Source organism: Peromyscus maniculatus, chromosome X (assembly GCF_049852395.1).
Source record: "Peromyscus maniculatus bairdii isolate BWxNUB_F1_BW_parent chromosome X, HU_Pman_BW_mat_3.1, whole genome shotgun sequence".
NCBI classification, from domain to species: domain Eukaryota; kingdom Metazoa; phylum Chordata; class Mammalia; order Rodentia; family Cricetidae; genus Peromyscus; species Peromyscus maniculatus.
Genome location: NC_134875.1, coordinates 78,420,339 through 78,564,517, shown reverse-complemented (window position 1 = coordinate 78,564,517; position 144,179 = coordinate 78,420,339). Strand labels below are relative to the sequence as shown.

At 37.8% G+C, this 144,179-nt stretch overlaps 1 long non-coding RNA gene across 1 annotated transcript; it reads left to right on the top strand.

Annotated features, from left to right (window-relative positions):
• Positions 1-60,650: 60,650 nt before the first annotated feature.
• LOC143270842 (uncharacterized) lies at positions 60,651-128,270 on the top strand. Its single transcript, XR_013048054.1, has 3 exons — positions 60,651-60,816; positions 80,956-80,993; positions 126,183-128,270. It is a non-coding gene; the product is annotated as an uncharacterized LOC143270842 (long non-coding RNA).
• The last annotated feature ends 15,909 nt before the right edge of the window (positions 128,271-144,179 follow it).

Genomic DNA, 144,179 nt, shown 5'->3' with positions numbered 1-144,179 from the left:
CCTTGGTAAGCTGAGCATATTCAGCTGCAAAAGTAAATGAGGCATGACCCTCTTTAGAGTCTAAGACATTGAGCCCTGTGAATGGAAAATGTGATCACCCAGTATATGCTGAAGATACTCCCTGGGGATGAATATTGTGCTATGGGGAACCCATGCTAAGGACTTGGAAACTCCGATGAACGGGCTGCATTCTGTACAGGAATTAATCCAACATGGAAATGATAAAGGACATACTGAGCATGCAGACCATTCTAGCCTGACCTGTTGGAACTCCCAAAGAGGCAGAACATGCAAACAATTCTTGATGGAACTCTAGAGACCCGCACAGCTGTTCTCCCACCAGCAGAGTTTGCTCCAAAAGACAACTCAGAGACAGGGAACTTATCCAAGAAAAAGAGTATTTGTTTATGTTAAAATATGTTTATTTCACTCTATTTTTATTACTACTTTATTTTTTAACTTTCTTTTTTATTTATTCTTTGTGTCTTTCATATCATGCATCTCTATCCCATTCATTTACTCATCCCTTTGTAACCACCCTCTGCCCTTACAACACCCCCCAAATAAAGTAAAATAAAATTTGAGAGAAAAAAATAAGAAAAAAAGAAAAATCAATCTCATCATGAGAGCTATAGTGTGATACAGTGAGTCATGAAGTAAACCCCTTTGTCCATATATCTTTACTTGCATGTGTTCATTGCAAAGAGTCACTGGTCTGGTTCCAGGCCTCTGGTTTCTGCTATACTATCAATGCTGGGCCCTCACTGGGACTCCTCTTGGTTATTTTGCAGCTGCCCTGTGTTGTAGAGACCCTGAAGCTTTGGGTCTGCAGGACCAGCCCCTTTATGTGCTCCAGAAGATCACAGATGGCATGGATGTTGGGGTGGGCCAACCTATAACCCTATTTGGGCCTGAGTAGTTGCAGGGTTGGTCAGCCTGACAGCTCTCCCCCTTCCTCGCCACCAGGGTGAGATCTCCTGCATTGCCCTGGTTTATTCACCCCTTGCAATGATGAGCAAGGGGCAGGGCCAGTTCTGCTTTTATGTCCTCAGTGTCAGGGTCGGTTCTCCCATACCTACACCTTCAGGGCCAGCTCTACTGTGTTGCCTGGGTGTGGTATAGGGGCTACTCTCCCAAGTGCTGCTGGTGATGAGGGACAGGGACAGATCTCCCATTCTTATAACCTCAGGGACAAATTTCTCATCTGCCTCAGGCTTTGATGTGGGGGGCTTCTCCCCCTCCACCCATCCATGCTGCTTCATAACAGATGAGTTATGAGGACAGCTTTCCCATGCTCACAATTTTGGGGCTGGCTCACCCACACCTCTGCAAACAGGATTGGCTCTATTGTACTTCCCAGACAGGGTGCAGGGCCTGCTCTCCCTGCCTCAGGCATTGATGGGGGAGGAGCATTTCTCCACCACCCACAATGCCATATGAGAGATGAATAATGGGGACAGCTCTCCCATGCTCATAGCTTCAGGGCTGGCTCACCCACACCTCTGTCAACAGGATTGGTTCTATTGTGCTGCCCATTATTGCTATTTTTAAATCTTTACTTTGTATTGCTATTTCTCACTTACTTTAGTGTTGACTTTGCTTGATTAAGTTTTGTGAGTATTTTTCTACATGTACTCTATTGTGTTCTATCATTTCTTTTACATTTATCAATGTAATTTTCCACTCATTTCTACTCCCACTTCTTATCTTTGCACTCTTCCTCATATTTTACTTCTTAAGTATAAATTTCATTAGGTTTAATTATTTTGCTTTTTGATTATTTCTTTTTTGAGATTATAATTACATTATTTCTTCTTCTCTTTACTTCCTCTAAATCTTCTCATAAACTGCTCCTTGATTTCTTTCAAATTTATACCCTCTTTTTTCATTGTGATTTATTCATATATGTACACATATTCTCATATATGCTCCTAAATATAACCTTCTCAATCTGTATACCTTTACTTGTATGCATATTTTCAGTGTGACTTTTTAGTTAATTGGTGTGCTCTGCCCTGGAGAAGGCTACTTCTCCTAGATTAATAACATAGCATGTGTACACAATGAAGTTTTATTCAGCCACAAAGAAGAATGAATATACACTGCAAGAAAATGAGTTTAATTGAATACCATCATATTAAACAATCCAGGCCCGGGGCTTTAGAGATGGCTCAGAGGTTAAGAGCACTGGCTACTCTTCCAGAGGTTCTGAGTTCAATTCCCAGCAACCACATGGTGGCTCACAACCATCTGTAATGAGGTCTGGTGCCCTCTTCTGGCCTGCAGGCAGAATACTGTATACATAGTAAATAAATAAGTAAATCTTTAAAAAAAAATAAAAAAATCTTAAAAAACAAAACAAAACAAACAAAAAAAACAATACAGGCCCTATTGGGAGAAATATTATGTGTGTTTCCATATGTAAAACCTATGCATACACACAGATATTGATATGAAGCTATTTGAGGCAAATTGAAAACTAATGGAGTGGTAATGAGTGATTTTGGTCAAAGTGTGTAATGTACTAGACAAAATATGAAACAGCTCATTTTGTAGAATGAATATTTACTAATAAAATGTAGAAATAGGGAACATATAGGGAGTTAATGGATACATCTGGGTGTGTCTGTGAGCTTGCCTCCAGAGATGATTACCTCCTGTTGGCTCTGACATAATGAGTGGACTAATCCTGTAAGATATTCATGACATGATGACATCATAGACAGCTGGAGAAAAGTAGGAGGGACAAACTTAGTTGGAGAAAGTAGTTCACTGATGCCATGTCCAAAGCAACTATACCTTGCTCTCTGGCTTCTTCCTATATTCACATTTCTCTATTTTCTGTGCGCCAAGAAAAGAAATACAGCCCCTTTCACATGCTTCCACAGCCATGATGTTCTGCCAAAGATTATGGGGCCAACTGACCATTGTCTGAATCCTCTAAACTGTGAGCCAAATAAAACAATTCTCCTTTTGAAAAGTTTAGCCATATATGTATGAGTTTGTTCCTGAAACTCAGTTGTATTCTTTGAATCTATACTTGAACCCTTATTTCCCAGGACTTTGACTACTGAATCTTTGTTATGAGTTTTGACATTGAGAAGTACTGGCCCTCAACTCTGTTCTTTGCAAGGTTGCTTTGACTACTCAAGTCACTTCAAGTGCCATATATATTTCATTGTCCTATTGCTAATGTTTAGAAGTAAATCTTTTTTTTTTTTGGTTTTTCAAGACAGGGTTTCTCTGTGTAGCTTTGCACCTTTCCTGGAACTCACTTGGTTGCCCAGGCTGGCCTCGAACTCACAGAGATCCGCCTGCCTCTGCCTCCCGAGTGCTGGGATTAAAGGCGTGCGCCACCACTGCCCGGCGAGACAGGGTTTTTCTATGTAGTCCACACTGATTTGCCCTGTGTAGACCAGACTGACTTAATGATTCTATTCTTCTGCCTCAGATTGGGATTATAAGCATGTGAACCATGACAGGTTATAACAGTGACCTTTAAATCTCACAGATAAATATTTAAACTAAGACCTATAAATGCAGCTTATTATTATATACTGACCCTGCTTCTAGAGGCTATGCCAAATTAATTGATTAAAATGAATAAATTGTTAATAGTGAAGCAGTTTTTCATGCTCATAGCCAATCTTTCTGTGAATATGGCCAATTTAATACTTATTTTCTAATTGTTATATTCCAATTTAGTTTTCTTGCATTGTTATACTTGATGCATCACTTAATATAATATTTCAAAGATGTCTGTGGCTGGCATGACTTCCTCACTAATATCTGATTCTCCAGTTTATTTCTTTGTTGTTCTTATTCTCCACCCACTGCATCTCCAACTTAATCAAACTTCCACCTTATGCTAGAGTTTTGTTCTTCTTTACCATGATTTCAACACAAACTTTGAAGTATATTGCAAGAAAAAAGTTAGACGTCATGTTGTAAGCTTCATTTTTCTCAAAGATTAGAGTTCCTTAGTTCATATCTATTTTTTTCATTTAATACCTCCAATGTGTAATCTTTGTTTCGTCTAGCATTTGTAATTATTTTCCCTGAAAATTTTTGTCTACCAGAAGTTACTCTGATATACTGCCAAGTGGAAACTTGTCCTCTCTATTTATTCTATTTTAGGTGATAAAATGAAGGTCAGACTACTTAACTGATTAGCTTACAGCTCCAGTCATGTTGAAAAAAAAAAGAAATTAGAAGCTAATTCTTTTCTACTATACCAAACTATCTTTCTTTTGTTGGTATTATCACTAGATAGCATATTAGTTTATATACTCATAGTTTTGTGTATTTACTATGATGTATTACTTTCTCAGTTCTGCTACTTGATCAGTTTGCCTGTGATCTTAGGATAATTGGTTCTCAGTGTTTTGCTTCAAAGACAAATATCAACCACATTTTCCTATAATCTATGGTCTAATATATACTCTGTGAAACTTATCTTTAAAGGATTGAAATAGTTTTACTTTCAAAACTATTTTTTTGAGTTGTACATATGTTGAATTTCTGAGCTCCTTGAAATCTTTTCTTGTTCAATTTTAATATAATCAACAATTTGAACTGTGGTGCAGAGCACGTAGTCTTCAGAACACTTCCAGTACAATATTCATTGGTGTTTGTTGCTCTTGGTTAATGGATACAATTAGGGGAAATCAAAGATAAATCTGATATCGTCCCTCCCTTTACTAACTTAGAATACACTATCCAAATAACTATTGAAAAGAAAGTAAACTTCACTATAATTAATTAGGTATAAAGAAAATAGGAATTTTGAAAAAATTTTCATATGAGGCTGAAATTACCAGGCAGGGTTTCACAAAGGAAGTTAGACAAGGGCCTTGAGTAATTACTTAATAGGACATAGGGAGCATTGCTGCTTCCCAGTACAAAACACATTAGGTTATGCTCGTCTTGACAACTGCAGAGTTACCAGTCTCTATGGTGGTCATAAAATATTCTATTAATTTAAAGTTAATATTAATAACATGTATAAGCTGGGCAGTCGTAGCACACGCCTTTAATCCCAGCACTTGGGAGGCAGAGGCAGGTGGATCTCTACGTTTGAGACTAGCCTGGTCTATAGAGCCAGTTCCAGGACAGTTAGCGCTATATAGAGAAACCCTGTCTTTAAAAAAAAAAAAAAAAAACAGAAGATGTATAGATTCATTTTTTGAGAGAGCATCTATGTATAGCCCCAGCTGGCCTGAAACTCTCTATGTAGATCAGGATGTCCTCAAATTAACAAAGATCTGCCTGTGAGTGCTGGGATTAAAATTGTGTACCACCCCACCAATCATGAACAAATGTGATGATCCAGCTTTACACCAACAGCTCAGGTTTACAGATTCTATGAACCCTACAGGAAGGTTTATTTATAAATTAATTATAACTCCTATTATGTATGAAAAAGAGCTGTCACTCAATGTTAGATAATATTAAAGATAATTTTATTTTAATGCTTTCTTTAAAACACTGAAAATTATACAAGATTTTTATTGTTTCCATTTTAACAAAATAATTTACTCAATGATGCTGCATAAAATTTGGCTAGGGTCAGATTTCTATTACTCAGAAGCTCTGAACTTGGCATTGTTTAAAGCAGGTTTGGGACCTTAACTGCTCTACTGTGTTGTTATCCTGAGGGTGAAGATGGAGCTGCTGATTAGCCTCTGAATTCTACCTAATTTCTCTTGTTTGAATTTTGTTGTTGTTTGTTTCGTTGGTTGGTTCCATTTTTTTGTGAGACAGAGTTTCTCTGTGTAACAGCTCTGGCTGTCCCAAAATTGACTTTGTAGACCAGGTTGGTGTTGAATTCACAGAGATCTGCCTACCCCTGCCTCCTGAGTGCTAGGATTAAAGGTGTGCACCTTCAATCTGAAAAGATTTATTTTTATTTCATGTGTATGGGTGTTTTGCTTGTATATATGCCTGTGTACCACATGTGCCTGCAGAAGTCAGAAGAGAGTGATGGATCACCAGGAACTGGAGTTGCAAAGGGCTGCTCACTGCCACGTGGTTACCTGGAACCAAACTCAGGTCCTCCGGAAAAGCAGCTAGTGCTCTTAACCACTGAGCCATCTCCCTAGCCCATATCCAATTCCTTGACCTCTTTTCAGACTCTTTCACTCTCTGATTTGTCCTTTTGCATAACCACAGGTTTGGATGACCTCTCTCTCTCTCTCTTTTTTTTAAAATTTATTTTACAATACTATTCAGTTCTACATAATAGCCACAGATTCCCTTGTTCTCTCCCTTCCTGCCCCCCTCCCCTTCCCCCCAGCCCACCCCCCATTCCCACCTCCTCCAGATCAAGGTCTCCCCCGAGGACTGGGATCGACCTGATAGACTCAGTCCAGGCAGGTCCAGTCCCCTCCTCCCAGATTGAGCCAAGCGTCCCTGCATAAGTCCCAGGTTTCAAACAGCTAACTCATGCAACGAGCCCAGGACCTGGTACCACTGCCTAGATGCCTCCCACACAGATCAAGCCAATCGACTGTCTCACCTATTCAGAGGGCCTGATCCAGTTGGGGGCCCCTCAGCCTTTGGTTCATAGTTCATGTGTTTCCATTCATTTGATTATTTGTCCCTGTGCTTTATCCAACCTTGGTTTCAACAATTCTCACTCATAAAAACCCTCCTCTTTCTCACTAATTAGACTCCCAGTGCTCCACCAGGGGCCTAGCCGTGGACGTCTGCATCCAGATTCCTCAGTCCTTGGATGGGGTTTATGTGACCTCTCTTTTTTGAGTTTGAATACTTAGAAAAAGAACTGCTTGTAGCTTGAATCATATTTCCCAGTGAGAAATGCCTGGTTGTAAACTTACATGCATGGTGTAGCAATCTCCTTGTGACTCCGGGCTTTATTCACACTCCACACCAGTGCTCAAGATCAAATAGGAATCCAATATTCCGCCTAAACATACAAAATTGGTACCCCAAAGTTCATAATTGAATGGTTTTACCGTGTCTTGAGCAATTGCTCAAGGCAAATTGTACTTGCCCTAGCCAGAATTTCCATGAGCTAATCCTTGGTCTTCTTCTACCATCTAATGGTCATTAGATGCCCAGACCAATTTACAACATGATTCACTAGTGTAGAGGCAGATATAAAGGAATGAAATAATATTTTTCTTCTGTGTATCTCTAATTGAGACTTATAAAAGAAAAACTTGGTCATGAATAGTAGGACATGTGCCCTTGTATCTTAGAAATAGACACCTGGTCTAAGTAATGCTTCCTGAGTAAATAAACAAACTATGTATTATTTTGGTTATATTGTTTTGGAGATGTTTTCTTATATCTGATAGGAGTTATCATCACTCTTAGCCAATTGAAATAGTGGCAGTATTAGGAAATAGGTATTAAAGGAAAATATAATCATTCCTTGTACAATGCATTTTCCCTTTGGTAACCAGATTGACTCAAAATTATTTGAATTTAATCATTTTTATTTTGCATGCAAAATAACATAACTGGTGGCAACAATTTAAATCCAGACCTAAATTGTATATGTGAATTTGAATGGAATACTTAACTGTTTTTGTTAAAACTGTTTTTATGAAATTGCTTTTTAACAGTTTTATACATGCATATACTATGTTGTGATTACTCTCACTCCCACTCTCCTACTTCTGTTCATCCCTGCTCCTCTCTACAAGTCCCTTTCCCACATTCATGTCTTTTTGTTTGTGCATAGGTAACCTAATTTATGAGTAGATGGTAGGGTAACTCTTGACAATAAACATTATTCTGTCTAGTTAACTGTAGAGTATCTGCCCCTGTGTCTAGAATAGTCTGCCATAGAAATCTATACCATTCCTGCCACGCCTCTTGTAACCTGCTTATTGAATTTCTGTCCCTTCTATGACAATATGAATATAGCACAACATTGTACAAGACAAAATCTTATAGGTCTTGACCTGTTCCAGCTAATATTAGACCACTGGCATCTGGAATGGTGAATATGTTAACCTTTACTTTCATCTTCCAAAAAGCTATCTGGTTTCTTCTCATTGTGTGTATGGGCAGCAGAAGTAGCACTAACACCTTTTGTTCATCTTATGTTGTGCTTTCTTCGAAAGATCTCCATAAGTGAGAGGCTAAAAAGATAAACTCATTTATTTCTGCATTTGTGTCTTAGAAATGGACACTTGGTCTAAGTAATGCTTACTGAGTAAATAAACAAACTAATTATATTGTTTTGGTTAGGATTTCTATTACTGTGACAAAATACCATGACCAAGAGCAAGTAGTAGGGGGGGGCGGTTTATTTCTTACAAATCTCAGGTCACACTTCATCACTGAAGGAAGTCAGAACAGGAACTCAAGTCAGGAACTTGGAGACAGGAACTGAAATAGAAGTCACAGCGGACCACTGTTTGCTGGCTTGGTCTTCATGGCTTGCTGAGTCTACTTTTTTATAGAATCTAGGCCATTATGTTCAAGGGTGGCATCACCTTCTGTGGCCTGGACCCAACCACATCAATCATTAATCAAGAAAATGGAATGACAGACTTACCTACAGGGTAACCTTAAAGAGTTATTTTCCCAGTTAAGATTCCCTCTTCTCACGTGACTCTATTTTGCATCAAGTTGGCAACAACAAAAGACTAACCAGGATGGTGGTCCTACTGTTAGATACTACTCCTATTTATTCTATATACATACTAAAAAATATAACAATATATTGATGGGATGTTGAAGTTTTGTTCATTTATTTAGCAATCACTTGCTGAATAACTTGTATACATCACACTCTCTATTGGGAGTTAGTGGCACAATTGATCACACCCATTCAATATTTTGTATATTCGTGGATTTAAAGGTGGGAAGAACTGACTTTTGTACCTAACCTAATGATAAATGCAATATCAAGTAATCTTGGGGACAATGTTGATCTAATGATCTCAACTACCAATTTAAACTTGCTCTTGTGTTAATTAATCAACACTAGTGACAAACATAATTCTCATCAGTATACTTGGTATATCCAGTCTCTTTTCTCTGTGTTTTTCAGAAAGACACGTGATTACATCATTTCCAGGGTGTAAGTGTCCTTATATTTAAGTACTTTGGATACTTCCAGCTATGGTGTTCTCTGTCCTTCCATCTATGACAAGAATTCCTTCCATATATTCTATATTAAAAGTTATTTTAAGAACAGGAGACAGAAAAGTTCTCTTTAACTCAGGATGCAGTAAATCCTGATAGATTTGAGAGATGGGGTCTTCATACTTATTAAGGTTAAGTCATGTTTTCTTTCACTGTTACAACTGAGTGTTGGTTCTTCTATAACATATCTTCTTAAATTTATGTTCATAGGAATATATTTGATAAGCATGTTCATTTTTAGTACTTAAGATTCAAGCACTATAGAAATACTAAGAAATCTGAAATAAATGTTTATTTCTCCACCAACTTCCCTTACTTGTTGCCCTATGCTGTGTTTTGTAAAAAGTAGACAAAATGATATCAAGCAACAGGGTTCTTTCCCACTGACCCTTAGCCTGTTTAAACAATCCAATCAATCATCAATGACACCTACTTGATTTTCCTAGGATCAGTGACATTGTCTGTTTTCAGGAGTAAGATGGCAGGAAGATGTCCTTTTGCACTCAATATGGCCAGTGTGTTTATGGACCATCAGACCTTTTGGATTTTATTATGCCTGGGCGATTTTCCAATATTTTATGAACATTGTTTTTCAGAATGTTCCTGGATTGAAACACGATTGTATATCTGGACAATATCTTATTCTACTCATGACAGCACTGTCCAGATGGGCCTGGACTGCTTCCAATGGAATCAGCTTTTGGCCAAGAATTGTAGAAGCATGAATCTTATGAAGTCCAAGTCAAGTTCCTGGTGCATGTAATCTCCTCACAAGGGATTGGGATGGACTTCTGGAAAGTCAAGTCAGTACTGATTAGGACACATTTGTAATTATAAAAAAGCTTTCAATAACCTTTCACATTCCATGGATAATTACATTAGATGCATCCTCCCTTTTTTGGCTCTATGTGTCTCACAAGCCAATCATCTGGGGGAGACATTAGGCATTTCAATGATCTCCAGAGTTTCAGGAAGCTTTAAAAAAATTAAAACACTTTTTGTTTCTGCCTGCATCTTGATATTGTCTTTGTTTTCCATACTTACCCTTAAAGATAGAGAAGTTATATTAGTATGTTGTCTACTCTCTTCATGTTGAAGAAATCCTGACCTCCCTACTCCAGCTACTTCAGTCTGTATATCTTCTCTTTCATAGATAACTTTTCAAAAATAGCATTATATGTGAATAAGATTCACCTTATTTAATAAATACAAACATGGAGTCCTTCATTATATGTGACAACTTCAAATATCCTCAAGGTATCATTATTTACACAGTTCTCAGGTACATCTCAACATAACTCCAGTCAACCACCTATACCCATTTTCCAACTAATCTTGTTAAGGTGACCAATGGCATTTATATTGAAAATTACATGGACAAAGTTGTGGTGTCTTATCACTGTATGTATGGTCCTCCATTGTTCAAATGAAATGCAAAATCATATGTATATATTGAATGAAATGCAAAATCATATACATCATATACAAATTAACTTTTAGTGTATACAGTGTGAATTTGTTATATTTGTGTGAATATTAGGTGTGTTATTTCACATAGTAATTGTTTTGTTTCCATTTTCATTTTTCTTAAGAATTTTTAGTTTTCACTTTTAATTTTCTATTATTTCCATTGGTTATTAAAAGAATGTGCTTTAATTTCCATAGATTTGTATAAATTCAAAAGTTTTTCTTTTTATTGCCTTTTAGTTTTATATAGTCATGGTTAGATATTTTGCATGATTTCAACTTCTTAAAATTTGATGTTTTTGTGTTCTAATATATGATCTATCCTGGATAACATTCTTGTGTAGCCTCAACTCTGAGGTGTTGAATGCAATGTTTATATACTCGTTATAGCTATTTAGTCTAGAAAACAGTTTACATTCAATAAATTTTTACCAAAAATTCCTATTTTCTCAATTATGTTTATTAATATTTCTTTTATTTAGTTGTTCTAGTGCTCAGTTTTTATTTATTTATACTAGTCACAGATTCACGATGAATTGGTCCCCTTTCTACTATACAATGACTTCTTTTGTCTCTCTTTTTTTTTTTACAGTTTTTTACTTAAAGACTATTTATATGACATAATTATAGCTATTCTTGTTTTATTTTAATTTACACACAGTATTATTAGCTACCTTTCACTTTCATTTTGTATGTGCCTTTATGAGTGAGTTTATTTGCGGTAGCAGAGAGGTGGAGTTTGGTCTGGATTTATGTCCATTCACCCATTTTCTTTTTTGACTGGATAACTTGATTCACTTACACCCAAGTGTAATTAATGCTAGGCAAGGACTTACTGCCGCCATTTGTTTTCGTTGTTTTCCACTTACTCTGTAGATCTACTCTTCCTTTGCTCTGTGGTTAAGTGATATCTTATAGCAATATGTTTTCATTCCTTGATTTTCATCCTTAGAATGTCTGTTATTTTATTTTGTGTTTATAATGAGGCTTACAAAAAGCTTTTTACACTTATGATAGGCTATTTTCAGTTGATAACAACTTAACCTTAATTCTCTTCCAAAATATAAAAACAACTTCTAAAATTTTACTCTTCTTTTAAATACATTTTGATTTTTTCATGTAAGAATATGCATCTTTTATACTCTATATCTCTTAAGAGATCAACATAATAAATTATTTTCCTCATTTTCAACTTCAAATTTTCATACTTAACAATGTACGTCACCACAATAGTATTAGAATATTCTAATTTTACTGTGGCTCTTTTTTGAACAGTGAGTTTCCAAATGTTTTGGCATCACTTACCAGTGCCCTTTTCTTTTTGGATTGAAGAGTTTATAATTTATTGTAAGATTGGGCTTGTGGTAATTGATTCCCTTGGATTTTGCTTACCTATAACTTTTGAAATGTCCTACTCATTGATGAAGGGCAGCTTTTTCTGGCATAGAATTCTTGGTTGTCAATACTTTACCTTCAGCATTTTGTATGTACCATCCTACAACTTCTTTGTATATAAGATCTCTTGCAGAGCCTACTAATAAACGTATTGATTTCTTTCTTGCTGCTTTCAGCATCCTTTGATTACCTACTCATATAACCACGTCATTGACGCATCTTATTCAGACTTTAGCTAATTGAAAAAAATTGCTGTCTTTGTGTCTGGATATTTATATTATATTCCCGGTTTGGAAAAATTATATCCTTTAAATATTCTTTCCACCCTTTATCTTACTTTAGTCTCTCTTGAAAGTGAATGCTGTGATTATTTGCTTTTTTGAAGTTATATCATAATTCCAGTGAACCTCTCTTATTCTTTTTCCTACTTTATTTTTGTCCTCTGAATTTACATTTCAGCTTTCCTATATTGAAGAATGCTGATTATTGTCCTTTTTTTGATTCAATTTTGTTGTTGATGTTATCTATTTCATTTAAGAAAATCAGCTATTGTGGCTGGACAGTGGTAGCACATGCCTTTAATCCCAGCACTCAGGAGGCAGAGGCAGGAAGATCTGTGTGAGTATGAGGCCAGCCTAGTCTACAGGATGAGTTCTAGGACAGCCAGGGCTACACATTGAAGCCCTGTCTCAAAAAGTGTATTTATCTACATCGTTTTAGGACTAGTCTTTGTCACCTTATTTTATTCCTTTGGAGACATCATTTTCCCTTATTATTCTTAACTCTTACATCTGTATTTTTGATGCCTGTGTATGAAAGAAGTAGGTAGTTATTCTAGACTTCTTAGTCTGTGAATGGTCAGCTTATCTAGAAATTCTGGACAGGTCATCTTTAGATGCTCCTAAGTTTGTGGCAACTACATCAGTTGAGGATGGAAGGAATGGGTCCTCTAAATCTTGGATTGACACAGTTGTCATTATGCTGAGATGGAATGCCAAGTCCACCAAAGTTGATGTAGCTAACACTAGGCTGGAAACCTGTTGAGGCATGCCTACAGATGAAGGCTATTCAGAACCCAATACAAGTACAAACAGCTAGACAAACTAGCAATCGACTATGTCTTGCTTGTGTTAGAGTTACCTGTCAAATTATAAAAGGACCTTAAACTATCATTCTGTCACTACAAACCTACAGGCAGGACCATGATAATCTTCCAGGCACTGGGTTTTATTGTTGTATGGTCAGTATAGGTTCTTAACCTTCTTAATCTAGTATTCGATTTTGGAGTCCTCCAGTACTTCATTCTCAGTGTTCTTTCTCTATCATGTTAACTTTCCATAAAAATAGCACTCTGTAATATGACTTATAGATGTCCATATGCTGTCTGATTTTAATTTGTACTTACAGTTCTCAAACTCCAGAATTATAAACTCTACTTACCTGATAATGGAATTTCAATACATCTTAGGAAAACTTAATTACAACTGTGTAAGCAGAATCTTTGATACATGCTTGTGTAAACCATCCTCTCACCAGTATTTTTTTTTTGTCGGAGCTGAGGACTGAACCCAGGGCCCTGTGCTTGCTATGCAAGCGCTCTACCACTGAGCTAAATCCCCAACCTAAAATGTGTAGCCCAGGCTGGCCTCGAACTTGTGATCCTCCTTCCTCTGCCTCCTTCAGCAAATCCTACCGGTGTGCACCACCACAACCGGCCAGTATTCTTTATTTTTGTAAATGAGACCTTTGTGTTCATCATTCCTCAAACTCAGACTCAGTATCTGACATCTCAGCATCATGTCTGCTACAGTCAGTCACACATTAGACGACAACTAATTTCTCCAAAATAGATTCATTCCTCGTCCCCACTGTCTCCTATCATCATGATGCTCTCGGAAGCCCTTCTTAGCTTTGTTTAGTCATGAGATGTTTGTTTCAGTCCATGAAGCACAATTCTGGGTGCATAATCAATGCTCAATAATACTTATTTTATGAACTACATAATATAATAATTAAAATCCCAAAAGAGTATTTACCGTGTTCCAGGATGCTAATTGATATACATGGATTATCTGATTTAGTTCTCTCAATTATCTTATGGGGAAGTATTGTTACTATCTTATTTAATGTAGCTGGAGAAACTGATTCCCAGACAATCTAAAATCTCACCTAAATTAAATAACTGGTCAAAGGGAAAATACCAACTTCACTTTTTACTGTAAAACCCCAAATTTTGTATTTACTAGAAATACAAAGTCAATGGTCCTGACATTCCCAATTTAGCATCTTTAGATTTTTGGTTGCTTTTATAAGGCTTGGCATAAAATGTTTTGAATATGTTAATGACCTGCTATATATTAATGGTTAAAATTATAAAAAATATTATATTAGTTCTGCTTCACTTACGCAGAACTAAAATCTATACTAAAAATGGTGGGTTATAATGAAAATCCTGCAGCAATTTGGACAGTTATTCAAGTCTCAAATTTCTTTCATAAATGGTAAGAAATTTCTATCTTTGAGGAGATCTAGTCAAGACAATGCTTAGAGCTCACTGGTGAGCCATTCTAGCTGAATCTGAGCACTGTTCAATCTTAGAAAATAGTGTGCAGAGAGGGAGGAAGACACCAACATCACCCTCTACCCTCCACACACACACACACACAAAAAAAAAAAAAACCTGTAAAAAAAATAAGAAATCCATCCAGGAGAATATAGGGCCTGGTTTTATATAACAGAAAGAAAAGGTCCATTGAAAAAGGCAGGACAGAAGACATTGCTATAATTTCTCATCCTTGAAATATAAGAAGCCCATGCAATAGAGAAACACTTCCTAATCAGAGTTAGAGAAATCATTATGTCCACCCTTAGACTTAAAACTATACCAGGTCTCCTATAGTAAAACACCATTCTAGGCAGAACCACATGTCTCTGGGCCTCAAGTCAATTCCAATGGACTGAGTCACCAGAAACACATAAGCCAAACAGTGGACTGAGGGGGACACTTCAGGTGGTCACAGCAGGCAGGGAAGCAAACCCAAGAGCTCACCTCCGAAACACTGAAAACTCAGTTCAGACTAATGTCATCAACCTGGATCAAGACCTTGGGACTCTGATCCCAGGCAGTTTATTCTCAGTAAATTGAAACACAGTATAATTTGGAAAACAGTTTCCTGGTATTATGCAATCCCCAGTGCACAAGGAAGTGTAATTACATTGAAACTCAACTCAGGCTATAAGTCATTTCCTTTTCCAAGAAGATGGGTTCTAGAGATAGGCTATCTGTATTAGCTTAAGGGCCTAAGGAAGAGTCTGGTCTGGTCTTAGTGATACAGATAGTGTAGAGGTCATTTGGGCTATTAGCTGCCTCTGGTCCTGTTTTTGAGAGCTTATGGGAGCCTCTGGCTATACAGATAACATAAGGGTCATTTAGACTATTAGGTATCTCTGGTCCTGGTTGTGGAAGCTTGGGGAATCCCTGGCTGCAAGAGTCATTTAGACTATTAGCCACCTCTGGTCCTGGTTGCAGCAGTTTGGTATGGCCTGGACCAATGGATGACACTGATCTCTAGGCAATCAATTCTAATTCACAGCTTTCAAGATGGAAGAACAGATTGTTCTTCATCTTACCAAGTGGAAAGACAACCCTGCATGCCTAACATTCTTGTTTTCTCTAGAGATCTGTGGGCACAAGGACCTTTGTTCTGTGCTCCCAATAGGTGACTACATCTATTCCATTTCCCTCAATTGTGGACAGCAGGGTAAGGAGCTGGAGAGATAACATAAAGCTAGCATAGACTAGTTGGTACTCATAGGTGCATCCACCATGATGCATACTGGTACTAGGCAGAAACAAAACACCTCTATACCCAGACCAGAGCTTCCAGATGGAGGCACCAGACCTATGCAAGCATTGGGTGGAGACCTGTGTGCTAGTGGATAGACTCATGTTTGCCCTATATTATTGTTGTCTTTGGAGTGTTAGTGGTATATTGTCCAAGGCTGTGTCAGTTCTTATAACTGCAAGGCTCTGGTACAATTTAGATTAGCACAAGACTGAAAGGCTAAAGGACCATATTTAACCACCTCTTGTCCAACTTAGGGCAGACAGGCAACAGGCAGGCCACTAGGATGAACTTGAGATGTTGCCAGCTTTACTGCCAGTTACAGTATGCACCCAAGTGTATATATGAGGCAGTGCAGGTACTTATAGCTGTAAAATTCAGATAGAACTCAGGTTAGAGTTAGCCTTGATGGCAAAGGAGTGGCCTTCACCAATGTAATACTAACCTTAGACAGCATAGTATTGAGGGAAGGGAGCTCAGTATTTTTCTTGAAAGTTATTATCAGGATACTAAAAACTAATGCTGGGCAGATGTCAGTGAAACCCACCTTCAGATCAATCCCTACAGACGGAGCCTCTGAAACTGCAGCAGTTTTAACAAAAGACACCTTCCAGTCTATTGAAATCCTACTTAGGCTAGTACTCTCTGTGGCTTTTTGGAGCAGTTTATCTCAGCAGTAGACAGGCCATGGCAATGTGGACCTAGATAGCACTAAAATCCCACACTAGTGTTCTGTTAGCATCAGTGGGCTGTGGGCTAAGGGTAGGACACTGTTTAGTAGTAGCATTGATATCCACATGTGCCACAGAATCCATACAGCTGTTCCATTCATGATGATTCTTTCTCAAACAGATGAAAATTCCTATTAAGCCTTATTATAGACTAGAGGAAGAGGAGGCATGCATTTACACTAGACATATGGAAATCTTTGGCAGACTTGAGCTCTCTTTTTAGATAATCTCCTAGTCCTCACTGAGGAAGAAACACAGGAAGGATTCTGTACTGCCACAGAGAAACAATGCAGAGATAGATGCAATGAAAAATCAAATTGAAATGTTTAAACTGAAAAGTCATACTCAGTAAAACTCAAACCATAGCATAAGATATCAATAGAAAAATATATCAAACAAAAGAAGGAACAAGAGGTGTCAATAGAAGTACTATGTGATTCTAATAGTAAAAGTACTATGTGATCCAGCAATCCGACTATTGGGTACTTATCCAAAGGAAATGAAATCAGTAATTTGAAAAACATCTGCATCCCTAGCGTAAAGAAATGGAAACAATTTAAATGTGCATCAACTTAAGAATGAATAATGAAAATGTGGTACCTATACACAGTAGAACATGACTCAGCCTCAAACAAAATTAAATCCTGTCATTTGTGACAACATGGATACAAATGGAAATCATTGTGTTTGGGGAAATAAGCCAAGAACATGGTGAAGGCACGTATCACATCATTTCACTCCCATACAGAATGTGAGAAAGTGGAGCTCATAGAACTTGCTCGGACAATGTTTGTTGTTAGAAGCCAGGGAGAATGTGGGAGTAATCACTGAGTACAAAGCTACAGTTAAATGAAAAGTTCTAACGTGATATTGTACATCATAGAGAGGACAAACAATGGTTGTATGCCATGTTTCTCAAAGGCTGACAGAAAGGAGTTTTAGTATTTTTTTCCATAAAGAAGTAATACATTTGAAGAGAAAAATATGTTTGACTTGATTATACAATGTACACATGTATCAAAATATGACACAACACTTCATTAATATGTATAATGTTTTTGCTGTATCAGAAAGTAATTTTACTTTAAAATAATATAAAAACAGTTTCTGTCAAGTAAAGCCAATATATTCCATTTTGTGCTTGCTTTTTATATACAATGCATGTACTATGTCATATGTGTTAGCTGAACATAATCCAAAGGTGTTAAAGACATGGAACACTCTTTACAATTAGATTATCTTGAAAGTGCCGTTCGATGGCATATGATGGGTCCAGCTCTGAGACCAAGGAATGTAATACTCTGACATACTCAGTGTTGAGGCAAGTTTGAAGATTTTTAAAAACTATTTCCACATTTATGCTCTGTTTCAATACCAACAGATGCTTTTAGTTATGGCTAGCTACAGAAAAGCCCGAATTGTATGATACAGCATAATTTTACTGTTGGTTAAACAGACAATGACAAATTTTCTCATTTCCTGTTAGAAGTTAAAGTTCAAGACATCTGACTTTGATAGATGTAGAAATTGGGTGACATTATTAAGATTATAGTTTGTTCTTTTAAAAATACTTATTTGGATTTATTCATTTTGTATATGTGAATGTTTAGCCTGCATGTATGCATGTGTACCACATCCATGCCTGATACCCTGAAACTGGCATCATGGGTGTCGTGAGCTCGGAATTAAAACCTAGTCCCCTGCAAAAGCAATAAAATAGCTGTAGACACTCAACTATCTCTCCAACCCTTTGCCTGTTATTTTGCAACTCCATATTGTCTTTTTGTTATACCCTCTCGTGCGTCGTCATAGTCATCGTTCATGTTTTCTTCTACATTTCATAAATCACGACTCTGAGTCCATACACTTGGAAATGTCATCTTCTCCCTCTTCCCTCAACACACTGAACATATTTTCTCTTTCCATGTAGCACACAGCTAATATGCTCTGAATAATACTGCATGACCTTGGCCTTTACTGGCAAAGAACTGAAAGCAGTTTTAGGAAAATAAAGCAAAAAGGTAACCCAGCAAAAAGAAAACTACCAGGAACTCCTAAAATTGATGAGTTTAGACAGTAAGATCAGAAGAATCTAAGAAAATAGAAAGAAACAGAAAATCAAAATTGTAGCAACTGTTTTTGTTTGTTTGTTTGTTTTTCAAGACAGGGTTTCTCTGTGTAGCTTTGCGCCTTTCCTGGATCTCGCTCTGTAGACCAGGCTGGCCTTGAACTCACAAAGATCTGCCTGCCTCTGCCTCCCAAGTGCTGGATTAAAGGTGTACTCCTCCTCCTCCTCCTCCTCCTCCTCCTCCTCCTCCTCCTCCGCCGCCGCCGCCGCCGCCGCCGCCGCCGCCGCTGCCTGGCTTTATTTATTTATTTTTTTTTTTAAGATCCAGCTAATTGGAATTACTGGTTGATGGTGTTTCATCATCACTACCATGGTTGCTACTGTAATACATAACATATTCAAAATCTACCTTTCGACATTGCTGATTTCTTCAGCATTTAAACTACAGGGAAAGGGGTTTTGATTGGGTCAGATTAAGTGACATGCCAAGTCACCTAATCCATTCAGTTTCCACATTTGAGACATGGAATTAAGTAGCACTAGATGAACAGAGAGAATTCTTGCTGGTACTAGACTTAATGGCAAGTGGTGAGTTTTCAGATATAAAATAGGATGTTATTAGTAAGGGTGTGGTTTCTGGCAGACAACTCCTGCCCTCAAACTGGCCAACATCTAACTTAAACCATCTTCTATACTGACTGTAGGTTCCACTCACATTACCTACTATTTTATCCTGACACTTCATTATGTTTTATGATATAAACTAGTCTGGAAGTCTGTGATTCTTGGTACTCACAGAGTAAAGAATATTAGCCTTATCACTGAGATGGGGATGCCCTTAAATAATGCAATTCTGTAGAAAATGGGTGTAATGTACTGTTCAAATGCTGACACCTTCCTCATGGATTTTCACAAAAAAGCCTTCACAAAAGATTTCACTCTTCCCAAGCTAAACCTGATGATGGAATTGTCAAATTGCCTATAATTTCCTAAGTTTTCAATTTTCAAAACATGCTTCTACCTTGCTATAAATTAGAACTAATACTACTTCAAGGGAAGGTGGAATTCTCTCAGGCCATTTTGCAATGTCCAGCTTAATGGCCTGTTTACTTTCCTTAGTTGTCTTCGAATTTGCTTTGACTTTATTATAGCTTTGGCGTTGACTTTAATAATAGGATTAATAATCTAATTTATCTGGGGACTGTATTCCTAGATCTAGTTCCTGGTTGTTTCTTAAATCAGGAAATTGAGTGCTTAATTTTTCTGACCTGTGGGTTCTTACAATTTTAACTTCCTTAGTTGTGACTATGCTCTGCCTTGTACATCAGGCCAGAACAGGGTTTTATTCTCATGGCCAAATAAGTATGCGAAGAAGTTTTTTGTTGTTGTGCTTGGTTTGACTTTGTGTGTGCAGTTCTTTGTTTTGAGCTATTATTCCAGAGAACAGTATAAGAGCAGTTTGCTTTGTGTCTGCCTTTGTTTTTTGGTTTGAACTGGTCTTTTGCTGCCCTCTGGTGGCCAGCAGTTACCAGTGCCACTGGAGCCCTGTGTATAAACTTGGAGGGAGGAAGAAACACCACATGAAACAAGATGCTCAGGATTGTTCAGGTTTTTCTCTTCATTCCTGTCAACTAAAGCTCAGATCGACACTTAAACTGAATGCATTACATTAAGGATAAAACAAGGTTGACTGAACTGGACTGAGATTTAAAAAAAAAAAAAGACCTTCCTAGCACCCTTTCTATTGAGAACATCTGTCTCCAGCGATGTTTTATCCTTGTAGTTATACAGATTGTTAGATGTCAGATGAGATCATATTTGATGAAAATAACAAAGGAACAAGACAAATTTGAAGGAACGAAAATATGGATATGCAATTACATAATTAAAATAAGAACCTTGTGTCTTCTATCCTTAAGAGAACTAAACCATTCTCTTCTTTTTGCTTATTTATTTAAAAGAATGGGAATAGATTCATTAACATTAAATTGAATTATGTTCTGTTTCATTAACTTTATTAGTGGTGCCAAGAATGTCTTGGTATACAGCTATAGATCAGAAGGGCTGGGAAGAAGAGAGGCAGGGAGAGAGGGAGGGAGGGAGACTGAGGGGGAGGAAGAAAGAAAACCTTGTCTTTACAACTTCGACTTTCAGTTCTCAGAGTACTACTTCTACAAGACGAAGACAGAGCTCACTGTCCTGCCACAGCTAACATATTCACTTGATAATAATGACTAGATTAACTTTTTACCAGCCTATGCACTGTTTTACACACATTGCATTTCATTTACACAACAAGCTGCTCAAACAGATACTGTTATTATTTGGTTTTAATTTTCATATGAAAATATAAAAGCTTAGAGAAGCTGGAGCCTTGTCTTGGTCGTATGAGTAGTTCCCAGAGTCAGGATAGTAACATTCACAATTGAATTCTAGAACAAAGCCTGTTGCATGAATCTTTTTTTTTTGTTGTTGTTGTTGTTTTTTTTTGTTTTCTTTTTTATTATTATTATTATTATTATTATTATTATTATTATTATTATTTTACAACACCATTCAGTTCAACATAATAGCCACAGAATCCCCTGTTCTCCCCCTCTCGCCCACCCCTCCCCCCAGCCCACCCCCCATTCCCACCTCCTCCAGATCAAGGTCTCCCCCGAGGACCGGGGTTGACCTGGTAGACTCAGTCCAGGCAGGTCCATTCCCCCCTCCCAGACCGAGCCAAGTGTCCCTGCATAAGTCCCAGGATTCAAACAGCCAACTCATGCAACGAGCCCAGGACCTGGCACCAATGCACAGCTGCCTCCCAAACAGATCAAGCCAAATGACTGTCTCACCCGTTCAGGGGGCCTGATCCAGTTGGGGGCCCCTCAGCCTTTGGTTCATAGATCCTGTGCTTCCATTCATTTGGTTATTTGTCCCGGTGCTTTATCCAACCTTGGCTTCAACAATTCTCGCTCATATAAACCCTCTTCTTACTCACTAATTAGACTCCCAGTGCTCCACCAGGGGCCCAGCCGTGGATGTCTGCCTTCAGATTCCTCAGTCCTTGGATGGGGTTTATGGCACCACTATCTGGGTGTCTGGCCATCCCATCACCAGAGTAGGTCAGTTCCTGCCGTCTCACGACCATTGCCAGCAGTCTTTTGAGGGGGTATCTTTGTGGATCTCCGTGGGCCTCCCTAGCTCTCTGCTTCCTCCCCTTCTCACCTTCTCATGTGGTCTTCATTTACCATGGTCTCCTATTCCTTGTTCTCCCTCTCTTTTCTTGATCCAGCTAGGATCTCCCACTCTTTCCCTCGACTGTCGCCCTTCATTGTTCCCACTCATGACCAGGCTATTCATGTAGATCTCATCCATTTCTCCGTGTCTTTTTTTGGGGTCCCGTTTTCCAGGTAGCCTCACTGGTGATGTGAGTAGCAGTCTAGTCATCCTTGTTCCACATCTAGCATCTTCCTATGAGTGAGTACATACCATATTTGTCTTTCTGAGTCTGGGTTACCTCACTCAGGATGATTTTTTCTAGATCCATCCATTTGCCTGCAAACCGTGTGATGTCATTGTTTTTCTCTGCTGAGTAGTATTCCATTGTGTATATGTGCCACAATTTATTTATCCATTCTTCAGTTGAAGGGCATCTAGGTTGTTTCCAGGTTTTGGCTATTACAAACAATGCTGATATGAACATAGCTGAGCAAGTGCTCTTGTGGTATGATTGAGCATTTCTTGGGTATATGCCCAAAAGTGGTATAGCTGGATCTTGGCGGAGATTGATTCCCAATTTTCTAAGAAAGCGCCATATTGATTTCCAAAGTGGTTGTACAAGCTTGCATTCCCACCAGCAGTGGAGGAGAGTTCCCCTAGTTCCACATCCTCTCCAGCATAAAGTGTCTTCAGTGTTTTTGATCTTAGCCACTCTGACAGGCGTAAGGTGGTATCTCAGAGTTGTCTTGATTTGCATTTCCCTGATGATTAGGGAAGTTGAGCAATTCCTTAAATGTCTTTCAGCCATTTGGGATTCCTCTGTTGAGAATTCTCTGTTTAGTTCTAAAGCCCATTTCTCAATTGGACTGTTGGTCCTTTTGATGTCTAATTTCTTGAGTTCCTTATATATTCTGGATATCAGTCCTCTGTCAGATGTGGGGTTGGTGAAGATCTTTTCCCATTCTGTAGGCTGTCGCTTTGCCTTGTTGACCGTATCCTTTGCTCTACAAAAGCTTCTCAGTTTCAAGAGGTCCCATTGATTGATTGTTTGTCTCAGTGTCTGCGCTACTGGTGTTATATTTAGGAAGTGATCTCCTATGCCAAGGCGTTCAAGACTATTTCCTACTTTCTCTTCTAGCAGGTTCAGAGTAGCTGGATTTATGTTGAGGTCTTTGATCCACTTGGACTTAAGTTTTGTGCACGGTGACAGATATGGATCTATTTGCAGCCTTCTACACGCTGATATCCAGTTATGCCAGCACCATTTGTTGAAGATGCTTTCTTTTTTCCATTGTACACTTTTGGCTTCTTTGTCAAAAATTATATGTCCATAGGTGTGTGGGTTAATGTCAGGGTCTTCAATTCGATTCCATTGGTCCACATGTCGGCTTTTATGCCAATACCAGGCTGTTTTTATTACTGTAGCTCTATAGTAGAGCTTGAAGTCGGGGATTGTGATGCCTCCAGAAGTTGTTTTATTGTACAGGTTTCTTTTAGCTATCCTGGGTTTTTTGTTTTTCCATATGAAGTTGAGTATTGTTCTTTCCAGATCTGTGAAGAATTGTGTTGGTATTTTGATGGGGATTGCATTGAATCTGTAAATTGCTTTTGGTAAGATTGCCATTTTTACTATGTTAACCCTGCCTATCCATGAGCATGGGAGATCTTTCCATTTTCTGAGATCTTCTTCAATTTCTTTTTTCAGGGACTTAAAGTTCTTGTCATATAGGTCCTTCACTTGCTTGGTTAGTGTTACCCCAAGGTATTTTATATCATTTTTGGCTATTGTAAAGGGTGATGTATCTCTAATTGCCTTCTCAGCTTCTTTGTCCATTGTATATAGGAGGGCTACTGATTTTTTTGAGTTGATCTTGTATCCTGCTATGTTGCTGAAGGTGTTTATAAGCTTTATCAATTCCTGGGTGGAATCTTTGGGGTCACTCAAGTATACTATCATGTCGTCTGCAAATAGGGAAAGCTTGACTTCTTCCTTTCCAATTTGAATCCCCTTAATCTCCTTATGTTGTCTTATTGCTCTGGCTAGAACTTCGAGTACTATATTGAATAAGTATGGGGAGAGTGGACAGCCTTGTCTCGTTCCTGATTTTAGTGGAATTGCTTTGAGTTTCTCTCCATTTAATTTGATGTTGGCTGTTGGTTTGCTATATATTGCCTTTATTATGTTTAGGTATGTTCCCTGTATTCCTGATCGCTCCAAGACTTTTATCATGAAGGGGTGTTGGATTTTGTCAAATGCCTTTTCTGCATCTAGTGAGATGATCATGTGGTTTTTTTCTTTGAGTTTGTTTATATGGTGTATTACATTGATGGACTTTCGTATGTTGAACCACCCTTGCATCCCTGGGATGAAGCCTACTTGATCATGGTGGATAATTGTTCTGATGTGTTCTTGGAGTCTGTTTGCCAGTATTTTATTGAGCATTTTTGCATCAATGTTCATGAGGGAGATCGGTCTGTAGTTCTCTTTCTTTGTTGCATCCTTGTTTGGTTTAGGAATCAGGGTAATTGTAGCCTCATAGAAGGAGTTTGGTAATGTTCCTTCTGTTTCTATTATGTGGAACAATTTAGAGAGTATTGGTATTAACTCTTCTTTGAAGATCTGGTAGAATTCTGCGCTGAAACCATCTGGTCCTGGGCTTTTTTTGGTTGGGAGACCTTTAATGACTGTTTCTATTTCCTTAGGGGTTATTGGACTATTTAAATAGTTTATCTGGTCTTGATTAAACTTAGGTATGTGGTATCTATCCAGAAAAATGTCCATTTCTTTTAGGTTTTCCAGTTTTGTGGAGTAGAGGTTTTTGAAATATGACCTTATAATTCTCTGGATTTCCTCAATGTCTGTTGTTATGTCCCCCTTTTCATTTCTGATTTTGTTGATTTGGATTCTCTCTCTCTGTCTTTTGGTTAGTTTGGATAAGGGCTTGTCTATCTTGTTGATTTTCTCAAAGAACCAACTCTTTGTTTCATTAATTTTTTGTATTATTCTCTTAGTTTCTAATTTATTAATTTCACCTCTCACTTTGATAATTTCCTGGCGTCTATTCTTCCTGGGAGACTTTGCTTCTTCTTGTTCTAGAGCTTTCAGATGTGCTGTTAATTCACTAGTGTGCGATTTCTCCAACTTCTTTATGTGGGCATTTAGTGCTATGAAATTTCCCTCTTAACACTGCTTTCATAGTGTCCCATAAGTTTGGGTATGTGGTGTCTTCATTTTCATTGATCTCTAGGAAGTCTTTAATTTCTTTCTTTATTTCTTCCTTAACCCATTGGTGATTCAGTTGAGCATTATTCAGTTTCCATGAGGTTGTAGGTTTTCTGTAGTTTTTGTTGTTGTTGAAATCTAGCTTTAAACCATGGTGATCTGATAGAACACAGGAGGTTATTCTGATTGTTTTGTATCTGTTGAGATTTGCTTTGTGGCCAAGTATGTGGTCGATTTTAGAGAAAGTTCCATGGGGTGCTGAGAAGAAAGTATATTCTTTCTTGTTAGGATGGAATGTTCTGTAGATATCTATTAGGTCCAATTGGGTCATGACATCGGTTAAGTCCTTTATTTCTCTGTTAAGTTTCGATTTGGGAGATCTGTCCAGTGGTGAAAGTGGGGTGTTGAGATCTCCCACTATTAATGTGTGGGGTTTTATATGTGGTTTAAGCTTTAGTAATGTTTCTTTTACATATGTGGGTGCCCTTGTGTTTGGGGCATATATGTTCAGAATTGAAACTTCATCTTGGTCGATCTTTCCTGTGACGAGGATGTAATGTCCTTCTTGATCTCTTTTGATTGATTTTAGTTTGAAGTCTATTTTGTTGGATATCAGGATGGCTACCCCTGCTTGTTTCTTAAGACCATTTGATTGAAAAGTCTTTTCCCAGCCTTTTATTCTTAGGTAGTGTCTATCTTTGAATTTGAGATGTGTTTCTTGTATGCAGCAGAAAGATGAGTCCTGCTTTCGTATCCATTCTGTAAGTCTATGTCTTTTTATAGGTGAATTAAGTCCATTGATATTAAGGGATATTAATGACCAGTGATTCTTCATCCCTGTTATTTTTGGTGGTAGTGTGTGTGTACTTCTCTTCTTTGGGGTTTACTGTTGTGGCTTTATCTATTGCCTGTGTTTTCAAGTGTGTATCTGACTTCCCTCGGTTGGAATTTTCCTTCTAGTGCTTTCTGTAGGGCTGGGTTTGTGGATAGGTATTGTTTAAATCTGGCTTTGTCTTCGAATGTCTTGTTCCTTCCGTCTATGATGATTGAAAGTTTTGCTGGGTATATTAGTCTGGGCTGACATCCATGGTCTCTTAGTGTCTGCATTACATCTGTCCAGGTCCTTCTGGCTTTCAAAGTCTCCATTGAGAAATCGGGTGTTATTCTGATGGGTTTACCTTTATAGGTCACTTGGCCTTTTTCCTTGGCTGCTCTTAATATTCTTTCTTTATTCTGTACATTTAGTTGTTTAATTATTATGTGTCGAGGGGACTTTTTTGGGGGGTCTAGTCTGTTTGGTGTTCTATAGGCTTCTTGTATCTTCATAGGCATTTCCTTCTTTAAGTTGGGAAAGTTTTCTTCTATAATTTTGTTGAATATATTTTCTGTGCCTTTGAGTTGGTATTCTTCACCTTCTTCTATCCCTATAATTCGTAGGTTTGGTCTTTTTATGGTGTCCCAGATTTCTTGGACATTTTGGTTCATGACTTTGTTGGCTTTAGTGTTTCCTTCGACTGATGGAACTATTTCTTCTACTGTATCTTCAATGCCAGAAATCCTCTCTTCCATCTCTTGCATTCTGTTGGTTATACTTGCATCCGAAGTTCCTGATCTTTTACTCAGGTTTTCTATTTCCAGCATTCCCTCTGTTTGTGTCTTTTTTATTTTTTCAATTTCCCTTTTCAGTTCTTGGACTGTTTCCTTTGTTTGTTTCATTGCTTTTTCATGATTTTCTTTCAGTGCTTTATTGTTTTCTTCCAGGACTTTAATGTTTTCTTCCAGGACTTTATTGTTTTCTTGGAGGGCTTTATTGTTTTCTTCTAATTTGTTTGCCCTTTCCTCTAGTTGTTTACAGCGTTCTTCCAATTTTCTTGTCTTTTCCTCTACACAAGCCTCTACCTTCTTCATGAAGTTACTCATAAGGCTACTTTCTTCTGCTTCTTCCAATTTTTGGTGTTCAGGTCTAGATGTTGGAGGCGAGCTAGGTTCTGGTGATGCTGTATTGCTCTTCATTTTGCTGTATGTACTTCTGCCTTGACGTCTGCCCATCTCCTTGTGGTTCCTTCTTGGTCTTATCAGTGTACTTGTTTCACAAAGAGCTGACAGACTCAGGAAGACTCTCTCTCTTGTCCAAAAGGGAGTTCTCTTGTCCAACTCTTTGGTCCAGAAGGGAAGTCAGGGGCAAGCTCTGGTCCAGAATGGCAGTCAGGGACAGGCTGGGAGCTGGGGGCCGGTCTCTAAGTCTCAGGAAGTGGCTGGGGTCTTGGGCAGATGGGCGTGGGAGCAGGGCGCGGAGATTGCAGGGGCTTCAGGGGGCTGGAAAAGGGGATCCCTCCCGGTGGGGCTAGAAGGGGAGCTGTCCGGTGGCCAGAACCTGGTGCCAAGTTGGGCAGGTCCTCCCGGAGTGGCTGGTGCCCAGGGATGGGGTCCGGGCTGGACCCAGGCACTCACCTCTGGTCCAGAAGGGAAGTCGGGGGCAGGCTGGGAGCAGGGGGCCGGTCTCTAAGTCTCAGGAAGTGGCTGGGGTCTCGGGCAGATGGGCGTGGGGGCAGGGCGCGGAGACTGCAGGGGCTGTCGGGGGACTTGGAAAAGGGGATCCCTCCCAGTGGGGCTAGAAGGGGAGCTGCCCGGTGGCCAGAACCCGGCGCCAAGCTGTGCAGGCCTCCCCGGAGTGGCTGGTGCCCAGGGATGGGGTCCGGGCTGGACCCGGGTACTCACCTCTGGTCCAGAAGGGAAGTCCGGGGCAGGCTGGGAGCTGGGGGCCGGTCTCTAAGTCTCAGGAAGTGGCTGGGGTCTCGGGCAGATGGGCGTGGGGGCAGGGCGCGGAGACTGCAGGGGCTGCTGGGGGCTTGGAAAAGGGGATCCCTCCCGGTGGGGCTAGAAGGGGAGCTGCCCGGTGGCCAGAACCCGGCGCCAAGCTGTGCAGGCCTCCCCGGAGTGGCTGGTGCCCAGGGATGGGGTCCGGGTTGGACCCGGGTACTCACCTCTGGTCCAGAAGGGAAGTCGGGGCCTGTTGCATGAATCTTAAAGAGTCTTGTTAATAAAATCAAACCTGAGGCCAGGTATTGGGGTGAATGCCAGAAGATCAGAGAAGCAGAACAAGCCAAAGCTTCCTTACCTTGCCAGTTCCTCAGCTGATCCTGTTTCCTCAGACTGGAAACCTCTCAGTCCTCATCCTGAATGAATCTCAGCTGAACTGTGCTGTTCCAAAGCCTGAAAACTTAACCAGCCAAAAGCTTCTAGTTCCTGGTCTTCACGCCTTATATACCTTTCTGCTATCTGCCATCACTCCCTGGGATTAAAGGCTCACTTCTTTGGATTAAAGGCATGTGTCACCATGCCTAACTTTCCAGTGTGGCTTTGAACTCACAAAGATCCAGAGGAATTTCTGCCTCTGAAATGCTAGGATTAAAGGTGTGAGTGCCACCATTTTCTCTGTATCTAGTGGCTGTTCTGTTCTTTGACCCCAGATAAGTTTTATTAGGGTGCACAATATTTTGGGGAACACTATACCACCACACAAGCCTCTTAACCTCAGTAACAACTGTTTGAACAAAAAGATCTCACTAAAAAAATGAAGGCCATTATTAGTAACTCCACTGAATTGATAAACAACTCTATGCTAAAAATTTGAGAACCCTAAAATATGAACAAAGTTTTACACACATATACATTTATATTATATGTGTGTGTGTGTGTGTGTGTGTGTGTAAAATCTGCTAAATTAAACCATGAAAACAAAGAAGTCCTGAACCTACTAGTAATGAGTAATAAAACTAAATCTGTAATAAAAATAAAACCTCTTCAGCACAGAAAACCCCAAGACAAGATAATTTGACTGCTGAAATTTATCAACTTTTTTTGCAGAACTTACACCAATTCTTTTCAAGTTATTCTGAAAAAATTTGAAAGGGAACCCTTCCAAATTCATTCTTTGGTGCAAGAAATTGAACCCAGTATCTTCCACATGTTATACAAGTACTCGGGCATTGAGTTATATCCCCAGCTCCTGAATTCATTCTTTGTATACAATGTAAGTCTGATATTCAAAGACTGACACAAACATCACAAACATAAAACTACACAACAAAATTATTGATGAATACAAATATTATCAACATATTCTTTGGAAAGTAAATCCAATAGTTAATCAAAAGAATTATATACAATGACCAATTAATATTTATCCCAATGATGTCAAATTATTTCAACATTAGTAGATAATAAAACATGGTACATAGAATCAATAAAATTAAGAGAAAAATAACATGACCATCTCAATAGATAAAAATCTAACACTATTACGTGGCAATAAACACCAACAAATAATGTATAAAGGAAATGTATCTCAACAAAAGAAAGGTGATGTGTGACTAATCTACAACAAAGCAATCATATTATTGTATATTTACCTAAGTTATATATACACACATATATGTGTGTGTATGTGTGTGTTTATATGCATATATATTTTTTAAATGAAATTAGGCCATTTGGGCTGACAATGCTTCCCACAAAAAATTAGAACCTGGCATTAGAAACTTCCTTTACAGTTATTGGTGAGAGTAGTCCAATTGAGTGCACAAACAATATACATTCTTATGTTGCCCTTGGTTACTTGTCCGAGATTTAAGGTATAGCCAGCGCTATTGCTGACAACATTGGAAGGTTTGAGCTGGATGTGATAGCTATTATTGGTTGTCAGCTTGACTACACCTGTGATTACCTAAAATCCAAAAATAGAGGGCACACCTTTGAGGGCTTTCTGCTTTATGTGAAGAAGGAAATCCACTCCTAATCTGCATCTTGAGGTGGGGAGACACACCTATAATCTGGGCCACCTATAATCAAAGGACATCAAAGAAGGAAGCATTTGCTTTTGGCCAGCTTGCCTTCCTAGCATGTCCATTCCTTCACTGGCATTAGAGCCTACTTCTTCAGGTATTCCTATATGTACTTAAGATCAGATAGGTTATTCAGCCTTATGGGCAGAGCAACTACTGGATTCTTTGACTTTTCATTCATAGCCAGCCGTTTTTTGGAATAGCTGGACTATAGCCTGTAATTTATTCTAATAAATGAATCCCCTTTATTAGAATCATACACACACACACACACACACACACACACACACACACACACACACACATTGAATATATACTTATAAGTATATATATTCTATAAGTTCTGTTACTCTAAACAACTCTAATACACTAACATACTGGATATAACCCGAAAGCCTCCTTCCTGTAGTCTAGCTGTCATAGTACACAGCACAAAGTACATTGCATATAGATGCCAAGAAAGGAAAGCAACCAATATTCCTACCCATCTGTGATGCCTTTGAACCACAACAAAGACCAACACAGCAAGATATCAATAGTGGCAGACATATACGAGCAGTAACCAACAACATCCAAATTGAACTTAAGGTCTGCTCAACAAGAGGTAAATCATGCCTGATACTCCAAACCTGGCCAACCACCTGGGGCTAGTGAGGTCATGGATCTTAGAGGAAAAGGTATCACAGCTACTTTACCTGACCAGAATCACTCCAAACTGCATTCTAAAATTTATCCTTATTCCCACAGATAAGTATATCTCTCACTCCACATCAAAGTACCTTTTCTTTGCAGCAAACAGAGGTTATTACAGAAAACCATAATTTACCATGTTGCCAAGATTATAAGATCATGGAATTCCAGCTCCACTTATATATCCACAACATAACTCCTGCACCCACGACTCAGGGAACATTACTGAAAAGAGGACAGGAAGGAGCCAGAGGACAAGGATGTCAGCTATGAGAATGTGTCTCCTAGAAATGCAGGGAAGCTATATCCCATGATACCTCAACAATATGGGTGCCCAAACAAGACCTGTACAATCTCAATCTCAATAGATATGCTAGTACTGAAGGGAAAATCTCATAGAGTCCCATCCCTAGTTAAAGAACTACAGACAATGAATAATTGCTGAGACAGGGAGAATTAGTCTTGCTCAGGGATGAGCCACGTTATTGACTCTCCAGTGCAAAGTGGTCAACCTGGAAATCCTAGACACACAAACATCAAATGGACCCTGGAACTGCCTTGTGGTATTGCCTCAGGAATGAATGGCCTTATCAGAGGTCCGGAAAGAGGATAATTATACATACCTTAGAGTATGGAGTTCTAGGGAGGAGAATGACAGCTATTAGGATGAATATCTCTTAGTCTGGGTTACAGTCCTTCATATTCTCAAGTTACCAGGGCATTAAAACCAGAGCCCAAGCTTCTTTAGAACCCTAGTAACTCAAAAGTGTGGTGATATTTTGTTTGTGCTGAAATGTGGTGATATTTTGTTTGTATGTTGTTAATAAATAAAGTTTGCCTGGAGATCAGAGGACATAGCCAGCCATAAACAAATGTCAGGCAGTGGTAGCACACACCCTTAATCCTGATCACATGTCAAGCAAAGTCTCTGTGTGTTCAAGGACACACTAGGGAAGAGCTAAGCATCATGACACATGCTTTTAATCCTAGTACCAACCATAGAGACCTGGAGGTCTGTACAGACAGGCAGTGACAAGGAAGTGAGGTAGCTGGGCTAAAAGCCAATGAGAAGGCAGAACAGCAAGGCAATAAAGGCACAGGTTAGAAAGGAAGAAGCTCTCTCTTGGGAAGCTACAGCAGCATGGTGAGCTAAGGTTAGCTGGTGGCTCTCACTATTTCTCTGATCTCTAAGGCTTTCACCCCTGTATTTGGCTCTGTGTTTCTTTTCTTTTTTTTTTTTTTTTGGTTTTTTTTCGAGACAGGGTTTCTCGGTGTAGCTTTGCGCCTTTCCTGGGACTCACTTGGTAGCCCAGGCTGGCCTCGAACTCACAAAGATCTGCCTGCCTCTGCCTCCCGAGTGCTGGGATTAAAGGCGTGTGCCACCACCGCCCGGCGCGGCTCTGTGTTTCTTATTTAATAAGACTGTTTTAGAAATTTGTCTACACAAAACCTGTGCTGTTGAGATAGCTCAGTGCACAAAGGGATTTACTGATAAACCTGATGATTTGTGTTTGATCCTTTAGACATTTTCAGAGAAAACTGACTCATGAAAATTGTCTTCTGAGGTCCCAAAAGTGCTATGGTACACACACATAAATAAATGTAAAAAAAAAATCTTCAAAAGGTGATTATGTGCTGTATGTTGACAACTATTTTGTTCACAAAAACCAGATTGGCCTGGGATTTCTACCATCCTTGATCATGAAGTCAGAATCTACTGATTTTTACTCTGAATCTGTGAGTTCTTGGCTTTTTGATCATAGGGGGAAATTGGGAAGCATAGTGTACTTTGCAAAGCAATAAAATACATGAGAAGAAACAATTCAAGTTCTTTTTGGAACACTAAGAGCCGAATTTTCACTCATTTAAAATACTTTCTATAAATATTTGCTTCTCAGCCTCAGGATTCAGAGGCAGAAGGTAGGTTGGAATGCAGCCCAGGAAGCTCAGGGAACATTGCATGGTCCACAGGTCAGTAATCAAAGACATCAAAAGAAAGGTTGGTAGAAGATTACTGAAACTCTGATGAGTGGGCTGGCAGACACCAGGTAAGGATTGCATTGGGCTTCACTGAAAAAAGATCTGGTGTTTGACAATTATCTTCCTTCATAAAACAGAAGAAAATTAGATATCTGGTTATTAAGCACAAGATATAAAAGTGAAAGGAATTAATTTATAAGCAATAAGCTTGACCTAGGAATTGTGGGTAATATTGAATATGTTTTGTCAGTGAGGCACTAGATATTCAAAAATTAATTGACAACCAAGTACTCATTGTTTACAATTAATCTGCAGCGTGAGAAATTTGGAGTCTTTGATGCATTAATTACCATTTTAATTTTGGTAAAACCTATAAATATTGTTTTTTCTCACATGTATGAATATCCTCAATTGCTAACATTTTAAAAACAAAACACAGCATTACCTTCTTTTTGCTCCTTATCTTAGGCCCTAACTTTTCTTTTCTTCCTCTCAGGAAAATTAAGGTCTATAAGCTAATTTTTGTAGCTGGACTTTCTTTGGACCACCAGCTCCCAAATAATAACATGGAGACTTCTTACTAATTATGAAAGCTTGGCCTTAGCTTAGGCTTGTTCCCAACTAGCTCTTATAACTTTAATTAACCCATTTATATTAATCTATGTTCTGCCATGTACCTTGCTACCTCTCCTCAGTACAGTATGTCTGATTTCCTCTGCATCTTACTGGTGAATCCTACCTCTCTTCTTCCCAGAGTTCATATCTCTCTCTTCCCAGAAGTTCCACCTATCCTCTACTGCCTAGCTATTGGCCATTTATCTCTTTAATAAACCAATCAGAAAGTGATTTCGCAGAAAATCTTCACAGTGTACAAAAAGATTATCCCACAACACATTTTTACTACTTCATGTTTTCTTTGTTTTTTAACTCCATAATTATTTGACAACTTCCTTCATGTTTCTTACCTTTTAAAATGTTAGCATGCAAACTAATGGATTTTATTATGATGTCTTCACACATGCATATCATTATATTTGCTCATATATAATTCCTTAGGAACCTTCCTTCATTCCTCCACCACTGTATCCATTGTTCCTCTCCTCAGTGAAAACCCCTTTCTTTTCCTTGTCCAAAAATATGTTTTGTAGATTATATCACTTTCTCCCTCTCTTCCTCTCACAACCCCTCCTTTGTCTCTTGAAACTTTCCTACATCTTCCTACCAATCTCAAGTTGATAACCTCTTTTTATTTGATTATTGCTATTATATATGTGTGTATGTATGTGTATATGTTTATATAAAAATACAAATAAGTACCAGGAGATCAGTACAGAAGGAATAGGGACAAGGGACAAATAACACCAAAGATTTTTGAAAAGGCCTCAATAAATATTATTTTATATATTTTTAATTTATTTTTATTGAAAATAGATTATTCTCTCATGCAATACATCCCAACCACAGTTTTCCATCTTCCACTAATCTCAGCTCCCTACCACACCTCCCCCTGTCCCCCATATCCACACCTCCTCCATTTCCTCTTCAGAAAAGAACAAGTTTTCAAGAGATTACAGTCAAACAGGACAAAAAAATTACAATAAGACAAGGCAAAAGTCCACATATTGAGGCTGAACAAGGCAGCCCAATAAGAGGAAAAGAGTCCCAAGAACAGGCAAAACAGAGAGAGACACACTGACTGCTACTGTTAGGAGTCCCACAAAAATACCAAGCTAACAGCCACAGCATATACAAAGAGGACCTGGTACAGTCCTGTGCAGCCATATGCTTGCTGCTTAAATCTCTGTGAGTCTCTATGACCCCTGCTTAGTTGATTCAGTGGGCCATGCTCTCTGGTGTCCTCCATTCCCTCTGACTCCTATAATCTTTCCTCCCCCTCTTCCATGGAGTTCCCCAATTGTTGAAGGGAGGGACTCAATGAGAACTTCGTTTAGCTTCTCTCTCTGCATAATGCCTGATAGCAGAATATCATTAGAAATCATTTCATTGATTTTTTTGACAGTCGTGTTTGGTTCTACCCTATGTCTCTGAGATATTCAGTCTCCAGGTTGTGGCCATCCATATAGTGCAAGGCATAGGCTCCTTCTCCTGGCATGGTAATCTAAACATTGATTGGCCACACCCACAAGTTCTGCACCACCATTGCCCCAGCATATCTTGCAGGAGGGACAGATTGTAGGTCGAGAATTTTGTGGCTGGGTTGGTGTCCAGATTTCTCTTTCCGCAGCCTGCAGAGTACCTTCTCATGTCAAAGAGAATATAACATAGGAATGAAGGCTCTATGCAGTCACCTGATCAATCTCTCTACATTCAAGGAGCTTGGTAGATGTTTTCCTCAACAATGGGGCCAAGCTGTCAGTTTTCAGAGTGACCCTCTGTCCTGGCATCAGCATGTGTTGTTTAGGATCTCCATAGGACTCCCTTGGCCAACAACTCAACCAAATACAACCCAGTCTGTTGTGAAATATTATTTTAACTATGTAAAGATGTGTATGGTGATATTTTATTTGTGCTGAAATGTGATTTTATTTGTATGTTAATAAAGTTGCCTGGGGATCAGAGCTAAGAGCAAGCCATTAAGCAGAAGTCTGATAGTGGTAGCACAGGCCCTTAATCTGATCACATGGCAGGCAGAGTCTGTGTGTTCAAGGATACAGCCAGCATGGAGACACATGCCTTTAATCTCAGTACCAACCATAGAGACCTGGAGATCTGTATAGACAGGAAGTGATGAGGAAGTCATGTGGTTGGGTTTGCAGCCAATGAGAAGGCAGAACAGAAAGGAAATAAAAAGACAGGACACAGGAAGAAGGTCTCTCTCTCTCTCAGGGGAAGGACGGCAGCGAGTGGTAAGATAAGATGGTCTTAGCTCTTGGCTACTGCTTGATCTCTAGGCTTTTAACCCTTTATTTGGCTGTGTGTTTCTTATTTAATAAGACAGTTTAGAATTACATCTACAGATGTGTTACTTTTTTTGTTTGTTTTTTTGAGACAGAGTTTCTCTATGTAGTTTAGGTGCCTGCCCTGATCTCGCTCTGTAGACCAGGCTGGCCTCAAACTCACAGAGATCCACCTGGCTCTGCCTTCTGAGTGCTGGGATTAAAGGCGTGCACCACCACCGCCTGGCAAATTTTTCCAGTGACAGAATATTACTTCAACTGTGTAAAGCTGTGTTACTTTTGTTTATGCTGCCTTTATTGACAATGAAAAGATGTGTTATATCTGTTTCACTTTGCCTGCCTAAGGCATCTGATTGGCCTAATAAAATGCTAAATGGCTAATAGCCAGGCAGGAGAGGGATAGACAGGGCTGGTGGGCAGAGAGAATAAGAAGAAGAGAATAAGGGAGAAAGAAAGGAATATGTCAAGGGATAGAAGCCAGACAGCCACAAGTCAGCCATGGAGATATCAGGAAAGAAAGAAAGAAAGAAAGAAAGAAAGAAAGAAAGAAAGAAAGAAAGAAAGAAAGAAAGCAAGCAAGCAGGGAGGGAGGGAGGGAGGGAGGGAGGGAGGGAGGGAGGGAGGGAGGGAGGAAAGGTAAAAAGACCCAAGGCAAAACAAAAATGAAGAGAAACAGGTTAAGTTATAAGAACTAGCAAGTAATGGGCCTAAGCTAAGGCCGAGCATTCATAACTAATAATAAGCCTCCATGTCATGATTTGGGAGCTGGTTGGTGACCCTAAATGCCTCCCAAATCCAGCCATCTCTCCCAGCACTCTCTTCCTCCACCTGATCCCTCCCACTCTCTCCTCTCCCCACCTGGCCCAGTCTACCTTCAAAATCTATTCTATTTCCCCTTCCCAGGGAGAAACATACTTCCCTCCTAGAGCCCTCTTTAGATAACTTCTCTGGGTCTGTGGATTGTAGTTTGATTATCATTTACAGATAATAGCCACTTATAAGTGAATATATACAATACGTGTATTTCTGGGTCTGTTACTTTACTCAAGATGATTTATTTCTCATTGCATGTATTTGCCTAAGAATTTCATGATGTCACTTTTTAACAACTAAGTGTGAGACCAAAATGAGCCATCTTAGAAATAAGACCAAAATGCTTTCACCCTAAAACTAAGGCCTAAGTGCTGCGGGCCGCAGGAATATCATAAGAACTCAGCTGGTTATGGCAAAGTCACTACCTGGAGGAATCAGGGAATTCCTCCAGAGGAAGCCAAATCTCAAGGAGTTTTTGGTGTTACTTGGCTTGTTATATATCAGCTGTATTCTGTTATGAAAATCATGTGTGCCTTCATAGTTTTCCCAATTGACTTTTCCCTAAGAAAGGCTAACAGTGTGGACTGATCACTCTCTGGACATACACATTCCAGGTATTTGGAGAACAGCCTCAGGAAAGGCTTTCTCTGGAATCAGATATCTCCCCTAGCCACTTTCAAGGACTAAAGGAGACATCGCCCAGGTGGTCACCCAATTTCCGAGGATTAACAGTGATAACAACCCACAGGCGAGTCTCCTGACTTAAGGTAAATTCCACAAGGGGACACCGCCTAGGTCAGGTAGACATTAAGTAATAGCTTTACACAATTTAGCTCAGACCCCTCCTTTCTTACAGCCTTACTAACTTTATAGACCTCTAACTACTTACCTAACCACTTCTAGGAATATTTAGTTAGCCTTCTGTGCTAACAGCTATGCTCAGCCAGAACTCCCAGTTCAAGCCTCCCTGTAATTATCATTATTGGTAGCATCCGGCCAGGTCCATCACCGGATGGAGGAAAGTACCTTATCAGAGATACCTCTGTACTCTCTAAGAACAGACTTAAGCATCCAGGCTACCTGTTTGAGAAGGCCTGGTGGATGTGCTAATTAAGCTTTACTTCCTCCTTTCCTAAACCTTTCCTCTAGTTCCAGATCTCCCTTTAACTGACACCAGAGGCGTCTAGCTGTACACAGGTTGCCTAGAGACTGAGCACACTTTCCCCCACCCTGCAGAAAAACGGCAGACAGCTTGGACAGATAGGAGCCACAGGAAAAAAGAAGACAGTTTTATTTTCTCCCATTGACCTAGCAACTTATAGATTCTTAACATTTTCTACCAATCACATTTAAAATTATAGTTGTGCACGTAAGATCCCTCTTCTTAGATATTACCCATATTTAGCCTTTAGTTAATTCATTAGTCACTTCCCCTTTGGGTCACAAAGGGTAATTAACAACTAGTGCCCCTCTTTGTAATTCTTATCAACCCTCCATTTGATCCTGATAGCGGACAATCACTGCCTGAGGAAGTTCAGGCTGAGTGTCCTGGGTGGAGGGGAGGATTGTGATTTTGGGGAGATATATAACTGTAAAGCAGGAGAGAAGGGAGAAGAGAATGGAAGAACTAGATGGGTAAGAACTTGAGAGGAACAAACTGAGATGGGGAAGAAGTAGATTGAAGGGCTACAGGAGAGTACTAGAGGAACGAGATGGAAGATGAGGAAGAGCCAGATGAGAGAGAAGGAGACAGGAGAGGAGATGATATGGGAAGGAACAAGATGGATGAGAACCTAGAAGGGACAGAACTATATGAAGGAATTAAGATAGAACATAGAGGGGACAGTAGATAAATATAGAGAAATCAGACAAGAAAGGAGCTAGACATGAGAACAGAGCTGAAGCTGTGTATAAAGGATGTTATGCCAGGAGAATTAAAGCGAATGGACCAAAGAACTCTGCGTGCGTAGACTGATTTACCGACCTTAAAGAATAGATTCTCAGCTGGTTGATAGATCCTTCCATGGACCCTGGAAAGGAGACTATTAGGGGCTGGACCCCAATAGTCCCCAACACCTAAGATTTCTCCTTTTGGGAATAGGCCATTAGTTACTGAAACCAGTCAGTTCAGATTCCAGAAACCAGGAAGTGTAGAAGTTCAGAGTCACAAGATAGTCACGAGGTAATGCCTGCCAGACTATGGAATGTCCTCTCCCTGGTTTCCAGGGTAACTGACCACAGAAATGCCCCCACCTGAGGGCAGCCAATGAGAAATGGTGGCGGGCAACCACTCCCTTAGAAGTAATTTCTAGAAGTCTCTAGAAGCGAGCCAATCAGAATTGTACCCGTACTAGCACCCCCTAAATGATGTAACCTTGTGACTTTTCCCTTTAAAAACTGAGCTTGTAGACAGGTGGGCACTTCCTCCAGCCTCCACTGCTTTGGATGTATTGGACAAAGTCCCTGCCTAGGCTTGTATTGCTTTTGGATATCCAGAATTAAACCTTGCTTTTGCATTCCTGCATGCTCGTCTTTGGTGGTCTCTCTGGGGGTCACGATCTGGGCACAACATAAGTAATACTCCTTTGTGTAAATGTACCATATTTTGTTTCTCCAATCTTCAGTTGAGGAACATCTAGATTGTTTCCAGATTTGGGCTATTATGAATAAATCGACAGGGAACATAGTTGAGCAAGTGTCCTTGTGGTAGGATGGAGCATTCTTTGGGTGTATGCCTAGGAGTGGTATAGCTGGGTCTTGAGGAAGATCCATTCCCATTTTTCAGATGAACAGCCATATTGATTTCCATTGTGACTGTACAAGTTTGTACTCTGTCTTAGTTAGGGTTTCTATTGCTGTAAAGAGACACCATGACAATGGCAACTCTTATAAAGAAAAACATTTTAATTGAGGTGGTGGCTTATAGTTCAGAGGTTCAGTCCATTATCATCATGGCTACTGGTGTTCTGTTCAGAAAGTTGTTTATTCCCAATTTCTCTTCTATCCTATTCAGTGTATCTGGTTTTATGTTGAGGTCTTTGATCAACTTGGACATAAGCTTTGTGCAGGGTGACAAATATGGATCTATTTGTATATCCACTTTGACCAGTACCACTTATTGAAGATGCTTTTTTTTTCTGGTGTGTTTTTCTGGCTTCTTTATCAAAAATCAGGTGTCCATAGGTATATGGATTTATGTCTGGGTATTCAGTTTGATTCAAATGGTCAATGTTGTGCCCAGATCAACTGTAGGTGCCTGGTATAGAGAGGTTTTTGTGGGTTAAAGTAGTCACAAAGAACTGGAGATTGACTAGAAGGAAAAGCTGAGAGGGGTGCTGGAGAAGAACTAGGGAAACAGAGTCCTTAAGGGATGAGAATGGGCTGGGAGAAGGGGATTCAGAGGTCAGCCCCTTTTAATATACTGTATGATCCTCTTAACCCTAAGAGTATAAATTGTCTGATGTTCTGAATAAAGTTGGCTATTGCATGAGACTTTAGTTCAACTCATTTATTGGCTCTACTCTCTCAGGTGCCACAGCCTCTAGAGTGGTGACAGTCTTAGAACTCTGGGAAGTGGCTTCACTAATCTGGTTTATTACTGTTGACATGAGCATGCTAGTTGAATTTAAAGGATTCATGGAGATGTAAAAATGGAAGAATTGACATTTTATTGGTTGAGCAAGAAAATGGAGGACATTTAATCCACAGACATATGTTAAGTAAAGTTTTATAATGACTTAAAATGTCGTAGGCACTTTACAGGCTTGGAATTCCAACAAGGAAAATGATCAGGGAGGTGAAAAGAAGCATTTTATAGCTATGATAAGAAATTTGAACTCCATTTTGCATCTCAATGGTTTCTAAATTCATTTGGAAAGTTGTAGAAGTTCCAAAATACTGCCTTAATCACAAATGTTCTCCAGGTTGGCCATGAGTTTATGAGTCTCTTACCTCAGTCTCCTGAGCAGCTAAGCTGAGATTATGTATCTGTGTTACCAGGCACAGAAACAGTCATTTGCTGTGGGATAATGTTTTTGTACACTGGTTTAATAAAACGCTGATTGGCCAGTAGCCAGGCAGGAAGTATAGGCCAGATAAGCAGACAAGGAGAATTCTGGGGAGAGGAAGGCTGAGTGAGGAGACGACAGCCCACCGTCCAGGAAACAGCATGTAATGGCACAAAGGTAAAGCCACAGAATACGTGGCAACATATAGATTAACAGAAATGGGCTGAGTTTAAGTGTAAAAGCTAGTCAGTAGTTAGCCTGAGCTAATGGCCGAGAATTATAAATAATATAACACTATGTGTGTTTATTTGGGTCTGAGCGGCTGTGGGACTGGTGGGTGAGAGAGATTTGTCCTGACCCTGGATCAGGCTAGACATAGAAAAACTTTCATCTACAGTCATTTCTTTTTTATTTTAAGTGACTTTTTATTTTTTTATTTTGTCTTTCATTTTCAAGTAAAAATTCTCATTTATTAATACCTATGACGATTAATACTGGCTGTTCACTTGACAGGTTCAAAAACTAAGTAGGAGACAAATATCAGGGTATATCTGTGAAGGGATTTCTAAATTGGGTTAATTTAAATGGGAAGATCCATCCTAAATGTAGATAGCAACAGTCTAGGACAGGATTCTTACACTGAAGGTAAAGAGCTAGGACTAAAATACATTTCAGTGATCTTTCCATGTTTGCACAATCTACTCTCTCTCTCTCTCTCTCTCTCTCTCTCTCTCTCTCTCTCTCTCTCTCTCTCTCTCTCTCTTTCTCTCTCTTAATACTGTTCTCTCAATTTTGACAGTTGCCTACTCCTGGTGACTATCAATGTAGTATTTATTTGTATTCACTTTCTCATTTGAATCATTAGCTATATCTACTCCATGTCATTTATTCTACGGAATACAAAGGAAAGTAATTTCATTCATGCCATGCTCATCACTGCTGTTCTCCTAGCTTATGGAATTTCTTTATATGATAAACACAGATGAATACTAATGGTACAGCCCAACCCCTCTGTAACACACCATGTGAATTCAGTTAACATCAATGCCCAAGTTAAAGATTTCAGTTAACTAAAATTTCCAATCCAATAATGCATAAAACAAAAAATGTTTTGATAATTTTACAACTTTCTCTAATAAACTTTTTAGATATATAATTGAAGGTCCATAACAAAATGTTTTTATTTTTAGCCTAATGGGGATTTTACACATGATGAATTTCACTTATGTGAACAAAAATATTGTCTAATACTACAGACATGACAAAAGGAACTGAGCTTTATCTATTTTTATACATTTAATTAAAATACAGTTTCATCAATCCCCCCTTCCCTTTCCTCATTTTAGTCCCCATCAAGTCCCTTCCCTGCAATCCCTTCCATGTGTTCCTCACTCTAAAATTGATAGCATCTTTCCCTTTGAATATTTTTGGTACACACATATGTATGCATACGTATGTACAAATATGCAAGTACAACCTGCTGAGTCTGGTTTTGTTGTTTGTGTATATGTGGTTTTAGGGCTGGCCATTTTGTGTTGAGTAACCAATTATAAGGCTCATCTGTTGGACAGGCTAATTCTCTCCCTTTCACTAGTTACTAGTTGCCATTAGTAGTTCTATGTCTAGAGGTGGGACTCTGTGATATTTTCTCTCTCTTTTTTTTTTTTGCATAGGCATGTCTATTGATCTTGCCACCATTTCAGTCATTGTTTCAGCTGATATTTCTAGCAGAAAAAATTTCATAGTAGGCTTCCTGGGGCTCTGGCTCTTACAATCTTTCTGGCCCCCATTTAGTGATGTTTCCTAAGGCATAGATATAGGAGCTGTGATGTATCCATTGGAGCTGGGCTCCTCACTATCCATTGATCCACTTGTTTGTTTGTTTTTTTGTGATGGTCTTCATTTGATGTAAATAGAAGATTATTTAATGAACTGTAATAGCTACACTTATGCAGCAAAGGTAGCTCATGGATAAAGGGAGGCTGAGCTTTACATGTAGTGCACGTAAGAAAGAGTTTCAACATCAATGTGTTTTCCTGTGACTGATTCATTTTACCTAAAACTGGACCATAGTAAAAATAAACAAAAACTAATACAGCAACAACAATTTTTAAAGAATCACACTGTGCATAATAAATGGTTCCAACTGCTGTTAATTTTTTTAATTAATTACCATTTTAATAAATACACGATTTGGGACAAGCATTTTAGTGTACATTCTTTGCCTAGAAGATTTGATTTTGTTGTTCTTTTTGGATAATATATATCTTTCCAAGTCAAATCATTTTATTTCTACCTACATTATGTGATATGTTACCTTTAGTCTCACTTTAGCAGCTAATTATTTGTGTGTATATGTGTTTCTCACTAGTTATTTGCTCCTAAATATATTTTCTAGAATGTTAATTTATGAAAACAGTGTAAGCATATAATTATTTTAATTGTGTATTACAATAACATGCCAAAACTTCCAGAAAACATCATAAACAGACTTGAACATGGGTTTTGGTAACTGCTGCTATGTGCTCATTTCCACTGACTGCCCTGCCTCTTGGTATTTTCCTAACCACAAAGGCCACATCTGAGAAGTTATTTCATGTCTAATGAAAGGATTTGTGCAAAAAATGATTACAAAAATTAATTCAATTTAATTAGTATGTTAAGAGCACTGATTCAGGAGAAAAGGAAGCTGGAAATCAAAAGTGATCAGAAGTACTTACACAAAGTAGGCTGTTAACACCCTGTTATAAATCTTACAGGAACTCTTGCGATTTTTCTGTCAAGTATTGCTATTTCAGAGCATAAACAAAAGTATGTGGTATAATTTGATTGTAGCTACTTTATCGATGGAAGAAAAAATTTCCTACTGCAAAGACAGAGTTCAAATAAGGAAATTTACAATTAAATGCTCTCATCACATTTTATACACTTAGCACTTGCATAGCTCTAATAAAAATTGTCACATTCATACAATGAGTACAATGTAATTAATACAACAATCACACAGAAATTCTACCAGTTCTTTCTTTTATGTGTTAGTCAGGAATATTTTTTTCATCCTAAAGGATAAAAACTTTGTTAGTTTCCCAAGAGACATGCCAAAAAATATTTTAGGGGAGTACTGAAACATCGATCCCTCAGCATTCTACCGCAAAGCTTCAGCAACCTAACAACAGACCATCTGAACAGAAACATTGTGCTGTTTTTCCCACATGATTTTTAGTGTATGTGACATTCATAAAGATGCTTGAAATCACCTTTTCTGGAAAGAAACCCTCAACTAACTCAGTTCTTTAAATATTGGAGAAAATATTCCAAAGTTACATGCAGTATTTTTCTCATGGCATGAATCACTGAGGTTTAGCTAAGAACCATGTAAGTTTAATATATAATAATTTCTTCGATTTAATCTTCTATAGAACAGTTGTCAACCCATTAAACAATTGTTTTCTTTATATGGATCTACACTTAAACATGTATCTCACACAGCTGAGAGCCACATTTGGCCAATATTTCTTTATTTCTTTATCCACTTATTTATTTGTTTGTTTGTTTATTCTTCTCTTGTACAATACATCCTAAACACAGCCTCTCCTCCTTCCATCCTCCCAACTTCCCATCACCCTTATACCTCCACTCTCCCCCAGATCCACTGCTCCTCCATTTTCCTTCTGAAAAGAGCAGGCCTCCCAGTGATATCAACCAAACACAGCATAACACAATACCGTAAGACCAGGCACAAACCCTCATATCAAGGCTGAACAAGGCAACTCAGTCCTGAGAGAAGGCAAAAGAGTCAGAGACAGCCCCATTATTAAGAGTCTCCCCCAAAACCCTGAGCTAAACAACCACACCCTGTATGCAGACGACCTAGAGCAAACACATGCAGGTTCTATAATTGTTGCTTCAGTCTCTGCGAGCCCCTGTGAGTGGTGCCTAGTTGATTCTGTGGGCCATCTTCTTATGGTGTTCTTGACCCCTCTGGTTCCTAGAATCCTTCCTTCCCCTCTTCCTCAGGGTTCCTTGAGCTCTGCTTAATGTTTGGTTCTGGGTCTCAGTATCTGTCCTCTTCTCCTGCTGGAGGAAGACTCTCTGGTGACAACTAGCCTAGGCACCAATCTGAGTGTGGCCAAATATCATTAGGAATCATTTCATTGACTTGTGTGCAAACTTTAGTAGAAGCCAGTTTTATAGAGGTCAGAAATCATGACATCTTAATTTGTTGTTTTTCTTTCTGTTGCATTTCCTTAAGTAGTCAATATGGGGACAGATGCTACAGATCAGGCTAAGCCTGGAGCCTCCCTCCTGCACCTTCGCCTCAGAATAAGCTTTTCATCACTCTCCACTGTAACCATCTGCTTCAGTGTGTATTCACTTGGATCCACAATTATGAAGAACTGGACCATTTTTGAAGCAATAGACATCCGACTCTTATTCTCTGAGTAAAAACTTACTAATTTCAGATCACTTTCATATATGAAAAATATTTATCAAGTGATAACTGTGTAAACACTGTTGTGTTATAGGTGACAAATACTGCATAACTTCCAAATTCATGCTATGAAAAAGAAGTCCAAAATGTGATGTTTATAGAGTCATTAAGTCCTAATGAACATCAATAATAAATATATTGTGCCTCCTCTCTCATTTGAAAGCCATTTCCTAAAATGAATCCTCCATCTATTTTAGCTCTATTCTTGCTCCAGCCCCCAAATTGCTCTCCTACCTTCAGTTATTTCACACTGTTTTTCTTGGTACTAACTCTTTTTAAAATGGTTTTTATTTATTCTTTGATCATTTCAAACTACATTTTGACCAAATCCATTCCCTTCCCTCCATCCCTCATTTCTTCTCATATCCTCCCCTACTACTGTAGCTACCCAACTTCATGTTCTGTCTCCCTCTTACACACACACACACACACACACACACACACACACACACACACACACGGTCCAATTTGTGTTTGCCAACTACTCCTGAGCATGGTGCCTGCCCTAGAGTGTGGTTGGTACACTCAGTAGTATCACTTCGTTGTAGAGAACTGATTTTCTCCAACCTAACTGTTATCAATTGCAAATAGCTTCTTAAACAGGAGTGTAACTTTGCTCCCACTTTTCCCCTATGCTTGGGTTCTGTCTTGCTTGAGCATATGCAGGTCTTGTGCATGCTGTCACCCTTGATGCTAATTCTAAATGGATCTTTTGCAGACATAAGTCCGATACTGTCAAATGGGTGCCAGGAACTTTCAAGTTCCTTAATTTAGTATGTAATACATTTTATATTTTGACTAGTATATATATTCACATGGTTTCATCTTCCATATTTCACATACACTGATGAACCAGCTTGCCTCCATCTTAGGCTTAAAAGCCATCTTATAGTAAAGACAAACTAGGCTTATTCCTCTTTATGATTAAATTTCTGTTTCTCAAGGATTGGACTATGCTCCTACCTGTAACTTTAGCTACAGATGGTTCTGTACTGCCTATTCCAGGAAATAGCAAACATGACTTTATTTCAAAAGGTTGTTACAACCATCTTAAAACCCTATCTTTGTTTCGAAGGGTTGTTATGACTCCAGGCATTACAGCTCAGATGGAAAGGTATCCTAGCAGTCAGAAGCCAAAGAATACCACAAAGTCACACCACACAGCAAACTTCACAAAAGAGATTTATTGGGAGGGGGAAAATACAGGAGGGTGTCTACCTCTGCTTGGATGAGAAACAACAGAGAACTGATCAGGATACAGGGCTTATATAGAGTTTCTTAGGGAAGAGGGCATGGAACTTTTCAGGGTGAAGCTTTCCAGGATGGGGATTGGTGGGATTTCAAGTTCAGAGATTGGGTTTTTAACTCTGTAGGGTGGAGGCAGGGTCCAGCAGTTTGGGCAGTTAGAGTATTCTGTGGCTAGAACTTGGCAGTTGGAGGTCCTGGGGGAGGGGCCTGACCACTTGTGTGACTCAAGGGGCTTACAAAGACTGCCTCTTGTTATGACTACCTCATCACAACCACCTTGTAATCACGTCTTTGTTTCAGGAGGTTATTAGGACATACTTGTTCTGCTTATGTTCTGCTTCTGTAACTCTGCCTATTTTGTCTGGCAAATCCTCCATTTGGAAATCCCCTACCACTAAACTATATAAACCTTGTCTTCCTCATGTCCAATGTTGACCCCATTTTTAGGGGGAGGCAGTCCATGTACACAAGTAAAAAAGGTTCCTTTAATTAATTTCTTGCTTTACTTAATTTGGCCATGATGATTTGGGTTGGTGGTCTTTCTCCTTGAATCTTTGAGATTAACAATAGCCTCTCCTTTGAGTATAATAAACATGCAAATTTTAGATTGTGATTTGACACCTAATATCATCCTTTCATACACAACTATTTTATTGCTTACAATGTGCTGGAGCAGCAGGACTGACTACCTCCCAAGCTATTTACTACAAAATCAGAGAGGATTAGATTTACTAACAGCAGAGAGAGAGGTGGTCTTTGTCTCTTCCTCAGGGAGGAACGTTGTTTTTATTTTAATCATCAGGTATAGTGAAAGAAAAGATTCAACAACTCCAGATGGATCTTCAAAAATATAAGAAACAGCTTGATACCTCCTGCAAGTGAATCACTGATAGTCAGATATGGAACTGGATGCTAACCTTCTTAACCCCCCTTCTCTTTTTTTTAACCCTGTTAATTGCACCCTGCCTCATAAAACCACTAGTCTAGATTTCTTAAACAACAGATCAAAAAGATTTCTAACCAGCCTTTTAATTAGTTACTATTACAGTATTACCAGCCCCTACCTACAGAGCAAAGACATGTAGCACCTAGTTATAGCCTGATGATGAAGATCAGGATTGCCCTATGAATTCAATGCCCCATTTCAACAGGAGGTAGTCTAATGATAGTGCCACCCCCTTTCCAACCCCCAGTTGTTCATTAATTATAAACAAAAAAAGGAAGGAATATAGGGTAAAAAGCTGAGACTAGAGCCAAGAAAACACACCCTGCCCCTAACCAACTGAGGAATTGAAATCCAACCAATCCCTGAGCAAGAAAACCACAGAGCACAAAACCAAACAATCCAAGAACAGGAAATTTAACCAGTCCTTGAGCACAAAATCCAACCATTCTCTGAGCTTGTCCCAAGCTAAGGAATTGAGAACCTACCAATCTCCACTCTGAACATCTTCACCCTGGAAAGCTCCACCCCTAAGAAACCCTACATAAGCCCTGTACCTGTTCAGTTTGGGGCTGCACTTTTTCGACCCTAGGAGAGGCAGCTACACTTCCAGATACCTCCCTACCAATAAATCTCTTGAGTGAGGTTTGTTGTAATGACTTTCTTTCCCCAGAGCAGAGTAGAACAGAGATGTAACAACGTTGCCAGAGCAGAGCAGAGCTGTAACAGCTCTCGCTACAACCTGGTAGAAACTGCTGCATTTCCACAGGGAAACTTCCTTCGTGGAGCAGAGCTGTAACAACTTTTGCTGGAACAGAGCAGAGCTGTAAGGGCTCTCCTTGGAGCAGAGCTGAACAGGAGCAGAGCAGAACTGTAACACTTTGGCTGGGGAAACTTTCCCTTGCTGGAGCGGAGCTGTTACACTCCAGGGAAGCTGAGGCCGAGCTCACCACTTCTCAGGAGCAGAACTGTGAAAACATGGCTGGGGAAACCCTCCACTGCTGCTGCAGGGTTGTTATACTTGCATTAGGGAAAAAAAAACTTTCCTAGAGCAGAGACTGTAAAAACTTTGCTGGGGAAACTGTCCCCTGCCAAAACAGAGCTGTAACACTTCTGTTGGGATACTTTTCCCTTCAGAGCAATAGGTATTCCTTGGCTTCCGACTGCTAGGATACCTTTCCCTGCAGATCTATAACACTTACAGGTATTCCTTGGCTTCTGACTACCAGAATACCTATTCCTTCAGATCTGTAACACTTACACAATGCCCTTAACTTCTCCTTCATATGTTGCTTAACTCTTCTTTAAAATCTATCAATGAACAGCATAATAAACAAGATGTTCTGATTACTTCCTGTAGTATATTCTTACAGTAATAAATATCTATTGTGGCAGTTGCTACATAGAATAGGCCTTTTTATATTAATAGCATTTACTCAATGCTGTGCTTTTGGGTGTACTTGTCTCTGTGTTTCTCTAAGTTGTCAACTGAATTAACACAGGGACTTGGTCTCACTTATCATTATGTTTTTCAGTATCTGTCCTATTGTAGGTATGTGAGAAATGCTCACAGTGAGGAGAAGCAAGGGAAATGGGGAGAATAAAACAAAGGGAGAAAAGGAAATAAATAATCTGAAAAGTACCAAGAGTAGAGATGCAGGCAGGAAGGAAAGAAAGCATACAGGATCCAGGTAAGAAAAATGAAAGCAGAAAAAAGATAAACAAATCACAGAGAACACTCAGAGGTTCTGTACTGGTAAAATAAATAAATAAATAATACGTTTTAGAATCATTAAAAAGTCATTTAAAAAGACAAAGCAAATATGTCATCATATTATTGGTGATTATCTAAATGCATAAAACTTTAAGGAACCATTATAGTAGAATATGACCATTTCTCTGTTGTTCTATTTTATGATTTATTCTTTAGCATGTATGCTAAAGTTCCTAAAGTTAGTCTTTGTTTGTTTGTCACTGAGCTTGTAGAGCATAATTATACATTTCAATTAAGCTAGACTTTGTAAAAAGCAGTATTATACTTTCCTTGATGTGAGTAAACTGTAATTTAATGCAAAAGTTTCTGCCATGTTACATTTTCCAGAGCTTTCATTCATTCTTGCTTAGTAATTACAAATGGCTTACAAATAAACACTTGGGAAGATTTCCCAACTGTTCTGTATTTACTTACAAGGCTGGAACTTCCATCACCAGGTCACTTAAGTGGTTTTGAAAGATTGTGTACAGGTTCATTTTACAATGCATTTGAAGTTTGTAATCTTGCTTAAATACACAAAAATAGGAAGGATTAACAAACTCCCGCTTAGAAACCAAGAGAAGACAGAGAGAATGGCAATCAAGACAGAACCTACAAGAAACATGAAATCAATTGGTCAAAACGTGGAAGACTGTCAGCAAAAATAATATGTTATGTGCCCTCAAGGCTTTCTGTTTATGCTAGAGGAAGCCTAAAATAATCTGTGGGTTTTGATGCTTGATTTAGTTTTCCACAAGCCTAATTAACACCAGATTAAGTTCACTGCCACTATAGTTTATCCCTGAGATTGACAAATACTTGGTGTTTATTTGCCTGCTCCTCAGAAAGACTGACTGCAATAATGTAATGACATATTTGATAACATTGAAAGCAATATAATAGTACTGTGTAAAGAAATTTGTAGGCTATTATAATAATTTTAAAGAGATATTTTTATAATGAACAAAAGAGCCCCAGAAACAACTAAATCATTTCATGTTCTGCTTGGGTGTGTCCACTGCATGGTTAGGAAACCCAATGAAATTAAATAATTTTCTATTTTAAGACTGGTCTCCTTTGTTTTAGTAAAATTTAATATGATGTCAACTTTGAATTCATAGCCAAGGGTCAAATCTCTGTGTTATGGAGAATGTATATGAACATTTTCAGATATATGTGTTCATTGCAATGCAATGGATAAATAAACTGTGAAATATTCTCCTTGCCAACTTCTAGTCTTCTAGTTTCCCTTTTTCCAGGGCCAGAAAATATTCTCTAATCCCACCTCTGAAGCTGTTGATATAGATTACAATTCAAGGTCAAGTTGGAATTGTGCTACTTATTTGCTTTGCTTTGGATCTTTCAATACTGTGCAAGACTTCACAGGGACACAATAAAACAGATGTTTGTTTATGTGTGTGAACAAATTGGAGGCCAGATTTTCTTCTTGCTCCCTGAATGTTTTTTTGACTTCAAAGAGAGCTTGATATGCAGAAATATGCAAGAGGTTAGAGTTGGATAGGAAATCAGTATGAAATGACATAATTCTTTATTCACAGAATGAAGTATGACATTCACCAGGCATAAACTCTCAACCACCACTCTTTATAGAGAGATGAAGGTTGAATATCACAATCTAAAATGAAATTGTTTAATGCAGTGGTTTATGTAAACATAGAGATGCTCAAGATTTTCTTTCTTTCTGCCTTCTCTTAGTCTTGCCTTTCCAGTAAGTATGGCTTACTAACTCTTCCCTTAAAGGACTTATTCTATTTACTAATATCTTCTTATTAATATTTAGTGCCTCAGATGTGTTTTATGCTATTCTATTATATTATTTTTCTTAGATATATAAAAAGAACATGCATATTTCTTTCTATTGGACCCCTGCAGAACAAATGTCTCAAAACACACCATTGACTAAAAAACCATACCAACAAGAGTTTTCTAAAGTGATTTAGTTCCTCTTCTTTTTATTAAAGTAGAAATTAGAAAAGAAGACTTTTTTTATGTGGCCACCTTAGAAAGTGGGACAAAGAGATCCAGTGAAGCACCCAAGTTGGTCTTCCTCATCCTAAAGTGAGATTAAAGTTTAAATAGAGGGCCAAGGTGTGGTCCTGCCTCCCATTGGCTCGTCCTTGTCTGGGCTTCAGTCTCCTCCTGTTGAGTGGCTTGACAAGTTGTTAGGACTGTGTGAAATCTCTTTCCCAGAGCCAAGTTCCCCTCTCAAGGAATCCTTCCTTTCCCCCAGCATGAGATTCCTGGGGAATTCACATTTCTTTGGAGCCCATTGTCTCAGCAGTCTGAGACCCAGATCGAGAGACCCACCACTTGCCTGTAACCCCAGCACTCGGGAAACTGAAGCTGGAGGATCAGGTTTGAGGACAGCCTAAGCTTCAGGATGAGACCCTGTCTCAATCAGAGGAGATGGAGTTCTTGTTCCAGCCTTTCCAAATAAACTAAAAGCAGGTAGTTATTTTAAAATGTTCCTTGTGAATGGTTACCTGGAACTGTGTTCTAATCTTGCTCTCTACTTGCCTTCTATTTATTATATTTGTTTCAGACATAGACTCCATCCACCTCGTGTCTGAGGTGTTAAAACCAAACTTGATGAATCATAAACAAAGACATTCTCCTCCTCCTCTTTTTTTTTTTCTTTTTTCTTTTTGGTTTTTCGAGACAGGGTTTCTCTGTGTAGCTTTGCACCTTTCCTGGAACTCACTCTGTAACTCTGTAGCCCAGGCTGGCCTCGAACTCATAGAGATCTGCCTGCCTCTGCCTCCAGAGTGCTGGGATTAAAGGCGTGTGCCACCATCCTCTTCCTTTTGAATGGTATATGTTGTCTAATTTCTAGATGACTATAGAGTCAATTATTAAAGAATCTCAAAGTAAAAGATAATAGAAACCTCAGTGTTCTCTTTAGCCTCAGAGAGTTTCAAACTCCATTTGAGTTATGCTGCATAATCCTTGAATGACATTATTTAGGTTTCTTCTCATAAAAGATGTTGACTGTAGAGATGGCTCAAAGGTTAAGAGTGTTCGAGGTAACCCACCAGAGATGACCACTCACAGTTTATAGCCAAATGAAAGTCTTTATTTCAGCTGGCTGTGATGACACCCAAGTATTTGGGGGAACCTAGGTGTGACCCCGAGTGTCCAGGACACGGGATTGATAAAGGCAGAAACCACACCCTGGCATCTCTGCAGCTGCAGGGGCTTTGCAGAAGCAAGCAGTTTAAGAGAAGCTAAAATGCACTGTTAGTTGAAAGGGGCTCCAGACAGACAGTTTAACAGCTAAAATGAGCCTAAGAAAGTGGTTACCTCTAGGGGATTCCTTCAGAGGCAGGTAATTTTTTGTTTGTTTGTTTGTTTGTTTTTGTTTTGTTTTAATATTTTTTCCTTTTATTTTATTTTACAATACCATTCAGTTCTACATATCAGCCACGGATTCCCTTGTTCTCCCCCCTCCTGCCCCCCCTTCCCTTCCCCCCAGCCCAGCCCCCATTCCCACCTCCTCCAGGGCAAGGCCTCCCCCTGAGGACTGAGATCAACCAGGTAGATTCAATTTAACAAAAGCAAAGATTAGCAGCTACCTGGAGGGTGTTCCATATAAACAGTCTGTTAACAGAAGCTAAGAGAAGTTAGTTAGGAATCCTGACCTCAGGTTCCTAAGTTGGGTAATTTTCCTTGGGATTCTCCATCAAGGAGATCAAATTCTACTTAAACCAGAAATGGCCTCAGCCACAATCCAAGATGGAGGTATTTCTGTAGTCTTACTCTGTCATAAGAGGATCTTGCATTTATTTTCCAGCGCCGATGTCAGGCAGCTTATAACTGCCTATAACTCCAGCTCCAGGGGATCCACTACACAAAATGTTTTAATGTTTAACTTACAAAAAGTAAAGTGGACAGACTTAAGTTTATAGTTCAACTAACATTCATGAGTGCACAAACATGTGATCAATCAAGTGAAGACAAAAACGTTTCATTTATTGCACCTCAAAGACTAATTTATGCTTCCTCCTACTTAATTCTCTCTGACTAGCTATTATTCTAGTATCTATCATCATAGATTCACTTTTACAATGACTTTCATATACATAAAATAATATAGAACATGGTTTGGTTACATCTGAGTTCTCTTACTAGTCATGATGTCAATGAAGTGAATCTATGCTATGGTATATATAATTAGTTCATTATTTTATTAACCTTTGTCATCATGGAATAAATATTTTGTTAAGAAGTTTTTGCATCAAACCATCATTTCAATTTGTAAACAATCTCATTGAAAAATAGAAAAATTTACTCTAGAATCTTTATCATGTTCTGCTTGGTCCACTATTTCAACATTCTTATTCTGATACAATTTAAACATTCTCTAAAAGAGTTGTCTATTCTATGAATATGTCAGATATCCAACTCTTTGCCAATCTAAAGGCACTAAGTATTTTGAAAGCTGTTTCTATTGTATAATGGCATTATTAATACGGCAAGATATGTATGATATTTCTGAAATGCTATGTCATCTGACCTTTTTCCAGTTAAATTCCTGATTCATTGAAATAATGTAGTGATTTATTAACTCTTTTTTGGCAGTATTCATCTAAAAATACCACATAATGAAGTTAAAATATAATTTCATTTCTACATTACTGGAAATTATTATCTAGAGGAAAGTTCTAGGAGCTAATAATTTTAAAGAGAAAGTATTTGTCTCTCAATGGTAAATTGTATTTATTGTATCTCAGAAATAGAAGCATCCATAAGCAATGATTAGCATATCTGGGGGTAAACATAAGAGGGAAGGGGACATTCCCAAAGCAAGAGTAACTTTTCCACCTGGAGAAGAGAAGGACAATTTGTAGATAACTAAGAGTATTCCTGATGTAAAAAATGTGGACAGAGGTAAAGCTTGAAATAAAGAGAAAATATGTCCCAAAATTTGTTACCAGGTTTCTTTTACAATAAAGATGTTTCATTAATATGTACAATGTGAGTACCTTAAACAAACATTTTTGTTCATCTTCTGTAACTTGAGTAGAGTTTCTAATATGTAGGTATAAAGTAATCCTCAATAATTGGTGGCTGAATTAAGTTAACTCTTAAACTTGTTTTTTATTCTACAAAATAGCATGTGTAATATCTATAAAGACATTTCAATTAAAAACATGGAATGACAGTGGCATTGATGGATAAAATGAGCAGTTCTTTAACAATCAGCGGTGGTTCTCTGTAAATTTATTAGAAATGTCAGGTTTGGGCTGAGGAAGTAGCTCAGCAAGTTACATACTTACTCCCCAAGCATGAAAACCTGAATTCAGACCCTCAATACCCACAGAAAAAGTCAGGAGTATTGTAATTCCAGCCCTGGGAAAGCAGAGTCAAGGTGATCTCTGGGGCTTGCTACTTAGTCAGTCTAGCCAACCGTCAGCTTCAGGTATAGTAAGAGACTCTCTCAAAAAATAAGATGGAGAAACAATTGAGGAAGACATCTAAGTCAGCTTCTAGCCTAACACACACACACACACACACACACACACACACACATACACACACACCCCATACACACACAGGGGAGCATATATCTGCACATTCACATGCATATACCACACACATACAAAGTACATAAATAATTATGAAAGTCCTTGTAAAATATATGTGTGTCCATTTAAGTTTTTAATTTGATTTAATTCTCAGATGTCTGATTTATGATTTCTGTAGAAATACTAGGAATTATTCCCCCTTTTCATTACTTTCTTGCTAAAACCTGGTGGTTGGTATCTGAGAAAAGTGATTTCTAGATCATGTTTAAAACTAAGCACAAAGCCTAGTAAATCACTATATTATTGTACTATATCATGAATCTATGTAAAAATATTATGTAAATCACTATATTATTGTACTGTATCATAAATCTATGTAAAAATTATGCAAATCACTATATTATTGTACTGTATCATAAAACTATGTAAAAATATTATGATGTCAGAATTTCATCTTCCCTGCTTTAGCTAATATATCAACATTTCTGTTATTATAATTCTTTAGAGAACCTCAAAAATAGTGTAGCTTTTTCTAGTTATAAATCCATTGGGAATTATGTATCATAGTTGTAAAATGTAGTAAAAAAAATGTCATGTCATTATTCATGAAATGAGCAAAGTACTGTGAGAATTCAGAAGAGAGTTGTTTTCTAGTCAGTTGGGTTTGAATGTTGACATTTAATGTTATTCATTTTCTGAGTTCACAGTGTACTTGAAAATGTCACTTGTAAATAGTATATTTTCCAGATAAAGCTTGCCTTGGAAAGTCTAAATCACAGTTTCTGGTCTTTGATGTTATGGAGATCATATCATTGTATCATTACTTGTTGACACATTCAATGAATTCTAGCGATAATTCTTACCTATGTTTAGAAAGACTTTAGTATTTCAAAGTGACCCTTTCCCTTCCTTCAAAACACTGAAATACCTGATGTTTTCTCTTCCCTCCAACCACTGAAATCCCTGATATGTTAATCAATTGTCCCCTACTATACAAATGTGAATCAGGCTAACTTTACAAAGAAAAAGTCAAAGCAGCTCTTAGTTCTGGTTCAAGGAAATACTTAAATCTTTGCATTTACAGATCAGCTCTGAGGAAGAACTCAACATAGGATGTCTCACAGTAGTTGGTGCTGTGGGATGTTCTCTATGCTGTGAATGTGTTGCTCTGATTGGCTGATAAATAAAATGCTGATTGGCCAGTAGCCATGCAGGAAGTATAGGCCGGGTAAACAGACATGGAGAATTCTGGCAAGTGGAAGGCTGAGTCAGTACACACCAGCGTGTCATCCAGGGAGCAGCATGTAATAGCACACGGGTAAAGCCATGGAACATGTGGCAACATATAGAATAATAGAAATGGGCTGAGTTTAAATATAAGAGCTAGTCAGTGGTATGGCCGAGCTAATGGCTGAGTAGTTTTAAGTAAAATAAGCTTCTGAGTGATTATTTTATACGCAGCTGTGTGGTCTGTGGGGCTGGGTAGGACCAGAGAAAACTTCAGCTACAAGTTTGAACAAGCATGGTCAGGTCAGATACTGGAGAACATTTCAGGGGTTAGAGTCTAGCCTTTATAAGAGATTTTTCCTGGGAGAAATCACCAAAGGTCCCATGTCCCAAGAGAAGAAACTTAGTATTTCAGCGTATATATCCCTAAGGACTTTAATCTCCCTCACAAAGTCGTAATTCTAAAATGCTTCATTTCCTTATTTTAGACACACTGAGGACCAACAATTCCAGTATGTGAACCTTTGAAAGGCAAACTATATTTAAACCACATTAATCAATGTAATATATATGTAGTAAATCTTTTAAAAATGTCTATGTTTGTGTTCCTTTCTTTGTTTATAGTCCTTCTGGTAACAAAATTACCCTGTGTGCCAAAAATTAAATTTTAATATATGTATCTGCTCCTTTGGAGTATTTTCTTAGGTCATTATGCAAAAAAACTTCTACAGTTAAGAGCTGCCAGGTGACAGCTTCTTCATGATATTTATGTATCAACAGTTCTGCTATATGCCATCTAATATCACCTTAGATGGTAGATCTTTAAAATATCATCAAGTTATTTTATCTTTCTAAAAAATTTAAATCCTATAACCATTATTATATTCTCAATAATGCATTTTAAAATGTAGATTAAAAACATTATTCACAATTTCAATAATTTTGCAAGTGTATCTTCAGTTAAGGGCTCTCTATTTTCATGACTGTTGATTGCATAAAACATTTAAATATAAATCATGAAAAAAGATTAACACAAGCTGAACCATTAAGAATTTTAGACTCAATATGTAACAGTGAGGAAACATTAGATTATAAGAATCCCAACTCAGCCGGGCGGTGGTGGCGCACGCCTTTAATCCCAGCACTCGGGAGGCAGAGCCAGGTGGATCTCTGTGAGTTCGAGGCCAGCCTGGACTACCAAGTGAGCTCCAGGAAAGGCGCAAAGCTACGCAGAGAAACCCTGTCTCAAAAAACCAAAAAAAAAAAAAAAAAAAAAAAGAATCCCAACTCAAACATATGCAAAATATAATAATTTACTGATTCACATATTTGGTAAGTCTATAAAGCAAGCAAGCTATTGTCCAGGTTTAATGCTATATTTAAGAAACTATTTTTCTGTCTTGTATTTCAATGTGGGTCCTGATTCATATTTTATAAGAAAAGGGAGGTAACTCCTTTTATCACTTATCACACTTATGAGATACACATTGTTTGGATATCTAGTGGTGTTGATTTCTTTTATTGAATGGGGTAATGTTACTGCAATTAGGATAGATTTGTGAGGATCCAGCACTATCACTGGGAATGGAGACACTCACATCTAAATCTCTGGCAATCAACCAAGGGAGGAAGAATGAGTCATAGTAGACAGTAAATTTTTATTACAGAAAGTCTGTTCAATTGTCATTAGCTCACCAATTTCCCGTTGTTGAAATTTCCATTGTTGTTAGAAGACATTTTCTTTGATATATATAAGGAGGTGGAAGATAAGCAGGCTTACAAAGAAAATTCTTCCTTTTGGGTGAACTTTTGGATGGACTCTGCTTAAGTTCTTTCAGTGCAAAAGACAAAACAAACCTCATCATGAACTTCAAAACACAATACAGCATACGTAATACAATAACTGCAGTCCACCTACACAAGAGTAAAATATGTTGGTGGTTCTATCACATTTCCAAACTATTTAACACAGTGACAAGAGCAAAATTCCCTAGGAAATTAAGAGCCTTACGAATCTGACAACAGGGAGGTGACGAGCATGTGGAGTAAGGACATAGTTTTGAACTGCTTAACGGTAAACCCAGCCCTGATCATGAATATCACTAGTCCTTAGTTAGAATGAATATCACCAAAGGATCAGGTAAAACTACTTCATCAGAGGAAAAGTCTTCATATCAAAACAGTGATCCAAAGGCAAATTAGTACGTAAAACTTCCTTGTTGCATAAACAATAGTATGATGAAGGGAGCTAGCAAATAACTCACACATGATTAGATGTTTACTCATCTGTCATAACAATTCATAGCCAATTTGCTTCCATATTGCTATTCACATATTGATGTAGACAGAAAAATGTGCAAAGAAATTGTACTTACTCTTCTACTTCCATGAAACAACTTTAGTAATAAAACCAACTTTTCTTAAGTATGTGTTCATTTTCATTTCATTGGAACCTTGTGTTTAATTTTTTCTCTTTATTTGTCTGTAGCAGTTATACATTTCACAAAGGGAAATGAAATACCAACTTTAAATAGACAATATGACTTATTTAGGAAAAAAGAAAAAGGCCAATTTTTTAGATTTTTCTTTCATAAAGCCTTCTTGTTATATTTAAATTATTTAATATCACCTATTAATACATATTTCATAGAACTATGCAGAATTTAGGATAACAAAACAAAATGGAATTACACTATATTAGGAATAGAAGAAATTTTGAGTATTATTCATCAATTGTCTTTATTTTGGAAAAAGAGCAGCTGAGGAATATGGCAGTAAACTGATGTGTACTAGGAGCCCATCAGTAGTTTTCAGAGACTCATCAAATAGCTTTGTAGCTTTTCTTAAAGGAACCCCTTGCTTGTTAAAAAAAAATATGTATATGTATATTATTAAATTGGCAATATTTTCTGAAATTACAACCCTTCCAACACACATGTAAGACACACACACACACACACACACACACACACACACACACACACACATTTTAACTGTCCCAAATGTAAACAAATCTCTTTAAAATGCTCCACATAAAATAAACATAAATGTTCTTAAAGCTGAAAAGTATCTATTTTACTCTAGTTTCTTACCAATTCTCTTGCTCAAAATTTCCATTGTCCCTTGTAATTTTTGAAGCACTTGATGTATGAATATGTGGCCACTGGTGATTTTTCAGAAGCCTGACTATACCACTCACAGATACCCTCTCTGAAGGGTTTACAGTCTACAGTTCAGCCAGAATTCTGGCTTAACTTTGCATTTGCTCACTTCATTAAGATTCAATATTCACGAACATTTTGTATACAAACTTTATGTTAGTTTATATGTGGCAAGATCAAAGAAAAAATTTAATTCTTGACTGTCAGTAGCTTAAGATCACATAAAATATGAAAATAACTCAGAAGAAACCACTCGGTAGTAAGTAAGTAGATACTAAGAAACATTTCAGTTGGAGTCCCAACATGTCATCAGAGTACACAAGAGCTAGAGAAAGTTGTTGTTCCTTCCTATTTAAAGCTATGAATTATTTAGTGTCTACTAAAGCCTTGAGAGCTTGTATTTCTCTGAATTAGAACATTTGAATTTGAATTAGAATTTGGATTAGACTCTCCCGAAAATTTTATGAGTTGAGTGTTATTATTTTATCTTTAATGATGATGCAATTGAATAAAGCACAAATAATTAAATAGCTAAAGGATATGCAAGCAGAAAGTGCCAAAGTCATCTAAACTCAAAATAAATGTCTAAGCACAATGTATTGATATTTTAATACAAAGAAAAGTAATGAAAGCCTAATAGACACATTATATACTGAAAAGTCTGGTTTATCACTTTTTTAACTAGTGGGACAAAAATTGGTAGAAATTAAATCGTAAGTGAGAAGTATACAATTTTGTGGTTTTTAGTATTTTTATAATTGTGAAACCTCATCATTATTTAATTTTAGAGCACTTTTCAAAATTTTATTTTTATTTTTGTTTTGATTTTCAATATATTTGAGTTGTATATTGGGATTCATTGTGATATTTTTACATATGGATAATTCACACATTAATCACATCTATTATAATACTTTTTACTACAAAATAAGTCATATTTCTCTGCCAACACACCAGATCCAACAACCACTAAGGTATTTTATTTGCATGAATTCACGAGTTGTAGTCATTTCAAGTAGATGGTACACTAGTCCTTTATAACTGCCTCCTTTTACTTAGCATTTGTTTTAGACCATGTATCACACTATGTGGTTCATCTTGAATGCAACTTACTATTTATTGTAGTTTGAACATGAATTCACAATCTTCCTATGTCAGATTTCAAATTATCGGGATTACAGATTATATCACCATCCTTAGTTAATAAAGCACAATGTCTTCAAGGTTCATTATAGTATAACAGCTATTTATTAATTCATTTCTAGTTTTATTATTGAATAAAATTCCATTATAAGGTGATACCATGTTTTATTGACCCATTCTTCAGTTGAATAGTCACAATAGGCTCTTTCCATTTCTAGCTACTATCAGTAATACCACTATAAACAATTACATACATATGCTTTTTCAACTTTTAGGTAAATTTCTAAGAATGGAATTGTTAGATCATATGATAACTCTATATTTAACATTTTAGCAACTTACAAAACTTTCATCAAAGTCTCTAGATTTGATTTCACATTTAATGAGACTGGTGATTCTAAAGATTAAATTCTTTATTCAAGAATGTATTTAGATTAGCATTAATGATTCTTCACAAAGGCCAAAATTTCCTAGTTCTTCCTAAACTGTTCCATTCTTCCACTTTGGAGCTATAAAATTATTACAGGGAGAACATATAGGATTTTATTTGGAGTTTTCGTAGTGCTGCTTACTATATTTTGTTTAAGAATCATTTGTACAGTGGAAAAATTTCACAGTCATTTCAGAGATTCTACAATGTTCTTCTGAATAGCTTTACAGGACTGTTTACTCCTCTATTGTTGATATTTTGACAGGAACCAGAAGAAAGGCAGCTCTTGAGAATTTTCCAATGTGATTCTAAAACTGAACTGACGGAAATCCCATTTCAAAGACTGTTTTCCTGACACTTCCTAAACATATTTTAGTCTTCAGAGGTGAGTCTCCTTTTGATTAGCTGAATGTAAGCAATTAGTTTTATAGATGGTATTGCCAACAATCCCCACCCAGCTACTTCCTAAGAACTAACATGAACAAGCAAGAAACAAGGCTGCTGCCATTCTGCACACAATGCTCACTGCCACATCCCTGCTGCTGCTGCTCCTGGAGTTGTAAGTTAAGCTTGGAGTAATTTTTATGAACCATTATTTGTTTGCTGTTTCTATCACTGAATGCTTACAAAAGTAATTCTGAAGTCTATAAATTTACACTTACATATCTGTTTTGTTCAGTCCTCTAATAAAAAAGCAAGGACCACCCCTGTTCCTCTTATCATGTCTCTCAGAGTGCTTACAGTTTGTCTATTGGGGACTTTGTAATGCACACTGACAGATTTATTTTTAATATTTTAAAATAATTTTAACTTAAGAGACTTGTAATGTCTATTCTCCAATTTCAAAAGGGAATTAACTTTGAGTAACTGGATTCTAATAATATTAAAAGATACTATGTATTATTAAAAATTGCCTAGATTTAGGAGACAGAGTTCTATTTTCTAGAATTGTTATCACAGAATGACACACACGAAATTTAGATTCATATAAAACTGCATTTCAACCCAGGCTTCACACTTACTTGTTATTTATTTTAGGGCCCAAATAAACTTGCTTATCTCTAGCATAAATAGCACAATACTGTCTTCAAAGCCATTGTATCTCAGTCATTGAGGAAATTAAGCAAGACCATGAATGAAAATACTTGAAAATTATACACTGCAATGGAGTAACTATTTTGTTGAAAAGTGAGTTCTAAAGACATCTAAAAAGCAAAAAAAGAAAAGGACTTCTTTACTTTGTACCATAGCAGGCTAATAAAAGTAACCATGTGAGCTGAAACTGTAAAAGTACTTAAAAATCAAAACACATGTGATTGTGACTTTATGTAATTTTGTCAAAACATCAAAATTATTTTCTGTCAGAAATGAATAGCACAATGAAAATATTTCATTTGAATTTGGTTTTTAAAATATTAAGAAATAAACACATTTATTTGTAAATTTGTATTGTGAATACTCTGAACAGTGTTTTCTTTCAAGTCACATGACCAATATTGGAAGGCACACAGTTTCTATGTCTTGGTAAAATGTCATGTTCATTTTCATGTATGAGTCAGCTTCCAAAATTTTATAGATTTGATTTCTGTGTCATGAAATATTGGCAAGAGTTGTATTTATGTGACTTTTTTGCCAACATTATTTTTTTTCTGGGCTGTCTTTAATTTTTTTTAACAATCACTTTCTTCATTTGTAATAATTTACCTCTTGTTTTAAAGTCTCCTTCAGGTTGACAATACATAAATACATTGTTTGTGGCTCCATTTTCATTTGGTTTTAGATGCAGTGATTTTTGTTATTTCTTGTAAAAATGGTAGAAGAGTTTAGCATGGAGTAAGAAGTATTTAACACAGCTCCTTCCTTCTGACACTGCATGAACTCATGAATACATACATAGTGATTAACTGATGTCTGAGTTTGAAAAGTAGTGGTGTGATTGGCTCTTGATTCCAATGAAGACACAGTATTTTATTACTTAATTTGTGGATACAAGAGCTAGCATCATTCATGGTTAATATATTATGAGAAATAATCTCTAAAGTACATTGTTGGATTACTGTAGTTATTTAACTTAACTCTTGTAAGGGAACTCATTTATATTGGAAATAAATAGGATAATGTCTTAATTTACAACATCATATTCTTAAGTTGAGACACAAGATTAAGGCATCTTTTTAAATTAGTTATTGAGAGTTTCATATAAAATGTTTTGATCATAATCACCCCCTCCACAACTTTTGCCAGTTTCACTCCCATTCACTACACACCCAATTTTGTACCCTTTGTTTAGCCCATCAAGATCACTTTAAGCTATCTGAATATTCCTGAATGTGTGGTTTTCCAGTGGAGCATGGTTGATTTTATAGGGGCTACACTCATAGAAAACTATATCTTCATTTCTCAGCAGGTAACAACTGTCTGTAGTTCCATGGCCAGGAATGGGATGGTGTGTCCAAATCTCCTCTCCATGCTAGAATTTTGTCTGATTTGGCTTACACAGGTTTTGTCCATGTGGTTGCTACCACTGTCTGTTTATATGTGCAGCTTCTCTGCCATGTACTGAAGATAATCTTTCCTTACAATCATCATTGCCTCTGGATCTTATACTTTTTCTACCCATTCTTCTACAATGATCCCTGAAGGTTGGCCAGGGGAAGTTGTGGTCTATAAGTTCTCCTTAGGACTGAGAACTCTTCAGCCTCTTATTCATTGTACCGTGGCCAGTTGTGGGTTTCTGTACTAATCACAATCTAATGTGAAAAGAAGATTTTTGAATATAGGTTAAGAAATGTATTGACTTGTGTGTATAATGATAAGTCATTAGGATTCAATTTAACAACACTCTGTCCATTTAGCAAAATGATAGTGGCAGTTTCTCCCCTAGGGCCTATGACTGGTCTAGCCATAGCTTCTTGACCTAATACTGGTTCTGGGTGTTGGTTTTATTTTGTGGAGAGGGACTTAAATCCAATCAGAAAGTGATTGGTTACTCTCCTGACATTTGTGTTACTATTTCATCAAAGGGCATATTTTGCTATGGTAGTCATTACTATCTTACAGGGTTCAGATCTAGGAAATACTGATGCTTTTTTTCTCCTCTGGTAGCACACTGCACCTTCCTACACTATGAAAGCTAGCATTAAGCTTCCAGATTAGTAACAGCTTGATTTTCTATGTTCTTTGACTAAAGTATGTGAATTCTCCAGAAATAGAGTCTTTATCATAAAATTCTGGAGGGCAATCAAGAGCAATGGGAATAACTTGTAATGTTTTGGAATTTATGGGCTCCTAATTGGCAACAACTCTAATAGACATGTCCCATTCGTAGCACTAGATATTTTATTTGATATTATATAGTGTCTAGGTGGACCAATGCCCCCTTGTTATAGATTAATTGTATTTAAACCCTCTCTCTATATATACATACATATGCATATATAATTATAGATATAGATGTAGATAGATGGATAAATATATATATATATATATTATATGTATATATATGTGTGTGTTTATACAAACATATCCCCCATTCCTCCTTTATAAATTTTACCAGCTACATTCTGTCTCCCCTTCCTTGAAAGCCCTCCCTACCCATTGCTTCTTAATAGTTCCCTGACCTATGTGTATTTCAATTTAAATACACGTATCTAAAGATTTAGACTAATACCAACATAAAATAAAGAACATGCAATGTCTGTCTTTCTTGATCTGGGTTATCTCACTCAGAGTTATTATTTCCGCCTCCATCCATTAATCTGAAAATTTCATGATTTCCTTTTTTCAGTAGAATTTATAGTTTCTGGTATGTTTGAATATGTTTTGATGATATAGTTTCTATTCTTATTCTCATGGTTTTGAAAGCTGTACATTCAGTTTTCTATGGTTTACATCTAAATTTTAGCACATATGTTTAGATTTTTAATTTTGTGTTCATTGTATACATGTATTCTCTAAACTTACAGGAGATAATAAGTGTGCTTTGTGAAGTAGAACTTCTTTTATGCCAGAAATAAACAGAAACATTATCAAACTGGTAACAAAGACAGAAAAGTCAATAAAATATTAAATAATATAGAATGGATAGAAACGTGTTGTATGTAACTTTAAAATCTAAGGAGTCATGTGTTCCTATCAAGGTATAAGAACTTTGGTTTGAATTGAAAATATTTCACTGTAACTGTAAATACTTTACTATTTTCTCTTGGAGAATTTAACAGATAAAGGATCTAAGAAATAAATGGGAAGTATGTATACAAATATAAAACCAATAAGTTATATTTAATAAACAGATATTATTATTTCATAAAATAATAGTCTTCAATAATGTTTCAGGTTCAAAGGACAAACATATTATGATATTGGTATAAAAACAGACATACAGACAAACTGATAGAACAAAATGACTCAGTCAAATCCATGTATATATTTAACCTACCATTTCTCATTAAAGGAGATTCTGTCTAACTTTAAGAAAAGATATCCTCTTCAAAAACATTTCTTTATTTTTCAAAAATATTTCTAGGAACAAAATGGGTACATGTAGTCGGTTTTCTTTACTCTTTGGAGGTCTATCACCCAGCTCCCAAATAAATACACAGAGACTTATTTTTACTTATGAGTATCTGGCCTTAGCTTGGCTTGTTTCTATCTAGCTTCTGTTAACTTAAAATTATCCCTTCTACCTTTTGCTTCTGGGCTTTTACCTTTCTTTATTTCTATATATCTTTTCTTTCCTTCTTATTCTATGTTTGGCTGTGTGACTGGGTGGCTGGTCCCTGGTGTCCTCCTCTCCTCCTCTTCTCACTCCTCCCTCTTCTCTTCTACTTTTATTTATTCTCTCTTCATGCCAGCCTCACCTATCCTTTCTCCTGCCTAGCTATTTGCCATTTACCTCTTTATTAGACCAATCAGATGTTTTAGGCAGGCAAAATAATACAACTTCACAGAGTTAAAGAAATGCAACATAAATGAATGCAAAACATCATTAAACAAATATTCCACAGCAAAAATGAAGGTAACACATCTTCACCTAATATTCCACAACAGGTATGCCCATGTAGAAGGCTGAATTTAGACAACTTCACCCTATATAAAAGATCACTCAGGAAGGTCTTATGCAGGGACGCTTGGCTCAATCTGGGAGGAGGGGACTGGACCTGCCTGGACTGAGTCTATCAGGTCAATCTCAGTCCTCAGGGGAGGTCTTGCTCTGGAGGAGGTGGGAATGGGTAGTGGGCTGGGGGAAGAGGAGGGGGGCAGGGAGGGGGAGAACAAGGGAATCTGTGGCTGTTATGTAGAACTGAATAGTATTGTAAAATAAAATAAAATAATAATAAAAAATTAAATAAAAATAAAAAATAAATAAAATGGAAAAAATAAAATAAAATAAAAGATCACTCAACTGTGATCAAAAATTTTGATATAAGGTTTGAAACTCTGAAACAACTAGAGGAAAACATATGGGAACTATTTTAATATATTATCTAAGATAAATCTTTCTTTGAACTCCAAAACTATAAGAAATGAAAGATAAATTGAGAAATTAGATAATATCAAACCAAAAGCTTATTTAAAACAAAGTAAACAAAAAGAATGAAGAGACAACCTAAAGAATGGGAGAAAATACTTGCCATCTGATAAAAAGTTCATGTCCACAATACATAAATAGGTCAAAAAAACACCTACAAAAAACAAACAATCCAATTTTTACTTGGGTAAGTGATCCGAATATACACTTCACAAAATAAAACTAAATGCTCAGTGGATGTGTGAGTAAGTATTTACTATATTTACCCATCTGATAAATTCAAATAAAAATACAGTGAGATTACATCTCAACACACAGACAAACATTAAGTGTAGAGTAGCTATTACTTAAAAATGATGGTAAGGAAGTAAAGATAAAAGAATCTTCAAAACTTAATTTACATTGGTGGGAATGTAAATTAAGATAGCAACTATAGAAAAGATAAGGTTCTTAAGAAAAATAAAAATAGGCTGGGCGGTGGTGGCGCACGCCTTTAATCCCAGCACTCGGGAGGCAGAGGCAGGCGGATCTCTGTGAGTTCGAGGCCAGCCTGGGCTACCAAGTGAGTTCCAGGAAAGGCGCAAAGCTACACAAGAGAAACCCTGTCTCGAAAAACCAAAATAAAAAAAAAAAGAAAAGAAAAATCAAAATAGGACTATAATATGATCCAGATATTCCATGCTTTGGTATATGCGATGGATAATCCTCTTTGTCAACTTTGCTATACCTGAACTCAACTAAAAAAAGCAGAGTCAAAAAGAAATAGAAGATAGAAAACATGTCAGCAATCATTAGAAAAGTGGTCACATGTATTTTAATTATATTTTCATTAAATTTGGCAAACTATATGTATTAGTAGCTTGTTGTTGTGACAATATAGCTGTTAAAAGCAATTAAGGAAGAAAGAATTGATACTGGCTCCCAGTTTGAGAGAGTAGTCATTTATGGTGGAAGAATAAAGAAGGCAAAAGCTTGAATCAGCTGCTCATGTTGCATCTACTGTCAAAAAGCAAAGCAATGAAAGCTAGTATTCAGCTTACTGTCTACTTTTTATTCACTCCAGGTCCCATATTATGGTCATTGATTATGCCTTGTTTAGTTAAGGTGGTCCCTCAACATCCCAGGATCTCCACTGCCACTTAAACTTCATCTTCACAGCTTCAAGCAGTGGTTGCTCAGGACCTCCTTGCCTGAGATACTCCTACTCTGTCACAGGCTGATTAGCCTTAGCAGCATTCTGTGGTAGGAAACTCTATGAGCCCTTCAGTCTTTCATGTCCACAAAACCAATATGACATGGATGACTCTGCCAAGTTCTTCAGTCGGCTAAACATGAACCCTTCTCCCTGGATCACTGTTGTGGCCATTTTGATATCTCTGAGTGGCTGAGTCTGCAAAAACAACCACTCTTTAGGCAGTTGTATTTTGAGTAGAGGACTCCTTATGCAGTATACTCAGTTGAGACTTTCTCTTTTGCTGTGGGATGTTCTGTATGCTGTGAATGTGCTGCTCTGATTGGATGATAAATAAAATGCTGATTGGCTAGTAGCCAGGAAGGAAGTATAGGCATGATAAACAGACAAGGAGAATTCTGGGAAGTGAAAGGCTAAGTCTGGGCAGACTCCAGCCTGCCATCCAGGAAGCAGCATGTAATGGCACTCAGGTAAAGCTACGGAACAGGTGGCAACATATAGATTAACAAAAATGAGCTGAGTTTAAATGTAAGAGTTAGTCAGTGGTAGGCCTGAGCTAATGTCTGAGAAGTTTTAATTAATATAAGCTTCTGAGTGATTATTTTACAAGTGGCTGCAGGGTCTGTGGGGCTGGGCAGGACTGGAGAAAACTTCAGCTACACTCTTCTAAAATAATAGGACTACTAAATAATTTTGAAATCAGAAGTCAAAAAATTTAAAGAATATTGATGTAAGAAGACATAGGATCTGAATTTTCAAAAAAAATTGAGTTAAGAAAAATTTTATAGTAGGCTGAAGAGCTGGCTCGGTGATTAAGAGCACTTGCTGCTCTTGCAGAGGACCTGCATTCTATTTCCTTTCACCCACATGGTGGCTAACAACATCTGTAACTTCAGTTCCAGGGGATTCACCACCCTCTTCTGTCTTCCAAGGTCATTGCATATACTTGATGAACTGAGATACATGCAAACAAATCACTCATACAAATGAAATAAGTAAACAGATTTTTTTTTGGAAAATTGATGAATTAATGACTACTAACTTGTCAGATATAATAATTCTGAAGATCAAATTTACTTGCTGAGGTTAAGAGAAACAAACAAAAATATCTACTCAATCCACATGGCAGAGCCGCTAAAAGACACATTAATTAAATCAGTCTGTATTTGTCTAGATGCCAATGTGATTAGTTTTGAAGAAAAGGTTCACTAGAGGTCTGTAAAAGAGGAGGACAGCTCAAAAAGAGTTAGAACTAAAATTAGCTGAATTAACAGTAATATCTCAACTATGTCACTGGAAGGTGTGCTTACATCAATTGATAATCTTTATTGGGCTCTTATCACCATAAAAGCAAGGGATAAGTGTGTGGTGATATTGTATTCCCCAAAATATTGTGTACGCTAATAAACTTATCTGGGGTCAGAGAACAGAACAGCCACTAGACAGACAAAGAGGCCAGAAAATGGTGGCACTCACACCTTTAATCCTAGCCTTCTGGAGGCAGAGATCCATCTGGATTTCTGTGAGTTTAAAGCCACACTGGAAACAGCCAGGCATAGTGACTCACACCTTTAATCCCAGGAAGTGAGCCTTCAATCCCAGGAAGTGATGGCAGAAAACATAAGGGTATATAAGGCGTGAGGACCAGGAGCTAGAGTTGGTTAAGCTTTTAGACTTCTGAGCAACAGTTCAGCTGAGATTCATTCTTTATGAGGACACAGAGGCTTCCAGTCTGAGGAAACAGGATCAGCTGAGGAATTGGTTAGGTGAGGAAGCTGTGGCTTGTTCTGTCTCTCTGATCTTTCAGCATTCACCCCAATATCTGGCTCTGGGTTTGTTTTTATTAATAAAACCTTCTAACAGTTTGTGCTACATAAGTGTACTTATAAGTCATAGTTTCACGTTGAAACACTACAACCTGCCTGATAAATCTGGAATATAGAATGTGATTCATCTTTTAGTGGTTCTACTAATGTTGACGGAAGACACAAGATTATTTGATTATTTTTAGTAATGCCCCTGTATATAAAATAAAAAAGAAACAAACACAAACACAAAAATGAGGAATAGGAAAAGCTACATGCTAACTTCACCTCACCAACTCCGCAGCTTCCAAAAGAGAGCTACTTCCTGTCTACCCATGCCTAGAGACCTTGCTGTTCTGCCATCTGATTTGCTCTCTCTGTCCAGCTACATCGCTTCCTCTTCCTTCCCAGCTCTGCCACTTCCTGTCTGTCTGTACAGACCTCCAGACCTCCATGGTTAACTAGTGTTGGAATTTAAGGCATGTGCAGCACGCCTGGCCCTGTTCCCAGTGTGGCCTTGAACTCACATAGATCCAGACAGATCCCGCCTCCCAAGTGATAGGATCAAAGGCATGTGCTAACATTGCATGACTTTTGTGTTTACTTATAATGGCTGGCTTTTTCCTCTGATCTCCAGGCAAGCTTTATTTATTAGAGCACAGATAAAATATCACCACAGTTTAATGTGATAGATACTCCACTTACTCTGGTCCCCCAATTACACATTGGCTATATATAATTTAACTGTTATATAATTTCCTATATGCAGATATGATTAATATTGGTCAGTTAACACAACATATTAAATTATCTGCCTGTCATCAGAACATCAACTATGCCATTCCTAAACTAGCGGGTATCTGAATCCTGAGTTATTTTTCTACTAGAAGCAGTCTTCTATCTCTCATTTAACATTCATATATGATAGAACCAGATTTATCAATTTTATTATTCTTTCTACCATATTTTCCTTCAGTTTTTTGGTCTATTTCCAAATATCTGAACTGAAGTTAATTCTGAAGCTAAAAATTTTATGGTTGGGGAAGGTGGAGCTGCATATCTATATAGAGTAATGTTAGAAATTGTATAGGTTTAAGAAAATGGGGGTAGTAGGTTCTCTTCTTAGATTTATGACCCCTTTAGTCATGTGTAGTTTTCTAGGTTAATGGTACCATACAGGAATTCCTTCCTATTGGGCAGGCCAAAGTCCAATTAGAAAGCTATTGGTTAAATCCCAAGATAGAAGTGGAACTATCACCTTACTCTATTTGTCATTGTTATCATTTTTAGGCTTTCCATTTAGGTAGGACTATTGATTGTTTCTCTAACTGCAGCTTGCACAGCACCTTTGGATATTATGGTAGCTAGTGATGGAGAAGGCAGTTTCGAGGGAATTTCCGAATTTATTCCACTGAATTCTTTGTCTGAAGTGTGGTATCTTCAGCAATAGTGATTTTAACTTCAAATTCTGGAACAGAACCAAGAACAGTGGCCATAAGCTGTATTATTTAAGGAGTCTTGTAGACCCTACTGTGTGCTATCCATTTTAACATATCTTTTCATTGGATCCCAAGGAAATTGATTAAGTTGACTTATTTTCCCCATTTAAGTCATATTTTAAAAGACTTTAAAGATGTCACCAAAATTCTGAATTATTGTGAAAAAATACTGAGTGTGTAGTATGATCTTACTGTTTTAAAAATTCATCTGTTTTCCTTGTATTATTTACATGTTCACTTTGCTTAAGGAGAGTTCCTATTGAAATATGATACCAATATTTAAAATATCTATGAAGATATGTTATTATTTGTTTTTGCTCTTTTGGATGGCTCACCACCCAGCTCCCAAATAAATCACACATGCAGGCTTATTCTTAATTATAAATACCTGGCCTTAGCTTGGCTTATTTCTTGCAAGCTTTTTATAAATTATCCCATCTACCTTTTCCCTCTGGGCTTTTTCCTTTTCTTACGTTTGTATATCTTACTTTCACTCTTACTTACTACAGTGGCTGGCCCCTGATGTCCACCTCCTTGATCCCTCTTGCTCTTCCTTCTTCTTTTCCTCCCAGATTTCTCCTTCTATTTATTCTCTCTGTCTCCCAGTCCTGCCTATCCTCTCTCCTGCCTCACTATGGGCCATTCAGCTCTTTATTAGACCATCAGGTGTTTTAGAGGCAAAATAACAGAGCTTCACAGAGCTAAGCAATTGCAACATAAAAGAATGCAACACATCTTTGTATCATTAAAGTAAATGTCCCACAGCATAAAAAAGTAACACATCTTAAAATAATATTCTACAACAAAGATACTTATACTTTTAAAATTCATGATTTAAAAGAATATTTATGATAATATTTTTGATATATTCTAAATTTCTATGATTTGATTTATAGTCTATTTTTTCTATTTATCTTTTTAAATATTAAGTTATTTTAATGGGTCAAGGGAGAGTTTATTCTAGAGACAAATTTGAGTGACCATGGCCCAGGAACCCAGATTTAGATTAAAAATTAAATTAAAAGTTAAATTGTATGTTCCAACACAGAAACAATTTCCTGAAGTTTAGCAGAACAAAGAAAGTTAAAACTCAAGGCAAGTTTAAAATACATTGGTGGCTACAACAAAGAGGCAGTTACAGCAAGATGGGAGAAGTTTTTCTATAGACCTTAGGTGCTATCTGATCACATTCTTAGTATTTGAGCTGGTGGAAGCTGGATGATGTTGATGATTACATTCCTCCTCTGGTAGGGTGCAAAGTATCTTCCAGCACAATAAATGCTAATCAATATGGGTGAAGCTTCTAGTTGGGCACCAGCTTAATTTCTTCATGTTTAATGGCAAAATTAAGTTGTATCTTTAGCATCAGGATCTTATCATCAGGTTATGGAAAGTAACCATAGCATTGGCAATAGCCTGTGTTGTCTGGGAGTAGGGTATACAATGACTTAACAAGATACAACCCACTTTTGGCACTTGGTGGCATAAAATGCCTAGCTGGGACATTGCCACCCCTGTTACAAGGTGACTCCCTTTAAATTCCTTTCATATACATATACATTTTAGGAAGCTTTGATGGAGGTAGTTTTCATCTGGCTTTTCAAATACTCTTTTCTGTTTATTATCCTTCCCCACCTTCCCTCCTTTTCCATGTTTCCCTTTTCCCTTCCATTTAATCCTCCTATTCTAGCTTCCCCTTTATCTCTTTATAACCCTATACTTCCTTTTGTTTGAAAGATCCCCTCCCCCTGTCACTTACTCACTACCTAACCTCTGTATATATTCTGAATTAGCATATCTAAAGTTTAAAAACTGGCATCCACATATAAGGGAAAGTATGTTCTCAGTTACCTCACTCATGGCAGTTGTTTCTAGTTCCACCCATTTACCTGCAAATTTCATATTCTTAACAGCTGAATAATATTCCATTGTGTCATTTTGTGTGTGTGTGTGTGTGTGTGTGTGTGTGTGTGTGTGTGTGTGTGTGATATTTTCATTATCTATTAATCAATTGATGAACATCAAGGCTGTTTCTAATTTCTGGTTATTATGAATGGAGCAACAATGAACATGGATGAGCAAATATCTCTGCAGTAAGACATAGAGGTTTTGGGGTATATTACCCAAGAGTAGAATAGCTGGATCTTGTGGTAGATCTATTTTCAGCTTCACACTAACATCCATAGTGGCTGTACCTATTTTTCCCCCACCAGGAATAAATAAATGCTCTTCTTTTTGCACATCCTTATCAGCATATTCTGCCATTTGTTTCTCAATCTTAGCCATTCTGACTGGGGTAAGATGAAATCTCTAAGTAGTCTTAATTTTTATTTCCCTGGTGGCTAAGGATGTTGAACATTTTAAATGTGTTTCTCAGCAAGATGAGGTAGTACACACCTTTAATCCCAGCACTCATGAGGCAGAGGCAGGAGGATCTCTGTGAGTTTGAGGCCAGCCTGGTCTACATAGTGAGTTCCAGGACAGCTATACTTAACTTATATAACTTAAGCTATACTTAACTATGAATGCCTGGCCTTAGCTTGGCTTAGTTTCTAGCCAGCTTTTGTTAATTTAACCCATCTATCTTTTGCTTCTGGGCTTTTCCCATTCTCTTACTTCTGTAAATCTTACTCTTACTCTGAAGCTTGCTGTGTAGCTGGGTGGCTGGACCCTGGAGCCTTCCTCCTTCTCTGACTCCTAGATCTTAGATGTCTCCTCCCAGTTTTCTCCTTCTATATATACTCTTAAGAGCCGGTCTTTAAATTAAATTAATTAATTAATTAATTAAAGTGATTCTCAAACATTTGTATTTCATTTTTTGAGAACTCAATTTAGTTCTGTTGGTGAATATTATGTTAAGGTGTGTTACTTTTATGTTGCATTTGTTCAACTCTGTGAAGCTGTAGTACTGTGCCTGTGTAAAACACCTGATGGTCTAATAAAGAACTGGCCAATAGCAAGACAGCAGAAAGGATAGGAGAGCTGGCAAGCAAAGAGTATATATAGAAGGAGATTTTAGTTTCTTGAGGTTCCATTTTCTAATGTTTGGTTTTACTGCCTATGCCATCAGTGTCCTGTGCCAATGAGTTACCCATTCCCTGTTTTCTCTATCAGAGTCAGGGTTTGTAGATGGAATTCTAAACAGTCTTAGTAAATGAGAAATACCGAGCCAAATACAAAGTTAAAGCCTAAGAGATCAGAGCAAGAGCCACGACTACCTTTAGCTTACCGTTCGCTGTCGTCCTTCTTCTGAGAGATGTTCTTCCTGTGTGTCTTGTGTTTCATTGCTTTCCTGTTGTGCCTTCTCATTGGCGCTAAGACCAGCCACATGACTTCTTCATCACTGCCTATCTATACAGACCTCCTGGTCTCTATGGTTGGTACTGAGATTAAAGACTCAAGGGTCACCACGCTTGGCTGTGTCCTTGACCACACAGAAACTCTACCTGCTATGTGATCAGATTAAGGGCATGGGCTACCATCACATGACTTCTATTCCTGGCTCACTAATGACCTCTGATCTCCAGGCAAACTTTATTTATTTATTAACATACAAATAAAATCACATTTCAGCACTTTAGCACAATTAAAATATAACCACAAGGGTTCAGGTCCTTTTTTTGTTTTATTTTTTGACACAAGTTTTCTCTATGTAATTGGCTGTACTGGAACTCACTCTATAGACCGTGCTGGTCTCAAACTCACAGAGATCCACCTGCCTCTACCTCTCGAGTGCTGGGATTAGAGGTGTGTGCCACCACAACTTGGCTTCAGGATTGTAGTCGTATGTTGAGATCCTTGATCCTTTTGGAACTGAGTTTTATTCAGGGTGAGAGATATGGATCTATTTTCAATATTCTACATGCCACTATCCATGCCATTTGTTGATGTTGCTGTCTTTTTTTTCTAGTTTTTTTTGTTGTCGTTGTTTGTTTGTGTGTTTTTGTTTGCTTGCTTCCTTGTCAAAACTCAAGTGTCCAGGGTGTTTGGCATTATGTCTGGCTCTTTAATTCTATTCCATTGATCACCATGTATGCTTTTATGCCAATACCATGTTGTGTATATTACTACAGCTTTGTAATTTTTTTACATTTCCATTAAGAATTGTGTTGGAGGGAATGGGAGGTGAGGAGGGAGAGGAAACTGTGGTTGGTGTGTTGTGAGAACCCACAGAGGTTTCCTAGTGAGATCTGAGCTTGCTTTACCCAGCATGGCTGCCTTGGCTGTGCTGGGGGGCAGTCTTTTGCTCCACCCCTTGGCATTCCTTTAAAAAGCTCTTTAAAAGAGACCGAAGGGGCTGGTGGATTAGGATCCAGGCCCTCCCGAGGATATCCTGTGTTTCTATCTGTCTCTCCCTTCTATATTTCTATCTAAATCTCTTATCCCTCACTTCTCAAGAGTACCCTGGGGAAAAAAAGGTAGGAGTGGGTCCCCCACAGTATATAAAATAAATTTTAAAAAATTATTTAAAAAAAATAAAATGAAGAAAAAGAATTGTGTTGGAATTTTGATAGAGATTACATTGTATCAGGAGATAGCTTTCAATATGATAGCCATTTTCACAATATTAGTCATAGTGGTGCATGATCATGGGAGAACTTTCCATTTTCTGGTGGCATCTTCAATTTCTTCAATGTTTTAACATTTGTAGCATATAAGTCTCATTTACTTGGCTACAAGGTTACAGCTATCCCAAAATACTTTTAAAATATGTGTGTGTGTACATATATTAGGGGTATTTTATAGTAGTAGGTTTCCATTCGGATTTTTCAAAGGTCACTAGTTTTGGTTATTCCCCTCTCATATGGCTTTCTCTGATCTGCTCTCCCAGCTCCCATTCCATTTAAACCTTTTGCTCTATTATTACACATTCCTCCTTCTACCTCCTTTATTCCTTCCATCCTCCACTCCTTTGAAAGCCCAACTCCCATGTCCCCTACCTGGTTTCCTGACTTCTAATGGTATTCCATTTAAATATACATATCTGAAATTTCAAAGCTAGCATCCACATACAAGAGAGAACATGAGTTACTTCATTTAGAATTATTATTTCCCATTCTATCCATTTATCTGTGCATTTCATTTTTCTTAACAGCTAAATAAAAATTCCATTATATGATTATCCATTTTCATTATCCATTATCAGTTGATGGACATCTAGGCCATTTCCATTTGGGGGATACTGTGAATAGAATATCAGTGAACATGAATGAACAAATATTTCTGCAGTAAGAAAGAGAATCCTTTGGGTATATGCCCCAAAGTGGTTGGAGTATACTTATTTCTTCATTCCTTAAAAATTATTATATCAAATGAGTATATGTGTTCTCCTCCCTCAGGTTCCTCTTGTGTCTCTTCCACTCAATCTCAAATTCATGGCCCCCCATTTTTAAATGATAATATACACTTATATATTTATAAACACAAATTGCTGAGATCATTTGCTGTTACCATATACGTTTAGAGCAGACCTTTTAGGACTGACTAGCTTTTCAGGGGACTTGTCTCTGGAGAAGACTGATCCTGCTTGTCTCAGCAAACATTAATTGTATGTAGTTCTATTCTGGCCAGCTGGTTGTTGTTATTAGGAGAGTCTTATTTAGGCAACAATATTATTGAGATTATCTGGGTGCAGCTTTTCTATAATGTTATAGAAAACACTAGCTCTAAGCAAATGCTCTGTTCTGATTCTCTGGCTTTAGTAATCATCCCTCTTGTGCTATGCTCCTTGACCCTTAGGTACCACTGTTATATTTTAGCTGTATCATATGGAACTAGGCACCCCACAGTCAATTGTTCTCTGCATTTTGAGCAGTTGTGACTTCCTGTAAAGGTCTTCTGATGCAGAAAGAAATTCCTTTGGTGAGAGGTGAGAGCTATACCTGTTTATGAATATAAGGATAATATATATTTAGAATGCAATGAAAACTTATACTAATTATACTAGTTTAGTGAAGTGGAAGTAGTGGCTTATCTTCTAAGATTTATTGCTTTACCAGTCACAGGTCGTGGGCTAAGTTTTTAGTACCAGGTGTGAATTTATTCCTATTGAGCAGGCTTTAGTCCAATTAGACAGCTATCGGTTGTTTCTAAGATATAAATGACACTATTGCACCAGCAGAGATATCTTGCCATGATGGCCAATGCTGTAATTCATTGGCTTTAGAGTTCAGTGGGACTACTGATCCCTTTTCTCCCTTAGAAGCTTGCATAGAACCTTTGGGTACTCTGAGAACTTATCCTAAGGGATGAGGATCCCAGGTCATTTCCAACTCAATTTCCCCAAGTTCTGAAATGTGTAAATGTGTGGTGTTTTCAGCATTAAGATCTTCACTTAAAAGTCTAGGAAGCAATCAAGAATAATGGGAATAGCCTATGTTATTCTGGGTTTCCTTCTGACTCTCCTGACTAACAGCTCAAAGGGATGTTTCACATGATTGGCACTGAGGTTTTGTTGATCTATGGCTTTCTATGGTGGAGCATTATCACCCCAAGTTGGGTAACTTCATTAAAATATCTAGTGTTGGTGGGAGTAAAGAAAGGGGAAATGATATATTACATTTTAATTTTAAAAATTAAAAATAAATATAGGTATATATACATTTATATGTAATTTTAGGCAAGTACAAAAATAATATGAGAAGCATTATGTTTTTTCTTTAATTTAGTCTGTCAGTTTGGTTATTTTAACTTCAAAATAAAACTATTTATAGTTATGGTTGTTTTTGAAAGGTATGAAAAAAGTCTTGTAATTATTTTTTCATTTTGTTTCAAATATTTTGTGTTCATTTATTCTTTCTTATTTATCTTAGAAGTTTCTTTCACATCCAAAAGAAATTCAGGACAAATAATGAATCATGGTGCCTCTCAGAATACTAAAATGTCTGCTGGCCTCCAGGTTCACTCAGTACCTGTGGTTCCTCTCAACTCTTCTCACCCCACTCCTACCCTAAAAGTCTCCAGCTCATGGGCTTCTCTTCCCGCAGCTTCTCTTTCCTACATACACCCGCCATTTCAGCCATGTGCCCTTTCGGTTCTTCCTCTCTTTGTCCCCTTTCTCTTGGTCCTCTCTCTTAGTCTTCTCCACTCTGCTCTCTTTTCTTCCTCTCTCCCCGGCTCCTCTCACGACTCAGTTCAGTCTACTGGCCATGTTTAGTCTACTACTTTCTCTCCTGCTCTGCACTCTTGCAGATGTCTCTGTTTGTATTCTCCCTCATATGCACAATAAAAACCTTCTCCTTAATCGTACCTTGAGAGCAGTCATGTACTCACTTCATACATCTGGTGCCAAAACCCCCCCACTTTATACAGTTTGATGGTTTGTTGAATATGAACTCTTATTTAGCATAACACATATGTTTTCAAAGTTTAAACTTTATTATGTATATTTATTTTAGGCACATTATTACATGATGGCAATAATTATGATAATAAATATAAATGAACTGATAATCAGGGCTATCAACCCATACTTTACAATTTACTCTTTAGTTAAAAGTGAGTGATGAGACCAGTGGGGCTAAGTAGTGAGCATGTCTGTCCCTCTTGTGCTACAAATGTCTTTGGCAAACCAACAAACCAGTAAATAGTGAAATAAAATTTTGAGCTTTCAGTTAGCCTTGTTTGTAGAGGAACCAGGGATACTTAGCAATACAAGAATATAATACCTTAAAATTAAAATAAGGCAAGAGCCTGTGCAGTACAGCCATAAATAGTCATAAGTCTGCCTGCATTCGTGAATTACTAAGAAAATCCTAACTTTTCCATTACTTCCTTCTATCTATTTTCTAAGTATGCTTTCCTTACTATGTTAACCTCCCTACCCTGACATTTGGGGCTCTCTTATTCTTTCTTTACAGCTCCCCTCCCTGACATGTAGCTGGTTCTGCTTGATCTTCAGTGATGTGGCTTTCCCTTCTCTCTCCCATTCTGAGATTTTATAATTTGCCTGCTCTGCAGTCTTCCTTTGAAACTCTAATGAAATTATCTTTGTGCTTCAAAACAATTAAAACAAAGGAGTAATTTCCATTTGAAAAGACTAGTAACTATGTTTATATGTTTTCATTCTCTAAAAATATTTCCTCTGTAAGACTATGGCAGAGAAGGAAGATCAGTAGTCCTCAGCTGGATGGACTACAAAGGAAATGTCTAGATACCTGGGGTATATGTGGGTATATGTGGCTCTGTTGAAAACAAAAAGAAACTGGAAAATAAAAGAAAATACAACTTCCTTATTCTGGAAATCTGTTCATTTCACTTTATTGTGTAAACAGAAATGATACTCACCTGCATTTTCAAATTTCCCTTACATTTCAAAGGAATATTATATTAAATATTAAAATAATATTTCCATAATATTTTAAAATATAAGTTATACTCAATTTATACAAATAACATCATTATTATTTTAATAATATATGCATCAAAAGCATATACATATTAAATTAAAAAGGCTTTTTTATTGAACTCAATGGTTATAAAAACAATAAGAGTATAAAATTGGGGGGTAGACCTGGAGATGGAAGAAGAGAGGTAGCAATGAATATCATTAAAATACTTTGTATGAGTGTATGAAATTCTCAAAGAATAAATAGAAATATATTAAAATGATAAAAAATACATGCACAGATCCATAGATGATGCATTCATGCATACTTTATGTATGTACATATGTATGCTGAGACAGAACATGTATAATCAGATTATAGAGTATCTTGTACATTAAGAAAGTAAGAGCTAAACAACTTACAGTGATAGAAGAACTGAAAGAAACAGAAGAGCATTTTGAAAGAGCTGATGAAGGCCAAAGACTAAAGAAGTTGAGTCTTCAAATAGACAATATAATACAGAATTCCAAGTAATTTATTTGTATGTTCACATTAGTTTCTTTTCTGTTGCTATGACAAAACACCATAACCTAGGCACCTTACAGGGAAAAGAAAGTTTGTTTGGGCTTATGGTTCAAGAGGGAAAGAGTCTATCATGGTGAATAGGCATGGCAGCAAACCGCAAACATAATAGCAGGAGCATCTCAACTGTAAGCAGAAAGCAGAGGGAGGGAATTGGGAATAAGGAAAAGCTATAAATCTCAAAGCCTACTCACAGTTACATACTCCCTTCTCTTGCTGGATTAAAGGCGTGTGCCACCATCGCCTGGCAAATTATCTTATTATTGAAGCCAGACCTGTATATAGGCTATACCTCCTAAACCTCACCAAACACTACCACCAACTGGGGACCAAGTATTCAAATGCTTGAGCTTATGCAGGACATTTCCCCTTCAAACAGCCACAGTGCTCTTCCCAATTAGGTGCACCACAATTCTGAACTCCTTAAAAGTGAGACAAAAGTATTAACATATTACCAATAGATATGAGAATACCTATTGTTAACAATAACAGAAGGAATGAAATAACAAGTAAAGGAGAGTTGCATCCAAAAAGAACAGAAATTAAGTTTGTAATATAAAAACCTTGCTAGAGATCAGGATTATGCGAGTTTTGTCAGTGGCATATACATTTGATAGGAAGTAGTAAGAAATGCATTTTACCTCTATGAGATTGCTCATAAGAACCAACTGGATATATCACAACTGAGGAACATTTTCTAAAATATCTAACCAGTACTACTTTAATATAAATATAATATAAATCTTAGAAACTGTTATACTCAAGCAGGACCTCAGCAGACAAAGTAATGAAGTAGTATGATATACTAAAAAATAAAGATATAGTGCAAAAACTAAAAGAATATGGATGAGGGCTAGAGAAATGGCTCAGAGGTTAACAGCACTGCTTGCTCTTCCAAAGGTCCTGAGTTCAATTCCCAGCAACCACATGGTGGCTCACCATCTGTAATGAGATCTGGTGCCCTCTTCTGGCCTGCGGGGATATGTGCAGACAGAACACTGTATACATAATAAATAAATAAATCTTTAAAAAAAAGAATATGGATGAATTACTGGTTTTAGTTCCTAGAATGTGACAATATGTTTTTTCTTAGTTGTAGTAAATGCACTACTGGAAGATTAATGTTAAAGAAAATTGTATGAGTGATACATGGGAACTCTACTATTTACGTGGTAATTCTAAATTTACAATGTGAAGTAGAGTTGCTCTCCCTCGATTTATTTCTTCCACAAGCTAATAAACATATATTTTAGTGGTCTGGCTTCAATAATAAGATAATTCGCCAGGCAGTGGTGTCACATGCCTTGAATCCCAGCACTTGGGAGGCAGAGCCAGGTGGATCTCTGTGAGTTCAAGGCCAGCCTGGTCTACAGAGCGAGTTCCAGGAAAGGCGCAAAGCTACACAAAGAATCTCTGTCTTGAAAAACCAAAAATAAATAAATAAAAGATAATTCACTAGGGGATCAAAGAATCATAATTTAAATATTCTTATGGAATAGCATCACTTGATGGTACTATGTATTTTCCCCATCAGATTAATGAGAATTGTATGAATTTTTTGTTTTAGAAACATTGCAATTGATATTGGCCATCTTTTGTATTGTCTGTGACATTCCATCTCCTTCTCTTTGAATTATTTCTCCCCATTCCTTATTCACTATTTTCTTGTAAAATAACTGATTAAACATTTCTTGTTGTTTTAGATTCTGAAAAAAAATATTTTAGTTGCATACTAAATTCAATGTATTCTTTTTGTTTTTCAGATGGCAAAAGGAGATATCTTTTGAGGCAACGACACTAGGTGAGGTTGGGGGGATGTGGGGACCCTGGGGTAGGTGCAGGACTCCTGGGGCCCTGAAGGTGCAGGCCTTTCCCAGGCATTTGGCACTGAGGACTGGGACAGCTGGTAGTGGGTCAGCTTGTGTGCAGCCAGCAGCTGGTCTCCTTCACCTCTTTAGTCACCACCAGGCATAGGCCTGGTGCCAGGGTGGCTGCCAGGAAGGCTTTGATGCTGTCCATCTAGTCCAAATTCTCCTAGCTAAAGAGCTGCTGTTGGAGGATGTTATTGAGCTGCTGACATACCTGGGGAGGCTCCACTGAATGCTTCCGGGGCCTGAGATACGCCCTTCTGGACTCATGCTGTCTGACCTCTCTGTTCCCTAAGACCTGTTGCTCTCATACAACACATTTTTTCTCTGTTCCCTGGGACCCAGCTCTCTTTACTGTATTATATGTACATTTTTGTTAGTGTTTTTATATATTTGGGTCCTTTAACATTTTAAATGCTTTCTCTATCACAAAATTATAAATGCACTTGCCTACATTTCATTGTAATTTTTTTAGGGGCTCTATTTGTTTTGTTCTGAAAAATATTTCACTCATATGGATATTTGTTAAATGCGACATGCTATGTTGTGCCTATTGGAATGATTGAAAAAAATTAAAGAAATTCAGCATAGCTGAAACAGTTGGAATTGAGGAAGAATCCTGTAGTGGTTTGAATAGAATGGTCCCAATGGACTCATGTGTTTGAATGCTTGGCCCATATCGAGTGATACTATTAGGAGGTGTCGTCCTGTTGGAGGAAGTGTGTCACTTTGACGGCAGGCTTTGAGCGCTTATGCTTATATGGTCAAGCTAGGCCTAGTGGGACAGATCTGCTGCTTAGAGATCAAGATGTAGAACTCTCAGCTTCTTCAGCACCACGTCTGCCCACATGTCATGTTTCCCACCATGACATTAATGGACTATACCTCTGAACTGTAAGCCACCTGCAATTAAATGTTTTCTTTTATAAGAGTTTCTGTGGTCATGGTGTCTTTTCATAGCAATAGAAACATTAATTAAGACAAATATTATGACAGATTATGTTTAGTAAATGGACAGGGACCATATTAAAGACGTCTTGGTGATATATGGCATGGAAGAAGGGAGAAAAGTAAAACAATAATAAAAAATAGAGTCATCCACACATAAGTTGTATCAGCTATACCTAGTATATTATAAAAATCAAAGTACTAGTGAGTACAAAAAGGCAGTTTGTGACTATCTTTTGTAAATGGTACAGTTTATTCTAGTACAATTAGGATTGTAACGCTTGATGTCTTGTCCCATTTTCAGTTGCTTTTCTCATGAGTATTCCCATGCATCCTTCCGATTTCAACATAGCTGAGGGAAATCTGCTGACAGACAGGGTCATTCATTTGACTTAGGGGTTATAAGTTACTTAAGGGAAGGAAAGATTATAATAATAATTGGTGTTTATGGACTGCAAGAATTTTCCCCTCAGCATCAAGAAACACCCTAGCAGACTCATAGCTAGTTGTATAATGGTCTTTTTTCTATGAAGGTTCTTTCAAACAACAGGTGAGAATCATTTAGAGGATGATATTTATAAAATTATTTTTACTTTAAAAAGAACTATTTCCAGTTATCTGTTGTTTCAATATGGCCTGAATTTGAGTTTGGACAATATAAAATATAATTTTATGCTGTTATTCATTTTCTTAACTATAAAACTTTTGATGAGAATAAAGTTTGGGAGATACAGATAAAGCAGGAAATACATCTAGTGAGAACTCAAAACTCTTCAATAATGTAGGCACTCTGCCAAAGACCTGTGTTGTGAGCCCATAGCTTTCATGCTGAATACTGTGCTTTCTTTTCCTTAGTTAATTTCACTTGTACCTTGGCAACTATTGTACAGAATGATCCATAAACTCATACTTTTTCATTTAATTGCCATGGAAATTTGATAATTTCATCCTAAAGGAGAGTTGAGGAAAACTCAGGAAGAGCTCCGATTACTGAAAACTGGAAAAAATTAATCTTGATTAAAGCACTTCCCCCATGAAAATAGGACCTCCTGAACTTTGTAAGAGCTGATTACTGGAGGCCATTCTTTGGGGAATGCATAACTGTACTTATTCTAGAAATTTCCAGGGATATTGGAGTTGAATAGTGGAGACATCAAAAAGACTTTTAAAGGTGCAATTTAGTGGAATGTTGGCAGCAGCTTATTTCAGTTCCTCTCTATAATGAAGTGCCAAAATATGCAAACCACTTTCCAAACCTATGATGACTGTAAGGAATTTCTGTCAGCTGTCATCACCAATAAAGCTTCCTAGGTGAGAAAAAAAATGAAACTGGAAGGTCACAGGAGATTTATTGTTCACTTTTAAAAAGGCATAGCATATATCAATCATTAGGGATCTGGTTGGTTTCTTTGCTTCACTTAATGATTTCAAACATAAGTATTGAAAAGAGATAGCAAAGATTAGATTATCTACATTTTTTATTTTCATAACTGTTCATCTTTAGGACACAAATCAGTAATTGTATCTCAAAATGTCTCACCATGTTAATTCAGAATTAGGAATGTGTTGCTTTCCATATGACATAAAAAAATTAATCTATTGCAGTTCTTTGCTTAGGTCTTAATGCTGACATGACCTCAATTAATTTCATTTGATTACAAAAATCGATACTTAATAGCGTGATGCAAACACAGGAAATAAACAATTTTAAGGTCTGGAGTCATTTTGGATGATGTTGTCATGGATCAAACCTGTATTTGCATTTCATTTCTTAATTTTAACATCTGGCATGACTGACAGGAAAATTTTCTATCCCAGTATCAATGAAATGATTTTCTACTATGTTCTTTCCAGAAAATTACAAGTTCTTTATCACTCTCAGGTTCAATTAACAAATGTAAATACTAACTTCCTACATTGTAAATATGTAGTACACAGAATATAAACATTATAATATTTCTTGAATATTATATAGTTGTTATTGACACCAGATACTCAGTAAATTAAACATATTTCCTGGATAAATCTATTCTAGTAGGCAATTCAGAGCTAGAAATTATATACAAACTTGTGTTTCTTTCATATTTCCAGCTATATGGAGGATTTTTAAAACATTCAGAAAGCTGTTTTTGAAAAAGCTACTAGTAGGGTAGCACAATTAGAGACCATTGAACAATTGCATGCGAAACCAATCACATTGAATGAGAATGTCAGAAAGTCAAAGTATGATGTTTTTACTCCCCAATATTAGAAACCTCATGATTCCCCAGAACCACAAAACAAAGTGTAGATTCCCAGTGTTTAGTCATGAAATGGACAGAAGTAGAGAGCAAATTTCTATTATTTTTATATGACACCTCTAAGCGATGATTGTATTTTGGAACCTCATAAATGGTCAATAGTGTAGTTGAAGATTTCCTAAACAGTAGTTCATTGACTAAGTCAGTGCATCTGATTGGATGTTATCTTTATTCAGACTTTTCCCTTGATTAGAATTAAATGCTTTTCCTTCAATTTCTACTCAATTTATCCTAATGTTTAGACCCAGGAGATGATTTTATCACATTCCTAAGAGAAAGTATATTTTATCATTTGGAGAGAACTATTGTATCCTTAAATCCATATTTCTCTAGTAAGTGTAGCACAGATCCCTTCAAGCTTCCACTATATAATCTTATTTCCAGGCTATTTATGATAGATATCACCTCTTAAGATGTGATAATTTGCCATTATCCCATTTGAAATATTGTATAAAACTGAATATTCCTTTTCCAATATGAATACTATATTACACATTTTCTAAATTATTTTATTATTTTATGTATATGAGTATTTTCCCTAGATGTATGTTTGTGCATCACATGTGTGCCTGGTGCCTGTGGAGATAAAAAGAGGGCTTTGGATCTCATGGGACTGGAGTTCCAGACAGTTGTGAGTCATGCTGATGCTGGGTATTGAACCGAGGTCCTCTGCAAGAATGACAAGTGCTCTTAACTGCCAAGCCAACTCTTCAGTGCCCATTGAACATTTCTCAGTCAATATGTTTCAATGTTAAACTGGACTGTCATGCTAACATGATATTCTAATGCTCAATGACCATCTGTTTTTTATATGCAGCATTGTTTCTGCCACTTTCATAATGTGTAACAATGTCAGCTTAGTGAAGAAAAACTAAGTTTAGTACTCAGTTTTTATACAACTGAGGGGTGGATATCCAAGAGAATATTTGCAAAGGATGTAAACTCTAATGCTCTTCCTTTCCTACTATATTGGTAGCATATAGAAAGTAGAGCCTCCTAGAAGAAGGTCAGCTTTATAGTATTATTGAGATAGACAAATTTACAGTTCAGATTATGTGAAAACATATTTCTTTTCCACTTTACTTAACCACTTGGGATTAGAAATAATAACCAAATTCAAGAAAGGTGAGTTAAGCTGAAGAAACAGCAAGAACAGAGCAAATAAGTGTTGAAAACTTAATTTTGTTGTGAAAAAGTCATGGACAACATTAACATAAAGAAAAGTTGACAGCAGAGCAGGGAATAGGCTGAGAAAATAAGAGGAAGAGCATATGGCAATTTTGTCAATTTTCTGTATGGACATAATTCTTTGTGAGTCTAAGTCTGAAAAAATCCACCTGCTAAGTGAGATCAATATGAAATCCAACTGCTCTGCCATTTTCTGCTGAAGTTTTAATCTCACTCCATGAGAGAGAGGCTCTTGACCTTGCCATGGCTTTTGAACAGCAGCCTCAGACCCGTTTTTACCATCAACAGAAAAAAAATGGGAAAACAAGAGAAATTCAAATGGGAATAGGAATAGAGAATAGTACATTTATTGACTAAACTCAGTGGCTGCATATTTTAAAAATAGTTGACTGTTAGAACAAAAAAAATAGAGCTCAGAGATAGCATATCTGTAGTAAAACATCCAGAATTATTAATGAGTTATTCAAGTTAAAAAGCTGCTGTCAAAGAAGGGTAATAATTGGAGATGTTTGGCTTCAGCACCTCCGAACGATAAGAATCACTCTTTTTGGTACAGATGTTCAGAAATGACAGAAACAAGGCCAAAGAAGAAAACAAATCCTTACAAGAAATCCATCTTCTCTGTTTTCTTTGTCTATTTTGTACAGGATATCAATACAAACTACATCGTGTGGGAATATAGATAGGCACTGATGGTCAGTCTTTTAACTGGGTACAGAAGTATGGAATGGATCCAGACAACAAGAAATCCTGTTACTCAGAATCACTAGAGAGAGGGGGATCATTAAATATATATATCTCATTATGTGTATTTAATTCCAGTCCAATCTTGAGTCTACTGAAAAAGACTGATGCAGAAAGGTTATTACATTAAAGTGCATGTCAACTACATTTATTTCTCAAATCAAACAACTGTGGTTATTTACACCTATATTGCTACAGTTTTTAAAATAATTAATCCAGTATTAAAATGAGCTTGTCAGAACAGATTTTAGAGACCATGGTAGGTATTGGTTTCTGTGGTGATATTTGTCCTGAAATAAGCACATATTTGTCATGTTAATCAATATACCTTATCTCACTTACTAGACAGATGTTACCCAGCAGAAAGTGCTTGATCACATTATTTTACAGTACATTTGAACTGATGTTTAAAAGCTGTAGTTTGTTCAACTTGTAAATTAAATGCTACTCCATGTACAGTTCCTAAAAAACTGGAAACTTCTTAGAAAACCTTTCATTCACTTTAAAAAGATAGTCTTCTTTTACCAGAATGTTCATATATGTGTCACATGGGTTCTCCAAAACAAAGAGACATGTTCTTGTTGGACTTGATACGCTTTTAAAGATAAATGGTAATCATAAGTCTTGGTCACTCAAGATTTCACATAAACTTGTATCAAACTCAATAACTTCCATCAATCAATGAATCCTCATCAGTATTGCCTGTATATTACAGAACATTCAAGAAAGAAAAAATATATGGAATATAAGAAAAGTTACAACATAAGAAAACTATAAATTAAAGAGTTCTAAAATGAAATAATAGGAACACTGAGAAGTAAATAATATTATATGGTATACAAAAACAAGAATTTTATCATTGGCCAAATAATTGTTATCTATAAAATTAAAGCAATTAGACTTAATTGATAATATCTATTATAATTATATTATAATTCCACTTGGTATGCTATGGTTAAGATTAAAGAGATAAATTAAATCTTTTACAAGGTTATTTTCTTTTTATAAATCTTAATAACTTTTTTCTTTTTTTCCCCCACTGTTCTTCCTGCCTCCCAAGTTCTAATACACACACACACACACACACACACACACACACACACACACATATATATATATATATATATATATATATATATATATATATATACCTCTCATATATACCTCTCCTTACTCTTTTTCAAATTCTGGCCTATTTGTCTTAACTCTCTCTATATATATAGTTATATTCCTAAGTACATAAATACAACCTGCTCAATTTGTATAATAGTTGTATGTGTGTTTTCAGAGCTAACCATTGGTACTGAATCTGAATAACCAGTTGGTTTGTGTTCCTCCTTGGGGAAGACTATTTCCCCACTCTCAGCATTCATTAGTTACCTGTAATTTTTGGCATATGGTTGAGGTCTCCTGGGCTTTCCCCAATCCATGTTAGCATGTCCAATGTTATTGTCCTTGTTCAGCTCATGTTTAGGCAGTCATGTTAATAAGACTTTATGGGTGCAGCTTCTGACATTTCTAGGAGACATAATCTCCTTGTTCCTCTTGCTCTTACGGTCTTCCCATACCCACTTCCACAGTGATTTTTGAGCCTTAGCTGCAGAAGATGTTTTGTAGATGTATCCATTTGGACCAGGCTCCATAACTCTACATTTTGATTAGTTGTAGTTTTCTGTAATGGTTTCCATCTGTTACAAATAGAAACTTCCTTTTTGACAGGTAAGAGCTACACTTATCTGTTGGTATAACAATATATAACGAAAATGTAGTTAGAGACGATACTAGTTTAGTGAAGTGGTGGCTGTAGGTTTTTCTCCAAGGTTCGTGACTTTATTAGTACTGGATATTTGTCTATGTTTCCATTACTAGGCATGACTTCCCTCTTGTTGAGTGGGCCTGAAGTCCAATTAGAGAGCTGTTGGTTACCCCTAAGGTATGTGTGCCACACTGTTGTCATTCATAGATATCACAGTTAGGTAAACAGTTGATTGCTTACCTCCTATGGAAGCTTCTATTGTGTCTTCTGGTATCATGAAAGCTAGTCATTATGGAAGGGGTTTTCAGTCCTGCATGGACTCAAGAGGCTGAGGCAGGAGGATTGCTATGAGTTTTAGATTAGGTCAACCTACAGTGTGAGACCTTATGTCATCCCGTGATTCTTCATTTATGGTCTAAATAATTTCTTTTATAAAAAAGGAAAGGAGGCTGGGCGGTGGTGGCACATGCCTTTAATCCCAGCACTTGGGAGGCAGAGTCAGACAGATCTCTGTGAGTTCAAGGCCAGCCTGGTTTACAGAGCAAGATCTAGGACAAGCACCAAAACTACACAGAGAAACCCTGTCTCCAAAAAAAAAAAAAAAGGAAAGGAAAGGAAAGGAAGAACATGAGCAGAGTAGTATCGTACCCAGGAAATGATCAAATTCAATATATTCTTGATACACTATAACTGCTAGCCTTTGGCTTCTTCTAGACACCCAACAGTCATACCCTAAGTCAAACAGAAATAATAATTGTACATGTTTCTACATGTTCTTGACTTTCAAAAGTGTGTTTTCCTATATCTTCACAGGAAGCTGTATTGAAGGTTTAATAATACCCTTGACATTTGTGAAATACATGAATTGAGGAATTGAGCAATTTAATTATTTACCTCCAGTCTCAGGTAAACAAGCCTGGAATGCTAGTCCGTTTATTTCTACCTCTCTGTGCTTTTCACTATGTCATTTTTCAGCCTCAAATGTTGATAAATATTAATGGTAGCTAAATCATCTGGAATAGTGTATACCTATGTTTCCTAACAATAACCACCAAATTTCAGTGATGTAATAGAAGCCAAGTTTCTTATTTATGCTGCATTTGGGCAAATTACACAGCATTTTATAGTTGTACTATCTAGAACACAAGGCATCCTTGATTAAAAAAGAGCAGAAAAGTAGAAAATCATAATAAAAAATATTGTTTCTTTTTTATCATTTGATCCAGAAGTGAGTGATGCATATTGTTTTCACTTACAGCCTATGGGTCAGAATATATGGCATAACTAAAAAGGGTCTGAGAGATATTGAAGACCACGTGGATGTATAGTAAGCAGTAAAACGTCTCTGCTCTGATAGGTAATATCCACTGAGTACTTGATACTTACCAAGCAGCATGCTGTGCTATTATTTAATGCTCACCTTTGCCATGTACTCTAGATGTGACAATTTAAGTTTAAGAGTGACAGTTTGAACAAGGTTACACTGATAGTAAGTGAAAATTCCTTCTTTCAAACTCATATTTTTGTGATCCTAGAACCAGCACCACACTAATTTGTTTAAAGCCACAAACACTTCATTTTCTTAGTCAACTTTTGATCCTTTATAAATATGAGCTAAAGTTTTCACTTACTCCTTCAGACATATGATTTCTATTTCAACTTTTACCTTCATTTTAAATGAATGACATATTTTGAGTAAAAGGAGACAGAAGAATCCATGCTGAAGAAATTTCTCTTCTTGTATTTTCTCTCTTTTTTCACATTCGTACTGCCTCATGTGGGAAGCCTGAGAGTCTGCCCAGAAAAGGTGGTTATCTATTTGAGTGTACATCCTCTTGCCGCATTACATATCATGGGTGCTACTTATGACCCATTCCCTGTATATAGAAAGATAAGCACTGTCTTCATTACAACTCACAGAAGACAAAGATATTGTTAATGATTCAGAATATCCTTGTTCTATGATGTCTCCTGTCTTAGTTTTCTTTCCATTGCTGTGATAACACCATGTCCAAAAGAAAGGTGGGGATGGAAAGTTTTATTTCTGCTTATAAGTTACAATCCATCACGAAGAGAAGGGAAGTCATAGCAGCAACCTGAAGGTAGCACCTGAAGCAGAAGCCCTGGAAGAACACAGTTTACTAGCTTGCTTCTCTTGTCTTGCTCAGCCTGGTTTCTTGTATTATCCAGGACCACTTGCCTAGGGTTAGTACAACCCACAATAAGTTCAGTCTTCCCAGATAAATTATTAATCAAGAAATGCCCCCCCAGACTTGCCTACAGAACTATCTTATGGAGGCGTTTTCTCAATTGAGGTTCCCTCTTCTTTTTTTTTTTTTTTTTTTTGGTTTTTCGAGACAGGGTTTCTCTGCGTAGCTTTGCGCCTTTCCTGGAACCCACTTGGTAGCCCAGGCTGGCCTCGAACTCACAGAGATCCGCCTGGCTCTGCCTCCCGAGTGCTGGGATTAAAGGCGTGCGCCACCACCGCCCGGCGAGGTTCCCTCTTCTCAGACGACTAGTTTGTGTCAAGCTGACAAAACAACTAGTCAGCACAGTTCCTTTTGGAACAACTTACAATGAAGTTTACCAAGTCAAACTGTACTAGTAATATGTGGGAATTAGAGCCTTATAAAAGACATTCTAGGCCGGGCGGTGGTGGCGCACGCCTTTAATCCCAGCACTTGGGAGGCAGAGCCAGGCGGATCGCTGTGAGTTCAAGGCCAGCCTGGGCTACCAAGTGAGGTCCAGGAAAGGCGCAAAACTACGCAGAGAAACCCTGTCTCGAAAAACCAAAAAAAAAAAAAAAAAAAAAAAAAAGACATTCTACATGGTGTTCACCTCATTTGCCTTCTGTGTTGAGCTATATTAAAGACAGTGCCCATTTGCTCTGGAGGATGCCACACAGGTCCTATTTTGGAAGCTATGAGCAGCCTCCACCAGAAAATAAATGTGGCTAAGCCTTGATCTTGGACGACCAAGTCTTAAAATGTGAGAACTAAATGTATTTTCTTCATAAGTGACTCAATCTCTGATAATCGGTTAAAGGAGCACAAATGGACTACACAGCAGCTAGTGTCTCACGGACACATTTAATGTGGGACCAAATGTAATTTCCCTTGTTTAAGCAGTGAGGGGATGTGATTCAATGAATCCTCATTTATTTATAATCTCCCGAGTAGTTACAGACCACACATTCAAATCCTCAGTCTAGATTAATTTAAAATTACCACTTTAAAAAAAAAATCTCAATTCTGGCTGGGTGGTGGTGGCACACACCTTTAATCCCAGCACTTAGGAGGCAGAGGCAGAGGCAGATGGATCTCTGTGAGTTCAAGGTCAGCTTGGTTTACAGAGTGATTCCAGGACAGCCAGAACTACATACAGAAAAACCCTGTCTTGAAAAACCAACCAAACCAAACCAAAACAAAACAAAAACTCCCTCAGTTCTGTAAAGTTAATTTCAAACTCCAAATACTAGTAATGCTTTCATTAGATAGGTGAAACACTTCCATTATATACTCATAACTCGTAGCCTAGAATAACTGCATGGGAAATAACTCATAGTTTAGAATAATTACAATACGAGGAAATGGTCAAGGATGTTCTCAAAATGTACAGTCAAGATTATTGAGTAATTGCATATGTGTTAACTGGTTATTAGAGCATTTTTATGTACAATGGTTTATTTGACAAGCATCAATTACTGTTTTAATTTTTAAAAGGAAAATTTAAATTAGACTTCAAAACACTTTAGTCTATAATCTTTTACCAGGTGATTTCCATGGCCATTCTTGCCTTGCAAAGAAAAAAAATACCATTTCATGCAAAGCCCAACACAGAGACAATCTATAAAAAGCATTAAAAATTTAAATACGTTCCTTTTAATCTTATCATGGACTATATTAGAAGATTATCCCTTAGTTGTGTAAATTTAGGCAAGTAGGGAAGAATTACCTTAATATTAACTTTCATGTTCTGAATTGAGATAAAAATATCTTTCCTGTAACCAGCATAGTTTTTGTTTGTGAATTACATAATTTAATCTAAGAAAAAGTTGTTTGGACAATTAGAATTTCTCTACCAACTTAATGTATATTGATGTATGTTACATCGTGAACTAATATTTTCTACATATATGTAAGTTTCCATATGCTGACACTTGCATTATTACTTATCTTGCCTTATTGTTCATGTACAGAAAGCAAAAAAGTCTAAGAGGCGATAAATCCTACAAACAACAGACAATTTGAAGATGTACTATCATTCTTTGGTGCCTTCTGTGTACGGGACATGAGACTAGGCCTATTACTCCTTTATCCTTGTCCGAATACTGGGAAATCGACGTTCTTTCCTCCATTATACATTTGAAAAATTGAATATTGGGGGTGGGGTGTCAGTAAATTGTCCAAGGTCACACACCTGGTTAGTAACAGAGATAGGATTCATTCATGAGTTTCCAGGAGTCTAAAGCCCCTTCCTTCATTTTGCACCGTCTTTTAGAGATCATAGTCACGTGTTAGGGCAATGTTCAATTTATCTTGGCATGAATGCATGCTTTCCAGATGCTGAGAGCTATAGAATAGCGTTGTTCTTTCTTTTCCTTTTTAACTCACTTGCTTTTTCTAACAAAATAAGCTGCTCTATTCTAGTGTCTGCTCTGCTGACCTTGTGTCTCTTTGCTAAATACCTAATTTTTTAAATTTACCCTTTCTTTCTGAGGGTAAGGCTGAAATGTTTTTGATTGGATTTATCATACCAGAAATTTAGGATCTTTTGAGTGTTTACAAGGATAGCCTTTTCCCCTGGATTTGATTATCTCACTGACAGCAGCCGATATCCTCACGCTTAGGAATGTATTTACTTATAGGCACATAAGTAATTCATTTATAAAATTGAATTATCTGACTAGGGAGATTGTGTGTTTTGATTGTGTAGCAGTCCTTCTGAAACTGACTTACAATTGATAAAAGCCAGATGGAAAGCGGAAACAGTCCATTTCATGACTCTTTAAATGTTTAAGTTTGTTAACCCGTGCACTTCACATGTTTTGAAGTTCGGTGGCAGGGTGGAAACAATTTGTTGGTAAGTTTTAATATGCAAAATATGAAGCAAATACTTAGAGCCTTCTAGTACAGCAGAAAGGCTTTTGGCTTTAGAATAGTTTGAGAGACAACATAGAAATAGCTCATCTTTAAACTCTTATTTTTAATTCCTTTTTCATTATTGTAGGTTTTTTAATCTAAATGGTTTTTAACATGTATGTTCTCTGTGTTAACACCTCAGAGTTAAAATGATTTTTAGTATATTACTGTACTGTCCCATATTCCATATGTTATTGACTCAAGCACAGCAATAAGTGTATTTGTTTTTAATTATTTTATTCAAAATTAAAATATAATTACACCATTTCCCCTTTCCTTCCTCAATCTTCCCATTCTCACTATAATTCATGGACTCTGATCTCTTTTTCTTTAATTGTTGTTACACACACACACACACACACACACACACACACACACACACACATATATATATATACATAAATATATAAATAAAATACACTCATTTAGTATAATGCTACTTTGTGTATATGATTTCCCAATCCTAGACAAAGAATTGCAGGCAACTAAGGAATACAAACTGCAGGAGAAAATAGTCTTTCCCAGGGAAGAGAACACAAAATGATGACCCAACAAGTGTATTTTTTAATATGACATTTCTAATTTGTGTTTGTATGATGCTTGTGTGTGTGAATTGTGTTCACATACTTATGTGTGTGAGTGGAAGCATGTGCATATTGAGTCATATATGTGGATGTCAGCAGACACCTGTGTGTCAGTTCCTCACCTTCTACCTTGTTTGAGACATGGTCCCTTGTTGTTTGCAGTTGTGTACACCCGGCTAGCTGGCCCATTTGCTTCTCAAGATTTTGCAGTATCCATGTTCCATATTTCTATAGGATTGCTTGGATTAGAAGCACATGGCAATACACCTGCTTTATGTAGCTTTGGGGCAGTTTAACTCAGGTCTTCATGCTTGCACAGCAAGCACTTTACCTGCTAAGCTCTCCCCTTAGCTTGACGTTTGTAAGTTTTTAAATAATAACTTAGATGCTATATAATAAGATAAGCATTTTTAGTGATTATAACTATCTTCACCGCCATATTCTGTGGTGTTTGCTGCTTTTATCACTATTCTTCAAGCTCAGGAAAATGAAAGTTAGAGAGTTTATGTAATCTTCCCATGGTCATAAACAAATTAAACTCAGAATACACATAGCTTCAGGCTTCATTATTTACCACTATGTCACATTGCTTCTTCATTAAGAAACTAGCCAATTATGATGTTATCAAGCACCATACAAAGAAAGTAGTAATTCACTTTTTAATTTTAAGTATGTCACTGCCATTCCCTCACTTCTCCAATACAAAAAAAAAAAAAAAAAAAAAAAAAAACTCATCATGGGAGATAGACTTTTCCTGAATCATCACTTGATGTCACTTTCTAAGATTTATGAAACAAATTGCATTATATATTTTATCTTATCTGTTTACATCCTTTACACCTCTCATTCCTAAAATACTTGTGTTTGTGGCTCCAAACTCTGCTACATGCTACTATAAATACATCTTAGGGTATGACTAAGACATTATCCACAAACTTTCTCATTACTTTCATAATGAAGTCCTAACTACATGGTGTATCATTGAAGGTGCTCAATCATCTGGCTTCTAGTAGCCATCCAAATTTATTTAAAACTATCTCTCAGCTTTCACTTATATATGTAGTGCTCTAATCTAAACTCCAGCTACAGTAACTACTCAACATTCCAGAAGGATGAGTGCCTGTCTTCTCTGGTCTCCATGCACTTTTCAGTAGTCGTCTTCTTGCTTGCAGCTTCCTTCCTTGTAATTATCGTCAACTGATATTCTAGTCAGATATCTGAAGCATACATCAAATTATGCCTTATATATAACTTGGTTTTCAATCTCCTTGTATACAACTTTACTTCTATTTCTGAACATTCATTATATTGCTTTGTTTTTTCCTTTTGTTCTCTTCTCCCTATACCTACTGGTGGATCCTCCTTACCCTCTGTTTTAGTGAATGTTTTAAGGTCAAGATACGTGCCTTTTTATCTTTCTATTCTATATGGAATTAACCAAAATCCTTTAACTACATAGGTACTTACTATTTTTCAAAATAACTAAAAATGACCTATAATATATTCAAAATTGCAGCCTCTGCATCAAATGAGTAACATGTTATATCATAAACTATTATAACACGAAGTTAAGTAGGCTTGAAGTATCAGCATCTGTGAGTACAGATCTTTAGGGATTTGGGGAGTGAATTGTGTTCTAGCATAGTAAAAATCATATGACAATCTTTTTGTGCTCATGTAATTTATGAGAGGTCCTGACCAATTTTATTCCTAAAATAAGAAACATAGAATAATTATATAATTCTGCCACAAGCCTAGGTACTGTGTGCTATCATAATTGTAAAACTAAAGCTAAAGTAAATTCAAATTCAACAAAACTTAGAAAATTGGAAGGAAAAAGTGTTCTCTTATTCTAATACAGCACATATTCTTTAAGTCTAAAATCATGAGACTCTGATAAAAATAATGTTAACGGTAATTAAAGAATTAGAAAAACAATAACATGACAACCTTTAAATCTGAGATCTAGACTTACTATTTTTGAGAATTTCATACATGAGTGCCGTTTTTACATCATTTCCATCTACAATATCTCCATTTCAACTTCTCCCATGATCTCCCACTCTCTTTCAAATCATGCTCTCTTATTCTTTAGCTATTTTCACACACACACACACACACACACACACACACACACACACACAGACACACAATTTTTTCTCTTGAGTGTATTTAGTGTTTCTTGTATGTATACATATTCAAGGATGAACACTTGGATAATCTATCAGGTGGCTTGTCGCTGAGCAAATTTCTTCTCCCTCTCTCAGTAGACATTAATTTTTAAATGTAATAAGTTCATTGTACTTAAACTAGATTTAAAAGTATTTTTTTCTATATTAGGTTTATATAGGTAAAACTGTATACACTAATGTCTAAGAAAAAGATGACATACAGATTCAAATTAATGCCCAGAAAAATATTCAAAAATGTAACAATAACAGCTATTTTTACTATGTGCTTAGTATTTTTGATTCCCTATATACTATCTCACTTAATTATCACTAAACTAAATTATTGTTACATTTCCCCCTCAATTCACAGAAAATGAAACTGAAGTATAGAGAGGTATTTGACTATCAGAGGCACAAAAGATAGTAAATAGCAAAATTACAATTTGAACTGATGGAATTTTACTTCTTGTTTTGATTGCAACCAACATCTTAGGTTGTTCACTTTGATACTTTCAGCTCCCTCTGAGTATTTTAAATGCTCATACTTCCCCTGCTTCTCATTAAACCAATGATCTTCTCAGGGACTTTGTATATAATTTGTATTTTATGTAGTGTTCTCTTATCTTTTTGACCATCTAACTCTGTATACTATCCACATCCCAGAACAAATATCACTTTTACAGGGAGACCTTGCCTAACCACTCAGTTTTGATTAAGTGTCCCTTTCATGAACTGTCAAGGGATCCTGTACTTGATTTCATCCTTTCACTTTCACAACGATAATTTTAAATATTACAATCAGGTTGTATTTATATGACAAATAATTATTAGAATTTTATGTCATATGCATGTACTTATTTTATTTTATTCTTTCAGGAATGTAAGATTCACAGCTATAGCCACAGTACATAGAATGTCTTCAGGAGCACTAAGGATACTGATAATATTTGTTGCATAAATCCATGAATATATAAATACAGTGCATGAGTGTCTAGAGAAAAAGAATGATAATTTCTTGGTTTATAAAAATGCTTCTGGTAATAATAGCTACTTGATAAATGTGTAGAAAATGTTGGACACTAGATGGATAATATTTTTGAAAATGGCCCCTGCACAAACTGCAAAGAGCCCAGGATATTTTCTTATTAATTTTTTCTTTGATCATTTCACACATGTATATAATTAATTCTGATTACTCCTGACCTCTATTATCTTCCTCCTGACACATTTCATCTCTTGAACCTGGAGAAAGGGGAATCCCTAGCCATATATTATTTTAAAACTAAGTTTACAGTATCAAGCGTTAAGCCCCTCTTGTATAGGAGCAGACTTCAAATCCCATATGAGAGTGGTTAGTTGCTACCTAATAGTCATGCCACTGTTGCAGCTGTGGTCACATCTTGGTTGTCAGGTTGGTGGGTTTGTTATTGTTCACAGGGTTCACATCTAGGTAAGAGTGTTGATGCCTTTTCTTCCCCAGGATCCTAAATAGCATTTTCTGGCATTATGAAAGCTAGCTATCAGGAAGAAGGTTTCCACCAGCTTGATTTCTTTATGTTTAGCAATCAAGGTATGTGTTATCTTCAGAAATAAGGTCTTTTTTTCCAAGACAGGGTTTCTCTGTGTAGCTTTGGAGTCTGCCCTGGAACTCACTCTGTAGACCAGGCTGGCCTCGAACTCACAGAAATCCTCCTGCGTCTGCCTCCTGAGTACTGGGATTAAAGGCGTGTGCCACCAACGTCGGTCCTTTTTGTTTTTTACAATTTTTTTGTTTGTTTTGTTTTTGTTTTTGTTTTTTTTTTCGAGACAGGGTTTCTCTGTGTAGCTTTGCGCCTTTCCTGGAACTCGCTTTGTAGACCAGGCTGGCCTCGAACTCACAGAGATCCGCATGCCTCTGCCTCCCAAGTGCTGGGATTAAAGGTGTGTGCCACCACCGCCCGGCTATAAGGTCTTAATAAGTAGTTTTAGTAGGCAACCAAGAGGAATGGGAAGAGCTTATATTCTTGGTGGGGCCAACTGAGGCATCCATGTCCAACAATAATAAGGAGATTTCCCACACCAACCATAGGGATTTGTTCATGGGATGTTTGTTCCATTTTGTCATAAACACTTTTGCCCTCCATGGCATCTGTGCTGGTTACTGAGGAAAAAAAATAACAATGACATACAGGATGAATGTCTGTTAGTGACAGGAAAAAGAGAAGAAAATTGATGAAAAGGGATATAAGATAAAAGTGTTTATGCCAAGGTAAAAAGGGTCATCCTATTAGTAAAAAACAAGGCATTATTTATTCTGATCTTGTGAGAATACCCCTTAATAATTGCCAAGGAATGCTTACTGAGACAAAGACTACAGGTTAGTGTGGTTTTCCCTACCATGGTTTATTAACCTAAAGCCAATTTCAGTGTCACACTACTATTAACTTGGATTTCACTGGAAAACTGACCTTAATGTGATGTTTAGAATAGTTTAGAACACATCAAGATTGAGGATTTATCTTTTATTGTCAGATTAATAATTATTTACACGTGTACTGATTACCTTGCTGTATCCTTCAGAATAGGTTTGCAAATAGAAGTGGACTAGAATTCCTCTCTGCAGACATTCTTCTGAGGGTTACTAAAAACAATGACTAAAAGAGATAATTAAGTTATTGAAAAGCACTCAAATATTTAATAATGTTGGAGAAAACAGATAATTAAATTCTGGCACATTTTTGCAAATGACCTAAGACAGAACTTCCTAAGATAAATTCTTTGATTTATTTCCACTTGAAACCTGATGCCAGATGTCAAAAATGTAATTAAATAGCTTGATGTCCCTTGCAGAGTGCTTTACAATTTACAAAGTGCTTTCATGTATATTGACTAATTTAATTTAAATTAAAATGCTATATATTGCTGAAGCAGCAAGAATGTGTAGTCTATATTTTCACTCACTGATATCCTTAATGCCAACCATTTAGGCAAAGGTTTACTTTGTCAAGTATGATGTTCAAAATAAAGCATGGACATGATATTTAAAAATTACAAACACATTTTATAAATTGGTCAGTATAATAGGTATTCAAAGAAGAGAGGTATTTTTCTGTGTGACTATTGAGGTAAGTGTTAAGTAAAGTGTAATGAACCAGTTTAAAAGCAGTGCTGAGCCAGGATTCAAATCATCTGGTCTTACTGCAGTTTTCAGGAAGACAGAACCAGGCTGCTAAAGCAATAGGAAGTTATCAGTTATTTGCACACAAAACTCCATAGGTTATTGAGTATATAACATGATTTTCAGTCCTAAGTATAAAATATATCATAAAAAATGTGTTAATAAAAGAATGTAAATGTAATGTAAGACATTATAAGTGCATGTATTTAGTCTACCTCCTCATCAGACCACTCAAACTACTATAAATAACTTGGTTGAAAAGCTGAAAGTGTATCCAAATCATCTCTAAAATCAGTAAGGATGGCATAAAACTTACATTTTTATTTTAGTAACAAGTATGATATTAAACTAAAGTAGGAGAATATTAACAGAGTAGTGCACAAAATGAAGTAATTTACAAGCTTGCTGATTTAATCATCACTATTAACTAACAGATATCAAGTGGCAGTTTAGAAAGAAATAAAATGATCTGTCTATAGTGAGAATTGAAATGTATGCTGTTGGACCCTATAAATCCGTGCCTTCTCTCATTTAGTGAAATCAACTACCAGCTGCTCAGAGTATAAATAAATCAAGAAATACGCTAAATAGCATGAGTACTAAAAAAGAGCATTGTTTATCTAGGGAGAGATGAATGACTCCATTCAGAGAAGACATAAATAACCAGGGGGATGAGATAAATGCTAAATCCACAATGTGATGACGATTAGAAAAGGCCCATAACTAGTGCTGCTAGTGCTCTGGCTTCTGATTTAAGCTCTGTAGTAGCTCACTGGGTATTCAGAATAAAAAGAAACAAGGAACATGTTGCCCAATGGTTGTCCATTTGACACCAGAATAAATGGCAATGGAAATAAATATGTGTGTCAGTAGATACTTATAGAAAAGGAGGAACAAGATAACAGAAGATTACGTCTTCACCCATATCTAACCTGAGATTCTGTTGACCTTGTAAAGATTAGAGATATCAGATAGTGTCCCTTCAAAGTCAAGTGTTCTATCACTGATAACACTCCAAAAGGAAAAAACAGTTTTCTGCCTCTTCTCAGTCCCCATTCCCAATGTGTGATAAAGCAGATGAGAAGACTCATTTGGACAAATCCACACAGGTTAGAAGAGTAAGTGCTTTTCATCAGTTTTACAGAAGGAAGATGTCTTTTGTGTATACATAAAATATTGGTAAAGTGTCAAGTATTGTTTGAAGTCACTGAGAAGTTGGCTCTAGAGATGAGATTTGGCCTTACCATTTTATATTAAAGCATGTTTTTCTCAAAGTAACCTCTAAAATTCCATGTCCTGAGTCAGGCTGGCCCCCTGACTTTTTGAGAAGGAAAAGTAAGAGCAATGAAGTATCCCAAGAGTCAAGGCACTGTGCCTTTAAGAACAGCTAAGGAGAAAACTATTTCCAACAGAGTTTACTATTGTTTATCCCATAATGTAAAGCTTCTTGTAGTCAAAGCAGCTAATGGGATGCTCATCCATGGAGAGGACAGAAAGAACTCACTGCCTAAAAAAAAAATTCAGCATCATAGTTTTAACAGGGTTTCCTTAGTTGATTTCTGCTGGAAATATAAATATTAATTGTGTAGTGTTTTGCTATTTTTCTGTCACTTCTCTCTACTGCTTGTACTCACTCAAAACCAAAAGCACAAATATGCAAAGCACACAAAATTTTGGCTGTCTTGTTTTCAGTGCTTTGCCTAGGAACTTATAATATGTTTATTATGTTATATGCTATGTGTATAGTCTAGATTCAACTTTCTTCTAATTATATGGTAAATTTATTTATTAATATTGCTATGTCTCAGGGTATTAGGAAAGGAAATGTAATGAAATGGAACCAGTGGGTAGGATAAAAAATGTTAGGAAGATGTAAGAATGAAGATAATTTTAGTAAGGAAAGATTTTTATGTGATATGACTTTGTCCTAAGATGGTTAGATGTCTCCAGCATGGAAAATTGAAAAAAAAAATAAAACCTGGAAAGTCTAAATCAGTTACAAAGGTCTGAGTAATTTAAATAAGACATGAAAATGCTATTTAGAGGGATTGGGGAAGATGGCTAGGTGGCTAAAAGTGCTTCTCTTACAGAGGGCTAACATTCAGTTCCTAAGACCCATATCTGACAGCCCACAATCTCCTGTAACCCCAGCTTCGAAGAGCACAAGGTCTCTACTCCCCTAGGAAAATTTAATCACATGTACATATCCACCCCACCCACATAAGTACACGTAAGTAAAATGCTGCCCAGTTATGGGACATCACAATCTTGGCTCAATTTCAACACTGCAGTACCTATACAGAACCTACAGCTAGCAGAGTCAGACCCATCAGTGTTAGGAATTCATATTGTGGTTAAATCTCTTCTCTCTTTCTTTCTCTAGTAGCCATGTGATTCTAGTTGTTCAAACAGCTATCAAAGTGCCTGAAAACAGGTCTTTGATTCATAACTCTGGAGTCAACACTTGGAGGCAAAAATATAAATACATAAACAACAAAAACAAAACAAACAAACAAAAAAAAAACCAACCCTTGCAAGGAGAAGCCCAATGGATAGATGCTCCTGTGAGTTGGTAGAGGGATTTTGATGGACTTTGATTTGGATGCTCCAAATTTCCCTCTGATTTGACTTTTCCTGGTTCTATGACTAGCGCTTATAAAGCTAATACCACTTGCCTGAACTCTTCTTCTCCATGACTCTATCCACATCTAACCAAGGATTTCCTTTCCTCCCTATACCTGACAGTTGTACAAATGGAACTATCAATACACTTTTGGGGTCTCTTAGATAGACCCACTGAAGAATACTCCAAATGCCACATTTGATGACTCTACCTAGCAGAAAGAAACAAGAGTCTGTTGACTTCAGAATTCACTAGATGACAGGGTTACCTCTTTAAAAGGAGTGGGGGGGGGATGATAAGACCGGGAAATCAAAGCTGGCAGGCAGCTCAGAGCAGGGACTATTTACACAACAGTTCCAGAAATGCCCTTGCTACTCCGGTCAAGGATACTGGGGGCTGTATCTGACAACGGGAACTGGATCTCCAGTACATCTCTTAATCTCTTTTGATAAACAGCTTTATGATGATATATATATATATATATAATCTGTCTGTCTCTCTATCTATTCCCTAATTTTGACCTCTCTCCTGAATGATTTAGTTACTGCTTTAGAAGACAAAATGTTACAACAAAGAATGGAATCTGTCTCTAGAAGGGGACATTTGTTGTCTCCTCTGTTAAGAGTTAATCCAATTGAGCAGGTCAGTCACCTGGCTAAGGGATCCTTCAGGAGGATGGATCTACCATAAGCTATCTAAAGAAGTATGAGGAATAATTATCCCCTTAAGGAGACAATTTACTTTCCTTCCCAGAATTTCTACTCCCTACTGCAGTCCCTGTAAGCTGCCATGCTATTGGGTCTGCCTACATTTCTGAACCTGAACTCAGAAAGACGTACCTTTCCCTTTTTCTTCTCTTCTATCATTATTTCATATGCTGACCAGAGCCCAAGTATGCTTTATCTGGTACTTTGGGCTCTTTCACTCTTTGTTTTATTTTGGATTGCCCCTTACCACATGGCTGCTCTTCCACCATGTGGCTGACTTGCATGGCAGCTTAATCCAAATGGCATGACTTTCTCTCTCTTAAGCACCCATGCATGAATCTATAATAATGAAAGCATATACCAAATCTGTCCTATGGTTTGGGATCTCAAGTAGTCCTTACTTCTTGTGCACGCAATATTAGCCACTTGCATGTCCAGATTGTAGTACATATACCCCACTTCTAAGATTTGAAAATTGCTGCTTCTATGTGCCTACTGGTACAACAGTAGGATGATTATTATGCAGTAACTGGCCCATATCTGATCAGAGTTGAGGCTTGTTACACAGGAGCAAATTTCAATCTGGTACTGTGACACCAGTGTGTCTCATATATGGAGGTCGTGGGCCCTAAAATAGAACATGCTATTGTTTTTTTTACTAACTGTTCATATTGTCAAATTATCTTCTAAATATTTATTTTTATGCCTATACATCTGAGCTACTCTCAAAGTTGATCAGAGAAGTTTCTTTGTTTGTGGTGGACAGCAGTCAATGTGGAGACGTGTAACTGGTCAAAGTGCTGAGAATAGATAAATTTCAGAATGCTTAGCTCTAAATGAGGCATATACAAAACCCTCATTCCATCATAATCCCTCCAAAGCTCAGGGAATATTACAAACAGGGTGCTCCAAGAATATAAAGTTGGAAGATGAGGAGGAGTACCATGAAATGCTATCACATGGCTATCACATGAAATGACATCACATGGCCATTGCACTCATAAATTCACAATAGCTGTGGTTACCTGGACAAGTCCTATACAAGGTCGAGCTGGCCCAAATTCCCATAAAGACTGGGTAGATGATCTACAGGCTCCACCCCATACTGAGGAGTTATTGGCAGTTGATAGCAGCTGGAGAGGAGAGAATCCTTCGAGGGTATGACAGTTGTAGGTTTCCCATGCTCCAGCAGATGGCCCCACATCCATGTCTATATGAGATGAGTAGCACTATTTGGACTTATGGGTTATCAAAAAAGAAAACAGACATGAAGTAAGGAGGAGGAGGAGTGTTAGAGGCATATGCAGTAGTTGGAAGGGAGGACTGAGGAATGTATATGATCATATTTCATTCTATGCATATACAACTCAAACACTAAAAAAAAAAGAGACCTAAAAATTGTTCCTTCTAGCTGAAGTGCCAATCCACAGATAAAATCATGGCTTGCTCCTTTATCATATTCAAATGTTAATTTATTAATATCTTGCCAGAACACTTTGCTTGAACTATCGTATACCTTCAGTACAAAACAACTATCTGCTTTTTTTGGTTTTGTATTGTTCATAGCATATAACATGTAAAATACTGAACATTTTGTACATTTACAACATACAATATAATTGATTAGTAGTTGAATATAGGGCACTTTTACTATTTAGATCAGAAAATGTAGCAGTGCACTAGATACATGATATTTGTTCTATCCATATGTTTTAAAGAATAGACACCATGATAGGAACTGAATATTATGCAGTAATAATTAAAATAGTTCTGTATAAATGGGAGAAATATGTCAGTGGAAAAAAATACAGTCAAGGAAATACAGTACAGAAATATAAGCAAATATATTCACATTCTCACTGAAAATGTTCCATTAAAACTGAAATGACATTATATAGGAGAAACAATATAAAATAGTAAATATATAATGTAGATGAATTTTTAAATGGTCTTATTAAATAAAAACATGGATCCAAATATAGGGGTGAAAGCCTTAAAGAGATCAGAGAAATAGGGAAAGCCACCAGCCAACCTTACCTCACTAACTCTGCAGCTTCTAAATGTGAGTTACTTCCTGTCTACCCACGTCTATATGCCTTGCTGTGGAATTAAGGCATTTGCCACCACATCTGGCTCTGTTTCCAGTGTGGCCTTAAACACACAGAGATCCTGCCTGCTAAGTGGTAGGATTAAGGGTGTGTGCTACCTTTGCCTGACTTCTTTGTTTACTTAAAATGGCTTGCCCTCTGATCTCCAGGCAAGCTTTATTTATTAAAGTACAAATAAAATATCACCACATTTCCCTGTTTTTTGTCTAATAAAAACAAAAAAATAAAAAAGTTATAGCTAATATAAGAAAAACTATATACAATAAGTACAATAACTATATATAATATATGGAAGCAATAAATACATCAACAATACACTTATACACTTAACACCTCTTAGTGAGGTTTTTTTCTGAATTTCTTAACAAGGAAAACTGTAACCACAACTGTCTAATCTTCAACTCCCTCAGAGACCCAAGAAGGAAATAATATTACCTAGTAAAACAGGAAGTGTAAACAAGAGACTTCCCAAAAGTGTGTTATGACAGAAACAGCCAGCTGCCTGGACAGTCACCCAAGGTTTCTTTGCACGTTGGGGCATCATCTTCGAACTACAGACTTAGCATATCTGACAGACTCATTTGTGAAGTAGGATGTACACAAGGCCTACAGCTCCACCTCACATTAGGTGCGAGTATTCCATGTACCAGATAAACTTGAATTCCACCAGTATCCTTTCATGATTTAGGATTTTAAATTCGTGAAATTGTTGGTATTTTTTGAATTCAGCTTCCCATTCTTCTCAGCTTGTGGGTGGCTTCATCTCCTTTATTAAATACCAGTCTACCATTGAGAGGTTAGACTCTGTCAGCCTAGTTACTCCTTCAAGAATAACTGTTTCAGCTGCTGTTCCATTGCACACCAGAAGCCATCAGTCCACTGACTGTTCAGTTGCCTTCGAAGAAAGGGGCACTGAACCTTCTCTGGATTGCAAAGCCACTTCAGCGATGGTGCCATATTGTCTTGGCCTCAGAGGATGCCTGCAACCACACTTGTCTTGGCAAAGATTGTTACTACTTTGTTTTGTGTCCTGTTTGTCCATTTTGGATAGCATACTGTCAGCAGTTGATTCGAGGGCACTTTCTTGCCCAGTGGCAACTTTTGCTATGATGAAAGTTAACTCAATATGCATATATCTTCACTGAAGTAGATTGGTGCTTCCAGAAGCAGACATGTCTCATAGTCATAAAAAAAGAAAAAAAATATATATGTTATTAAAACATTTTAAATGACATATTCTGTAGATCTCTGAAGGGTTTGAAGATGACCTGTCTATCTAAAATATACCTCTGCTTGACCTTGAAAATGTATCTAATATGACTATAAGTTCAATTGTAATGTTTAACTACTAACTTTCATTTCTTTATATCCTAATAGTTGGTACTAAGAACATTCAAGGATTAGCAAAGTGCATTACATTGTTAAATGAACTGTATAGGTACAATACCTTGAACAAGATTAGAAATATACAGGCAGTATTTTCTAACAAAATCAATCTCAAATTTGTATCAATATACATAATTTGTGTACAATATACAAAAATCTAATCCAATGTAAAATACTTAAAGCTAAGAGTTGCATTTTAAAAGTAGATTCAATAATCTGCTTTTTTTTAACCTACATCATATCTATATCCTTATTTTTTCTTTTCAGAGTAGATTCAATAATCTACCCTTTATTTTTATCATTTTTATATCTTTTTTCAGCATAGATTCCATAATCTTCCTCTTATCTATCCTCTTTTTTCTTTTTCTTCCTTTTTTTTCTCAAACAAGAACCTTAAATCTAATCTCCTTTGTTAAGTCTTTTTCCTGGCCATTAACAATAACAACTTGTAACAAACCATCCTAAACAATGACGATTATCCCAAACCTAAAACCCATTGAGGACCACAAATCACCTGCCTCACCTCTTGGGAATGTGGGCATCATGTTCTTAAAATTGCTTCCTGCTGTTTGTGGGCACAGGCATCTTTAGGGGATCCCAAAAAGAAAGATTTTGGGTTAATTGTCAAATTCTGGGAGAGGTAGCTGTATCATTTGTTGACCAGTCTCTGCATAATGCAAAAGTGCAGGGATTATCTCAAGTCCTTGTTTGAATAGTCTGTGAGGCTAGTTCATCTCAGCTAGCCATCTTGAAATTGTCCTGAGCAGTTTGTAATCCAAAGCTGATCTTTGGGTGATGTTTGTCAGCTTAATGGTATTATTATTGTCCATGTGGAATCATTGTTGTGGGGCCCCATCATCTTTCTGGAGACTCAAATTCACTATTAGGCCTGGTCATGATTGCCTACAGAAAACTGATAAAGACTCCAACACCAAAACATGTACATGCAGCTAAATGAAGCCTTTTTTCTAGAATTAGTTAGCACTCTATATGACTGTTAATATCATAACAAAAGTTTAATATATATATATGTATATATATTAATCTTACAAATTCTTGTATAAAATTCATACCTTAAGAAAAGTTTAAAGAATCAAAATAGAACCAAAGAATTGAGATTACTGGCAATAGACTAGTTCCTTAATTTTGGTTTTCTTCTGTCCCATATCAGATGGCTTTTCTGACATCATACAGAGATTTTGCATTTTCCTTTTAACAAACATGATTGAGTTTAGAGAAGGAGAGAGCAATTCTCCAACTCCAAAGCCATCTTTAAATTTTAATTAAACTGGGACTACATAAAGATCATTTGTGTTAAGTGTCCATAGACAAGAACAGAAACAAACATTTAGGAAGACTTATGAAATTGTATAGATACATACCAATAGGCCAATTTACTCTTTTTCTTGGGACATTTTTTCTAGATGGTTTGTCCTTTTTCTTCAGATGTCTCATTTGTCCAGCCTTCATTCTCCTGAAACTCAAAAACAAAAACTCTTCCCCAAGTCTAACTGTGGGGAGGTTCCCTTTTGGGAAGTTATCTTTGATTAAATGAAAAGCATTTAATAGTGGTCTAAGTTAGTTTAAATTGGATGGTCATGCTGGTTTATGAACTATCACCTCTTCTAATTAAGAAGTCTCTTGTTCAAATCGAACTTTTAGCAATTTTGATGGTATCCACAGCTTATCTTCTGTAGAAACAAAAGCAAAACCTCGTCCCCAATGTAACACATATCCTGGTTTCCATTCTGAGGTCAGCATATCCTTAAAGTATATAGGCTGATTTAATTCTGTCGTTTTTTCTATTATCCAATGTCTCTCTGCAGCTGTTGTTCCTTCCTCATTAGCACTGAGAAAATTCAAAGTTAATAGAGCATCATGTAATCTACTTCTGGGGGGTTTTGTTATCCCTTTCTGTTTATTTAGCATATCCTTTAGTGTTCGATTTGATCTTTCTATGACTGCTTGGCCTGTAGGATTATGTGGTATACCAGCAATATGCTTTATATTATAATAAGCAAAAAAGTGTTTCATTTTACATTTTCATTTTCATTAACAGAGACATATGCTGGAGCATTGTCAGTTTTAATTTGTGCAGGTATACCCATGATGGCCATAACTTCTAGTAAATGCGTGATTACTGAATCACCCAGAGAAAACCTTCCTAGTACAATATAATACTGAGAAAGAAATCAACCCTTGGGTTTCTCAGTATTTTAATAGAACAGAATGCCTTAAATTGTATTTATATGCTAAAATGAGATGAACAAAAGGTGATGGCCTTTCATGATTAGGTAGACTGATCCAGGAATTTTGACAACCCAATCCCTGCCTGGATACTCCCAAGGCTGATGGGATTATGTATATATAATAAAGTAAGAAACGAAAACAAAGACAACTCAACCTCCAATTGGCTGGTTAATCAAAGAAATTATTCTGGTAGTTTGAAGTGATAAATGTAAAAACAAAAATCTATAGAATTATAAGGAATATAAGAACTTTTCTAAGCATTTTGGATACTCAGAAATAGAAGCAATTGTTTTAATTATCATGACATCATGAAACTTTAACAATTTTAATGAGAAAAAAAACAAAAGATAACACTTTGGAAATAATCACAACATAATAACCTATAAGTAAAAAAGTACAAAAATAGGAAAACATATAAACAAAAAGAAAATATATTCACATGAAAAATACTAAAGTTGACTAAATAACCTTGCAAATAGATGCAAAAATGATTTATGATTTCACTTGTTAGTATTAAAATTACAAGTTACATTAACACAAAAGTAACATATTCAGTATTGGTAGGAATGTGAGGAAGTGATCTTCCTGATTTACCCATGGTGTGTCATCATTTTGATTCTTCACTATGTTTACTTTTCTTTTGTTCTTCCAAAGTAATCTTTTCTCCTTATGATATAACTAAATAAATGAAGAGGATCAATATTCAAATGTCATTTTCCACAAAGTTTGTCATCAAAAATTAATTTCTAAACAATTAGAAGTAAAAATGTACATTGGTAATATAGTTTGAAAGAAAATGGCCCCAAAGGGAGTGGCACTATTAGGAGGTGTGGCTTTGTTGGAATAGGTGTGACCTTGTTAGAGGAAGTGTGCCACTGTGCAGGCAGACTTTGAGAACTTATATATGCTGAAGCCACACCCAGTGTCTCAGTTCACTTCTTGTTGCCTGTGAGTCAAGTTGTAGGACTCTCAGCTACTTCTCTAGCATCATGTCTGCCCGCATGCCACCATGACCCACCATGATGACAATGGAATAAACCTCTGAACTGTAACCAAGCCACCCCATGTAGCTGGAGGGCTTCTCTCCAGGTTCCCCAAGCCCCGCAGTCCCACAATCCACTTATAAAATAATCACTCAGACGCTTATATCACTTATAAACTGTATGGCCGTGGCAGGCTTTCTGCTAACTGTTCTTTTATCTTAAATTAACCCATTTTTATAAATCTATACCTTGCCACATGGCTGGTGGCTTCCCAGCGTCTTCACATGTTGCTTCTCCTGGCGGTGGCTGCAGTGTCTCTCCCCTCAGCCTTCCGCTTCCCAGAATTCTCCTCTCTCCTTGTCCCACCTACTTCCTGCCTGGCAACTGGCCATCAGTGTTTTATTTATATATAGAGCAATATCCACAGCACTTCCCCTTTCTTCTTTTTTTTAAAAAGGAAGGTTTTAACTTTAACATGGTAAAATTACATATAACAAAACAATTACCGAGCAAGAATTATAGTTACAATATTAAAGAAGATGTCTTATCTATCTTATATTTGTGAGTTTAAGGTTTTATAGCTAACTTATCTTTTATCATAACTGAGGAAATTACAACTATCTAGTTTTCAACCACATCAAAGACCTGAGAAGGAACATAATGGTACCTGAGAAATGGTAGATGGATGCAAGCAACTTTCGGGAATCTTGCAAGAGTAGACCAAGACAGCTGGCAGCCTGGACAGTCACCTAATGTTTCTCAGCATTGTTGGTGCATTTAAATTGGCTACAGGCCTAGAGTATCTGACAGACCATTATCAGAAGCAGGAATTCTGAGAGACCATCTTACCCTGTCTTGGCAGAGTACAGTGGTCGCTTTCCTTGTGTCCCGCTTGTCCAGAAAGGACAGCATTGCATTTGTACTGTCAACAGTTGAGGCAAGGGCAGTTCTTTGCCCAGTAGGCCATTTTGTGCCAAAAGACAAACTTCCAAATGGTAATGTCTTAGAAGCCCAACATTCTCTCGGGATCAATTGGTGCAGCCAGGAGCAATTGTGTCTCACGTCAACAGAATTCTAAGTTATTTAAATGCCATATTCTCTAGGTCTATGAAGTGTTTGAAGATTACCTATCTATCTGAAATATATCTATGTATACCTAGAAGACTTAACTAACATGGCTACAAATATGATTATCATAGATGACTAATTATTAATCTATTTTTAATTATCCATTACAATTTTAAATGAGTTACATAAACATAATACCTCAAACAAGAATAGAAATATCTATATATATACAGTATAACAAAATTAACTTCAAGTTTGTATCAATAAACTAAAATTTATACCAATGTAAAACATTTTAAACATAAACTAAAATCTATACCAATGTAAAACATTTTAAACAAGTTGTTCTTTAAAAGTAGGTTCATTAATCTACCCTTTTATCTTATCATCTCCATATCCTATATATCCATATCATATCCCCTTTTCTTTTTTAGAAAGAGATCACATTTATAATCAACCTGTTTTAAATAAAAATATTGTTTTTTCTCTGTCCCACATCAGAGGGCTCTTCTGATTTGGGACATAAGAATCTGTTAACCATTTTTTTTAAAAGCAATATGTCTGGGTTTAGAGGGGGAGTGAGCCAATTCCACCTCTAAAGCCAGCTTGGTATATTTGGGAATTTGGGCGTAGCATCTCTTACTACTTCCTGCTGGAGGGGGGTGCTGTATCTTATGGGGAAGCAAAGAAAATTTTAAGCCTATGGGGTAGTCCTTGAGGCTGTATTGTGTGAACCAGTTGCCTTGAAACCGCTCTGGAAGTTGGATCATCTGGGCCATGGTGTCATCGGAGACCTTTCAGGGGGTCTTGGCTGGTGAAACCTGATGTATCTTAATCTGGAACAAATCCACAGTCTCCGGCTTTCTGTGGAAACAAAAGCAAAACCTCTTTTCCAAAGTAACATATCCTTAAATCTAAATTTTGAAGTCAAGTTACCTTTAAAATATACATATTGGTTTAATTCAACATCTTTTTTGATCAAATGTTTTTTTGCAGTTAAAAATCCCAAAGACAACAGAATCCAGATTGTCTGTGTAATATTCATCTTTACGTGGCTTTTTACATTAATTTTTTTGTCTCTTTCAAGCCTACGTATATTTTACACACATTGTAAACGATGTTATCTGAATCAGTCTTTTTGTGAGCCTATTGCTTTAAACTGCATCCTTCTAAGCCTGAAACAGCGCTGTGGCTGCTGGCTCCGCCCACTTCAGCTTCCCAACATGGCAGTGGTAGTTTTCCGCCAGCTCTGGGAGTCATCAAGTCTCAGAAATAGTGGATCTAAGCTTTTATCAAAGCAGCATGTAGCCCAGAAACCTTTTTTTTTTAAAAACTACTAGTAAAGACTAAATCTACTACACAGCATAATGTGCCTCTGGCAGACCCCTCATTCCCGCCATACTGCCGGTCAAATGCACACGCCAGGAACCCGCCAGTGTTCAAACCTGCGTTTTGCGGCGTCTAGCTGCTCATATGAGACAAGAAGCAGGAACCTGGTTTTGGCTCTGTTTAGAATTGGTTATTAAATATTCTCAGGTTTAAGGTGGAAACTCGAGCCGTTGGGTGCCATTTGTAGCTGGAGGGCTTCTCTCCAGGTTCCCCAAGCCCCGCAGTCCCACAATCCACTTATAAAATAATCACTCAGACGCTTATATCACTTATAAACTGTATGGCCGTGGCAGGCTTTCTGCTAACTGTTCTTTTATCTTAAATTAACCCATTTTTATAAATCTATACCTTGCCACATGGCTGGTGGCTTCCCAGCGTCTTCACATGTTGCTTCTCCTGGCGGTGGCTACAGTGTCTCTCCCCTCAGCCTTCCGCTTCCCAGAATTCTCCTCTCTCCTTGTCCCACCTACTTCCTGCCTGGCAACTGGCCATCAGTGTTTTATTTATATATAGAGCAATATCCACAGCAACCCCAATTAAATGTTTTCCCTTATAAGAGTTGCTGTGGTCATGGTTTCTTCACAGCAATATAAACCCTAACTACACATAGAGAAATCTCACTCCATAAAAGGATCTCTGTTAATATCCCTGGACTGGAAACCCTGGATTTCCTGATCCTTTAATAATCAGATGCCCAATATACAATGGTGTGGAGAGTAAGTTTAACCTTCTTTTCATTTCATCCCTGCTGTTTTCTTGGAATAAGTAGGGAAGCAGAGTGGTCAAACTGTGAAATTTCCATGGTCCTGCTTTCCTCTCTCCCTTTCTTTTAGGCGTACTTTCTTTAAAATGCTTTATTCTGTCTTAATTTATTTCAATTACTACAAGTCATTCATAATCTAAGTAAGAGTGAGAAACATTTAAAAAACTGTAATATAGATACTATCATAGTATCACCAATTTTTTATTTTGTTAATAAAATTTGAAATAACACATACAAAGAATAAACCAAATGATTTTATAAAGGGAACAGGTATTTTGGGGGACATTTACTAGTTAAACAGTTATAGTTTAATATAAATGTTGATTCACAAGGTGTCCACAAAATAAGTAGACAGAGGCCATGTGTCTTAGTCTGCTTGGGCTGCTATAACAAAGTTTGATAGAAATTTATACATTTATTTTTCAAAGCTAGAGGGTGAAAATTCAAGATTAAGGTACCAAAAGATTAATTTCCTAGCAAAATCCCCTTTTCTGCCTCACAGGAGGACATCTTTTTGATGGGGATAAAGATGCTAACTCCATCCTACAACCTTAAAGGTGCTATTTTTCAGATAAATCATCATGGGACTAAGAACTTCAACATATGATTTTTTTATTCTTTGGGAATTTCACATAATGCACCCCAATCTCACTCATTTTTCTTTATATCCATCCTTTATCCTTACAGCATTCCCACCACAAAAGTAAATTAAAAAATATATCAATTAAAAAAGAAAAAATACTTTGTTCCTTCATCTTTCACTCCTCTCCATCACTTCTTAGTAACATTTGGAGTTTCAGTGTGTCACACAGTACAGCCTTTTGTCCAAACAGCTTTACTTGCAATTGTTCATTGGAATGAATTGTTTTGGTCTGTTTCAGGCCTCAGGCTTTTGGTACACCATCAATATTGGACCCTCACCCAAACTCCTCACTGTTATCCTGAGTCATGAAGATTCTCCATCTCTGGTTCCATAAGAGCAATCATTTCATGTGCAGGTCATAGATTGGGTAGATGTTAGGGTGAGCCAACTCAAAGCACTGGATGTGAGCCTGGGTGGTAGCTGAGTTGGTCATTCTGCTTGCCTCAGGCAAGGGGCAGAGCTAGCTCTCCTGCATCTATGCCATTGGGGTCAGTTCTCCTGTGCATGTGGTGAGGAGTAAGATCATTCCCCCAGGACTGGGGTCATTGGGGCCAGCTCTCCCATTATAGCAACCAGTGAGGGTCAGGGCCAAATCTTTCAGGGCCAGTGAAGGTCAGATCCTCAGATTTCAACATGTATGGTTTGCATGGTCCCTGGTAGTAATGATACCAGGCTATGGACATCAACACAGATCCAAGTTGGAGCAGGAGCATGGATACAGACATGGTCCTTGGCAGAAGCTTTGTGGGGGTCAGTTGGAGTCCAGTTCTGACCTGTAGAAGGGTTCTTGAAAGGAGGGGAGAGGAATGAGGAAGTATTAGGTAGAAAGAGACTATAAGAAAGACAGAGGTACAGGATATCTTGGGGAGGGCCCTGGGTCAATACCCAGTTGCCTTGAGATCTATTCCAAAGGGCTTTTTATACAATGCCAAGGGGTGAGGCAAAAGACCCCCTCTTTCAAGATCTAAGCACAACGTATAGCCGAGTGTAGACCCTTCAAAACACCTGGTAACCATGCCTGTGACCAAATCATCCCATTATGCAGCCCGGCTGGGTAAAGCAAGCATAGATTCTCTGACCCTGAGTAAGGTCTCGATAGGGAGCTTCTGTGGGCCTCCACACAGCTTGGGCCTTAATATCAACATGGTTCTGGGGGGCAATTGCAGGCTGCTCAGATCATTATAGTTCCGGTGACAGCATGGTCCTCAGACACCAACATGGCCTCAGGTGGTGGACCATTCCCCAGGCATCCACATGGCCTTTGGTGGTAACAGGAGCCATGGACAGCAACACAGGCCCTGACTGCTGTAGGGACAAGGATCCGACATGGCCTTCAGCAGCTCAGGCCTGAATGATACCATGGTCTCAGGTGGCAGCACAGGCCACCCAGATCTGCATGGCCCCAACGGGCGGCATGGCCCTCAGACACCAACATGGCCACAGGTGATGGCCCAGACTCTGAGCATCTGTGTGGACTTTGGTGGCAACATGGGCCATGGAAATCAACTCAGACCTTGGCTGTAGTAACATCACAGACCCAGATATGGTCCTGAACATCAACCTGGTCCAATGTCTGCGGCGTGCTCCTCGGCCAGCGAGGAAGAACGACCACCACGGGAGGATTCTTCTCAGATCACACTTTATTGGAGCACCTCTTGGTTAAGGGAGAGCGGGAGGTGAGGGGCCCCAAGGACTAAACTACAGCTGCTTATATAGGGATTCAGGCAAACGTGCCGTACTGTGATTGGGTCCCGCCAGAATGCAAGCACGGGGAGCCACGGGATAGGCTGAGGACATAAGGTTGATTACCATACCCATGCATGCACAGGTCACAGGACACGTAGTCCCGAGAGCATAGCCAAATATGGAGTTGTTTACAGCTAGGCTACCAGGAAGCCAGCGCCATCTTAGAATGGCGGCTCCCTACAAATGTCACTGTGGTCCCGGATAGCAGCACAAGCCACTTAGATCATCATGACCTCTGTGGCAGTGTGGTCCTTGGTCACCAACATTGGCAAATACATTCCAGTTGTCACCAAAGTAAAAAGGTGTTTATCTGAGAGCCATCTGGGTTACAATCATGCATGAAATAGTAATTGTCCCATTTGTTAGTCTTAAGCTCTTAACTTTATTCAGTGTAATTTTGTCAGGCTTCTGTCTGCTCAAGTATTCTCACTGGAAGCAGGGGAATTGAAAGGAAGGACCACCCCAGGTGGCAGCCCAGAGTATGGCATCCTCATGGCCTTCGATGGTAACAGGAATTACAGACATCAACATAGACCTTGGCACCAACAGGACCAGGGATCCAGACATGGCCGTAAGCAGCAGCTCAGGCCCAAACATACCTATATACCTGGGTGGTAGCAAAGACCACCCACATCAGCCTCTTCCTCACCCCCTTCACTTCTTCACTTACGCCTCTCTCCACAGGACATGAATATCTCTTTCTCTCCCATTGTCTCCACCATATAGTTGTTCATAATAATGGCGCCTTGAGGCATCAGGCATACCTATGGTGTTTTCCACCCATCCAGGCTGAGCAGAACTGGGCAGGCCTCAACATGTGATTTTTGAAGAAAGCAATCATTTTGTCCTTAATACCTTATATATAGTTAACTAATATCAATGTTTACCTATACCACAATAAAAACCCAGAGAAGTGACAATGATATAACCTACTAGCCTTATTGATATTTTGTCAGTTTTACATTTCCTCATTTGCATGTTGATTTGCATTTGTACACATTTATGTATTTTATAAATTTTTTCACATAAGTTGGGACACTTTATAATTACCACCTTAGTCAATATATTATGCCATTTATGTAAGAAAAACTCTTGTTTATTTATAAAAATAGTTTCTCAACCTAATACTTCACAGTTAATATTTTTCATCAAGCTTTATTTTGAAAATGTTAAATACATTTGATCATTCAGTCTGTGAATTTTGGACATTAACTTTTATTTGGTTTGAGAACATCATGTATGAATACATGTATTGGTCAAATCCACCTCCACTCCCTCTGTCCAACTCTTCCCCTATCCCGCCACCTTTCTCCTCCCAACTTCATGCCCTCTTTTGAAAAAGCCTTGAGTTCACTCACCTCTGCCACTAAGTGCATAAGACATTGATATATTCAAATGGCCTTTGATGTCTACAAATGTATTAAAGTTATGGGTATTCAGCCGGGTGGTGGTGGCGGCGGCGGCGGCGCACGCCTTTAATCCCAGCACTCGGGAGGCAGAGCCAGGCGGATCTCTGTGAGTTCGAGGCCAGCCTGGACTACCAAGTGAGTCCCAGGAAAGATACAAAGCTACACAGAGAAACCCTGTCTCGAAAAACCAAAATAAATAAATAAATAAATAAATAAATAAATAAATAAATAAATAATAAAGTCATGAGTATTGATGATTTGGTCATTTCCTGCTGTGTGTTTGTGGCAAGTGTTGTGCTTTGATTTCTGTTGCTGTTTATGGATGTAGTGCAGTTTGCTTAGTCACTCACTGAAGCATATATAGTTTGGGAGATCCTGTTTAGTGCTACCACAAACAAAGCTACTATGCTTATTTTCATAAGGAGTGAGTATGGTGTGTGCATAATTTCCATTTTTCTTTGTTAGACTTGAGTACAGTTGTGGGATCTTAACTTATTTAAAGGTTTGTTCCCTTAGTCATAACATTTCATTTTATTCCTGAAGGATGATTCTGTGTACATAGAACTTGAATTTCACACTTCTATTTAACTTCTTGCATGGTTTCATGTAGAAAAATTGCTGATACATTATTCTTTGTTGGTTGCTTTCAAAGTACTTTTATTCATCTTTCTGAAGTTTAATTCTGTCATTCTGATGTAGATCACTGGCTTTTACCTTAACGTGGCTACCCTCAACTACTTATGTGTATGTTTTTGAATTCTACCAAATTACAGACATTTTCAGCTCTAACTTCTTTAGATACCATTTCAGTCCCACAGTCTTTTTTGTCTGAGATCATACAGATATGAAGGTTACTGCTTTTACTATATTCTCTAAAATCATGTAGACACTATTCTATTTTTTCACACTTTTTCTTTGATCAACAAAGAAAATGTATGCAAATTCTATTGATCTGCCCTTGTATACACTGATTCTTTTTTAAATCATTTTATTTGACTACTAACCATATATATTGAATTTTTATATTTTAAGTTCCTGTTTTTATTTGTATGTTTTCCTTTATTTTGTTCAAGTATTTTCTTTACTGAAATCTATTTTTCATTTATTTCAAATATGTTTGAGTTCTAAGATTGTTGTTTTAATTAAATCCATGCATCCCCAATCATTTCCATTATCTAGTATCTCTTCAGTCTTGTCCATTGGTGGTTGTCCATGCTCATAACTTTATGAATGTTGTCACTATACGCTTAGTATTTTGCCTATACTGTTGTGAGATTGTAACTTGCTCAATATTTTCTATCAGGGATACATTCTGTTTAGGTATTAGAAACAAATCTGGAGAGAGAGGGCAGAAATCATTGCCCACTGAACTCAAGTATTCTATGAAACTTGTAGTGCAGGCTCAACATCATTTCATTGAAGTTGTGTGATTTTCAAGCTCATTCTCCCTGCCTATTCTGAGGGCTAAAGTAGCAAAATAATATGTTAATTTTTTTTCATCTTATTGATACTGTAAGAGAGGAGGCTCAGTTCTCAACTGTGTAGTGATAACTCAAAGGTTGTGCAAACTGTCAGACGAAGTGGCAAAGGGTCAACTAATCAAGCTTCTTATCACTCTATTTAGACCTACATTGCATGGAGAATTAAATCTCTTGGCACAGTTGTTAGACTGGAGATAGTGAGGAAGCAGAGTGCCAATTAAGCGCCCTCATAATACTTACTGAAGGTTATTGTTGGGTTGTTATAGAGGCTCAGTTCCTTACTAAACCCCACTAAAACTACAGTGGTAAGGGAATTAGAGTGCTAACTGCTGCCATCGTGTGGTGGGTTATAGAAAAGCTTCCTCTTCAGTCTTGGCCATCATGATTCCACGGTGACAGAGTGAATAAAGCCTGCTTCCATCAGATAGCCAGTGAAAATTGGGTCCTTGTTTGCCCCTATCACTAGCACCAGGCATTGGAAATAAAGCAGCATCCTGCTTCTACAGGGAAGAGCAGACATCCAAGTGAGCTCTTCATTTGGTTGTACTAAATGGGAGGGGGCATGACACGACATGACCAACTTTACTGCATTACACAGGAGCGCTTCAAGGAATAAAATTTTATCTATTTTGTTAAAGTATCCTTTTCCCTGTGCTTTCTCTCAGAGTAGTGGGTTTTACTACTTGTGCTCTTTCCTCCCTTCCTCCCTTCTTCCTCCTCCTCCTTCTTCCTTTTCTTGCAGTCTGTATTGGTTACAATTGAGTGGGAGCTTCTCCATTTCCTGATTCAAGACATATGGTAAATAAGCCGGGCATAGTGGCACACATCTTTAATTCCAGCATTCAGGAGGCAGAGGCAGGGGGATCTCTGTGAGTTGGAGTCCAGTGTGGTCTACATAGTGAGTTCCATGGTAGCTACAGCTACATATTGAGACCCTGTCTGGAAAAAAGTATATGTATGCATATATGTGTGTATATATATACACATATATATATACATACACACACACATATATATATATATATATACACCATATATATATATTAAATAAACTCAAACTCAGGGAACTCACCACCATGTCATTACTAAAGCTTCAATGTTCTTAGCCAATCCCCTCTATCCTTATCATTTAGTTATATCTCTATAGTGTATAACAGAAGACTAAAGAGTAGTGGACTAGTCACCATTGCCAGAACTTGAAGTTTGAAAAGCAATTTTAAAAACAAATAAAGTAGGAAGGATAAAATCTAAGAATGGAAGTTTTCTAAAGGAATTACAGTCTTGTATTTTCATTTTGTTATCATTTTTATCAAGGAGTACTTCAATCTAAATAAAATTGAGTAGCCAGACATATGTTTAAACAAACTAATATGAAATGTATCAATTTCTTCCACAGAAGTTTGGCTTTTAAGCACTTTAAACATGAAGGATGATTGATAATTGGAGCCAAAGGGACACAATATATACAAACATTTCTCTTGCTGACTTTAGTAGGACTCTACCTACACAGATGAACACAGGTACCAACAGAGATGATGTGTAGATTACACTAAATTATCTGTTTTCTATGCATCTCATATTGTATTAAAGAAATATTTGTAAAGTGGAAATGAAAAATCAAATAAGAAAACCATATATAAATAAGACATAAATATTCAGTTTTATTTCTAGCTTTTATAATCGGCAGTTTTTAATCAGATCCCACAGATCTCCCCAAGAATGACAGGCTATTATCAGTACTTGGTTACCTTCTAGACTTTGATAGCAAGACCCTACTGCTATATACACAGCCTACTAGACTCACAAAACATGGATAAACCAATCTGGTGCTTTCTTGGAGCCTTCAACACCTATTGTCTAGCTTTTATAGTGCTGTAGGTGCTATGCATGCTACCAGAGGATAAAGAACCTTCAATTTCACCCAGCTGTGAACCCTGAAAGTTAACTGGCCTGAGAAGATATGGCCACTGGTCCAATAGTGGCACAAATACTTTGGGAGCAAACAGTCTGATTGGGTTTAATGTTCATTTCATGAATGGGAATCAATTCCTGAACTGATAATAAGGCAAAGAATAAGTAGTGAGGGTCATAGACTTTATGGGAGAACCAAGTACTATTATACTAAATGGACATAGTATTAAAATGACTCCTAGTGACTTATTCCTATACTCATAGAACAGTACATCTCCCAACTCTCATCAGAAAAGCTTCTTTTCGTAGATGATAACTAACATAGAGACCTTCAACTGGTCCGTGAGTAGAGAATAAGAAACTGGAGTGATTAGTCCTAAATAAGAGGTGCATATCACACACACACACACACACACACACACACACACACACACACACACACACACACAGAGCTTGGAGATCTTTGTAGAAAAAGAGGCAGAAAGCTTGTAAGAGATAGAGGTGGTAGATGATTGTAGGGAAAGAGTGCTTTCTAAACATAATGGGAAAGTTACACATATGGATGCACAATCATTTTGATAGCACGCATGAGGCTTGAATAAGCTCAAGCCACAGAAAATACCAGGATGGGGGTAAGCAGAAGATCATGACATCCCACCACTATCTGAGGAGCTATTGGTATTTGATAGCTGCTGGGAGATGGAAAGTCAGCTTCCATTAATTGGTAGATAAACCACATGCTAGGGCAGGCTCCATTCCCAATAGAGTTGGGTAACACAAGCTAGACTCAAGTGGTGGGGAGAAAAAAACTTAAATTTGGGTGAGTAGGAAAATAAAGTGTAGAGGGTAGATATAGTACATAGTATGAAATTCTCAAATAATAAAAGTATTTTTAAAATTTCAATCGACGGCAATTTCGCTTAAATTTTATGAAAGTATGATCTCAAAATAATAAGGAAAATGGTAAAATAATACATATCCCAAGTGATTCTGTTGGGTAACTTTTGAGTGATAGAATTTCTTCTTTAATAATTTCCTTTGACCTTTGGTAATTTATACCAATTGCTAAGCATATATGGTATTTTTGAGAAAGTTTTCCATTAATAATATTGTGATGATACACAAATCCAAGAGTGATTATTATTCAAACTGAAACCAAAATAAGCATACCACAATATCATTGTAATTACATTTTAGTTTTTTTAATTAAATCAATTTGTTTATGAGAAATGAACAGAAAATTTAGAACAAAAATCTATTCGCACAAATCAGACTGCACAAGGAAAACAAACAATAGCTCGATGTGTTTTACAGAAAAGAATTAAATGTTAAATAATTTCATATTATGCTACTATAAATACAGGTTTTACTTTTGACTTGGCTACGCCATTTCCCCACAGATAGGGACAGAATAGGATGGTTAAATAATGTATTGATATTGTCATTGTCTGAATGAGATGTCCCCCATGAGTCTTGTGCATTTTCATACTTGGCCCCCCGTTGGTGGTTGGTGGCTGTTTGGGAGGATTAGGAAGTGTGACCTTGTCAGAGGAAGTACTTAGTCACCTGGAGCAGGCTTAGAGGATTTCCTGTACACTTTCTGCCTCCCGCTTGCAGGTTTTAAGATGTGAGCTCTCAGTCATGTTCCTGCTGCTGTGCCTTTGCTCTACTCCTATAGAAGTGTAAGCCCCTTGTATTGGAAATAGATTCTTTTCTCATACAATATATCCTGATTACAATTTCCCATCCTTCTCCTCCTCCTAGATGCACCCCCATTTCCCCTCCCGTTCAGAGCCACTCCCTTTCTGTCTTTCATTAGAAAAGAGAAGGCTTCTAAGAGATGACAATAAAAACAAAACAAAATAAAATACAAGATAAAAAAATCCTATCACGTCAAAGTTGGACAAGGTAAACCAACAAAAGGATAAAAGCCCCAAGATGAGGCACAAGAATCAAAGACTCATTCATTCACACAGTTAGGTCCCATTAAAACACTAAATGAAGCCGGGCGGTGGTGGCGCACGCCTTTAATCCCAGCACTCGGGAGGCAGAGGCAGGCGGATCTCTGTGAGTTCGAGGCCAGCCTGGACTACCAAGTGAGTTCCAGGAAAGGCGCAAAGCTATACAGAGAAACCCTGTCTCGAAAAACCAAAAAAAAAAAAAAAAAAAAACACTAAATGAAAGCTATACTATATACACAGATGACCTGGTATGGGCCCTGTACTTGCTGCTTCATACTCTGTGAATTTATATAAGCTTTGCTCCATTGCTTTAGAGGGACTTATTCACCTGGTGCCCTTCATCTCCTCTGGCTCTTCCTCCTCTTTCATTGGGGATCCCAGAGCTCTGAGGGGAGGGATTTGATGGAGACATCCCATTTAGAACTGGATATTCAAAGGACTCACTTTCTGCATAATGTCTGGCTGTGGGTCCTTGTATTTGTTCCCACCCACTGCAAGAGGGAGCTTCTCTGATGATGGCTGAATAGTGTACTGATCTATGCTGTGTCTCCAAAGTCCACATTGCTCTCAACACTGCCACATTACATGCTCTTCATAGGATTCTCCATTAAGACCTGCTTACAGTGTTTACCTGCTTTTCTAGCCACATAATAGTCTATATTCTTCCAAAAAGTAATACCCCTGTTTTATAGTTCTTGGTGCCAACTTCTGTCTTAGTTACTATTCTACTTCTGTGGAGAGACACTATAATTAAGGCAACTCATAAAAGAATGCATTTAATGGGGGTTTTCATATATAGTTGCAGAGGGTTAATCCATGAACATCATGATAGGGAACATTGCAGCAAGCAGGCAGGCAGGCAGGCAGGCAGGCATGCTGTAGGAGGCAATAGTTGAGAGCTCATATCTGATCTGCAAAGCCCACCCCAGTGACACACCTCAATCAACAAGGCCACACCTCCTAATCCTTTTTTTTTTTTTTTTGGTTTTTAGAGACAGGGTTTCTCTGTACCTTTTGGAGCCTGTCCTGGACTAAGCTCTGTAGACCAGGCTAGCCTCAAACTCACAGAGATCTGCCTGGCTCTGCCTTCCAAGTGCTGGGATTAAAGGTGTGTGCCTCCACCACTGCCCGGCTTTTTTTTTTTTTTTTTTTTTTTTTGGTTTTTTGAGACAGGGTTTCTCTATGTAGCTTTGGTGCTGTCTTGGATCTCACTCTGTAGACCAGGTTGGCTTCGAACTCACAGAGATCTGCCTGCCCTGCCTCCCGAGTGCTGGGATTAAAGGCATGTGCCACCACTTCCCGGTATCCTAATCCTTTCTAAACACTCCATCCACTGAGAACCAAACATTCAAATTTTTGGCCTATGAGTGGCTTTCTTATTCAGACCATCACAATAACTAAGGGAGATATTAACCTTATATAAACTATGCTAGGAATGTCTTTCTGTATGCTGTGAATATGTTGCTCTGATTGACTGATAAATAAAATGCTGATTAGCTAGTAGCCAGGCAGGAAGTATAGTATAGGCAGGACAAGAGAGAAGAATGCTGGGAAGTGGAAGGCTGAGTTATGATATGCTGCCAGCCACTGCCACCATCATGAGAAGCAAGATATAAAGTACCAGTAAGCCACAAGCCACATGGCAACTTATAGATTAATAGAAATGGATTAATTTAAGATATAAGAACTAGATAGCAAGAAGCCTGAGCCAGTTTAAATAATATAAGCCCAGTTTAAATAATATAAGCCCACCATGGCCATACAGTTTGTAAGTAATATAAGTCTCTGTTTGTTTACTTGGGTCTGAGCAGCTGTGGGCCCTAGCAGGACTGGAGAAAACTCCAACTACTATACACTAATTAGTATTTTCTGCACTATCCCCACTTATACACCTTAATTTTCATTTTTATTATAGATCTACAATTATCCCTGTAGATTAATATGTCTGCTAAGTTGGCATCTATATAATACATACAGACATTTCTTTTAGTGCAGTCTTGTATTCATTAATTATAGAAGCATTTCTTTAATTTTCTTTATTTTTAAATTTTACTTTACATATCAACCACAGTTTCCCCTCCCTCTTCTCATCCTGTTCCCTCCCCCTACCTCCTTTCTACTCCCCCCAATCCACTCTTCAGAAAGGATAAAGCTTACCATGTGAGTCAAAAAAGCATGGCATATCAAGTGGAGGCAGGACCAAGCTCCACTGCATCAAGTCTGAGCAAGGTATCCCATCACAGGGAATATGTTCCAAAAAGCCAGCTCATGTACCAAGGACAGATCTTGGTCCCACTGCTAGGGGTCCCACAAATAGACCAGGCTACACAATTATCACCCACATGCAGAGAGCTTAGGTCAGTTCCATGCAGGCTCCCTAGCTGTCAGTTTAGAGTCCCATGAGCTCCCATGAGCTCAGGTCAACTGTCTCTGAGGGTTTCCCCATCATGATCTTGAATCCCCTGGCTCCTATAATCCCTACTTCCTCCCCTTCTTCAATAGGACTCCTAGAGGGTACAGCCCACTGCTTGGCTGTGGATCTCTGCATCTGCTTCCATTAATTACTAGATGAAGTTTCTATGATGACAATTAGGGTAGTTGTTGCTAGAGTTTTCCGCCTTGCCCACAGGGACAAATCTTTGTCACCCGCCAGTCCCACAGCCGCTCAGACCCAACCAAGTAAACACAGAGACTTATATTGCTTACAAACTGTATGGCCGTGGCAGGCTTCTTGCTAACTGTTCTTTTATCTTAAATTAACCATTTCCATAAATCTATACCTTGCCACGTGGCTGGTGGCTTACCGGCAACTTCACATGCTGCTGGTCATGGCGGCGGCTGGCAGTCAGTCCTTCTGCCTTCCTGTCCTTTTATTTCTCCTCTCTGTTAGTCCCGCCTATCCTTCCTGCCTAGCCACAGCCGATCAGGTTTTATTTATTGATCAATCAGAACAACTTGACATACAGACCATGCCCCAGCACAGCCAAGTGCAGACCCATCTCAGACACCTGCACTCAGGCCTATGGTCCTAATCATCCTCTATGCGGACCTGCTGGGTAACGCCACAAAGAACCCAAGAAGGGCTCCCACAGGACATACAGAACATCCCACAGCAGGTAGTCACCAATCTGATTATAGGAGATGGCCATTTCAGGCATCCTCTCCACTATTGCTAGGAGTCTTAGCTGGGAATGACTTAGCACCAGTTTTCTCTCTAACCCCATAATTGCCCCCTCTATCAATATATCTCTTTTACTTCTCTCTCTCTCTCTCTCTCTCTCTCTCTCTCTCTCTCTCTCTCTCTCTCTCTCTCTCTCTCTCTCCCCCAATTCAACCATCTTGATCCCTCATGTTCCCATACCCTATGCCTTCTCCTCTACCCCCTCACACCACACTCAGTCTATCCAGGACATTTCATCTATTTCACCTTCCAACTAGTTTCTCTAGGACTATAGATTGTAGCCTGGTTATCCTTTGCTTGACATCTAGTATCCACTTATGAGTGAGTATATACCATGTTTGTCTTTCTTGGTCTGGGTTACCTGACTCAGGATGATTTTTTTTTCTAGATCCATACATTTGCCAGCAAATTTCATGATGTTATTGTTTGTCTTTTTTTTTTTTACCATTGTGTAAATTTACCATGTCTTTATCCATTCTTTGGTTGGAGATCATCTAGGTTGTTTCCAGGTTCTGGCTATTACAAACAATGCTGATATGAACATAGCTGAGCAGGTGCTCTTGTGGTATGATTGAGCATTTCTTGGGTATGTGACCAAGAGTGGTATCACTGGGTCTTGAGGGAGATTGATTCCCAGTTTTCTGAGAAACCACCACACTGATTTCCAAAGTGGCTGTACAAGTTTGCATTCCCACCAACAGTGTAGGAGTGTTCCCCTTGCTCCACATCCTCTCCAACGTAAGCAAATTTAGATCATTGATATTAAAAGATATTAATGGCCAGTGATTGTTAATTCCTGTTATTTTTTGGAGCATGTTCACAGTTGTATCAATCTCTGTAGAGGTTTTTTGTTTTGGTTTGGTTTGGTTGTGCTATGGTGAGGCATTTTATTTCTTCATTATTCAAGCGTGGTAACTTTTCTGTTTAAAATATGTCTTCTAGGTTCTCCATCTGGTGGTATTTCATTGTCTTTATTTCGTTGATGCTGCAATGGCTTCTCATTTGTTTCTTTGTGTTTACGAGTTGCCCATCTTTTTTATGAATTTTATTTATCATTTAAAAATATCTCTTAGTTTGTTGACTTATTCTATTGATTGTCTGTTCTCTAACTTATTTCTGGGCAGTTTTCCTTCTGCTGATATGACTCTTAGATTTTGTTTTGTTTTTTAGTTCCTTAAGGTTTAATATTAATTTGTGTGTTTGTGACCATTTTTCTTTTTTAAAATGCACTCTTTTTTTCTTTTACTTAGCTCCCCTCATGGTTTTACTTTTGCTGCATCCCATAAATTTCAGTAGGTTAGTGTGATCGTTAATATTGTTTGTCAACTTGACACTCCTGGGAAAATGGATCCTCAGTTGAGGAATTGCCTCCCTTAGGTTTACCTGTGGCCATGCCTGTGAGGAAATTTCTTCATTGCTGATTGGGGGAAGGGGGACTGTAAGCAGTGCCATCCCTGGGCAGATGGACCTGACTGTAGCTGAGCAAGTTAGAAGTAAGCCAGTGATCATTATTCTATGTTTCAGTTCCTGATTCCAGGTTCCTACCTTTGCCTCTATGATGGAATGTTACTCGGAAGTGTGAAATGAAACAAAACCTTTCCCCTCGAACTTGGTTTTTGCCATTGTTTTATCACAGCAAAAGAGAAGTAAACTAGAGCAGAAAAACTGGTACCAGCAACGTGGTATATTGCTGTGACTTCTAGGCCTCGGACTGTTCTGTGGGAGGAAGGAATGAGATTTTGAAGCTTTAGGTTGGAAAACCCATTGAGTACTCAGAGCTTATTGGGCTGTTGTGGCAACTTGGAAGATAATGCTCAGACAAATGCAGACAATGTTCCGAAGAGAAGCAAAGCCCCGTGACACTTCAGACTAAGAATCAGAGGAAGTGAAAACCTCGCTTTAATGGGACTATTGATGTCGTGTCACTGTTGCTGAAAAAGAGCTCCAACTTCCTTGGCCAGCTGATAAGCTCCTACACATCCTGACTCTACGCTGATAGGCATGCCTGTGTTGCATTGTTCATCAAATTTCACATTCAAAACACAAGTTCAAAGATAACATCTACGAGAATTTTAAATGTACTGTCAACTGATTCTTAAGCGAAGGACAAGCTTTCTCGGTATGCAAGCCTACTTTACTGCACAAGTTATATTGAGGGCTTCCCTGCAGGTGACGTGGGGAAGTGAACCCCACAAAGAGAAGAATGATGAAAACCCAGTGCAGATTGATTTCCTCTACCTGAATCTGACTTCAGGGAGTCTAATAACAGGTAATTTATTCCCAATGTATTTAAACCCAGTGTAGTTTGGAAAAAAGTTTCCCCATTGCACAAGTAAGTGTAATAACATTGAAACTCAACTCAGGGTACATGTCATTTCTTCCAAGATGGGTTCTAGAGATAGGCTTCTTTTATTAGCTTAAGGGCCTAAGGGTCTGTCTTGGTCTCGGTCATACAGATAGAGGAGAAGTCATTTGGGATACTAGCTACCTCTAGTACTGGTTGTGGAAGCTTGGGGGAGCCTCTGTCTGTCAGGGTCATTTAGATTGATAGCCACCTCTGGTCTTGGTTGTAAGAGCTTGATATGGCCTGGCCTAACAGATAAGGCAGATTACTAAGTTGTTAATCACTGGCAATTCTCAGCTTTCTGGATGGAAGAACAGGTTTTTTATCTTCCCATTGAAAAGACAGTCCTGTATGTTCAACATTTCTGGTTTCTCTGGAGATCTGTGAGCACAAAGACTTCCTGCTATGCTCCCAACATTATATGTCTGTGAGGCTATCCCTGGCCACAGGAAACGGTAAGCCTGAGACATTACAATCAGACCATGATGTTAATATCTGGGATAAGTGTTGAAAATCATTCAATTACCAAGCCTCAAATGTATTTCTTTGCAAACTGAGTGTTCCTTAGAAGGCTCTCCCATTTCATGCCCAAGAATAGGACCTTTTGTTTTTCCCTTCTTGGTTCATGACCACTCCTCTTTTTTCCCTCCCACTGCTTCCCTGCTTCTGATACCAATGTCTGGAGTATGATTAATTTGGTTAACTGAATGTTCTCCAGGACAGCAAGAATTGCCACTGAAAGTAGATTTGACTGTGAACAAGGCATTGTGTTTTGTATGTATTTGACCACACTAGTTTGAGAAGCCTAATTTAATGCCCCACAGCACTACTGAAACAATGCTAAAATAGTGTGTGTGTGTGTGTGTTTGTGTGCATGTGTAATTGATCACTTACTCATAAAATAGGAAAACAAGAAAGATAATAAATAGTAATAATTTCACTTACAAAATTTATAAGAACCCATTAAGAACCTAAACCATCAATTGTTCTTAACTTGTCATATGAGAGGAAATATTAACGTTTTTCATTTTTCCCATTGACTCATTTGTATAGGATGTAGAGAGTGCATGCACTGTTTTGTGTGTGTGAAGGTCAGAAGATGACTTGTTGAAATTGGTTGCCTTCCCACAATGGAGGTTGCAAGGTTAGAACTCAAATCATCACCTTCAAATCTGATCCATCTAGTCAGTTTAACAATTCATTCTTTTAAACACACATGTTCCCTCAGAAGTTCTCTTGTACTTTATTCTGTATTTTTATATTTTTATAGTGAGATGATTTTTTTTGATATTTATGTACTTCATGCTACTGGAAATGACTACCTCTTTAGTCTAACTTACAATTTCATAGAAACTTTTTGTGTGTATGTTTATAATAATTTTAAGTTTATTTCTCTTATACATAAAAATTCTGCATGTAAGGTTGAAAAGATGCCTCAGTCATTAACAGTGCTTACTACTAATGCAAAGGACAAATGTCCAGTTCTCAGAACCCATGTTGTGTGTCAAAAACACATATAATTCCATTTTTAGAAGAATTGAAGCTTTTTTTCTTGCCGCCATGGGCTCTTGTACACACATGATGCATATATGCTCAAGCAGGTTCACACACCTACACACAGATTAAAAAAAATAAATCTCTTTAAAATATTCTGATTTCTGGGAAGATGGCGGAGACAAGCAGATGCAGGTAGGCCTGTGGCAGCGGCCCGAGGAGGTAGACGGGCGACAGGGACATTTAGGCCCGGCAGCAGCTGGTGGAGACATTTAGGCCCAGTGGTGGCCCACAGAGGTGGACAGGCCCTGCAGCGGAGATAAGCAGACGGAGGAGGACGGGCCCGGCGGCGGAGAAAGGCGGACGCAGGTCGGCGACCTGCAGAGGTGGACGGCCCAGTGGCAGCAGCCGACAGGGACATACAGGCCCAGCGGCAACCGGCAGAGACATACAGGCCAAGTGGCAGCCCGTAGAGGTGGATGGGCCCGGCGGCGGCAGTGACAAGCAGAGGTAGGTAGGCCCCCGGTGGCAGCCGGCAGAGACATACAGGCCCGTTGGCGGCCCGCAGAGGCAGACAGACCCAGCGGCAGCTGATAGGGACATACAGGCCCAGCGGCGGAGACAAGTAGACGCAGGTGGGCCTGTGGCGGTGGGCCACAGGGGTGGACAGGCCCGGGGACGGAGAGGGGCGGACACAGCTTGGAACTGGGACGCCCCTAGCCCCAACACCTGGGGAAGAGGCTATCTCCATGGGTCGGAACCAGGGCGAGTCTGGGCACTCTGTCTGGGGACAACCCAGGGCCCAACTGCTGATCCTGTGAAACCCAACAACTTGGAGGTGTTGGTGAGACTACCCTGCTCAGCTGAAACCCATCTGGGAGAGGATTCAGATGCCTACAGTTGGAAGTCTGAAGAAACAAGATCAGCTGAGGAGTTGACAAATGAACAAAACGTGACCTGGGAACACAGAAGAAGGCGCTACCCAGCCACTAAACCAGATCACCAGAATCATAAGTATATAATTCACCAACTGAAATCAGCTGTCCCTGAAGAAACAGCCCAATAGCACCAATTTAACCAAGAACCCCTACTAAACCAAGACTAAAAATTAGAACAAGAGAGGCACTCTCAGACACAGACACCACCTGCACCGCACAGAGGAAGAGATGAGTAGACGCCAGTGCAAAAATACAGGCAACAACATAAACACCTATATGGCAACATCAGAACCTAGTGATTCTACACCTGCAAGACCAAAACATACCATGACAGAAGAAACAGAAGAAATCAACCCTAAAAATGACTTTAAGAAGATGATAGAGGCCCTCAAAGAAGAAATAAAACATTCCCTCAATGAGGAAATAAAAACTTTCCTTAAAGAGGAAATGAAAAACTACCTTAAAGAGGAAATAAAAACCTTTCTTAAAGAGGAAATGAAAAGCTCTCTTAAAGAGGAAATAAAAACTTCCCTTAAAGAAGAAATGAAAAACTCCATTAAAGAGGAAATAAAAAACTCCCTTAAAGAAATGGAAGAAAAAACGAACAAAAAATGGGAAGAAATCAAATCAAGCCAAGAAAAAGCAATTAAACAGATGAAAGAAACATTCCAAGATCTGAAAAATGAATTTGAGACAATAAAGAAAACACATGCTGAGGGAATGCTGGAAATAGAAATTCTGACAAAACGAACAGGAACTACAGAAACAAGCATAACTAAATGATTGCAAGAGATGGAACAGAGAATCTCTGATACTGAAGACACGATAGAGAAAATAGATTCGTCAGTCAAAGAAAACACTAAAGACAAAAAAGTCGTAACACAAAACGTCCAGGAAATTTGGGACACTATGAAAAGACCAAACCTAAGAATAATAGGGATAGAAGAAGGAGAAGAATATCAACTCAAAGGCACAGAAAATACATTCAACAAAATAATAGAAGAAAACTTTCCTAACCTAAAGAAAGAAATACCTATGAAGATACAAGAAGCTTACAGAACACCGAATAGGCTGGATCCAAAAAAAAAAGTCCCCTAGCCACATAATAATCAAAACACTAAACACACAGAACAAAGAAAAAATATTAAGAGCCACAAAGGAAAAAGGCCAAGTAACATATAAAGGTAAACCCATCAGAATAACACCAGACTACTCAATAGAGACTATGAAAGCTAGAAGATCATGGACAAATCTCATGCAGACACTAAGAGACCGCGGATGCCAACCCAGACTATTATACCCAGCAAAACTCTTAATCACCATAGGCGGAGTAAACAAAATATTCCAGGATAAAACCAGATTTAATCAATACCTGTCTACAAACCCAGCCCTACAGAAAGCACTAGAAGGGAAAATTCAACCCAAAGAAGCTAAATACATCCATGAAAAATCAAGCAATAGATAATCCCACACCAACATACACCACAGAAGGACAACACAACACAACCACAAAAATAACAGGAATTAACAATCACTGGTCATTAATATCCATCAATATCAATAGTCTCAACTCACCTATAAAAAGACATAGGCTAACAGAATGGATAAGAAAACAGAACCCATCCATCTGCTGCATACAAGAAACACACCTTAACTTCAAAGATAGACACTACCTCCGAGTAAAGGGCTGGGAAAAGGCTTTCCAAGCAAATGGACCTAAGAAACAAGCTGGTGTAGCTATCCTAATATCTAGAGAAAAAGGATGCTTCAAAAGAGAAGAAGTCTTGTGGCAATGCCTCAGTGATCCAGGTAACTACCAGAACTCGGAAATCCGCAACGGAGACTAAGGCAGCAGAGATCTAGAGTGGAGTGCTGAGTTCTGGCAAACAGCTGCATCTTTCTTCCAGTAAGTACCTGAACAGGGCTGATGTGAATTATGTACAGTCCAGATTTTAAGAATCATACTCTCTCAGGGATCTCCACAAACTAGTGGGTGTCCTCCCTCGCTGCCCCTGTGAGACAGTCTCTGTACGGGAGAGGCCTCACGTGACTTTGTCTCTGGTGTTCCTCTGGGGACACCTGTTTGAGAAACTGTATGCTCCAGAACCAGCTCTCGTGTCCTTTGGCCAATGCCGGAGTGTGAAATAGTCCAACGTGGGAAACAAAAGATGATCCCAATTGGGAATCGTGACTTTTTTTTTTTTTTTTTGGATGATGGTCATGTTCTGTTTTGAAATAACCTCTGTGTATTTCATTTATTTTCTTTTACCTGGCGATCTCTGAGCAGGCTTCAGATTTTGACAGTTGATGAAAGATACGACAAGCATTAATGTGTGGGTGAAAAGCTTGGTGAAATTCTGAGTGAAGTTTTAATTCAAGTTGGTTGAACTTGGGATTGACTGGGAGGCCAAAGATTTAAATAGCAGAAGATTCTCTCAAGACACAAGTTGTGTGATAATAGTGTGTTTTGTGTGTGTGAATGAGAATTTGTAAATGTTGAATTCTAGGCTTTGACAATCATTGTCAGTGCAGATCAAGCTGCAAGTATTTATGTTTTAAAACTTAAATTATAAAACTAGTTACGTCTCTCTAACAACTAGTTTTAATGTTTATGAGCATATTTTACCTACATTACCTTTTCAGGATGTTGAGAAAGATGCATCACAAGCACAAGCTGGAGGCTGGGGGCTAGATGGTTTTGAGGAAGAGGTCTTGGTGGACTCTTTTATAGAGCAAAGGGAAGCAATGCCTTCTGGGAAATGAGCTAAGTTTTAATCTAGTCTTTAAGATTAGAAGTCAAAAACAAAAATATTAAGGAAAGGAAAACCTAATTGATCTTTGAAGTATTGTTATGTGGAATTGAGTGGGAATTGAGTAGTCCCTCCCCATCACCACCCTCATAGTCTGAAGGTAGATTTTTCTCTTGATAAAGGAACAAAAAAAGTGAACATCTTGTTTGTAAATAGGTATCTAGTAACTAGTGGTAAACTTGAAATGGTAGAATTCTTTAAAGCCTAATTCTAGGTAGCCTTAAGAAAATGTATCTTAATTAATTTTGAACCTGTATTCAACTTGTTTTTTTTTTTTTTTTATTTTATTTTTTTTTTTTTTTTTGGTTTTTCGAGACAGGGTTTCTCTGTGTAGCTTTGCGCCTTTCCTGGGACTCACTTGGTAGTCCAGGCTGGCCTCGAACTCACAGAGATCCGCCTGCCTCTGCCTCCCGAGTGCTGGGATTAAAGGCGTGCGCCACCAACGCCCGGCTTTCAACTTGTTTTTTTTAAATATCTTAAGTTATATTTTCTTTTTCAGAGCTGCTTCTTATTTGGGGCTACTTTTTTTTTTTTAATTGAGGCGTAATTCATAAAAGGGTATATTGTTTTGATGAGACTTTTTACAACTGTGGCTGGATGTCTTTCTTTAGTCTTCCAAGAAGGGCTATTTTACTTTTTTAGAGTTACTTTTTAAAGTCATGAGGTCAACAACTTGGACTACTATGCATGTAAGTGCTAATGCAAATTAAAACCCAAGTTGACCTCCAGCAGCAGTTCATTCTATGTTGACAGTGAGAGAACACTTTGCCTGTTAGGATACTGTTACTCGTGGACTGAAATGCTGAAGAAACCCCTCCCCCTATTTTGTTTTTTGCAAAAATCAAGGTATATTCTTGGGTTTCCTGGTTGACCTTAACAGATAAACTGAGATGATGGTCTTAGTTCAGAAATGATCTGAATGTAGATTTACAGTCTACGTGTACAGCTGGCTAAGTGAGATCGCTTTCACAGTTCTGCATGTATCCCATCGGCTCCCCATTAGTCACTGAACTCTTAAAACTGGTATTGTAACATTATCACAATGTTTTGTGCCAATTTTATAAACTTTACAGTGCAATATGTGTTCCTTTTCTGAGGCAAACCAAAGGTATATTTCTCAAGGTTCTGCTGCTAACAGCAGCGTTGATGGAGGATTTCTTATACATTTGTAATAGATAGAAATAAACCAGAAAAAAAGAAGAAAAAAAAAGTGGTGGAGGAAAAGGTGAACACTGCAAGAATACTCAAAAGGGCTGAGAGTTGCAAACGCCAAGAATGGCTTTGCATAGTAAATGGAATAGAACAGCTCTGAACTATAGCTTACATTTCCTGGTTTGGTCTGACAGAATGATTGAATGCTTTTGTACAAAAATCAGAGCCTTAAAAACAAGGATTTGGTGAGATTGTAAAATGGTGTGCCACTTTGGCAAAACAGTTTGGTGGTTGGTCAAAATGCAAAACATTGTTACCCTCTTACTCAACAATTCTACCCTTTGGAATATATCCTCAAACTACTGAAAATGTGCACCTATGAAACATGTACATGAAGGTTTACAGCAGTGTGTTGCTAATAGTAAAAAAGTTAAAACAACTCAAATAGCTATCAAATACTGGAGAGAAATAAAATGTGGCTTATTCATACAATAGAATATTATTAAGACATAAAAATGAATGAGAAACTAACAGATTAAATGACTTTGGTGAACCTTCATAATTTCATTTGTAGATCTTTCCATTTCTAATTTATAAATACATTTGGGGTTATAAATTATAAATGTACTGCCTCCTGTCAACATTGTATACTTCTATTTGATGATTTCTGTGTCAAACATTATATGGAAATGTTTCCAAGTATTTTCTGTATTAACTGTGAATGAATAGAACAAAATAAATTGCCTGTGATGGAAAAAAAAATTCTACAGTTATATGGTATCATAATTCTCTTTTGTTCTCTCTATATAAAATAAAATGCTAAAATAATGTTAAATATATTTTCAATCATTAATGTTACTTTATGGTAAAAAAAATACCCAAAATTCTTCTAGACTTTTGAAATATAAGATAGCTTATTGCTATATGTACTCTTCTTACTGTGTGAAAACAAAAATTCCTTAATCCTATTTAACTGTCAATTAGAATTAAGATTTGCATTAAATACTTATTACTGTGACAAAATAATCTGATGCAAGCAATTTATGGAAGGAAGAGTTTATTTCAGATAATGGCTTAAGAAATAGTCCACCATGGTGAGGAATTGCATCTGTTGTCAGGAAGGAGAGAAAGAGAGAGAGAGAGAGAGAGAGAGAGAGAGAGAGAGAGAGAGAGAGAGAGAGAGACTGACAGAGAGAGACAGAGAGACAGAGAGACAGAGAGACCCTGGAGCTCAGTTTACTATCTTCATTTTATTTAATCCAGAACTACAGCCCATGAGAATAGTGCCATCCACACCAAGGATGTAGATTCTCTCTTCAGTTAAACTTTTCAGAAGAACTCTTATAGACAGACTCAGAGATATATATCCATAGTGATTCTAAATCCAGCCAAGTTAGCAATTAGGACTATCCATCACTATAACCATTAATCAGACTCCATCATTACATACACCCTATCCCAGCTACCAGTAACCACTATTGTATTTTCAGATTCTGTGCGATCATCTTTTTAATTTTCCAGATATCAATGAGAACATATAGTGCTTTTCCTTGCTTCACCTTAAATAATCTTTAATTTCAAAATGTTGTTATAAGTGTCATGATTTCATTCATGTTTTGGGGCAAACAGTATTCCACTGTATATTAATGCCACATAGTCTTTATCCACTCATCAGTTAAGAAAAATTAGACTTTTCTACTTCTTAGGTATTGTAAATAGTGTTTAAGATGATGAGTAGAATAATAATAATGATTGTTTAACATTCGGATTTAGTTTCCTTTGGAATTATATACATTAATGGGATTTTTTGAATCATATGGTAGTTCTATAATTAATTTTTAAAGAACTTCCAACATTCTTAGTGGCTATCCTGTTATATTCCTGCCAAAAGTGTCCCCTTTCTTCATATCCTCACCAACATGTGCCATCTTCTGATAGTGAGCTTCTGATAATAAGTGTTGGGGAATATTATTTTAAATTGGGTTGCATTTTTCTTACTGCTTCTGTTAACAATTCAAAGATGTGTTTGATTAAATAAAATTAACCTGCAAGCAGGAGGCTGAATCAGCAAATAGCTGACAGGAAGTGGTAAGGAGGAACCACGTGTAGCAAGCGTTTTAAAAGTGGGGGCTGAGAGAGGGACGCTGGGTTTTTTTGTGGGTTTTTTTTTTTTTTGGAAGATGCCAGCAAAGGGAGAAGGTTAGCTATTTGCTATTCAGTCTCTCTGAACCAGCAGAATTACACCTAAACCATTGAATCTTGAGTTCTTTAGATAAGTTCTCTTAGTAGCTTTGAAAGAGTTGGTGCCTGTGGGAACAAAATCCCCTTAGGCTGTGACCCTTGCAGCCTCTGAAGTCCTTGCTTAAGGGGCAGCCATTGTAGATTAAAAAAATAAAAATAAAACAAAAAAAACAAATAGCAACAAATAAGGAATATTCTTAATCAGATGATTTTTTTTCAAAGTTCTCTAATGATTGGCTAGGTTGGTCATTTTTCATTCATCTCTTAGCCATTTATGTGTTGTTTTGAGAAAATATGTACAGCTACTAACCATTTTTAAAGCAGGTTTTGGTGTTAAGTTTTTGTAGTTTATTTTATTTTGTATTCTTCTAACAATTACAGTTTGCAAGCATTTTCCCATCTGGAAATTGTCTCTTTAGTCACTTTTTGATCATTTCATTTGCTGTTCATCTGTTTTGTCTCAGGTAATCCCATTTGTTTCTTTTTACTTTTGTTCCCTGTGTTTTCAAGGTGTTGTCTGTTAATATACCTTATGTTTATAAATTGTCATGTGTTGTTTGAGCTCACCAAGAAACTGGCTCTAGTAGGGAGGTTAGTTACCCGACATTTTACATCCAAACACATTTATCTTAAATGTCCTCTATGGACCCATGTTACATGGAAGGAAGAGAAGAGAAAAACATCCCAAGATTAAAAATATTGTATTCTTTAATAAACAGCTCGGAACTAAAACATTTCCAAGAAATTCTACTATTGTTGTATCAAGATGTTAAAATGTGCCTTGATCACTAACTGAGAAAATGCCTTACAGCTGAACATCATGGAAGCATTTCCTCTACTGTGGCTTCTTCCTCTTTGATGACACTAGCTTATGTCAAGCTGACACAGAAAACAAGGCAGTACAGAGATCAAGGGGTGGAGGATACACAGAAGTACTTGGGGGGAGGAAAGGGAAAAGGGAAATGATATAATTATAATCTCAAAAATATTTATAAAAGTATTTCAATTGGGAACTCCAGCTGACTGCCTCAACTTCCCAAAATGGTTCCTGCTGAATGTTGTGAATACTCAATTTGATGCCACCAAGCAAAATTCCCATGCCAGAAATGAGTTACATCCTTTTGAGTCTTTGGCCAAAGGGTTCATAGACAACCTTAAAATATCACAGGCTATTGCCAAAGCTATTTGTTGCTTTTCACAACTTGATGACAAGGCCTATTGCTGAAGATAACACTTATGTCATTGAGCACAGAGAAGTCAATCTGGTGCCTAACTAGAAGATTAACCCCTACTAATTAGCAGTCATGGTGTTGTAAGGTACTCCACATGCAACCAGAGAAGAAAGGTAATCACCACTATCATCCATATATAAACCCTGTGACTTACAACAAATACCTGCTTGAAAGATTTACTGGTGCAATCCTGGCACAAATGTTATGAGAGTAACCAATCACTTTTCAATTGGATTTATGGTCTGTTCCATGAGATGTAACCCATATCTGAAACTATAAAGGTGAACAAGAACCTAAGACTAGGTAGATCTTGGCACTAAGGAAATTTATTGCTATTTATTACTATTATTCTGCTATAGGAACATGGTAATAAAATTACTCCTAATGACACATTGCTATACTCATAGTAGATACATCACGCAACCTTCAACATAGAAGCTTTTTCTTGCCATAGATTGTAATTACACAAAGATCCATAACTGGACAGTATGCAAAGAGTAAGAGACTTTGAAGCACTAATCCCTAAATGGGATGTTATTATCAACCACCTCCCGACTAGACTCAGGGATCTATGCAGAAGAGGAGGCAGAAAGATTTTAAGAGCCAGAGGAGATAGATGACTCCAAGGAAACAGTATCATTTAGACTCAGTAGAGCTGATGTACAAATGAATTTACAAAATCTGTGAAAGCACACACAAGACCTGTACAAGTTCAAATTAGACAAAATCAAACTAGACAAATCTCAGCACAGAAAATGGTAAGCAGTACAAATTTCCACCCCTAACCAAGAAGCTGTTTGCAATTGATATCTGCTGGGTAAAGAGAAATCAGTTTTGGCTAATGGAGCATCACTGGGTATATTAGCCACATTCCATGGCAAGTCCCATGTCCAGGTGAGTAAGGAGGATGAAAGGATCCGAGAGGATTTAGGGGAAGATAAATAGTATGATTAAAGTATAATGTATAAAAATTTTTAACAACACATTAAAATGTAACTGTATCAGCAAGATGTGAAGCTCAGTGACAGAATTATGAGAATAATTACAAATCATTTTTTTCTGATTTTTTATTGAAAGATGAATTTTAACTATGGGTAGGATATAAAACACAGTTTAGAATATGTGCATACAGTACTAAGTGAGCTAAAGGTTTAAAAATTATATAGATCACTTGATAAATGAGGACAGCTAATCTGTATAATTTAGATAAATCGCATGAAATGGCTTATTTAGACCAATCAAGATAACTGTAAAATTAACCAATATCCTTTTCATTATGCATGGTGTTGATTTATCCTGACCTGCCATGGCTAATTTGCTATGGTGATTTCAATAGACAGTGAAATCCTCAAATGATGCTCTAAAATGTCCTGTGGAAAATATGTATTATATCTGTGTCAACACAATGTCTAATCATTCAGGTGAAAATATAGAAAGAATCTCATTTGAAAAATTTGGCAATATAATTTCTGCTACATTAAATACTTGATATTTTGTTTGCACTGGAATTTATTTATTTGTAAATGTACTGAATATTGACAGTTTCTTGTTACTAGAGGAATAAGCAGGTTTTTGTAATAGAAAAAAATGGACCCAATGAAGAGAAATCTGATTTTACCCCACCCCCAGCCCTGGGAGTAATAAATTGAATTAATTCTGATAGCACCTTAACATCCTTGAGTCTCCATTTCTTGGACTGTTAAACTCACAGTAATCTTGGCTGCCTCTCTAATTTTCAATGATGCTATAGATATGAAGCGGCAACCGATAACAAAACTATTTAGAAAAGATGACAGTGGCAATTAGATGTAATATATTTGCATATGGATATTTAGAATTATATCAATACAGTTTATTATGTAAGACAAAGAACTCGGGTAAAGATATGAATTCACGCTTTTATGTGAGTAAACAAAGTAGAAAACAATAAAAGTAGATGTTATTGTTACAATTCCAGGTATGATTCTATGTTAGTGTCTGAAAGATGTGAAAATGGAAAGTTTCAAATTTCCATTCACAATTTGATTTTCTTATTCTGAGTGACTTTAGTATTATAATTCAATAATAAAAATGTCTTTAAAATTGGTCAACACTATATATTAGTGGCAAAACATAACTACATGTGCTTCAATTATTTCATTCACTGTGGCAGCAGAATTGGAGGTACTTTGGTCATGAAGCAGAAATTTTAAGTTGAAGCAAACACCATAGGATGGCATTTAAGGCTCAATCTAACTTTCCAATTGTATTTATTGTTCTTCTTCACACTGGCTATGTTTTATTACTTTCGATTACTTTTATTTTTATAAGCAGTGTTTGTGTTTTTATTTTATGCCTTCGCTAATATGACTCTCTCTAAAATGAATGGTCTTTTCCCTAGTTCTTTAATTTTTTAAAAATGTGTGTGTGTGTTACCTCTTCCATGAAATTCAGCCTTCAACAACCAATCTATACCAAATCTCTTCTGAATTTACATAACATTTTTGTGCCTTGTTTAGCACATTTCATAGAATTTTTGTATCACTGATATATGCCTGCCCTGGTGGCACATGTCTTTAATCCTAGTACTCATGAAGCAGAGGCAGGGTGATCTTTGGGTTCAGGACTACATACTGAGACCCTATCTCAAAACCGCAAACAAACAATGGTAGAAACAAGCAAACAGACAACTATAGGACCTCTCTATGTGTGTCTCTGTCTCTGTCTTTCTCTTTGTTTGTCTCTCTCTTTTTAGAGTTTAATTATTCTAAAAACAGCCCAGTCTACAGAGTGAGTTCCAGGCCAGTCAGAGCTATGTGGTGAGAAACTGTCTCAAAAAAGAAGAAAGTATCTATTTTAACTTTTGCTCATGTGCATGTGTAGGTTTGGGTGAGTGAGTGTATGTCAGAAGTGTTTGGGTGACAGCAGAGGCCAGAAAAGGGGGTCAGTTAACTTGGAGCTAGAGTTACAAGTGATTATGAACTGACCAATATGAATATTGGGAACTGAATTCAGATCACCTGTAGAAGCAGTGAACACTTAGCTACTGAGCCATCACTCTATCCTTCATTCATCTGTAGGTTTATTATAAAGTATATCCTTCATTTTTCAGAAAAAAAAAACTGTATTTCTTCTAAGAAATGTAACTCCAACTCTTTTGCCACTGTATAGTTATGTCAAGTATAGTTGTCACTATTAGGGTCCTGGAGAAGTCCCACAAAAGATCACCATCCACTTATGCAATCAGCAAAAACATTTATTATTCCAGCATGCTGAGGCCTGACATCCCACACAAAGGTAAGATGGCGATGACCCTGAGAGGGACTTTTAAGCATAGCCAAGCGGAGAGAGAGTCCAAGGAAGTTAGCTCATCTTAAATACGATTGGCACAAGCGTTAATCATATTGTTGTGCCCAGATCGCGACCCCCCAGAGAGACCACCAAGGATGAGCAAGCCGGAATGCAAAAGCAAGGTTTAATCGTGGATATCCAAATGCAATACAAGCCTAGGCAGGGACTTCGTCCAACAGATCCAACGCAGTGGAAGCTGGAGGAAGTGCCCACCTGTCTGCAAGCTCAGTTTTTAAAGGGAAAAATCACAAGGTTACATCATTTAGGGGGTGCTAGTACGGGTACAATTCTGATTGGCTTGTGTCTAGGAATTCCAGAAATCACAATTCAGTTTTCCTTCTAAGGAAGTAGTTGCCCACCACCATTTTTCATTGGCTGCCCCCAGATGGGGGCATCTGGTGATTACCCAGTCACTATGGAAACTAGGGTTGGGACATTCTATGGTCAAGCAGTTGCCTAGGGGGCCAGGGAGAGGACATTCCATAGTCCGGCAGCCATTACCTCCTGACTACCTTGTGACTGTACTTTTACACTTCCTGGTTTCTGGAATCTGAACTGACTGGTCTCAGTAACTTCTGGCCTGTTCCAGTAACTTATGGCCTGTAGCTAAAAGGAGCAGTCTTAGGCCTTTACAGTCTTAGGCCTTTAGTTTTGGGGTGAGAGCATTTTGAAATCATGTATGGGTACCCACCTCCCATTATACCTAGTCTTCACACTGATTTAGTGACACAGTTGGAGGACCAGGACCTCCTGGATGCACTTCGCGGACTCCGCCAGGCCCATAAAGAAATATGGCCCACGCTCCAGGCTATTTACCAGGCCGCTTCTCCTCCTACTCCCCACAGGTTCAGACCGGGAGACTGGGTCCTGATCCAAAGGCACCAGCGCAAGTCACTGGAGCCCAGGTGGAAAGGACCTTACATGGTTATCCTGACCACCCCGACAGCCCTGAAGGTGGACGGAGTCGCAGCCTGGGTCCATTACTCACATGCGCGATTCGTTGACCCCTTCGTGCTTCCTGAGGAGTACCAAGGCGAGGCATGGGAAGCTACTCAACATCCCTCTAATCCACTGAGGCTCAAGTTACGCCGTGCCAGGAAAAATGATCAGCCTCTACCTGATTCTCCTACTTCTGCCTGGTGCCACCACGGAGATCAGCCAACCTGATAATCCCCATACACCTTGGAACCAAACCTGGATCATCATCTCTGGAGGGTCCAACCCTAACAGGATAATTAGCAGAATCTTGTCTGTGGCCCCACGAGACACCTGGTTCCCCGATCTATATGCAGACCTTTGTGATCTAGGGGTACGGATGTGGGGACCTTCTGGAAATGAACCTGACATTCTCCCAAACGGCAAGGAGCTCTCAGCATTCGCTGTAGGATGTGACACACCTGGAGGACGCGCCAAAGCAAGGCAACTGCAATTTTATGTTTGTCCTGGCCACTCTATGACCAAAGAACGGCGTCAGAAATGCGGAGGAGAAAACTATGCTTTCTGTGACCCCCCCCCCCCCCCCCCCGACAAAAGGAGACTTTATCACGGTACAGCGGGTAGGAGATATGTCCATTCCAGGGATTGGGTGGTGTGGAAATCAGCATTGTGGAAATTGCTATGATATAGAACGCTTTTCCGCTTATGCTGGGGCTAGACGTGGTGGGCACTGCAACCCCCTAATCATTCGGTTTACAGAGGCTGGTAAGCAGGCAAACTGGACCACTGGAAAGACATGGGGACTGCATTTACACCCAGGGTCAGGCCAACTAACTTTTACCATAAAGCGTACCCTCACACCAGTGGAAACAGTAGCAGTGGGACCCGACCGAGTACTTAACCCCACAGTAACACCAAGTCTAACCAAACCTGCCCTGATTTTTGCCTAAGGTCTAACTGTTGCACCTAAGAAACCTGCAGAACAGCTCCTCTCCCCTTCGATTCCATCGGATGAGAGTCCCCTGTACACCCTCCTTCAGAAATATTTCTTGCTTTTGAATGCTTCCAAGCCTGAATTAACTGTTTCATGTTGGTTTTGTTATGATGCACGACCCCCTTTTTACGAGGGCACTGCAGTAGAGGACAATTATACAATGACTAGCAAACCACAGGAATGCCGATGGCAGGCTAAGGCCTCACTAACTATCCAGCAGGTACAGGGCCAAGGCATCTGCGTAGGGACAGTGCCAACCAAGTACCAGGCCCATTGTAATAATACCCGACCCCTCCCTGACCAGGACGTTTACCTGCAGCCTCCTGATAATACTTGGTGGGCATGTTCCACGGGACTAACTCCCTGTGCACATGTTCTGGTCCTCAATAGAACTAAGGGCTTTTGTATAATGATCCGGCTTCTGCCACGGTTGATATACTATTCTGAGGAAGAGCTAGAAAGTCTTGCCGGACCAGTAAGCCTCCGCAGGTCAAAAAGAGAGCCCTTAACCGCCCTCACATTAAGCATACTGTTAGGGACCAGTATTGCTGGGCTAGGAACAGGGGCTGCCGCCTTGGTCCAACAACAACAACACTACTCTAGTTTACGTGAGTCTATAGACGAGGACATAGAAAAACTAGAATTTCAGATAACTCACCTCCAAGAGTCCCTGACCTCCCTAGCAGAAGTCGTCTTACAAAATAGGAGAGGACTAGACTTAATATTCTTAAAAGAAAAAGGACTATGTGCTGCTTTAGGTGAAGAATGTTGCTTCTATATAGACCACTCGGGAGTAATAAAGGACTCAGTAGCCAAGGTCCGAGAGGGTATAGCCCAACGAAAGAGGGAACGAGAGGCCAACCAGGGATGGTTTGAGGCCTGGTATTCTAAATCTCCCTAGTTCACTACCTTAATTTCCAGTATCCTTGGTCCCCTTATTCTATTGATACTGCTGTTGATATTTGGGCCTTGTATTATAAACATGTTAGTACGGTTCATGAAACAAAGGTTGGGGACCATTCAACTCATGGTACAACGTGGCTATACACCTATTAGCCTCACTGAACCTTATACAGCATCAGAGGAGTTAGGACAAGAATCTTATGAGCTACTTGAGGCCCAAGATTGAGCCTCCTTAGGACCATGAGAAGGGGGAAATGTGGAACCAAAATAAGACCAAAATGCTCTCACCCCAAAACTAAAGGCCTAAGACTGTAAAGGCCTAAGACTGCTCCTTTTAGCTACAGGCCATAAGTTACTGGAACAGGCCAGAAGTTACTGAGACCAGTCAGTTCAGATTCCAGAAACCAGGAAGTGTAAAAGTACAGAGTCACAAGGTAGTCAGGAGGTAATGGCTGCCGGACTATGGAATGTCCTCTCCCTGGCCCCCTAGGCAACTGCTTGACCATAGAATGTCCCAACCCTAGTTTCCATAGTGACTGGGTAATCACCAGATGCCCCCATCTGGGGGCAGCCAATGAAAAATGGTGGTGGGCAACTACTTCCTTAGAAGGAAAACTGAATTGTTATTTCTGGAATTCCTAGACACAAGTCAATCAGAATTGTACCCGTACTAGCACCCCCTAAATGATGTAACCTTGTGATTTTTCCCTTTAAAAACTGAGCTTGCAAACAGGTGGGCACTTCCTCCAAGCTTCCACTGCGTTGGATCTGTTGGACGAAGTCCCTGCCTAGGCTTGTATTGCATTTGGATATCCACGATTAAACCTTGCTTTTGCATTCCGGCTTGCTCATTCTTGGTGGTCTCTCTGGGGGTCGCGATCTGGGCACAACAATATCAGTACTGGCCAGGGCTAGTCGGGGTACAGTTTTCTATTTTGGGGCAGGCCAGGACAAGTCCCAGGCTTTGTCCTTGAGCTGCTGTGGAGGCTGGTTGGCCTAGCACTTACTGACTGTGGGGCTGACTCAGTGGCCCAGGTGTGGTGCATCCTAGCTCCCTTGCCCCTGTTGTCAGGGGCACCAGTGATATTGTCCTTTGTTTGTGGCTCTTCCTCAGAAATGGCCTGCTCAGTTCCATAAAGCAGGGACC